The following is a 141907-nucleotide window of genomic DNA, read 5'->3' on the forward strand; positions in this document are numbered from 1 at the left end:
AATGTAGGAGAGGATGTGCTGGGATCTTTTATTTCAGCTCATGAAACATGGGACCAACACTTTACATATTGCATTTATATTTTTGTTCAGTATAAATTGATCGTAAATGTTGTGATCTGACTAACGAATAGTCATCTTCAAGTACTGTCTGTACGGGTCTATTAATTTGGCATTTGTACAAGCTTGTCAGAGTCTATATAACTTGTGACTTTTTTTTTAGGGTCAGTGCTAGTCTAGATACAAGGTAGCCTACTGACCTATTTCCTGGGCTCATATCACCTGTATTTTAACCTAGATAACTATTTGTGACTAGTACCTACCTCATGTACACACTTAGACTTTTGTTTACTCTGTAAAAGTTCAGATGTACTGTTACTGTACCACTCTGTTGTGTATCTTGTACAGTGAGTGAAGAGTTGAGCTGTTGCATATAGAGACCTGCTAGAATAACATTGCATTGCATCATATGTTGTGTTGCCATAAATGTTCATATTGTCTGAAGGTCAGACCTAAATCCACTGTACAAACTGTCTTCATACAAAATATGACACTGACCTAAATAGATAAGACATAGGTGAACTAGAACTAAACTAATCAGATTGAATTCACACAATGAATAAAGCCCTTAATTGGTTCCATGTATGTGCAGCATGGGCTACTATGTATTGTTACTATTTTTTGGAATGACTGATGTTTGTACTTTTCAAAAAAGAGCAGCGGTGGAATATGTTCAGTACATCATGTTCCTGTCTGAACATCCTGCAAAAAAAAAAAAACATACTGACGTTGAAGCCCCATTGGATGCGCGTGTGCGCGCGGAAATGTGAGAATATTCGCCTATTGGCATATCGGATTTTTATTGATATAACAATTTTATTGATGTGTTGTAAGGTGAAGGGATATGACTCATGTTCTTCACACATTTCCAATCCAATGGTAGAACGGTTGCGCTTGGTGTAAATAAATGCTAGGGACACGCCAGCTGTTCAGTATAGTGCGAGCTCGTGCTTCATAGGCTACCGCGGCTGCCGCCGCCTTGCTTTTGCACGTGCCATAACCACGCCCCTCAACAGCTTGTCTCTGCACGTGAAGGAGAGAAAAGAACACACGTGTGTTGTTTGGCCAGGAGTGTGGATACAAATGTATCAATGTTTAATGTATCCTGTCATCATGTGTTGCAGAGGAGAAACTGGATACAATGCATCTTCATATAAAATGAAAGTAAGTATCCAACGTTGGAAACAGAGATAAAGCCTAAGACAGGGATCATCAACTAGATTCAGATTCAGCCACGGGCAAATGTTTTCTTGAGCAGGTGGTCTGAGGGCCGGAACATAATAAACATATATTTTTTTAGACTGCAAATTTACTGCAAGAAGCCTAAACAGATATCATATTTATCTAAAACATAATTTCAAACCTTGATTACATTTGGGAACATTGTCCTGATTAGGGTGCCGTCTTTCGGATGGGACGTTAAAACGGTGTCCTGACTCTGTGGTCATTCAAAATCCCATGGCGCTTATTGTAAGAGTAGGGGCGTTCTCCCTGGTGTCATGGCTAAATTCCCAACCTGGCCACCTAATCATCCCCTATCATTCCTAATTGGCATATATCACTCCTCACCTCTCCAACTGATAGCTGAACCCTGGCCTACGATTTGATGTAGCCTAGTAGTTGACATTAAAGGGGCAACTTAAGTAGCCTATGTCGTGAAGCATCCTTGTCCTCCTCCAGTTCCCAGGGTCAGTGAATGTGCTGTAGCTGGCCATAGCTCTAGAGCTATATGCCTATCTGGTTTTGCTAAATGCAGCCTACAATAGGAGTCAGGAGACACTATGTTCACATTCTGAACGCAATGTACAGTTATTTCTGTACGAAGGATTGAAACGGAGTGTTCCTCCAGCCAATGAGCTCCGGGTGTGTTCTACTGCTTCTGTTTTGACTGGCTCACCAGCGAGTTTTCTATGTCAGCTACTTAATATTAAAAACTACATATGTGAGCAATCCGCGCCGAGTATTTTCTGAAGAGGCGTATAGCTCATGAATAACAAAACAGCGCTCGCAGTAGGCTACGACCGACAGGATCCGTGGTGTTGTTTTGACAACGTTATAATTTGTGAACCAGGTTTCAAAGCAACAGACTGAAACACTGCTTTGCCTTCATTTATATACGGATATTTCAAACAGTGCCTCTGCAGCCTACGTCGGGTCTACATAAATCGTTTCCTATTGTTTTGAAGAAGATTATGGACATTCCCCCACCTAATATTCTCGAAGGCGACGATGGTAAGACTAGCTTATTCGTGTCGTTTTGGATGAATTGAGAGATCCTTTCCAATGTACACATTTTTTATGTGAACTGCAAAGATCAGACGCGGACATGTTGACTGGTGTATAGAGACGTATTAGTGCTTTTAATGAGCGTTTGTGTACCACTCAAACAACTGGACACATTGGTTGTTGTTTTGTTTTTTAATCAGCTGTGTTTGATCATTATATATGACTAGTTAAATAGTGGTTCAAATGTGTCAAGTATAGAGCAGTACTGGGGAAGTCAACCCTTCGTACATTGAGTGCTGTGCCAGTTTCCCCTGAGGCACTGAACTGAGGGGGGGAAAAGAACATAAAGTTCTCACACCTCCCTGCTTGTTCTTGGGCTCTGCAGTCAAACCATTTTTCACATACAATATGAGTACATCATTTTCTTACATTTGAAGGTGCAATTCATATTTTTTTCATGTTAGTTTTTGTGTTTAGGGGCTGTGTTGACAAGTCCAGATATCCCTTCCCGTTGTTTATTGGTTCATGCCCCCCCTCTTTCATTTCCCTCATTCTGTAATTTCACCACTTATTTTTTTCTACTTCTTTCCATCTTGTCTGGGTTCACATGGTCATGCCCCCTTCACTCTTTATGCTCTTCACTGTTATCTCCACAGAAATAGAGAAGAAGAAGTTGTGCTCCGCCGATAACAGCGAGGCCGGTGTTGGAGGGGGCAGTGGTGGGACCGGAGGTACAGGTGTTGGAGGGGTGTCCGCCTCCCTCACCCCTGCCATCTGGGAGAAGACCATCCCCTATGATGGGGAGACCTTCCACTTGGAGTACATGGACCTGGATGAGTTCCTGCAGGAGAATGGCATCCCAGTCACCTTAGAGGAGGAGCTGCAGAAGAGCCTGGCCCAGGAGGAAACCAAGGGGACAAGACCCCCTACCGCCACAGTCACCTCTGACACAGAGACCGTCACACTCACCCTAGAGCCAGCTGAACAAGAGAAGGAAGAAGAAGATGGGGAGGAGGAAGATGCTGTATCTGGGTTTGAAGCAGCAGAGGGTGAAGTGTCTAAAAATAAAAAAGGTTCATTGTTGGGGCCCATTGTTAAAGGCCCAGACAAATTCTACCTTTGAACTCAGCATACACATATACTGACACTGAAATAGACGCTTGCAACATGCTGACACTAGATACTTACATATTGTATTCAAATGTCAAATAGACGTACCCATAAACCACTGACTCTTGGACACATGGTGTTGCGCACTTGACTTTTCCACACACATGGACACACTTACATGTGAAACCTGAGCTACAGCATTGACAAATAGCAGTATTCATATAGGGCTGACCTTAGAGTGTCTTAAGGAAATAATCTAGCAAACAGCAGTGAATTTTCCATTAACTATAGCCTTCAAGATTATAAAAAACATACTTAACAGCCACCAAAATAAAATAAAAAAGTAAGGTTTCTCCATGGAAATATACTGCTCATTGATTTCAATTTGTCTCCCTCTAGAAGGTAAGTCTGCAGACCGACTCACGCCCACTCCCATCGACCCGGAGGACATTGAGGTGGACATCAACTTCCAGCCGGACCCTACAGACCTGGTGCTGTCCAGCGTGCCCGGGGGTGAGCTGTTCAACCCACGCAAACACAAGTTCTCTGACGAGGACCTCAAACCACAGCCCATGATCAAGAAGGCCAAGAAGGTCTTTGTGCCCACTGAGCAGAAGGTAAGATGATCTGTGAATATTCGTTTCAGGGAGGTGATGAACGATGGAACTGGTTGTTCTGTAGTAGGATAATGAGAATGTAGGCACTGCAATTGGGCACCAAATAATCATTGGTTGATGAAGATTGTAGTATCACTATGTTACACCAGCAAAATGAATGAGCGAGTAGTAAGTCATGAAATAAGGGGGCTTGTCTGGGATTAGGGATGTTTCCACAACACTGATTCTATTATTCTCTATTAAAATCCTCTGATGTCTGGTTCTGTTGTTCAACTCTGTCTCTCACAGGACGATAAATACTGGTCGAGGAGGAAGAAGAACAACGTGGCAGCTAAACGTTCACGTGACGCCCGGCGGCTGAAGGAGAATCAGATCACAGTGCGCGCTTCGTTTCTGGAGAGGGAAAATGCGGTGTTGCGGCAACAAGTGGCTGAGTTGCGAAAGGACTGTGGTCGCTGCAAGAACATCATGTCCCGATATGAAGCCAAATACGGACCATTGTAAGGGACAAACTTTTTCTTTCTAGAAAATAACCGAAAAAGAAAACCGCCCCACAAAATGCAGACACAAACACAAAGGGAATCTGAAATGTACTGCTTTCATGGTGAACACCGGTCACTGCGTCAAGTTCTAGATCCTCTCCAACACGACAGTGGAGGCATGGATACACACTGTCAGTGAGCCAGCCAGCAACATGGCGAGAGGTGGACACGAAGGGTTGTGGAGAGCGACTGGCTCCTACACATACAGGGACTCAATTACGGACACAACATGTATATTGTCTACTGCTAGTCAGGTCTTATCACTGGCCAGAGAAGTCAGAGAAAGGTCTTATTACTGGAGAAAATCAGGCTTGTGAAAAGAAGCGCATTAAAAGTTACACACATTTATAGAGTGTATTAACGGGTTGTTTTGTGGACCAAAGCATGAACATCGTCAGTGATAAGTAGTGAATATTGAAAGTTGTCCCCCTGCCCTGCTCTCCCCCTGTTTGCAGTAACTGACTGTCTCTCTCCTCTGTTTCAAGTACTCGTGCAGAGGCTCTAAAGAAAGACGTGAACTCTTGATTTATTCATAATGGGGTAGGGGAGAAACCAATTAAAAACAGAACGGACAGATCGAGGGTTGCACCTCCGTGATCGTACACAGAGGAAATATTTGATATTGGTCAGAGAAAGGGCGAGATAATGGTGTTGTCCGGTCACAGCTCTTCCTTCTATGTCTGTCTTTGCTTGTATCACACACTGAGGTGTGTGTGTGTAGAGAACTCTTTGTACATAGTCTTCTCCCTGCACCACATAGATTGTGTTACCCCTGTTTTGCACTCAACCCTTCCAAAGCAACACCTTGTGTGTGAAGATTAGATATAGGGTTGGGCGGGTACTTTTTTCCTACTATGACATGACCCACTAATTTTAAGCAATTGTTTATACAAAAACCAACTCCGCTTCTAATATCTTTAACCCAAAATACTGTTTTTTGGGAAAGAGGAGTTTTAAAAAGTAGTAGGGAAAGGACTGTCTTTTCTCAGTATGTTTATTGCTCGTAGGTCAGGCATTTATAAGGGCCCTCACTGGTGGAGGGGTATTTACTATGTATGTTGGTTTATTTCACTGCACACTGCAAGTAGAGGGCACTATCTATTTGTGCCTCGTAGTTTGCCTGGGATTGTGAGACGGTTATTCTGTCAATAACTGTATTTTTATCTTAATTTACTGCTATTCCTTATGTTTGTTGAATAGCCATTATGATCAATGCTGTATTCTAACAATGCATCTATTGATTGATGTGCAGCAATATGTCAGATTATATTTCTTTAGAGAAAAAAAATACAATGAACCAATGACTAAGCAGGGATCTCAATGGACAAACTGTGTTTTTTGATTTTTTAAAACAGGTTTTCAACCAGAATTATAGAGGAATATTTGTTTTTTCTAAAGACAATTTCATATTTACCTCATCCAACACTTTCATTATTTAATGCTCCTATCTTATTGGATACCAATAATTATGAATATTGGGGTGCCTACGACAATGTTGACAGGAATTGTGAGCACAAGAAAGGTGGTTTTGGCAAAAGTTTGTCAAAGTGGCTGTGCCTCAATTAATTGTTGCAAATACTACATAGCAGACTGTTAAGTAAAGAGACTCAATCTCTTAAGTGTCTGATATGAATTTGTGTTCCTGTGCCGGTCTTCATTATGGTAACACATTAGAAACATACATGTGGCAATAATATTCATTTTACTCAATGCTTTGTTTCTGGTGTGTTTCTGTAAAATAACTATGATAGACTCCCGAGTGGCGCAGTGGTCTAAGGCACTGCATCCCAGTGCTAGCTGTGCCTCTAGAGATCCTGGTTCGAGTCCAGGCTCTGTCGCAGCCGGCCGCGACCAGGAGACCCATGGGCGGCGCACAATTGGTCCAGCGTCGTCCAAGGTAGGGGAGGGTTTGGCCGGCAGGGATGTGGGTTCGTTTCCCACGGGGGGCCAGTATGAAAAAAACAAAAAACATGTATGCATTCACTAACTGTAAGTCGCTCTGGATAAGAGCGTCTGCTAAATGACTAAAATGTAAAAATGTAATAGACAAAATGTTGCAATGGCCAAAAGTCATGTGTGCTTCCAATTAAGTTTCCCAGTAATCCTGCTGCACGAAAACGTGTTAATGGTGTAATGTTTGCATATGTTTTACACTAAGTGTATGTACTTATGTCTGTAAATTAAAGGATCAAAACAAATATTTACTGATTTTACTTCTATGGAAGGCATTGCATTGCACTGACATTCTTATTTACATTTACATTTTAGTCATTTAGCAGACGCTCTTATCCAGAGCGACTTACAGGAGCATCTTGTCTGCTTAGGCAAATAGTTGTTTAAACAGTGATTTTAAGCTTGGGCAGAATCTTGTCAGATCATAGACCAACATTTAGGTATGATAGTCATTTTTGTATGATATCAAGTTACAAACTGGCTTTGATCCAGCTTTATGTAGAAACAAAACTCCTCAAGTTGTCCGAAACTATGTTCATTTTCTTTGTAGAAATTCTTGATGTGCAACATTCTCTGTTGCATCATATCAAATTATGGTCCATTCACAGACACGGTGTATAACTGAAGAATCCATGTGTACTACTACTAGTCTACATACTCTATACAGTGCATTCAGAAAGTATTCAGACCCCTTGACCTTTTCCACATTTTGTTATGTTACAGCCTTGTTCTAAAATGGATTGAATAGTTTTTTTCCCCTCTTCAATCTACACATAATACCCCTTAATAACAAAGCAAAAACAGGTTTTTAGTCATTTTTGCAAATGTATTAAAAAATATCATTTACATAAGTATTCAGACCCTTTACTTAGTACTTTGTTGAAGCACCTTTGTCAGCGATTACAGCCTTGCGTCTTCTTGGGTATGATGTTACAAGTTTGGCACACCTGTATTCTCCCATTCTTCTTTGCAGATCCTCTCAAGCTCTGTCAGGTTGGATGGGGAGCATCCCTGCACAGCTATTATCAGGTCTCTCCAGAGATGTTCAAGTCCGGGCTCTGGCTGGGCCACTTAAGGACATTCAGAGACTTGTCCCGAAGCCACTCCTGCATTGTCTTGGCTGTGTGCTTAGGGTCAGTGTCCTGTTGGAAAGTAAACCTGAGCGCTCTGGAGCAGGTTTTCATCAAGGATCTCTCTGTACTTTGCTCCATTCATCTTTCCCTCGATCCTGACTAGTCTCTCAGTCCCTGCTGCTGAAAAACATCCCCACAGCATGATGCTGCCACCACCATGCTTCACCGTAGGGATGGTGCCAGGTTTCCTCCAGAAGGGAAGCTTGGCATTCAGGCCAAAGAGTTCAATCTTGTTTTCATCAGACCAGAGAATCTTGTTTCTCATGGTCTGAGAGTCCGTTAGTGCCTTTTGGCAAACTCTAAATGGGCTGTCATGTGCCTTTTACTGAGGAGTGGCTTCCATCTGGCCACTATCATAAAGGCCTGATTGGTGGAGTGCTGCAGAGATGGTTCTCCCATCTACGCAGAGGAACTCTGGAGCTCTGTCAGTGACCATCGGGTCCTTTTTTTTTTTTTTTTTTTTTTTAGGGGGTAGATCAGCTTTAATATTTCAGATTGTAACTTCCATCAATGTAATTGTCTGCATCACTTCCAATCCCCCATATGTTTTTTCCTCGCGGATATATATATATATATATATATATATACACAGTGGGGGGAAAAAAGTATTTAGTCAGCCACCAATTGTGCAAGTTCTCCCACTTAAAAAGATGAGAGAGGCCTGTAATTTTCATCATAGGTACACGTCAACTATGACAGACAAATTGAGGGGAAAAAATCCAGAAAATCACATTGTAGGATTTTTAATGAATTTATTTGCAAATTATGGTGGAAAATAAGTATTTGGTCACCTACAAACAAGCAAGATTTCTGGCTCTCACAGACCTGTAACTTCTTCTTTAAGAGGCTCCTCTGTCCTCCACTCATTACCTGTATTAATGGCACCTGTTTGAACTTGTTATCAGTATAAAAGACACCTGTCCACAACCTCAAACAGTCACACTCCAAACTCCACTATGGCCAAGACCAAAGAGCTGTCAAAGGACACCAGAAACAAAATTGTAGACCTGCACCAGGCTGGGAAGACTGAATCTGCAATAGGTAAGCAGCTTGGTTTGAAGAAATCAACTGTGGGAGCAATTGTTAGGAAATGGAAGACATACAAGACCACTGATAATCTCCCTCGATCTGGGGCTCCATGCAAGATCCCACCCCGTGGGGTCAAAATGATCACAAGAACGGTGAGCAAAAATCCCAGAACCACACGGGGGGACCTAATGAATGACCTGCAGAGAGCTGGGACCAAAGTAACAAAGACTACCATCAGTAACACACTACGCCGCCAGGGACTCAAATCCTGCAGTGCCAGACGTGTCCCCCTGCTTAAGCCAGTACATATCCAGGCCCGTCTGAAGTTTGCTAGAGTGCATTTGGATGATCCAGAAGAGGATTGGGAAAATGTAATATGGTCAGATGAAACCAAAATATAACTTTTTGGTAAAAACTCAACTCGTCGTGTTTGGAGGACAAAGAATGCTGAGTTGCATCCAAATAACACCATACCTACTGTGAAGCATGGGGGTGGAAACAAGGGACCAGGACGACTGATCCGTGTAAAGGAAAGAATGAATGGGGCCATGTATCGTGAGATTTTGAGTGAAAACCTCCTTCCATCAGCAAGGGCATTGAAGATGAAACGTGGCTGGGTCTTTCAGCATGACAATGATCCCAAACACACCGCCCGGGCAACGAAGGAGTGGCTTCGTAAGAAACATTTCAAGGTCCTGGAGTGGCCTAGCCAGTCTCCAGATCTCAACCCCATAGAAAATCTTTGGAGGGAGTTGAAAGTCCATGTTGCCCAGTGACAGCCCCAAAACATCACTGCTCTAGAGGAGATCTGCATGGAGGAATGGGCCAAAATACCAGCAACAGTGTGTGAAAACCTTGTGAAGACTTACAGAAAACGTTTGACCTGTGTCATTGCCAACAAAGGGTATATAACAAAGTATTGAGAAACTTTTGTTATTGACCAAATACTTATTTTCCACCATAATTTGCAAATAAATTCATTAAAAATCATACAATGTGATTTTCTGGATTTTTTTTCTTCTCATTTCAACTGTAAAATTTGGTAGAGGAGGAATAATGGTCTGGGGCTGTTTTTCATGGTTCGGGCTAGGCCCCTCAGTTACAGTGAAGGAAATCTTAACGCTACAGCATACAATGACATTGTAGACGATTCTGTGCTTCCAACTTTGTGGCAACAGTTTGGGGAAGGCCCTTTCCTGTTTCAGCATGACAATGTCCCCGTGCACAAAGCGAGGTCCATACAGAAATAGTTTGTCGAGATCGGTGTGGAAGAACTTGACTGGCCTGCACAGAGCCCTAACCTCAACCCCATCGAACACCTTTGGGATGAATTGGAGCACCGTCTGCGAGCCATGCCTAATCGCCCAACATCAGTGCCCGACCACACTAATGCTCGTGGCTGAATGGAAGCAAGTCCCCGCAGCAATGTTCCAACATCTAGTGGAAAGCCTTCCCAGAAGAGTGGAGGCTGTTATAGCAGCAAAGGGGGGACCAACTCCATATTAATACCCAAGATCTTGGAATGAGATGATTGACGAGCTGGTGTGTCCACATACTTATGGTCATGTAGTGTACTTCCTATTTTTAGCGCCACCTTTACTGTTGTAGCATTTGACCTTGGGAAGTCACAAGGTTACAAATGATTATTTTTATTTTAGTGTGAAACATCTTGTTAAAATACTCTATTTATTTTGAAATTAACTGGACGTTAGCTTTTTGTGATGTCAGATGTTTGTTTTTGGTTCCTTATGTTACACGTGTTTCAGGATAATGAAGTCTTCTCAGTGAGGTGGTGGAGACTGAATTATTCCTTTTTAAATGGTTCATGAATACAATTACAGTTACTTCCTACCAGAAATGCATAGAAAACCGTTATAAAAAGATACCAACTCCAGGCTGAAACGAATAGCCTAAAAGAATAGCCTATTTTTTACAATGGTCTCTTTTAACAGCTATAATATTCCTGATATGATAAACATTACATTGAGAATATTTCAAACTTTGCCTATCAAGTGCATTTTTTTCTTCTCTTTTATATAAAGATGCATTTCCTGTTGTAGTTTTTAAATCTGTATGTACCCATGTATAGGATACGTATCATGCATATTAATGAAGTGGAATTCAATGAAAGGTGAGCCCTTGCCTGAACAATTGACCAACAGCAGTGATTTTGACCAATGCTGACAGGATGCACATTGTGATGCTGGGAGACAAACAGGGAGCACATCACTCTTCTTGCCTCATGCACACAAACACATGCGCTCTCTATCACACATGCACACACAAAAACAATAGAGATTTGAGGTCCTCTGTTTCTGCTCTGCCTATCACCCTACCTCACCTTCATTAGTATTCCAATGGAGTATGAGATGTTGCGTAATGATCACATCCACACACAGGGGAGCAGTGTTGCATAAACACAGCCTCAAAGTCAAGGGGGGGAGGAGGATGGGCAATAGAGGGGAGGGAGGAGTGTGGAGGGATGAGAGGGGAGGGAGGAGTGTGGAGGGATGAGAGGGGAGGGAGGAGTGTGGAGGGATGAGTGTAGAGGGATGAAAGGGGAGGGAGGAGTGTGGAGAGGGGAGGGAGGAGTGTGGAGGGATGAGAGGGGAGGGAGGAGTGTGGAGGGATGAGAGGGGAGGGAGGAGTGTGGAGGGAGGAGAGGGGAGGGAGGAGTGTGGAGGGATGAGAGGGGAGGGAGGAGTGTGGAGGGAGGAGAGGGGAGGGAGGAGTGTGGAGGGATGAGAGGGGGAGGGAGGAGTGTGGAGGGATGAGAGGGAGGGAGGAGGTGGAGGAGGAGAGGGGAGGGAGGAGTGTGGAGGGATGAGAGGGGAGGGAGGAGTGTGGAGGGAGGAGTGTGGAGGGAGGAGTGTGGTGGGAGGAGTGTGGAGGGATGAAAGGGGAGGTAATATTAGGTAATATTTTTCTACGGTCTAAGTAGAAGAGTTTGAAATTAGCTATTTGAGATTTTCATATCTGGGTTGAATTATTAATTACACGTCAATTTATTTACATCAATATTAGAACATATTGCAATTATATGAAATACAGACAAAAATGACAAGAGAATTTGATTATTTTCCATGCTTATTTTTGCCATTCTGTTTTATTACAAACTTAAAAAATAATCTGATACAATAAGAAACTGCAGTAGTAAGTCCCCATTCCCATGGGGGAACACAGAAAACAGGTCATTGCATTTCAGTAGTGAAAGGTTCATATACATCTACAGGCTGTACAGATCAGATACAAAATATGAAAATTATAACAAAATACAGGCAAAAAAGAAAGCACTATATTAATATCTCACTTTTTCAATTATATCCATTTAGTCTTAAAAGTTAAAATCTTAAATAGAAAATAAACGTCTTTATTACAACAAAATATTCCGAAGTGCTAAATAAAATACAAACGTAGATAGATAAGCAAAAAGACAATAAAAACTCTGTTTTCCCTCACTTTTATTAAATCCTGGTGGTAGAGCAGCCTGCTTTTAAAAAATAAATAAATAAAAACATTTATATGGAGAGGATAGTGTAATCTGTTACTCATTTTTAATGCAAGACGTAAACCAACGGCCAACCACTATACCGCAACAAACACTGTCCACCCAGTGACCAAAAAGCCAATGTTGTGAAACAATATTTATAGTCTTCCTATAATCCATCAGAAGTTCCAACTTCCCTCAAACGTCACAGTCCCCTGGCCTTCCCATTGGCAGACGGTCAGTGACCGCAACATGGCCTCCAAGCCACCACTCACAAACCTCCAGACCCACTTTGCAGGCCCAGGGAATTAAAACACAGCACACATCTGATTACCAAGAGTAATCTGACCAATGTTTTAGCAATGGGGGCTTGTAGGGATTTTGGAAACCAAAAATCTCACTGAATCAACAAAGAAATAAGAAATAAACAAAAAATAGCTCTATCCATTTCTAGGCTGTCCACCACCAGAACTGACCAGTCACTGATCATAATCACGGCACATTCAATGACTATCCCTCCTCCTAAACCTGCTTGAAGCACTGTTGACTTATTGAAGAAATGTATTGGAATATTTGTGGTTGTAAAGGGCCAAGACCACCCCCCCTCCCCTCAATTGTGGTCTAGAATATGGCGTTAGTTACACATTGCACTGGACCAGGGTCAGTGTCTGTGTGAGTAAAGACAGTCTAGTTATGGCTATAGTAGCGGGAGCAGGGGAATGTTACCACAATGGATGTGAGGTGAATACTCATCAAGGATTAGACTGCAGGAACGGGTTTTTTGCTTCCCTCAGTCTTTGTGTGAGAATGAAATTGGCAGCCATTTCAGTCACAGTGGGACTGTTCAGGCACACAAATAAGGTTAGTGGTATAGGTTGTGTAAAGTAAAGATGTATAGTCCCGTGTAGCTCAGTTGGTAGAGCATGGCGTTTGCAACGCCATGGTTGTGGGTTCGTTTCCCACGGGGGACCAGTATGAAAAAAAAAAAAGAAGTATGAATTCACTACTGTAAGTCGCTCTGGTAAGAGCGTCTGCTAAATGACTAAAATGTCAAAATGTAATGGCACTGGAAAATATGTAGATGGAATATGAATAAGGGTCACAATTAGTACAATATTAGCACTACTAAGGGGATTTGGTTTAAACGTGGAGATTTTTGGTTTAAGTGTACGGAATATGAAGGAACAGGAATCTTACAAGTTATCAGACTGCCCTTAGAAACACACAGACTGAGAATGATGCTGTCAGACTCTCTCTCTCTATCCACCCATTGTAAACATTAATCGGAGTCTTCAAAAACCCAATTTAACAAATTACATTTACCCGTCTTTTATTGGACAGATTCTGTACAAGGTACAATACACATTCAATACTTTATTTTCTACATCTTTATTTTTAGTCCCAACTTGCATATATATTTATAGTTATTTTTTGGTAAAAATAACTTCAACACATAACTAAACAAAGGAAACCTGAACATAAGAAATATATACATATTCCTATTGTTATAATATATATCTCTATCTCTTACCTTTACAAATGTACTTAATTACTTGTGAAAAACACAGGAAAAATATAGAAAATGTAAAATAAATTACAAATGTAAAAATGCACCCTTCCCTCACAACCATTACATTTATAAAAGAGATCTGACCCTCCCCTCCCAACCCCTGGAAGCAAAAAAAAAAGAAACACCATTTTAATGACTGCATACATGCATATGACCGACTGTCACACAGCAATTACCAGTGTGAGCACAAGTCAAGGGTCCTTAGGTTAGGTTATACACAGATGTTTATGGGCACAATCTAGATAACATTCAGATGATGGCTAGGGACACGTTCCCCTTCCCATTTTATCCAAATACAAATCTCATCGTGACAGAACCAACATTTCCTAGCAGATGCAGCTGTAACATAATGGGCCAATATAAGAAAGACAAAGAAAATGAACGTTTAGCTCCTAACATGACTGGGGGGAATCACATGGCATCTATTGCCCAATAATATAAAGTGCTGGATGTCTCAAAAGGAAAGGTGAGGTTAGGGGGCTGCCTGAACCCTGGTGACATACCAGCCCCCTCTATTACCTATATGGAGCCAGGGTATCACCACCTTCAATATGAGAATGATCTGACATGGCATCATAAAGTGACAAAAACACAGGTTTAGGTAACATTCATAGTCCTGGAAATTGAAATGGAAAACAGCTTTCATTATATGATTCTGGTCTCCCACTGCAGCAGCAACTGGAACAGATAATTAAGGGAATAAAGATCAGGGGAGCTAGCATGAGCCATTGGCTGCAATGCCACTGAAGCTCTACAGAAACATGCTCCGGGTTTTAAAGTGTCAGTCTAAAGCCATTGCACCCAAGATGATAAAAGGTGGTAAAACGTAATCGATGCCCCTGCCTCGCCATCCCTTTTTTCCTCTCCCGTCCTCCTCCTTTCCCTGCAGAGTAAGACCTCTCCTTCATAGTCAAAGTCACGCTAAGCCATTTATCACAATCCCCATTGCTTAACTGCATCCCATCCCCTTCCAACAACGCCCGTTCACCTTCACACACTGCTGACAGATTCTATGGGCCTGTGTGTGTGTGTGTGTCTGTGTGGGAGTGTGCATGAGTGTGTGTGTTTGGGAGATTGGTACATCGGATATAATGAAGACAAAGATCAACTTCCCTCTCACGTTCACCAAGGTTTGCTGACCTCCCTGGCAGTAATTCTTCCTGTCATGACAGATACATTTCCTCATACCCTGCACATTCAACCCTCCCTATTCCCAAGACACTACACACAGGCTCCCTTTCTTAGCATGTTCCATGAACACATTTCAGAGCTGATGAATGGCAAATACTGATTCCTCACGCCAAACAGATTCCGACATGGTGTGTGATATGTTTCAAGGCTCTAGTAACAGGCCAACTATATTCACGATGACCATAAGCCACAGAAGAGCACATTTAACACTTGTTAGCATGAATAAGTCCTCACTAAAACAGCATAAACCCCACTGTGCATTTGTGGCAACTAAGGCCGAGCAGATTGCAAAGCGCTAAGCTTTCCAAAGCAATCTTACAGGACATTGGTCCATTTTCACAGCATGACAGTGAAGTGCAAAATACCTAACATGCTGCTGTCAATAGTCCAAAGCTGAAGGGCATTTTACTCAGTTGAACATTCAGTAAAAAAATAAAAATAAATGTCTGTGCAATAGGAGGCTGGTTACTCCTCTGGTTAGAGAGAAACTGAAATCAAAATCCTCAAAACAAAATCTGAACAGTAACGATGATATATTTAAATATATAGTGGAGGTTGTAGTAGTAATAAAACTAATTCTACGCTGTAGTATCACTAAGAACAATTTTCGAAAAAAAATACTTGAGCATTACTGCTCTACTGCTGCAACAGCAATACTCATCATAAAGGCTTAGTTGGCCAGCACCACAGGCTGGAAGGCCTGGCTGGGATATTGCAGGTTATACCCCCCTATACCCTCCACAAATGAGGGCTTCTCCATGTAAGAGATCCCACCGCTACCACCAATGATGCCAACAGCTGGACCAGGTGGGGGGCTAGAGAATGGGTCAAAGGAGGGGTGGGAGTGGGCGGGGTGAGGGTGCTGGAAGGGGCTCACGTGTGGTAGCATGGGTGGAGCATCATTGTCAAAGTAGAGGGGCCCTGGGGATGCTGGGTAAACAAACTCTTTGGCATTGGGGGAGAGCTGGCTGGGGATCTGACCCCCCAGGGAGTGCAGGGAGACAGAGAGGGGCTTGTGTTTCAGCAGCACTGGGGGAGAGATGTTAGTGGGGGAACGGGAGAGCATCCTCTGTGGCGGGGGCACGCCTATACCTGAGCTGCCAGCCGATCCGGAACCGCCACACTTCTTCATCTTGGTGGAGCCAAATTTAGTGGCAGCGAAACTGGCCGTGGTGAAGGTGATGGGCTGCAGCGGTGGACGGGTGCTGGGCAAGGCGGGCGTTGTCTGCTGAGAGGGGAGGTAAGGGAGTCCCCCACTTGGAGGGGAAGGTGTGGATGTGTTAGAGGAGTGGGCCGTTGGGTTCGTGGGTGTGCTGGAGCTGGGATAGCTGAAAAGCACTGGGCAGGATGAGGCCGAGAGAGGTGTGGGTGAGCTGGAGAGGGAAGGAAGGAGGACTGGAGATATCTGGCCTCCAATTGGAACAAACACCTGGGCCTCAGGGTTGAATCCTAAGATCTTTGCCTCCTCTACCTCCATGTCACCTTTACTCACTCCACTTACTACTTCCACCATTTCTCCTTCCCCACCTAAGCCGGGTGGATCCTCCAAGTACAGCACCTTAACGGCTCCCTTCTCCCCAATTTGGTAGGACACCTCATAGGGGTCGATCCACACACTCAGCTCTGGGGGGACATTGGCGCGCACTTCCTCTGTGTCCAGTCCGCTTCTCCTGGCAGCTAGCTCCACCACCGGGTCCCTGGGGGCCCCCAGGTGCAGGCAGCGGAAGGCAGAGCCCCGCAGAGGAGCTTCAGGGTACCAGTGGCCCTCATAGCGCGACACCAGTATCTGCTCCAACTCCTCCCCGAAGAGGTCAGCACGACGACGGGGCAGTTTGTTGTACAGGTAGGACACAATGAAATTGAGAGCTACCTTTACCTCTAGGTGCATGACTGTACCTGGCCAATGCAGTTTGGATAGCCAAGTTTTCAAATCAAGTCCAAGATGAGCCAATACTGGAACAGTTATCTCTGGCTTGTAGAAATCTGATGTTTTTTCTCCACTACATGTAATGCAGGTAAGTTGAAGTTCGGCAGAATCTTTAAACCCTTTCCTGTGTGGTCAACATGGACAGACTTGGTGGCCAGGAGGCCAAAAACTAGTCCAACCAGTTGTTTTCAGTTGCCAGGTAACAAGACTTGCCAGGTAACGTGATGAAGAGTCCAACTGGGGGAAAAATAAAAACATGGGGTTAGTCCTAGGGAGGTAAAAGGCAGACAAATAAACTCAGCAAAAAAAGAAACGTCCTCTCACTGTCAACTGCGTTTATTTTCCGCAAACGTAACATGTGTAAATATTTGTATGAACATAACAAGATTCAACAACAGACATAAACTGAACAAGTTCCACAGACATGTGACTAACAGAAACTGAATAATGTGTCCCTGAACAAAGGGGCGGGGGGCGGGGGGGTGTGTCAAAATCAAAAGTAAGTGTCAGTATCTGGTATTGCCACCAGCTGCATTAAGTACTGCAGTGCATCTCCTCCTCATGGACTGCACCAGATTTGCCAGTTCTTGCTGTGAGATGTTACCCCACTCTTCCACCAAGGCATCTGCAAGTTCCCTGACATTTCTGGGGGGAATGGCCCTAGCCCTCACCCTCCGATCCAACAAGTCCCAGACGTGCTCAATGGGATGGAGATCCGGGCTCTTCGCTGGCCATGGCAGAACACTGACATTCCTGTCTTGCAGGAAATTACGCACAGAACGAGCAGTATGGCTGGTGGCATTGTCATGCTGGAGGGTCATGTCAGAATGAGCCTGCAGGAAGGGTGCCACATGAGGGAGGAGGATGTCTTCCCTGTAATGCACAGCGTTGAGATTGCCTGCAATGACAACAAGCTCTGTCCGATGATGCTGTGACACACCGCCCCAGACCATGACGGACCCTCCAAATCGATCCCGCTCCAGATACAGGCCTTGTTGTAACGCTCATTCCTTCGACGATAAACGTGAATCCGACCATCATCCCTGGTGAGACAAAACCGCGACTCGTCAGTGAAGAGCACTTTTTGCCAGTCCTGTCTGCTCCAGCGACGGTGGGTTTGTGCCCATAGGCGACATTGTTGCTGGTGATGTCTGGTGAGGACCTGCCTTACAACAGGCCTACAAGCCCTCAGTCCAGCCTCTCTCAGCCTATTGCGGACAGTCTGCGCACTGATGGAGGGATTGTGCGTTCCTGGTGTAACTCGGGCAGTTGTTGTTGCCATCCTGTACCTGCCCCGCAGGTGAGATGTTCGGATGTACCGATCCTGTGCAGGTGTTGTTACACGTGGTCTGCCACTGCGAGGACGATCAGCTGTCCGTCCTGTCTCCCTGTAGCGCTGTCTTAGGCGTCTCACAGTACGGACATTGCAATTTATTGCCCTGGCCACATCTGCAGTCCTCATGCCTCCTTGCAGCATGCGTAAAGCATGTTCACACAGATGAGCAGGGACCCTGGGCATCTATCTTTTGGTGTTTTTCCAGAGCAGAAAGGCCTCTTTAGTGTCCTAGGTTTTCATAACTGTGACCTTAATTGCCTACCATCTGTAAGCTGTTAATGTCTTCACGACCGTTCCACAGGTGCATGTTTATTTATTGTTTATGGTTCATTGAACAAGCACGGGAAACAGTGTTTAAACCCTTTACAATTAAGATCTGTGAAGTTATTTGGATTTTTACGAATTATCTTTGAAAGACAGGGTCCTGAAAAGGGGACATTTATTTTTTTGCTGAGTTTAGGTTCAACAGAAGGGATAGTGAGAGAGTTAATTGGTTAGCTAGCCAACGTGGAGGGGGTGTAACAGATGCCGTGATCGAGGCAGAAATCCATGATAATCTGCAATCCCTCAGCTGTCACTTCTGCCAGATGCTCAACTACTCAGGATTACACAATTAGAGAAAGTTCCAAATCAAACAGTGTAAGTGCGAGAGTAGGCTGTGGGTGTACAGTTCACATGTAGGCATGTATTGCATACTGTGAATGGCAGGGTACTGGCTACAGTGCATGAAGGACACCATTTCCCACCATGCAGCATTATTAACGTCATCACAACATGTGCAATACATAGTCCACCTACGCATCATAAACATTGCACTCAGTCACAACCAGCACAAGGAGGGTTTCAGCAGCCAGGATTACCCAGAAAGCTACATTTTTATCTACGAGAACATGGGTATAATGTATGCATCAAGGACGATGAATGCTATATTGTGAATCAGATTAGGTTGACCAAGAAAATATCATTATTGATATGAGATATAGCTACTCTGTTTGCATGCAGAATATTGCATAGATGGCTACCAGATGGGCAAGAACAAGACACAATCGGACTTGTCTTGTTATTTAAGACAGTGTTTCACTTGTGTTAAATCTATGAAGAAACTAATTTGGAGAAGTGTGAAACTGTTCAATAGGAGATGTTTGGAAGATAGCAAACAAACCTCCAAAGATGTTCACTAACATTAGGTGGCAAAACCAGACTTTTGACTCTTACCTTTGACTAAATTTAAACCAATGATAATCAAGTTTACAGTATATCTTCGAAAAGCATTAACCACCATAGTCATTTCCAATATCCAATGTCATTCAATGTCAACCCTACAAATCTGTTCTTTCATGCCAAATGCAGCTGGGACTTTATGTACAGTACACAGTAAAACCTGTCATGGATCAAAATGGATCCTAGTTGTTAATTTTTACAATTGACCTATAGTGCATATACTGTATTATTTAATGCAACATTATTCAACCATGAACATGTTTGTTTATCATAGTTGTGACCTACTACTAAGTAGACTACACAATCCAACAGTAGGTTACATGGCCTAATCTGATTAAATAGTTATTGACATATTGTTTACAGTGCATCATCATCACCACAATAAAGCACACCTTTGTCCACTCATTGTAACAATGTAGCTTATTCAAGTGAATACTATACTTGCATATAGTAACAGAACACATTTCCTTAATTGATTTATGGGCAGGTAGCCTAATAATAAAGAATTTTAAAAAGAGAAAAAGTAGCAACCATGGATGTTGATGATAAGGGGTGTGAAAACAATATGTAGGCCAACTTCGTTAACTCAAGCAAAACAATAGGCTACAGTAAAGCAATAGAGTGATGTTGTGCAATGTGAAGACAGAGTAGCCTATATGGTTTTGAAGTGCCGTGGTGAAGCCTATCCCAAAGGTCCAATAATTACTTTATCCCAAAGGTCCAATAATAATTAATTAATCTCCATGATGGCAATTCCACCTTTAAGCAATAAGGACACATATGATACTCTTATTCTAACAAACTGGAATCCCTTACAAATTGGCACTGTAAATAAATTATAAGGAGACTAATAAAGTGGTAAATGTTGCAGTCTCATGTCATTATATCGACTGATGAGCAGGACTACAACAGCTCAAGAATAAATTGGTCCTGCCCGAAAACAGGAAGAAATGATTAGCTGTATATGAGAAGAATAAATACAACTTGACTCTCAGATACGAGTTTGATGGGTTTTCCGTCTAAAAAACAAACAACAGAATCTAAAATGGATGACAGAACCAATTACAGATTCAGTTTCTCAAAAGGCAGGGCATCTTTGGAGAGTCGTAAAGCCTCTTAGATTAAATCATGAGGATCCACAATCTAGCCAAATGTACCGTTATGGCTGATATATAAAAATGTATGTCAATGCCATACATGTTTATATGCGGACGCTGTGAATACTTACTAATGCAGCTTGTGTTCAGTTCAGGCGCTTTTAATTCCCGTATTTTACATTGAATTTGAAGGTGATGTGGCTTTTCAAAGTAGTTGTTTAGAAGCAGATATAATGTCGTGTGTTAAATGGGTCTTGAACTGTATGTTCTTCAGAGGGTCTCCATTCCCACAACTGACAGGTTGACTAAAACTGCCCTAGCAAACTTTACTGTTTGACAACCTTGCGCATTTATACAGGACCAATTCGCCAACACCCCCTGTTCTGTGACGTTGGTCTGAATAGGGACTACTTTCTTACATTTTACATTTACATTTTTAGTCATTTAGCAGACTTCTTGATACTATTGTAATGTATATTATCAAATAAACTCATACACACCAAGGAGAGAATAGTCGACCCTCATTAATAAGCCTATAGTTTCAAAAATAAGTAAATAATATGAAATAGGCTACGGTTTATTGAGGATTGCAAATGCTGGTAGATATGATTGAACATATTGGTATGAACAATGGTGGTAAATAATCAAATGCATTTTCCAACTTATGACCGACACAATTACATCCATGGTTCTGCAAAACCAGAACGCGACATCCTAGTTCAGTTGGCGAACGGATATTTGTAACTCCAAGTAAGTACTGTGCCATTGCTAAAAATACAAGCGGTGATAGCAACAGAGTCCCTATTGGCTGAGAAGGGGGAGGACCCGTATTTTACTGGGCTGCAAGGGTGTCCAGTCAGCAAGTAAGTGATATGACGTTTTGCATGAGTTGTGGGTAATGTCGTTCCAACCAGATAGAGTACTGAAAGACAAGTTATTTACAATATTTACGTGAACTTCCTGCTGAGATATATATATATTTTTTTTTTGTTCTTTTCATTTTAGCAGACGCTCTTATCCAGAGCCTTGTTTTGGAAAATTATCCTGCAGGTGAAATTACATTAGGCTGTAAAGTTACCATATAATATTAGATATTTAGCAGACACTTTTATCCAGAGCAACTTACAGTTTGTGAGTGCATACATTTTCATATTGGCCCCCCTTGGGAATCAAACCTACAACCCTGGCGTTGCAAACGCCATGCTCTACCAACTGAGCTACATGGTTTCTACTTTTTTCTACTTTCTCCCCCAGAGTGTACCCTACTTTTCAAACATCAATAATTGTTTTCTGACTGTTTATATAATTGTGTAGTTATTTAAATTTGATTTTGTATACTATATCTTTGAATATGCAACAACAATCTATAGCCACATTTCACATAAGGAGAGTGATTAAAAAGGAAAATATTTGGACACATCATTGGTCCAGAACCAGGACAGGTGCTGGAAGAAATATACTGAGTAATGAGTATTCTTGAAAGTAATTCATGAATTTTTAAAAATGGATTCCAAGTTCTCTGTCAAAATATCTTCTTCAGGACCTTCATCATATTACTGCTGTGCCACATCACAGTCATTGTCTTCAGTGGTTTTGTCAGAATATACATACGCTATTATGTAAATATGTCCAATTAATTTGCATCAGTAAAACTCACAGACCCTTTTAAACAGTAAAGGTGCATAAACTGTATGCTAACTATGTGCAGAGTTTATTATAGGGAGCCCACGAGTTCATTATGGGGTGCTGATTTGACAACAACCTTACAGATAAGTACCAAACAAAAACATAAACTCAGTCATTGTGTATATCTTACACTATTGCAACCACTTTGACAATTGTATTCAAATATTATATTTGGACTTTGTCTTATTAGATTCGGTCAAATGATTCACAGAGGTATACACTTGTACACAGTTTTAATACACCTGTCAGGATAAAAATAATAAAGACATTTAAATTAGGGTTCCTGACGTCACCTGACAGAAACACATCTTAGTCAGTGAACAAAATGGCGTCTTACTGTAGGACTGTCACTCGGCTTCGGGTAAGTAAAACGTTATTTTATATTAGTAAATATATTCAACACTAAACATCAAGTATAGATTTTCAGTAAAAAATGAATTACAAGATATTACTGTCCACAACGAACTTAAAAAAAAATATATATATATATATATATATATAGTAAACAATCCATCTCAGCGGCTGTCGTTTGGTCACTGTGTCCCAGTCGAGACTGTTACTAACTAGTACTCCATGCAACGGCTACAAGTTAGTCTGGGAAGTGCACAATAACGCTTTATCTATAATGCTGGTTTACAGTACAATGTGTTGTCGAAATGCACTAAATTGAATGCTTTATATTGCACCAACTGTCCAGCTGTTTGCAAGGTGATTCAAGGTTACTGAAGTTTTTAAGTGCGCACTTGTCTGGTTTCCACACTTAATAACAGATTTAGTCAAATCACGGTGTCAGACAATGCGGCACCAAATTAAGCAATTAATCGAACATGAGATGGTCTTATAGAAACCTCATGAAATTATCTGAATGGACACTGTCCAATACTGTTTTGCTACGTCTATAAAAGATATGTGACCAAGGGCCTGCTAATATGAGGTAGATTTTATATTTGATTCGGCAAATTAACATTACAGATTTTTGGTACATTCTCAGTTGGTTGTGATATTCCATTTGTTTACATCTTTCCACTCTAAATAATCAGGCCTATAGGTTGATTCAAATTAAGCCTGTCTGTCTAACATGAGTTAACATGTTGAGGACGATTGGCTGTGTTGATGCAATATTGAAAATCATAGCTAGATTAGACTACTTGAGCTGTCACAAAATTAGCTGTTCTAATGTGTAGGGAGTAGGTGTCTCTTTTAGGGCTAAATACAAACACTAACTTACCCAACACTTAGGCTACTCATTCTAAACTTTAGGTGATGTGTGTTTTGGGGAAATGAGAGCCTGACAAGTAGCTGGCTGACATATTGTTTACTTAGTTAGTGTAATGCAATACTATTCTCTTTACTTGATTAATATTGCTGTCAGTCTCCATTGTGTGAGGTGATGGAACATGAAAGTCACATGGAGATCACGCAGATTGTAGATAAGTCATTTTATGGTGGCCTTTTTTAACTGTCTCTTTGATTGGGCTTTGAGATTCTTTAACCACCATGTTAAAAAAAACGCAGTGGAACTGGCTTTGAGGTCCAGAGTTGAGTTTGAGGGGACTAGGTCCTATGTTTGCAATGATTAGGAACTTTAAAGCCCCTGTATCCTCTTCCATGATGATGATGTTTCCAAGTTTGATGTATCATTACTAAAAATGTCCTTTAGCTTGTCCTTGGAGAAGGGGCAAGACGTCTCCATGTCTCGGCAGCCTTCAACGCCAAGGCCAAGGTGGCCATGAGCCGATTTGAGCCTGGCACCAACATCAACTATGAGAAGCTGCATGAGAACATCGACATTGTGCGCAAGAGGTCAGTAACTGCCTTTCCAACCTCACACCCAGCGTTCCTCTGTTTACAACCACTACTACTGACATTGCAACTGCTCACTAAATCCTTTGACATTTAGCGTGTTGACTTCTTATGGTCAGCAACACTGGCCACACCGAGCTAACTTTAGATTAGAAAGCATTCCTCCTAGTGAGTTAACCTTTTACTGTATTTTAAGAGTTAAATCCTAACCACACTGTCCTCCCATCCCCGCCCTCATCTCACCTCAGGCTCAATCGCCCCCTCACTTTGTCAGAGAAGATCGTGTACGGTCACCTGGATGACCCCGTGGGCCAGGACATCGCCAGGGGGCGCACTTACCTGCGGCTGCGTCCGGACCGTGTGGCCATGCAGGACGCCACGGCCCAGATGGCCATGCTACAGTTCATCAGCAGCGGCCTGCCCAAGGTGGCCGTGCCCTCAACCATCCACTGTGACCACCTGATTGAGGCACAGATCGGAGGGGTCGAGGACCTAAAGAGGGCGAAGGTCAGTAGGGAGCAGAGGAAACTCAAGGGGCTGTCCAGTTGTTTTTGGGCTGTCCAGCTGATTTCTGTTGGTTGAGATCTAGGGTGTTCTACAGAGGGATACTCTTTTCCATGGTATCAGGAGTTCCTAGGGGTAACCGAAAGTATTGCGTTGGGGCCAAGATGAGCCATATGAGAGGGAATGTTGGTTAACTGCTACACACACATGACATATTTTTAGACAAAGAGAAGCCCTGAGGAATATTTAGCATGGGTGACACTTACTACATCCAATTGCACAGAGGTCAAATTGAGTAACATGGATTAAAGGGGGAATTAAGGTCTGCAGCCAAATATGTGCTGTGACAGTTACATAAAGGGGACTACCAGCTGAAAATATATTCTCCTCAACTCAACTGACACCCCAACCCCTTCCCACTTGTCCTTTTTAATCCAGGAAGTGAATCAGGAGGTTTACAATTTCCTGGCGACAGCTGGAGCCAGGTATGGAGTTGGCTTCTGGAAACCAGGCTCTGGAATCATTCACCAGGTACCGGTACAATAAATGGTAACTGGTCAGATTGAGCTGCCATGAGACTAATTTGTATTTGGACAATATCCACTTCTGAAATTAGACTAACAACTAGATTAGAGTTCAGGAATACTGCTGTGAAACGAGTAGCAGAATACATTGTTACAGGACTGTTTTGCTAGCACAGACTGGAACATGTTCCGGGATTCTTCAGACAGCATTGAGGAGTACACCACATCAGTCACTGGCTTCATCAATAAGTGCATCGATGATGTCGTCCCCACAGTGACCGTACGTACATACCCCAACCAGAAGCCATGGATTACAGGAAACATCCGCACTGAGCTAAAGAGTAGAGCTGCCGCTTTCAAGGAACGGGACTCTAACCCGGACGCTTATAAGAAATCCCGCTATGCCCTCCGACGAACCATCAAACAGGCAAAGAGTCAATACAGGATTAAGATTGAATCGTACTACACTGGCTCTGACGCTCGTCGGATGTGGCAGGGCTTGAAAACTATTACAGACTACAAAGGGAAGCACAGCCGCGAGCTGCCCAGTGACACAAGCCTACCAGACGAAGCTAAACCACTTCTATGCTCGCTCGAGGCAAGCAACACTGAAGCATGCATGAGAGCACCAGCTGTTCCGGATGACTATTTGATCACGCTCTCCGTAGCCGATGTGAGTAAGACTTTTAAGCAGGTCAACATTCATAAGGCCGCAGGGCCAGACGGATTACCAGGACGTGTACTCCGAGCATGTGCTGACCAACTGGCAAGTGTCTTCACTGACATTTTCAACATGTCCCTGACTGAGTCTGTAATACCAACATGTTTCAAGCAGACCACCATAGTCCCCATGCCCAAGGACTCTAAGATAACCTGCCTAAATGACTACCGACCCGTAGCACTGACGTCTGTAGCCATGAAGTGCTTTGAAAGGCTGGTCATGGCTCACATCAACAGCATTATCCCAGAAACCCTAGACCCACTCCAATTTGCATACCGCCCCAACAGATCCACAGATGATGCAATCTCTATTGCATTCCACACTGCCCTTTCCCACCTGGATAAGAGGAACACCTACGTGAGAATGCTATTCATTGACTACAGCTCAACATTCAACACCATAGTGCCCTCTAAGCTCATCACTAAGCTAAGGATCCTGGGACTAAACACCTCCCTCTGCAACTGGATCCTGGACTTCCTGACGGGCCGCCCCCAGGTGGTAAGGGTAGGTAACAACACATCTGCCACACTGATCCTCAACACGGGGGCCCCTCAGGGGTGCGTGCTCAGTCCCCTCCTGTACTCTCTGTTCACCCATGACTGCATGGCCAGGCACGACTCCAACACCATCATTAAGTTTGCCGACGACACAACAGTGGTAGGCCTGATCACCGACAACGATGAGACAGCCTATAGGGGAGGAGGTCAGAGACCTGGCCGTGTGGTGCCAGGACAACAACCTCTCCCTCAACGTGACCAAGACAAAGGAGATGATTGTGGACTACAGGAAAAAAAAGAGGACTGAGCACGCCCCCCATTCTCATCGACGGGGCTGTAGTGGAACAGGTTGAGAGCTTCAAGTTCCTTGGTGTCCACATCACCAACGAACTATCATGGTCCAAACACACCAAGACAGTCGTGAAGAGGGCACGACAAAGCCTATTTCCCCTCAGGAGACTGAGAAGATTTGGCATGGGTCCTCAGATCCTCAAAAAATTCTACAGCTGCACCATCGAGAGCATCCTGACTGGTTGCATCACCGCCTGGTATGGCAACTGCTTGGCCTCCGACCGCAAGGCACTACAGAGGGTAGTGCGTACGGCCCAGTACATCACTGGGGCCAAGCTTCCTGCCATCCAGGACCTCTATACCAGGCGGTGTCAGAGGAAGGCCCTCAAAATTGTCAAAGACTCCAGCCACCCTAGCCATAGACTGTTTTTCTCTGCTACCGCACGGCAAGCGGTACCGGAGTGCCAAGTCTAGGTCCAAAAGACTTCTCAACAGCTTCTACCCCCAAGCCATAAGACTCCTGAACAGCTAATCATGGCTACCCGGACTATTTTCACTGCCCCCCCACCCCATCCCTTTTACGCTGCTGCTACTCTGTTAATTATTTATGCATAGTCACTTTAACTCTACCCACATGTACATATTACTTCAACTACCTCAACTAGCCGGTGCCCCCGCACATTGACTCTGCACCGGTACCCCCTGTATATATAGCCTCCCTACTGTTATTTTATTTTACTTCTGCTCTTTTTTTCTCAACACTTTTTTTGTTGTTTTATTTTTACTTTTTTTGTTAAAAATAAATGCACTGTTGGTTAAGGGCTGTAAGTAAGCATTTCACTGTAATGTCTGCACCTGTTGTATTCGGCGCATGTGACCAATACAATTTGATTTGATTGTTCACTCATGATATCAAACCTGTTATACATTCAGATCTTGACGTTATTGAGCTCAATATGTCAAATGATTGTTGTGCATTGGCTAACAGAGATGTCACTCACCCTTGACAGATAATTCTAGAGAACTATGCCTACCCAGGAGTCCTGCTGATTGGCACAGACTCCCACACACCTAATGGGGGCGGCCTGGGCTCCATCTGCATTGGAGTGGGTGGCGCTGACGCTGTGGACGTCATGGCTGGTATCCCATGGGAGCTCAAGTGTCCCAATGTGAGCTGCTATGACAGTGAACCAACTCACTACATTCTCTTCACCCACTCATTTATCTCTCTTTCTGTATCTATCTCCTTCATACATGTATAAAAATACGGACCTTTCACAAATGTAGTAATAACTCCCTCTCCATCAGGTGATTGGAGTGAAGCTGACTGGTAGTCTATCGGGCTGGACCTCTCCCAAGGATGTTATCCTGAAGGTGGCTGGGATCCTGACAGTGAAGGGGGGCACAGGAGCCATTGTGGAGTACCATGGCCCAGGCGTCAACTCCATTTCCTGCACCGGTGAGGCCAAAAGATAGTAAGGTTTACCTGAACTAGTGAGTAAACTAATCTACGCTATTTGTTTTAACAATCTGCTTGTTTCAGTTGAGTTCGTCCAGTGGTTTGGTCTTGATTTGGTGCTAGTTTGCTTAGAAACTTGATGTGACTTTTCCCACCTCCTGGCTACAGGTATGGCAACTATCTGCAACATGGGAGCTGAAATTGGTGCCACCACCTCTGTTTTCCCCTTCAACCACCGCATGAAGACTTACCTGAATAAGACTGGACGTGCAGGTTAGAACGCACAATAAGACATTCTGGAATATTCTTAAAGCCCTTTATTTCACAATCCATTCAGTGTCAGTCTCACAGCCACTGTTACACATACAGCATAGCCCCTTAGCATTTTTGTATTCTCTTTCGGACTTTTTCCATCTACTCTCAGACATCGCTGCCCTGGCTGACGAGTATAAGGATGACTTGGTCCCTGACACGGGCTGCAAGTACGACCAGGTCATTGAGATCAACCTGAGTGAGGTGAGTCCACTCTGTTATTAGGCTGACATCCATTACATATTTATAGAATATATTCTCAAGGAATAACACACATTGTCAATGCTAACTGTGTGTCTGTCTTCTGTCCCTGGCAGCTGAAGCCCCATATCAACGGGCCCTTCACTCCTGACCTGGCCCACCCAGTGTCTGAGATCGGTGCTGTGGCTGAGAAGAACGGCTGGCCCCTGGAGGTCAAAGTGGGTCAGTATCACACGTTATCTTTAACACTCCCTTGAAAAGTATACATTTAGCTTTCTGTTAATATTCAAGAAAAGCCCTTTAAGAGAAAAGTACAGTAACATTTAATTATCATATATTTTCAGGCTTATTTACATGACTGTTAAAATCACCTGCGCTTCTCCGTTCTTACTCTGTTATTAACCTGATTCCCGGTGGTCCCACTAGGTCTGATTGGCAGCTGCACCAACTCCAGCTATGAGGACATGGGCCGCGCTGCTTCCCTGGCCAAGCAGGCCCTAGACAAAGGCCTGAAGTGCAAGGCCGCGTTCACCGTCACCCCCGGCTCTGAGCAGATCCGCGCCACCATCGAGAGGGATGGCTTTGTGAGTTCAAACCTTTTGGAAAAAGGTCCATTGCCAAACTAGTTGCCCTTTACTTGATTTGTAGGTACATTCTTATGTTTGTTTTTCTCCTTTAGTCTAAGATCCTGAGGGATGTGGGTGGGGTGGTCCTGGCTAACGCTTGTGGACCCTGCATTGGCCAGTGGGACAGGAAGGATGTGAAGAAGGGGGAGAAGAACACTATCGTCACCTCCTACAACAGGAACTTCACTTCCAGGAATGATGCCAACCCTGCCACTCATGCTTTCGTCACATCCCCTGAAGTACCAATAATCACAACACACACACACACTTCTTATATTATGATGTCCACATTATGTCCCCTTGTAACTAGCTGCCCTAATAACCCTCCCTCTTCCTATACAGATTGTCACAGCCATGGCCATCGCTGGTACCCTGAAGTTCGATCCTGAGACTGACTACCTCACCGCGGCCAATGGTGAGAAATTCAAGCTGGAGCCACCCAATGGCGACGAGCTGCCTGCCCGTGACTTTGACCCCGGCCAGGACACCTACCAACACCCCCCTGCCGAGAGCGGCTCCGTTATGGTGGACGTCAGCCCCACCAGCACCCGCCTGCAGCTGCTGGAGCCCTTTGACAAGTGGAACGGCAAGGACCTTGACGACCTGCAAGTGCTGATCAAGGTGAGGGAGGTGGAGAGGTGGATGACAAGACCGCTATATGATGAGGAAGGCCTCTTCTCACTGTTTGGCTGAGTTCTATCCTCCACCAAGGACCATGGTTGGAATTGAGATGCCTTCGATGGTGGCATTACTTTCTAATTATTAGAGACTTAGAAACCACTGAGTTGGCAGACAGTTGTTCAGGCATGTGGTGCTGCATTTAGATGGTCATTTACCCTACTGTCTCTTTTCTTCCTTCCTCTTCCGCAGGTGAAAGGCAAGTGCACCACAGACCACATCAGCGCCGCCGGCCCCTGGCTCAAGTTTCGCGGTCACCTCGACAACATCTCCAACAACATGCTCATCGGAGCAATCAACATCGAGAACGACGCAGTCAATAAGATCAAGAACCAGCTGACAGGAGAGTACGGGGGCGTGCCTGATGTGGCTCGCCACTACAAGGTGTGTCAGACATAGTAACTGACAGGAGAGGACCGAAAGAGGCTGTGGACTGTTGGGCTGTCCCAGAATCACAATATTTACATTAGAATCTGGGCGGCAGGTAGCTTAGTGGTTAAGAGCATTGTGCTAGTAACCGAAAGGTCGCTGGTTCTAATCCCTGATCCGACTAGGTGAAAAATCTGTCTGTGCCCTTGAGCAAGGCACTTAACCCTAATTGTTCCTGTAAGTCGCTCTGGATAAGAGCGTCTGCTAAATGACTAAAAAAGAATGACTAAGAAATTCGTGGTCCTCTGTAGCTCAGCTGGTAGAGCACGGCGCTTGTAACGCCAAGGTAGTGGGTTCGATCCCCGGGACCACCCATACACAAAAAAAATGTATGCATGCATGACTGTAAGTCGCTTTGGATAAAAGTGTCTGCTAAATGGCATATTATTATTATTATTATTATTATTAAATTCCCTCTCTGCTCCCTCCAGGCTAACGGTCTGTCGTGGGTGGTTGTGGGGGATGACAACTACGGGGAGGGCTCGAGCAGAGAGCACGCAGCCCTGGAGCCCAGACACCTGGGAGGCAGGGTCATCCTCGTCAAGAGCTTCGCCAGGATCCACGGTACGCTTACAGGTTACATGTGGAGGCACCGAGAGAGAGGGGAGGGTATATGGGTGTGGTGGGGCAAGTGGGTGGGTAGTATGAGAGGAAAAGCTTTTGGTGGGAACCTGCTCAATCTGAGACTATTTGTGTTGAGAGGGAGCTCATGTAGCTATCTTGAGACCCATTGCAAAAGAAGGGAAATATGGTTAGAAACAAGATCACCCACACACTTTGAATGTGCACATTGTTCTCTGACCTTGACTTGGCATGTAATGGATCTGCCCCGCTGTGGTAGAGGGCCTCTCTATTTACACAATGGAGCTCGATGCGAGCCAATTCCCCAAGCTCCCTCTTGTTCCCCACTTTCTGTTTTTTCTTTCAGTCTTGCTTTCTTTTCTCCTCATTGCCATTCTGTCCTCTTTTATCAGAGACCAACCTGAAGAAGCAGGGCATGCTGCCCTTGACCTTCGCCGACCCCACCGACTACGACAAAATCCGCCCCGACGACAAGATCTCCATCACAGGCCTCGCAACCTTTGCCCCCGGCAAGGTGAGCTTCATTGATCATTCAGCCTCCAAAATTACCGCCCTCCATATAATGGGGATGGGACTTGGTAGTATGTGTATTTTACACGGATGCCTTATAGGCCAGCTCTCTTTCTCCTCTAGCCCCTGAAGGGAGTGGTGAAGCACGGTGACGGCAGCCAGGACATCATCACCCTGAACCACACCTTCAACGAGAACCAGGTCGAGTGGTTCCACGCCGGCAGCGCCCTCAACAGGATGAAGGAGCTGCAGTAACTGAAGAGGGTGAAGGGGTCCGGAGGAGCACAGAGAGAGGCGGGCCTGGATATATTGAGGGGGAGGGGCTGCACAGAGGTGGGAAATGGGCGATAGCAGCCTGCCTATCGTTAACATACACACACACCCCATGTCGCTGTACAGATAAAATGCACACGCACACATGCATACAGGATTACTGTGAAAGCACTTTCCACACAGGTAGAGCTGTATACGCACACACGCTCTCACATAACACAGTCACAAGAACCCATGTCTTTGTTTCAGCATAGCATTTAAGTGTTCTCGTTCTAGGCAGCACTGCTCTTGTTGGCAGTACTCCCTGTTTGTGTAGAAATCACATTTGTCATGCTTCTTGCCATTGACTGTAGTGCTGCAGTATTCAATTCACTCCTACCTCACAAACACACAGCTAGCTCTCCATATCAGGTCTGTAGCTTGAATCCTGCTCACATTCCTTTACCTGTCATAGTTGATGTGTTAAACTGTTTACCTGGACCTCCACTTGTTCCCTCCAACACAGACAGCTGGTTAACCCAGTTGTACATTTAATTCACTGAATGTATCCCTTTCATTCCCAGGATTTGGAACTCTTCTTAGTTCAATATTACTGCTAGTGAAGATGAAAGTTAATATTTGTTTAGTTAGGTCCATCTATTGTCCACCATGGTTCTAGTGGGCCTCAGGATCTGCCGATTGTGACTGACCTGAATTGATACGTTTTAGTAATTGATTAGAGAGCAAGTCGCCTAACCTGGTTACCCAGGCCTAATAACTGTTCAGATAGTAGATTAAAGGCATCAATGGAACCATTAGATTCCGTGGCCCCAGGACCAGGTTGTAGTGCATAACTTTTTCTTTTTTTTGTAGGGTTTTCCTTTTCCGTCGTTTCTCTTGACCCGTAATCTATTTGAACCCACGGAATTTGGTATACTATTTGTCACTCCTTTGCATTCTACACTAACTCTCTACTGCTGCTTTCTCCACATGCTCCATTTGTTTCTACTTGAGGGCTATTGCATGAAATGATATCAGATCCTAGCAGCCCTTTTCTGTGTGTCTCTGTAGGTGGGAGTAAAATGCTACATACTGCTGTGTTGTACTAGTTTTTCCATTAATTTCCATGTGCGTGTCCATATGTGTTAGCTAGCTAATCAGACCATTGCCTGTCCATATCCCTGTCTGGTTTGGTGCTGCCCCTCTGTTCTTGCTAATTCCAGGGCACCACGCACAGCTTGAGGAGACCTCTTCTTACAAAATGAACGCACAATCTAGTGTCCAGACACCTGTACACTAACACTATATGTAGTAGTATTGTAGACACTCAGCCACACTTTCATTAATACATCGCAAACACTGCACTCCATAGCATCTTAAAGGAAGGGTGTGATTTAATTTGAAAGATGTTCAAGTTCCATAACAAAATAACTGAATACAATGACAAATGTATACCATTATCTGATTCAGGTTATTACATTTGGCTAAAACTCTTGCCATGTATCTACATTTTGCCACTTAAATGGTACATTGTGTGTTTGAGGATGTTGCAGCTAAGTCTTATAAAGTGTGACTGTTTTAAGTTGGCTTTGGGGGGGCCATGACCACCTATTCATTGCATTCGTTGTCTTCTCGTCACTAATTTACTTTAAAGTAATTTAGTGAGTTATAATCAAAGTATTCATGGGATTACTGTGGAGATTTGATTGGCTACTTCCATTAAATCCATTGGTCATGGTGCCAAGATTATTGTAATGTTGCTATCAAAGTTTATTTTCATGTCAGCTTATTTAGCTTGTCAGTGATGAACTGAAGATCTAACTGTCTGTTTTTGTAGTTGCAGTAGGGTGTGATGAAAGTAGAAATGCTATGCCTATTTTGTCCACGAGCATATGGTCTTCATTGACAATATATTCATAGATGAATGGCCATAGCTCCCAAAGTCAAACCCAAATATATTTAAAGGAACTTGGTTTGGGCCTATGTGTAAATTGTGATATAGTGGCACAATGTATAGAGGTGTTCATATGCACTATATTATACAATAGAGAGAGTGTGGGCAGGAGCTGCCTGGTTGAATGCAGAGCCTTTCGTTCTCTGAAACCCACTGTAACAAACAAATAATTTAATCTCCCATCAATTGTCTTTATTAAACTGAAGCCTAAAAGTGTTTTATATCTATTCCCCCTTCCCAATCTAAGGGTTTCACAACTAGTCAAACCACTAAACGAGTGGTTGGAGGTTTTAAATGAAAGGTAAATTATTGATGAAGCACTAAAGTAGGGTTGTCCTGTACGTCTCAATGTTTTGGAGCTCTTAGACCTGTGCTGTACAGTGGTCCGTCTTTGTATGTTGCTCCCAGGTGAAGGTTGGAGTTCTTTACAATGTAAAGGGAGAGACTAGTCAGGTGAGACATGTCTAGGTTTTGTTTTTAAATGATTTGAGAGATGCAGATGAAGGAACCCCTGATTTGAAACAGGATTTGCTCCAGATCGTTGCAACTTTAACCCATAGTTTATGTGATTTAGAGAACATTAACCAATTTATTATACACTGTCATAATTTATACTAATTCGTCATTTCCTCAACCTTAGCTAAGTTAACATGTTGCTGATCAATTCTCTCTGATCTGTCTACTGCAGTTAATCGCCAAAGATGCCTCATGAAAATGCTCCATTACATACTAAAACATAAGTGTTGTTACAGAAAGGTTTGCCATTGGTTTTGTTAGCAGAACTATGTTTCTTCATGTCAATGAACCCCATGTTTGAGTATGAAGAAGAACAGTGTAATGCCAGCAGCGTTCAAGTTTGTCAATTGTATTACTAAAGTAATTCATACATTCTTAACAAATTCACAAAAGTATTTAATGCATTCTCTAAATGGAACCATTCTGTGTACATTAATTCACAAATAACAGCCACCCATGAAGCAGTTTGCTTATACTGTGATGTAATATACAATATGTTGATCCCTGGTTCTGATCTGTGAGTTTCTGAAATGCTACTGTAACATGACAAAGCAAATACTTAATTGTACGCATTTTGTCCTCAGCAAAACCCAAACCTGCGTTTTGTAAACTGCTTTGTTTAATTGGCCTGGCTATTTATTTTCCATTTTGAAACACTGTCAATGTCATACTTCATAAAAATGCTTATTTTGTTCAGACACTGCAAACAATTAAATGCATAAACCCATTGACAGGCATTATTAATTTTCATGTAATCTCAAGTGGTGAATTCCGCTTCACTGATTCCATATATTTGTTTGATTTTAAAGTTGGTTTTGTATTAGGTGATTTGAATGCTTGCAGTTTCATAGCGTGCAAGAGTAAAAGAGATTTTAGGATATTTCCTGTGGTAAATGAATATTTAATAAAGATAAATGTTTGATCTAATTTCTTTTATTTTAAGTTTGTTAATTAAATAATTCAGCAGTTTATAGTTACTATACCAGTAATACAGTTAAAATACTACAATATTCAGAACTGTGAATATAGAATCCCTTAGCTGTAATAGGGGCGGTTTCCCGGACACAGATTGAGCCTAGTCCTGGACTAAGAAGTACTTCTATGGAGATTTTCAGTCGAATGACTAGGCTTAACCTACGTCTGGTTTTTCCATTACAGCACCAGGGTGTTGCCAGTGATTATGTTAATGTAGGCTCTAGTCTTGTGTTAATTGTTTGGAGCAGGGCTGTGGAATTGGAAACACAAAAGTGAGCCTTTTTGGTAAAACACTGAGGTAAGTCCCTAGTGGAAATTTGCCATTTTGGTGCTTGTCGAATGAGACTTACCCCCACACTAGAGGTCTTCACGGGTCCAAAAGGTTGGACCCTGACCCGAGGTCAATCAGACGAACACCTTTTTTTGAAGGGTGACCCGAGAACAATTAGACCTGGACCCGATTACAACCAGACCTAGACCCGAACCCATGAACCCATGAAGCCCTCTGAGTGTAAAGACAAATACTGTGTATCGCAATAGTCTGAAGTGGCTTCCTTTCTGTGTGTCCTTTCTTACACTAACGTAGAATAACTGGGCAGGTGAGAACAAACGTATGAGTTCTCAGATGAGTAGACCAGATAAGGAAAGGAGACCAGAGGAGGAAGCCAAGAACTTTGAGGAACGAGATACTAAAATAAAATTGCTGCTCAAATTAACTGCCAAGTATGAAAAAGCGTTCTGTGCCTTTAACATTGCGATCTGCCGTAAACCGTAATGATAATGTCGTAAATCAACACGTGTAAACATTATTTTTTGATTTTATGAAGCTAGCGACACGAAGATGGGGATTTTGGTGTCAATTTATCTATGATACCAGTATTTATTCAAACTAATAAGATGTTGATCCTTACAGTTGAAGATATATTGTCAGAATGTTAATTTTAGTAGTTTAAAAGATTCAAAGGAAAGGTAGGTAACAGTTTCAGGACAGTTGTTGCTGTGTTAGCTAGCTAGCTAGGGAGATAACATGTTCCTTGATTAAATTGTTATACACTGGCTATATTGTTTCATTACACTGTAACAATGGAATGGAATATTATAAGGTAGCTGGTAAATGTACCTGTGCTATAGCACTTTACCATATGGTTGACAGGCAGACTTACTGGCATACCAGTATGAAAATGTATGGATAAGAGCGTCTGCTAAATGACTAAAATGTAAATACCACCCTGTCTGAAAGGTATTTTTCTGTGATTCATAGCTACTTTAAATATTGTTTCTTGTTTTTCCACGGACCAGAATCATGTTCGTGGCGGTCGAGATGGTTGACACTGTCAGAATCCCCCCATGGAATTTCCAGCGGCAGTTCAATGAGGCCATAGCCGAAGAACTCAACAAGAAATTGGCCAATAAGGTGAGAGGATGCAGTAACAAAAATACTGTAACCAACTCCCCTATTCATCTGTGGTAGTACAGCGGTTCTGTATATTGTCAGCTCAGTTCATCTTTTAATGTTTGCTTGGCTTAGCCTAACACAATTGTGACATTGTAGTCTTGTTAACTTATCTGTGCTTTATTTATTTATGTTAGGCTGTTTTTACTTGCATGTCCACAGGTGGTTTACCAGGTTGGCCTCTGTATCTGTCTGTATGACATCACAAAATTGGAGGATTCCTACATATTCCCAGGTGATGGAGCTTCCCACACCAAAGGTAAGGAAATTAAAATTTGCGACAGATTTTCATGCGAATATTCAAAAATCAGCATAAAAATATTATGCACCTTATGCACAAACTCACTTATTGCAGATAAAAATCTGTGTGATGACATAGTGCACATAAAAAGCGCTTTTGTGCTTACATTTCCATGTACCGAATAAAAAATGGAAGTTCAATGTTTCCATTGCATTTTCAATTCGACCGATGGTTTTGTCACAAACTGTTACAATAAATAGCAAACTTGCCCAATGTAGTTTTGGCGCATGCTCTCTAGACAACAGTTTGCTGATAAAGTTGACAGAGTAGGTTATATGATGAGATATGGATAAGCGCAAGATCAAATAGCAATCAAATAATACCACCCTCGATATTTATTGGACAAGCTTACTGTGCACTTAAAGGCCCAATACAGCCATTTGTATAATAATATAATATGATATGCCATTTAGCAGACGCTTTTATCCAAAGTGACTTACAGTCATGCGTGCATAAATTTTTTGTGTATGGGTGGTCCCGAGGATCGAACCCACTACCTTGGCGTTACAAGCGCCGTGCTCTACCAGCTGAGCTACAGAGGACCATGTATCTTAATATCAAGTCATTTCACCAGGCAGGCCAAAACTCCATCCCACAAAAACAGGCTGAAATTTCAGGCGGTCTTTTCAAACAGCGCTTACACTAAAAGGGCATTATCATTATTTTCACAGAATATTCCAACCTCATAGTGTGGATATATATATATATATATATATATATATATATATATATATATATAATAAAAAAAAAAAAACACACACACACACACACACACAGTGGGGAGAACAATTGATACACTGCCGATTTTGCAGGTTTTCCTACTTACAAAGCATGTAGAGGTCTGTAATTTTTATCATAGGTACACTTCAACTGTGAGAGACGGAATCTAAAACAAAAATCCAGAAAATCACATTATATGATTTTAAAGTAATTAATTTGCATTTTATTGCATGACATAAGTATTTGATCACCTACCAACCAGTAAGAATTCCGGCTCTCACAGACCTGTTAGTCTTTCTTTAAGAAGCCCCCCTGTTCTCCACTCATTGCCTGTATTAACTGCACCTGTTTGAACTCGTTACCTGTATAAAAGACACCTGTCCACACACTCAATCAAACAGACTCCAACCTCTCCACAATGGCCAAGACCAGAGAGCTGTGTAAGGACATCAGGGATAAAATTGTAGACCTGCACAAGGCTGGGATGGGCTACAGGACAATAGGCAAGCAGCTTGGTGAGAAGGCAACAACTGTTGGCGCAATTATTAGAAAATGGAAGAAGTTCAAGATGACGGTCAATCACCCTCGGTCTGGGGCTCCATGCAAGATCTCACCTCGTGGGGCATCAATGATCATGAGGAAGGTGAGGGATCAGCCCAGAACTACATGGCAGGACCTGGTCAATGACCTGAAGAGAGCTGGGACCACAGTCTCAAAGAAAACCATTAGTAACACACTACGCCGTCAAGGATTAAAATCCTGCAGCGCACGCAAGGTCCCCCTGCTCAAGACAGCGAATGTCCAGGCCCGTCTGAAGATTGCCAATGACCATCTGGATGATCCAGAGGAGGAATGGGAGAAGGTCATGTGGTCTGATGAGACAAAAATATAGCATTTTGGTCTAAACTCCACTCGCTGTGTTTGGAGGAAGAAGAAGGATGAGTACAACCCCAAGAACACCATCCCAACCGTGAAGCATGGAGGTGGAAACATCATTCTTTGGGGATGCTTTTCTGCAAAGGGGACAGGACGACTGCACCGTATTGAGGGGAGGATGGATGGGGCCATGTATCGCGAGATCTTGGCCAACAACCTCCTTCCCTCAGTAAGAGCATTGAAGATGGGTCGTGGCTGGGTCTTCCAGCATGACAACGCACCCGAAACACACAGCCAGGGCAACTAAGGAGTGGCTCCGTAAGAAGCATCTCAAGGTCCTGGAGTGGCCTAGCCAGTCTCCAGACCTGAACCCAATAGAAAATCTTTGGAGGGAGCTGAAAGTCCGTATTGCCCAGCGACAGCCCCCGAAACCTGAAGGTCTGTATGGAGGAGTGGGCCAAAATCCCTGCTGCAGTGTGTGCAAACCTGGTCAAGACCTACAGGAAACGTATGATCTCTGTAATTGCAAACAAAGGTTTCTGTACCAAATATTAAGTTCTGCTTTTCTGATGTATCAAATACTTATGTCATGCAATAAAATGCAAATTAATTACTTAAAAATCATACAATGTGATTTTCTGGATTTTTTTTTTTTTAGATTCCGTCTCTCACAGTTGAAGTGTACCTATGATAAAAATTACAGACCTCTACATGCTTTGTAAGTAGGAAAACCTGCAAAATCGGCAGTGTATCAAATACTTGTTCTCCCCACTGTATATATACACACAGTGGGGAGAACAAGTATTTGATACACTGCAGATCCTTCAGGTTTCGGGGCTGTCGCTGGGCAATACGGACTTTCAGCTCCCTCCAAAGATTTTCTATTGGGTTCAGGTCTGGAGACTGGCTAGGCCACTCCAGGACCTTGAGATGCTTCTTACGGAGCCACTCCTTAGTTGCCCTGGCTGTGTGTTTCGGGTCGTTGTCATGCTGGAAGACCCAGCCACGACCCATCTTCAATGCTCTTACTGAGGGAAGGTGGTTGTTGGCCAAGATCTCGCGATACATGGCCCCATCCATCCTCCCCCTCAATACGGTGCAGTCGTCCTGTCCCCTTTGCAGAAAAGCATCCCCAAAGAATGATGTTTCCACCTCCATGCTTCACGGTTGGGATGGTGTTCTTGGGGTTGTACTCATCCTTCTTCTTCCTCCAAACACAGCGAGTGGAGTTTAGACCAAAAGCTCTATTTTTGTCTCATCAGACCACATGACCTTCTCCCATTCCTCCTCTGGATCATCCAGATGGTCATTGGCAAACTTCAGACGAGCCTGGACATGCGCTGGCTTGAGCAGGGGGACCTTGCGTGCACTGCAGGATTTTAATCCATGACGGCGTAGTGTGTTACTAATGGTTTTCTTTGAGACTGTGGTCCCAGCTCTCTTCAGGTCATTGACCAGGTCCTGCCGTGTAGTTCTGGGCTGATCCCTCACCTTCCTCATGATCATTGATGCCCCACGAGGTGAGATCTTGCATGGAGCCCCAGACCGAGGGTCATTGACCATCATCTTGAACTTCTTCCATTTTCTAATAATTGCGCCAACAGTTGTTGCCTTCTCACCAGGCTGCTTGCCTATTGTCCTGTAGTCCATCCCAGCCTTGTGCATGTCTACAATTGTATCCCTGATGTCCTTACACAGCTCTCTGGTCTTGGCCATTGTGGAGAGGTTGGAGTCTGTTTGATTGAGTGTGTGGACAGGTGTCTTTTATACAGGTAACGAGTTCAAACAGGTGCAGTTAATACAGGTAATGAGTGGAGAACAGGAGGGCTTCTTAAAGAAAAACTAACAGGTCTGTGAGAGACGGAATTCTTACTGGTTGGTAGGTGATCAAATACTTATGTCATGCAATAAAATGCAAATTAATTACTTAAAAATTATACAATGTGATTTTCTGGATTTTTGTTTTAGATTCCGTCTCTCACAGTTGAAGTGTACCTATGATAAGAATTACAGACCTCTACATGCTTTGTAAGTAGGAAAACCTGCAAAATCGGCAGTGTATCAAATACTTGTTCTCCCCACTGTATACACACAACACAGGAAAATCAGTTTTCACTGCACTGGGCCTTTAACCACCATCATCATTTATTTAATCTGCCTATAAACTCTTCATGCTTTTCCACGGCATGGTGGTAGTAGGCTACAACGTAACATATCATTGCATGACTCCAAGTTTACTTCGACATGATGATTATTATATCAATAGTTGCAGCGTTTCGACCACGATTTATCTATTTCACATGGGAAAAATTATCCACCGTTGTCTAGTGTATTTTGTGTTGTTGACATTTTGCCCTCAAATGTGTTTCAATCAGGCCTGTTGTGAGTTAATTTTTTTTATGCGTAATTCATCCGCATGAAATGGTTGGATGGAAACCTGTTTAATGTTGCTGATAGGCCTACATGTTTCATATGAATATTGATTTGGAGGTAACAAGTGAATACATTTGTAGGCTCAATCCTAAAACAACCCTTGACCCTTACCTAAGGTAGAAAAAATACAGGTTAAGACAATGTAATAATTCCATGCGGAGCGTTCGCAAATAAACACATTCATTGGACCAGCGCCGTTGCTGATTCTACAAGATTAGCATTGAAAACGTGACCACCGTCGGGAACTCAAGTAATAAAGAGGCTGTAGATAATTTGAAAAACATTTTAAATTGATATAGTGACAGTAAAACGGGTATGTTATGTGTTTGTTGAGTAGTTAGCTGGCATTCCCAACCATTCTGTTTATTTTCCACATTGATGACGAACTTTCTTTACTGCTAACATTCACTTTGTCATTTTCGCTCCGGTGCTGGTTCAATCAATTTGTTTATTTTTGAATGCTTCTGCATGGAATTATGTTGTTTTAACCATTGTTATCTTCAACCTAGCCTAAGGCACTTCGTGTAGATCTGGAAGAATTGAAATATGCAAAGTTATTATAGGACACCGATTGGGTCTTTGCTTGTCAAAGAAGATACACTTCAGATAACTATTTGACGCGTCGAATAAGCTTGTTGACAAAACAGGACTTGAATATAATTTAACACGTTCATAAACAAATGTACTGTACTTAGTGTAATCAATGTGTAATAACTATCACTCGTATTTCATATGTCACAGTGATTTACCGATACGTATGCTATGATTCTGGTGAAGTTTTTGTCTCGCGCACCTGCCGCAGCCACACAAGGCAGACACACACTTCCCCAAGCTCTGAGACATTGCTGGTCAGAAGAAAAGCTAGGTAGCTGATGGATGCAAACAATGTTCTCCCCCAAAAACATAGCAAAACAACAATCTGTTTCCGTAGCTATAGTTAGCAAGCTAACTATCTAGCTAGGTGTCATCATCTAAAATACCCCTAATGTATGTAATGCTGGCTGGCTGGCAGGCAGAAGCAGCAGGATCACCATCCTTTCTCCCCTGCCTCTGGGATGGTTGCATGTCGGGGAGAATGTTGGACTACCTAGCTAACATTTTTGATCCTGCTCGTTTGATCCTGATCTTATTTCAAATGCTCACACTGACGTTTTCCCATTCAGTCGAACAAATAATGGCTTATTACCAAAGCAGTATTGTAAACACATTGTGGCCGGTGTGTGTGCTTGTTTGCAGACTTTGATTGTTTTTTACAGCTTTGACGGTGCTACTGACTGTAGTGGTGGCACTTGGCTTGCGCATACAAATTTAGCGCACACAACATTCTATAATAGAATAGTGTCATTTGGCACGTCAAATGAAAAGCTTATTTGACGTGTCAAATAGTGTTATTTGACGTATCTTTTTTGACACGCAAAGACCCAAATGGCGTTCTATAAAGACCCATATTGCACCTTATTCCTATCCAATCCTATCAGATCTACACAAGTGCCTGGAGGGCAGGGCCTAAGGGTTGTTTCTGAGCAGGGACTTTCTCTTAGGACTGTGTCCATTTTGGTGTGACCCTATCTTTTCCCTACTCTGTTTGTTAGTACACTTCAGGTATGTTGTGTTCCACCCTTTCTTGGATGAGATTCTTGTTGGAAAGATCAAGTACTGCAGTCAAGAAGGAGTACATGGTGAGAGAAAGTCCTAATCTTTTCCCTCGCCTTCCAGTTTTCTCACCACCCATCTGAATGTTAAGTCCTAATCGTCCTAATAGCGTGAAGGTGAAATTACAGAGGAGGAACTTCTGGATGCAATTATAGACTTTAAGTCCGGGAAAACTCCAGGGTTGGATGGCATACCAGTCGAGGTATACCAAACCTTTTTGATATACTCAGAGGACCGTTATTAGCATGTTTTAACCACTCCTATGTAAATGGTAGATTATCAGACACTCAAGAAGGTCTGATTTCATTATTACTGAAACAGGATATAAGTGGAAAATATAAAGATCCAGTCCATAAAAAAAATTGGAGGCCCCTTACACTTCAGTGTTGTGATGCAAAATGTATAGCGCATAGAATTAAAAAGGTATTGTCGGACATTATTCATTCTAATCAGACAGGTCTTTTACATGGACGATACATTGGAGATAATATAAGGCAAGTACTGGAAACAATAGAACACTATGAAACATTTGGGAAACCAGGCCTGCTATTCATAGCAGACTTCGAAAAGGTATTTGATAAAGTACGACTGGGGTTTATACACTGCTCAAAAAAATAAAGGGAACACTAAAATAACTCATCCTAGATCTGAATGAATTAAATAATCTTATTAAATACTTTTTTCTTTACATAGTTGAATGTGCTGACAACAAAATCATCGCCAAACCGGTCATGCTGGAGGATGTTGCAGGCAGCAGAACGTTCTCCACGGCGTCTCCAGACTCTGTCACGTGCTCAGTGTGAACCTGCTTTCATCTGTGAAGAGCACAGGGCACCAGTGGCGAATTTGCCAATCTTGGTGTTCTCTGGCAAATGCCAAACGTCCTGCACGGTGTTGGGCTGTAAGCACAACCCCCACCTGTGGACGTCGGGCCCTCATACCACCCTCATGGAGTCTGTTTCTGACCGTTTGAGCAGACACATGCACATTTGTGGCCTGCTGGAGGTCATTTTGCAGGGCTCTGGCAGTGCTCCTCCTTGCACAAAGGCGGAGGTAGCAGTCCTGCTGCTGGGTTGTTGCCCTCCTACGGCCTCCTCCACGTCTCCTGATGTACTGGTCTGTCTCCTGGTAGCGCCTCCATGCTCTGGACACTACGCTGACAGACACAGCAAACCTTCTTGCCACAGCTCGCATTGATGTGCCATCCTGGATGAGCTGCACTACCTGAGCCACTTGTGTGGGTTGTAGACTCCGTCTCATGCTACCACTAGAGTGAAAGCACCGCCAGCATTCAAAAGTGACCAAAACATCAGCCAGGAAGCATAGGAACTGAGAAGTGGTCTGTGGTCACGACCTGCAAAACCAGTCCTTTATTGGGGGTGTCTTGCTAATTGCCTATAATTTCCACCTGTTGTCTATTCCATTTGCACAACAGCATGTGAAATGTATTGTCAATCAGTGTTGCTTCCTAAGTGGACAGTTTGATTTCACAGAAGTGTGATTGACTTGGAGTTACATTGTGTTGTTTAAGTGTTCCCTTTATTTTTTTGAGCAGTGTATATCAATGCCTGGAGCATTTCAATTTAGGAGAATCTCTTATAAATTGGATTAAAATCATGTATAGTAACCCTAGGTGTAAAATAGTAAATAATGGCTATTTTTCCAAAAGTTTTAAACTGTCGAGGAGTGAAACAAGGTTGTCCACTATCGGCATATCTATTTATTATGGCCATCGAGATGCTAGCTATTAAAATCATATCCAACAATAATATCAAGGGATTAGAAATCCAGAGCTTAAAAATAAAGGTGTCATTGTACACTGATGATTCATGTTTTCTTTTAAATCCACAACTTGAATCCCTCCACAGCCTAATAGAGGATCTAGATATATGTTCTAACCTCTCTGGATTACAACCAAATTATGATAAATATACTATATTACTTATTGGATCACTAAAACATAAAAAATGTACATTACCATGTAGTTTACCAATAAAATGGTCTGATGGTGATGTGGATATACTCGGAATACATACCCCAAATGAAATAAATGATCTCACTCCAATACATTTTGATAGAAAGTTAGCAAAAATAGATAAAATCTTGCTACCATGGAAAGGTACAGTGAGGGAAAAAAGTATTTGATCCCCTGCTGATATTGTACGTTTGCCCACTGACAAAGACATGATCAGTCTATAATTTTAATGGTAGGTTTGTTTGAACAGTGAGAGACAGAATAACAACAACAAAAATCCAGAAAAACGCATGTCAAAAATGTTATAAATTGATTTGCATTTTAATGAGGGAAATAAGTATTTGATCCCTCAGCAAAACATGACTTAGTACTTGGTGGCAAAACCCTTGTTGGCAATCACAGAGGTCAGACGTTTCTTGTAGTTGGCCACCAGGTTTGCACACATCTCAGGAGGGATTTTGTTCCACTCCTCTTTGCAGATCTTCTCCAAGTCATTAAGGTTTCGAGGCTGACGTTTGACAACTCTAACCTTCAGCTCCCTCCACAGATTTTCTATGGGATTAAGGTCTGGAGACTGGCTCGGCCACTCCAGGACCTTAATGTGCTTCTTCTTGAGCCACTCCTTTGTTGCCTTGGCCGTGTGTTTTGGGTCATTGTCATGCTGGAATACCCATCCACGACCCATTTTCAATGCCCTGGCTGAGGGAAGGAGGTTCTCACCCAAGATTTGACGGTACATGGCGCCGTCCATCGTCCCTTTGATGCGGTGAAGTTGTCCTGTCCCCTTTGCAGAAAAACACCCCCAAAGCATAATGTTTCCACCTCCATGTTTGACGGTGGGGATGGTGTTCTTGGGGTCATAGGCAGCATTCCTCCTCCTCCAAACACGACGAGTTGAGTTGATGCCAAAGAGCTCGATTTTGGTCTCATCTGAATCATTCAGATGTTCATTGGCAAACTTCAGACGGCCCTGTATATGTGCTTTCTTGAGCAGGGGGACCTTGCGGGCGCTGCAGGATTTCAGTCCTTCACGGTGTAGTGTGTTACCAATTGTTTTCTTGGTGACTATGGTCCCAGCTGCCTTGAGATCATTGACAAGATCCTCCCGTGTAGTTCTGGACTGATTCCTCACCGTTCTCATGATCATTGCAACTCCACGAGGTGAGATCTTGCATGGAGCCCCAGGCTGAGGGAGATTGACAGTTATTTTGTGTTTCTTCCATTTGCGAATAATCGCACCAACTGTTGTCACCTTCTTACCAAGCTGCTTGGCGATGATCTTGTAGCCCATTCCAGCCTTGTGTAGGTCTACAATCTTGTCCCTGACATCCTTGGAGAGCTCTTTGGTCTTGGCCATGGTGGAGAGTTTGGAATCTGATTGATTGATTGCTTCTGTGGACAGGTGTCTTTTATACAGGTAACAAACTGAGATTAGGAGCACTCCCTTTAAGAGTGTGCTCCTAATCTCAGCTCCTTACCTGTATAAAAGACACCTGGCAGCCAGAAATCTTTCTGATTGAGAGGGGGTCAAATACTTATATCCCACATTAAAATGCAAATCAATTTATAACATTTTTGACATGCGTTTTTCTGGATTCTTTTGTTGTTATTCTGTCTCACTGTTCAAATAAACCTACCATTAATATTATAGACTGATAATTTCTTTGTCAGTGGGCAAACGTACAAAATCAGCAGGGGATGAAATACTTTTTTCCCTCACTGTATATGTGTATGTATGAGAGAGAAAAAAAACATATGGGGGATTGGAAGTGATGCAGACAATTACATTGATGGAAGTTACAATCGATCTGCAATATTAAAGCTGATCTACCCCCTAGGGAAAAAAAGAAAAAAAAAGAGCCTATATGACTCAGTGCAACAGCATTGTCCATAACGCATAGACCTATGTCTATTCTGGACTAATAGGCCTCATCATGTGAAAATAGGAACACTTGAAAATGCTGTGATTTGCTGATACACTAATCTGGGTCAGCTGCTTTTTATACACCGCCGTCACAGCCCCAGAGGAGTCAGTACACACTGCAATGGGATTCCTACCGACCCTGTCTCTCTCTCAATGTATAAAGTGGATCAACAGGGAGAATGTCTCAGTATGAAGTATAACATTGATGTGGCAGTCTGTCCGTATAGATTTGTTCACACTACCATGTTTTGTTTTACAGTCAGCCTAGGATTCTTTGATGACATCGTCATTCCCCCAGAGTCCCTACAGCAGCCTGCAAAATTGTATCCTACTCAGTGATGTGTGTTTGTGTATTTCTTACCAATGTGTACATTTTACAATTTGTTGCTTGAAAGCTGAGTTGCAGTAGATGGCTCAGGAATACGATAGTGTAAATGTTAATTAACCTCATGTTGATAGCTATCCGATAGACATTTTAGTTTACCTGTAAAAGCGACTGAAAATAAATCCATCCAGCATGCGCTCCTTGACTGCTGCCCCAGCGATGAAACGGAGCAGGTGTGGGTGTGGGAGTATGAGACGGACGAAGGGGCCCATGACCTCTACATGGACCAAGGTGAGGAGATCCGCTTCCGGGTCACAGATGAAGTCTTCCTGGACACGTCGCCTACGGGCCCTTCTGCCGCAGTAACTGACACCCCTTCAGCCCCAGGAGCAGAGGACAGTGGCCAGAAGAAAGAGGCCCCTTACACACTGCTAGTAAGAAAGCGCTCACTGATATAAGACTTATTTCACACTACAAAATATTTAATTACTATTGTTGTGAATTGAATAATTTCAAGTATCCATATACAGTATATGTAACTGAGTTAAATGGTACTGGTAAGCTCACTCAAAACGTCCAGTGAGCAGGTATGGAATGTTTGCTCAGGAGTATAATTCATTGGCTGATCCCTCCTGATGACTTGGAAGGAATTATGTGATCTTAGGTAGCTGATGGATGCAAACAATGTTCTCCCCCAGTCCCACCCAGTTGACTACTTCAAAATTGTGAAAGTCCTCAAGGGCGCTGCCCATGCTAAAACAGGCTTTGGGGCGCTGGAGCTGTATATCTAAGTCTATGGCGATGGTGCTGCCGAATTGGTACCTTTTGGGTAGTGCAACTGGTTAGTACTTTGTCAAGCAGGGTGGTCACTTGTGCTTGCGAAGCAAAGGACCACTCGTTCGAGGAGGCAAAACTGTTAACAGCACAGTGACGTCCGTCACATAGGTGTACTTTTGGTTTTACATCATACATCCTTTTTACAAATGACTATTTTAAGGTATTTTTCAATGCTATGTCAGTTTTCTCTAATAATGGCCATAATTCATCCCCCCCCACGCCTTTCTTGTGTTCCAGGGTACCATTAGCGAGCCAGGCTTGGGCCTCCTGTCCTGGTGGAACAGCTAGCGAAAGGGAGAGACCATTACAGTAGAGAAAACAGGGGAGACAGCTGTCAAGTATTCATCCCAGCTGCTTGGACATACACCTTCTTTTTGGACTCTTCTCAGAGTCCCTCCTCCCAGGTTGTGACTTTAACACTGGAGAAACATGCCTCTGAAGTGTCCACGAGGCTCATGGACACAGAACTGCGAGCTCAAGTGGAGGAGCCAGGATTCCCATAATAGGAACTGCCCTATCTGCCTTCATAATGGCAGACCCAAGGACAAGGGATCAGTAGCAAGGATTACTAATAGAGCACACAGACTGGGGACATGGAGAACTGTCTCCCTTGCAAAGGTGTAGATCCACTTCCCTCTGTATATTGTAAATACTACCACCATAACTGTTAACGTACCAGCATTTACACCCGGTGCACATGACAGTAAGAAAGACTGAGTAAAAGGCCCCAATTGGCCTCTTTAGTGTCACCATGTAAGTCTGAGTGAGTGTGCCTAAATATACAATTGTGTGTTGTCTTTGTGACCAGTATAGTGTTTCATCAGTGATCATTTTTGTTTGCATGATTTTGAGTTGGGTTATTTAAGCAATAAGGCCCAAAGGGATGTGGTAAATGGCCAACATACCATGGCTAATGGATGTTCTTAGGCACGAGTGCCTGGATACAGCCCTTAGCCATGGTATATTGGCCATTTATAAACTGGTTACCAATGTAATTAGAGCAGTAAAAATAAATGTTTTGTCATACCAGTGGTATATGGTCTCATATACCACGGCTGTCATCCAATCAACATTCAGGGTTCGACCCACCCAGTTTATAATTGTGAATAGGACATGTATCCCAAAAAGATCATACAAAAATTATAGTTCTTGGGAAGGACTGTCATGAACCCACAAGCACTATACCTCAATGTAATTTGTGTATTTTAGTGGGTGGGAAGTCTGGCTTCTGAAGCACCTAACAACATTTTTTATAAACCATAGAAGCCAGATTCTTCCAGGCCAAATGAATGTATCATATTCTGATCTTGATTTAGGTTATTTTTACTTACACCGTTACATGAAGGAATACATCAGTATAGTTTACAATACGAATACCTCATTGTTTAATGTAATAACTGCTTTGACGTGTATGAGCATAGCAGTCTTGTTATGACAACAAATCTATCGGCATCACAAACATCACGCCCATTCTCTCGACTCTACAGTGGACAATCAGCCAGCGGCAGCTGCGCAGCCTCAGCAACACCCCGCAGATCAGGGTATTCCGCGGCACTACGCGGATTTATTGGAGTTATTTATTTAATTAATGTTATATAATAGTAACTGCCAAGGCGCACACACCCGTCCTCTACCGACAAACGGACTCTAGCAATGCAGTAAGTAGGCCCATGTTTTTGTAATTTTTTATAATTGTAGAAATATTCAAGTATGCGTGTGCCATCTATTGTTTGGATTGTAGAAAATATGTCGCCTATTCATTACGTGTGACAGCCTTTTTGACCAAAGTATAGGCTATAGGAAATGGGTTGATGAGAATGACGACAACTGTTGGCTATAGAATACCTTTGACTAGGCTACTCATCCTCTCATGCCTATACCGTGTCTGTTCGCGCGCGCCGCCTTTTCGACTGTTCTGGAAATTTGAAAAAATCGGATGATATGCTTGTTTTTGACAGAATCATCTGGGAATGCAGACTGGTCATTCACTTAACCGAAATGCACGCCTCCGCAACATGACGAATCATACAATGTTATGAATATCTCACGTAGAGGGATTTTTCTTGTGATATTAAGACACGTTGAGCCGAGTCAACTGACTATTTCAGATATTTAATTCTGATTTAGCCCAGAGAAAGTCTCCAGAGAAATAGCCTTCACTGTTTCTCTCTTTTTACATTGTCATTTTTACTTCATAAAAACGGATTCCTATCCTTCTTTACACAGTCAATTTGCATTCGTGTGAAAGGATCATCTACTTCTCTAATTTGACAATTTTGGTGTTACAATGTAGCAGCCCTACTGTTTTGGTTTGCAGTCATTATCCAACGCTTTCCCGTATTGCATGCTGACGTCACAAACACACCGCTTGCGTTTTGCCAGCAGCTCTGTCGTCGGCGGTCTATACATGCGCGCTGTCAGAGAACTCTGTTTTACTGTAACCTTGACGATGCAGGCAGAGCGAAAGAATGTAACAATCTTAAACCATGCAAAGCCATCTTGGCCTTGGAGAGTGTGCTGTGTCCTATCTTATTGTGTGCACATGCCATCGATATGCACCACCATGTCTTTGCACCAGTGGCGGTCAGTGCCGTTTATAATGAGGGAGGATAATATTGTTTTTCATGAGCATGGCCTTATTTCTATTACAGCATGTTGGATGACAGTCATTCATATTCCATTCACCCAGTTCAATGGAACATCGATAGGTTTAGGCTACTTCATGATACTCGAATTTTCCCTATACCCATCGTGAGGTTGCTACAACCTAGCCTATGAATGAAAGTTTACAACGTAGGTGCACACAGGTCGAGAGAAACATTTGAGTTGACAGACAGTGACACATTCAATACCGCCTTGCGCACTCTTGCCTGCATCTAGCTTATCTAGGGTGTAATCATTAGTCCAACAGTTGTAAACAAGAGTTTCTATCGGACCAATTCAGATATTTTTATCCCCGTTTCGTTTGCTTCCGTTTAAGAAAAGTTTTTCAACAGAATTGGCGGAATGAATACACCCCTGATCACGCATCAACACAGTTCACATTCATAGCAGCCACTTTGTATTCCTTCTCGCCTCTGTACTCTCCTCCTCTCACCTTTTTCCTTCGTTTGTGGACTTCAATTATCAACACATCAGCTGTATGTGACCTGGCGAAAAAAAACGTTCCAAGCCAAACCATGTCATAACCGCTACACACAGCCTACATCGTTGTCCCCATATTAGCTAAAGTAACATCCTAGTCAACATAGCTAATAGAACTAATGTGTTAGTAAACCCGCTACAATCATGCAGTAACGTTACAGTGTATAGTGGGTTCGATCCCCGGGACCACCCATACACAAAAATGTATGCACGCATGACTGTAAGTCGCTTTGGATAAAAGTGTCTGCTAAATGGCATATTATATTATTATTATATTATAGTCAGTAAGCAGTTACACCGGCGGGCCCTGGTGGCAATAAACTAATCAAATCAAAAGCTTACCTTGACTTGGAAGAGTTCTAGTGTTGTGTTGGATAGTCATAGCCAGCTAGCTAACATAGCATCCCTCTATTTGAGCTGGGTGTTTGAGTAACTAAACTAGCCAGCTTCATTTGCTAAGTAAGTGAAACTGAAAAAAAATGACACTCTCTCTCTCTTGCTTCTCCTTCATTTTTGAAGAAATGTATTTGTTGAAAACTGTTCAACTATTGTCTTCTCTCTCTTTGAGTCAACTACTCACCACATTTTATGCACTGCAGTGCTGGCTAGCTGTAGCTTATGCTTTCAGTGCTAGATTCATTCTCTGATCCTTTGATTGGGTGGACAACATGTCAGTTCATGCTGCAAGAGCTCTGATAGGTTGAGAGGACGTCCTGCGGAAGTTGTCATAATTACTGTGTAAGTCTATTGAAGGGGGTGAGAACCAAGAGCCTCCTAGGTTTTCTATTGAATTCGATGTACCAAGAGGAGGACGGAAGCTAGCTGTCCTCCGGTTACACCATGGTGCTACCCTACAGAGTGCTGTTGAGGCTACTGTAGACCTTCATTGCAAAACAGTGTGTTTTAATCAAGTATTTGGTGACGTGAATATATTTAGTATAGTTTTATCTAAAAAGGATAACTTTTTCAATGTTTTACTGTTTTTATTTTTATGAAATTCACTGAGGAGGATTGTCCTCCCCTTCCTCTACATGTTCTCTGCAGTAGCGATGAACTTCATGAAATCTGTCTTTGTCTCAGTTGTTCCTTCTGGTGTTTATTTTCTTCAATCCACTTTTCGTCAATGTCTTAACACAAACGTACATTTTAGTTTAGTTTGTTTTCTTCTCCTTCCTTCTTCACAGCAGGCCCGTTAAGAAACCTGCTGAAACAAACTGACCTGTGTACCTGATAGCAAGAGATATTAAAACAGAGACAGTGAGCAGACAAACACATAACTGGAGTGTCAGCATCAGGCCAAGTGGTGAAGAACCAGAAGAGTGGTAAGAAGAGCGACCTGGCCCGTGCCTCAGCCATGGCAGACCCCAGCATGACGTCCCCCTCAGAGGCCCCTCTGCGCTCCCCCCGGGCTGCGCCCCTTTCCCTCTCCTTCCCCTTCTTGAGGGAGGGCAGCCGTGTGTGGGAAAGGGGAGCGCCACCCCAGCCCCGGTCACTGCCCAGCCCACTGCCCACCAAACGCACCCGCACCTACTCAGCGTAAGCAACCAGATATGCTGCTCATGAATGCATTTCTGTATTAGAATTTGTTTGATAGTGCATGTTCATTATCGTTCACTTATATGACGTTTATATATAGACTACCTTTCAAAAATGTGGGGTCACTTAGAAATGTCCTTGTTTTTGAAAGGAAAAGCAATATTTTTGTCATTAAAATAACATCAAATTGATCAGAAATACAGTGTAGACATTGTTCATGTTGTAAATGGCTATTGTAGCTGGAAACGGCAGATTTTTTATGGAATATCTACATAGGCATACAGAGGCCCATTATCAGCAACCATCAGTTCTGTGTTCCAATGGCACGTTGTGTTTGCTAATCCAAGTTTATCATTTTAAAAGGCTAATTGATCATTAGAAAACCCTTTTGCAATTATGTTAGCACAGCTGAAAATTGTTGTGCTGATTAAAGAAGCAATAAATCTGGCCTTCTTGAGACTAGTTGAGCATCAGCAATTATGGGTTAGATTACAGGCTTAAAATGGCCAGAAACAAATAACTTTCTTCTGAAACACGTCAGTCTATTCTTGTTCTGAGAAATGAAGGCTATTCCATGTGAGAAATTACCAAGAAACGTAAGATCTCTTACAACGCAAACTGGCTATAACCAGAATAGAAAGAGGAGTGGGAGGCCCCGGTGCACATCTGAGCAAGAGGACAAATGCATTAGAGTGTCTAGTTTGAGAAACAGATGCCTCACAGGTCCTCAACTGGCAGCTTCATTAAATAGTACCCGCAAAACACCAGTCTCAACATCAACAGTGAAGAGGCGACTCCGGGATGCTGACCTTCTAGCAGAGTTGCAAAGAAAAAGCCATATCTCAGACTGCCCATCTTAATCTTTTCTTTTTATTGGCCAGTCTGAGATATGGCTTTTTCTTTGCAACTCTGCCTAGAAGTACATTCCTTAACTTCTTAGAGAATAACTTGTTTTCACAAGCAGTAGCAGAAGGGATATGGTGTGTTGATGTAATGTTTTGTTTAGAGGGGACATGATTCTCTCTCCCCTGTCTCTCCCTCTTCAGCACGGTGCGGGCCACCTCAGGGCCAGCATTTAAGGGCGTGTGCAAGAGCTTCTGCAGGTCACAAGGTCATGGCTTCATCCGCCCCACCAATGGCGGAGATGACATCTTTGTTCACATCTCGGAGTGAGTGGCCATCATCACTACAACAACCTTCTTTAGCTTGGCAAATTGCTAAAATTAACAAAATGCCCAGTTTTTAAGATTCTGTTCACAGCTTTCTATCTCAGAGCAACAATGTAACATCAGTGTTCAGTGTCAGTTCAGAGCAGGAACTGACTGCATATTCATATTGTACAGTAAATGAACATCTAAATCATTAATTCAATCTATTTCAGTATCGAGGGCGAGTATGTCCCAGTAGAAGGAGATGAGGTCACATACAAAGTCTCCCGGATCCCACCCAAAAACCTGAAGGTCCAGGCCGTGGAGGTGAAGATCGTTCATCTGAACCCAGGGACGAAGCATGAGACCTGGTCTGGCCAGATCATCAGCCAGCTAGAGGAGAGCTAGGCTTCAGCGCTGACCTGTTTGTCTACACTTGGGTACAGGGAGGGCTAGGGTGGGAAGGGTGAGGGGTCTGGCTAGGGCAGGCAGGGACAGCCAACTGGTGCTGGAGAGTCTGTCTAAATCAGGTGTACTACAGCTGGGCTGGAACAAAACCATAGATACACTGACTGGCTCCTCAGGACACAAGTTGGCCATTCGTGAACTAGGATGTGGTTGGTACAGACTGGATTGATAAGTCATAAAAGCAAGTAAGGGAGGAGAATATGTTAAATCTGAAGGTACTGGAAGTGGGTGAGGGGACAGAGCGGAGTGGTAGAGGAAATAGAATGAGAAATCCGACACCATTTTGAGGAGAAGCATTACTATTGGTGTGAAATCAAAATGAGGTTGGAGAGAAAAGAACTGATGAGGGTTTAGAGTTACAGAATCGGAAACGTCTGATTGAGAGAGCAACCATCTTTGTATGTTTGCCTTTTATTTATATATATATTTATTTGATCATTTTGTTTAGATTTTTTTGTATCCATTAGTTTTGAGGTTACTGGATTTAAGTTTTGGACATTGTAGTTAAAAGATTGCACTTAAAAACTTGAACTTCCATTCCGAAATACTGCCAAACCGACTACAACTCCCATTAGGCTTTATCATGTAGCAATTTGTAGTCCTGTTTGCAAATTCTAACTCACCATGATGGTATGAGCAAATTACTATAAGGTTTTTGAAACTCTTTCTGAATCTCTTTTCTATTGTCTGAGAGACACTGTAACACACTGTCAATGGAATTGAAATACATTTAAATGTATTTGTTAAAATTCTGATATGGTCATTTGATTTTTACTGAACTGTTATTTGAATTTGTTTCATGTCTGCCCATTATGTTTAGCATTTCTCCATATCTATGCTATTTCTATGCATTTTTCTATCCTTCATTCTTACTCTTCTGGGGTATTTTATTTCATATTTTAGTTTCAGTTAAAATGCCAGATTTTCCATTGGTCACAGTTCAGAGCATTTTCTGTTAGACAAGCCACTGTGGCTATAGTTTACCGTCATTTCTATGTGAGCCTTGAAAGCACACTAAAAACATTTTATGATTCACAATTATGGTGGCTGTTATCCTTATTTAGTATTTATCCATTTATCTTTGGAGTTAAGGGTGTACAAAGTCTGTGACATTAGAATGACATGCCTATGTCTTAGTTATACTTTCCATCTGTTGTACAAAAAACAATGAGTCGCAATTGTCGCAATGATTTTAAAAAATGTATTACAATGAACGTACATATACATAGTTCAAATGAATACAGTACTCAACAATCACATGATGATTTCACAATTAGTGTATGTTGATCAAACTGTACAAGTGAGTCCTCTTGACCTTTATCACAGACGGTTGTGGGAGTGTTACATTTACTAAGGAGGTCATCTGATCCCACAAACATCCGCAGACTTGGGCAATAGCATAATAATCAGGTCAAGAAGGCACCAATTCATAACCACAACACATGGTTTATGAAGGTGACATCAAATGCTAAATATTTAATTTCAGTTTATCTGTTAGGTCACTTAAAATGTGTGAATATTTGGGACAAAGACTGTTATAAAGAATAGTCTATGTAAAATCCAGAATTACATTATAACTTTCAAATTAACCCTGATAAGCCAAAAACATGGCCTATGCTTTATATCATACTGTGACCAGGTCACACCTTCATTGGTTCATTAATAAAGTCACAATCAATCACTCATGGGCCTTATCTGAAATAAATAAATTATAGAATAAAACATAATTGCTTAGATTTGTCATTCAGGAAGGTCTAATGGCCTTTGGCAGAAGGGTCAAGACATCCAGATGATTGGATTTGTAGCAGACGTCATTAACCTTTTAAGATACAACTAAAGGATGTGTGCCTGTGAATATACTGGGTAGGAATTGAAGAGGGTGTTTAAACCATCTGTGAGATCCAGTTCTTATAGCGGTGCAGACTGAAGTAGCCAGAATCATTTATATGCAATTGCATAGATGAGGCAAGACATCTCTCTACAGTGCCTATACTCTTATAAAAAAGGTGCTATCTAGAACCTAAAATGGTTATTTGGCTGTCCCCATAGGAGAAACCTTTGAAGAACCCTTTTGAGTTCCATGTAGAACCCTTTCCACAGAGGGTTCTACATGGAACCCAAAATAGTTCTACCTGTAACAAAAAAGGGTTCTACCTGGAACCCAAAAAGGGTTCTCCTATGGGGGCAGCTGATGAACCCTTTTGGAACCATTTTTTCTAAGAGTGTAGAAAGTCTACACCCCCCTTGGATATCTTCACATTTTATTGTGTTTAAAAGTAGGATTAAAATTGCTTTAAATGTCTTATTCTTTTTTTTTTTTTTTACGATCTACACAAAATGCTCTGTCAAAGGGTTAGACAAAATTCTAACATTTATTTTTTATTTTTTATACAGTACCTTGATTAGATAAGTATTTACCCCCGTGATTCAATACATGTTAGAAACACCTTTGGCAGCGATTACAGCTTTGAGCCATCTTGGGTAAATCTCATAAGAGCTTTGCACACCTGTATTGTGCAAGATTTGCCCATTATTCTTTAAAATATTCTTCAAGCTCTGTCAAGGTGTTGGAGATCATGGCTAGACAGCAATTTTCAAGTCTTGCCATAGAGTTTCAAGCAGATTTAAGTCAAAACTGTAACTTGGCCACTCAGGAACATTCACTGTATTCTTGGTAAGCATCTCCAGTGTAGATTTGGCTTTGTGTTCTAGGTTATTGTCCTGCTGAAAGGTGAATTCATCTCACAGTGTCTGGTGTAAAGCAGACTGAAGCAGGATTTAGCCTGTGCTTAGCTCCTTCCCGTTACTTTTCATCCTGAAAAACTCCCCAGTCTTTGCAGATATCAAGCATACCCATACCATGATGCAGCCACCACCATACTTGAAAATAAGGAGGCAATTGCTCAGTGATGTGTTGTGTTGGATTTGCCCCAAACATAAGACTTTGCATTTACGCCAAAAAGTTTATTCATTTGCCGTTTTTTTTTGTTGCAGTATTACTTTAGTGCCTTGTTGCATGTTTTGGAATATTTTTATTCTTCTTTTCACTCTGTCATTTAGGTCATTATTGTGGAGTCACTACAATGTTGTTGATCCATCCTCAGTTTTCTCCCATCACAGCCATTGAACTCTGTAGTTGTTTTAAAATCACCAATTGCCTCATGGTGACATCCCTAAGCAGTTTCCTTCCTTCCTGTCCTGCAGCTCAGTTCAGTTCAGAAGGACGACTGCATCTTTGATGTGTCTGGGTGGTTTAATACATCATCCACAGCATAATTATTAACTTGACCATGCTTAAAGATATATTCAGTGTCTGATTTGTTATGGCGGCAGGTAGCTTAGTGGTTAAGAGCGTTGTGCCAGTAACCAAAAGGTCGCTGGTTCTAATCCCCGAGCCGACTAGGTGAAAAATCTGTCGATGTGCCCTTGAGCAAGGCACATAACCCTAATTGCTCCTGTAAGTCGCTCTGGATAAGAGCGTCTGCTAAATGACTAAAATGTAAATGTTACCCATCTACCAATCACTGCCCTTCTTTATGAGGCTTTCGAAAAAGCCTATTATTTCACACAGAGTGAGTCCATATAACTTATTATGGGATTTGTTAAGCCAAATATTACTTCTGAACTAACTTAGGCTTGCCTAAACAAAGGGGGTGAATACCTAGGCAACAACAATATTTTAGTTATTTAATTTGTATTAATTTGTAAAAATCGTAGAATTTTATTTTCACTTTGACATTATGGAGCATTTTGTGTAGATCAATGACAAAAAATTACAATTAAATCTATTTCAATCCCACTTTGTAACGCAACAAAATTTGAAAAGAGGTGTAGTTCTAGGGGGTGTAGACTTTCTATACGCACTGTATGTGTCATTAATCTCATATCTCAGTGGACAGGCACAGAGCAAAAAAACACTCTCTCTCTTCTCTCTCTTCATTTCATTGTGCAGTGTTCAGAGACAACACTAATCACTCACTACATTCATAAAGAAAACAAATTATTCAAAACCCAGTTTGTCAGATCAATATCAGATCAGATATCAATATTAGTGCAAAACATAAGTGGGTATTTACATTATATACTCAAAATGTATATACATCTTCACATGATATAAGACATTTTGGTTAATTTGATGTTACATACAAATACAGGGACATGCTACAAAAACCATTGGCTTGATAGATTAAAACCTTTTGAGAAACACTTAGTCATGATAAAAACTGAAAACATTAGTACACTTGTAACTGGCGCAGCCTCTGTCCACATCTCATAGTAATTTCCATGGGAGTCCAGCCAATGTGAATTACTAATGATCCCTTTATGTGTCCAGTGCTAGTTAGAATAATATCATACAACAACAATGAATTGATTACTTTAAAAAGTCTGTAGTGGTTTGACTCCCATCTCCACCTCTTCTCCTCCAGGTGCTCTTAGTACCTGCCCTGAACAACAGGGGGAGCCCAAGGGAAGCTGACTGGGAGAGTTCCTTCTGCACGACTCATCACGACTCATTAGCGGGAGCTTTGAAGAAAATTTCTCGACAGTGCCTGGCTGTGTCCTCTGGTGAGTACACTGTGAAACCAATGGTGCGCGGGTCATTGAAGATCTCATAGTCGTTGCCCCCCTGAACAGAGAGGAGTGTAGATACGGCTTTAGAATCTGCTTGTTCGCAAATAGGTTTGCACTGACTGCCCTTTTCACCCTTGTCGACCTCTTTCCTTGTTTCCTCACTCACTCTTTATCTCTCTCTATGTCTCAGTAAAAGAGGTTGAATAAACACACAACCATCACAAAGCTCATGCAACATAGCAACATTCTTTCAGGCAGGGGTCAACTCCACTTATATTGACAACAACAATGATCTCTGAACTTTAACCTTTGACATTCAAGCCACAGCACAATCCTACTCTCATTGCTATCTTTAGCCTCAGAGCATTCCCCACCATCACTGACACGTCCACAAGGTCCTCCCCTTCACTTACAGATGACGTCTCGTTGCCAAAGAAATAGATAGCGTCCAGGCCCTCCCCCTCCAGCACGTCCAGACAGAGCCTCTTGTCCCAGCCTTCAGGGAACACGTCAAAACTGATGAGACCGCCTGAATAGAGGCACATGAAGGGGAATAATTCAGTCAACTTCAATTTATACATTACAATTTAACATCATGTTACTGAACATAATATTAGTCCCTCCAATAAAATAAACCCTCAGTCATGTTTTAGTGATGATTATTAACGCATTACAACCAGCTATCCCATGCCATGTATGGGATATTTGTTTAGGTTGGTCAATGCACTGATGAGTGAGGATGCCCAATGCATGTAAAATAGGTATGATATTTTCCCCATTATAGGAACAGCAGCTTTGAGATATTTTTAAGACTGCACCTTCAACTGGTCAATGTTGCACATTTCTCTGCAACAGACTTGGAGCCCAACACATTCTCACCTCAAAAAGCATGAAAGGATATTAAAAGCCGCAATCACTGTGCTCAGTTCAGCAGAACAGACTTATTTATGCCCTGTGCATCGACTGTGTGGCGATGGCCTTGACATACAGTCTGTGTCCAGGGATGACAGTCTTACCATGAGGTCACTAACAGTATGTGACAGCCATCAGGCTGCCATGAGGTGGTCTCAGTTCCACAAACACAGCCTGTGGCTGGCTCCTTTCTTTTAATCGCTCTTTCCTTTTCATTCTACAACCAGAGCAGTTCATCTTTGATTTAAATGAGCGGTGAATGTGCATGAAAATCCCTCAGCAAAGTAAGTTTAAATTCTGCGTCTCGCCCATCCCCCCTGCCTTCAGATTCTACTTCATTACCCTCATAATGCTGAAGTGTTTAAAGCGGCAATCAGCAGTTGAAGCAATAACAAAGCGCCCCACCACTGTTTCAGTAAAAATTGTGGGGATGGACTGAAGAAATGTAAGCACTCTCAAATTCAAAGACAGAGCTATGGATGCAAGGACTGACCATCCATGATATCAAAATGATAGTTTTAACCATGTTTTGAGGCTATACAGTGTTTGTTTACATTTACTTTGTTTACAAACTTTGGAGTAAAACTAGCTTATATTTTGCTTTCTGATGGGGTATGACAATTGAACTAAGCTCACTAAGTTATATCCTTCAAGAATCAATGGGTACATATAATTAATTTATTAGTCCAAAAATGGATGTAGCAACTGCTGCTTGACCCTTTAAAGGGAAAGCTCAAAAAGGCAACAGCTAGGGAGGTTTCAGACAATCAGAGGGTGTTTTGGCCACAAACACCCACATCCTCAGCCCATCCCCACCCACTCCCTTCCCCACCCCTGGCCATATACCATAAAGGTAAAAGAAAACAGAGACAGGACAAAGGTGCCTGTATTTGAAGGGACGCTGCAATGTCACTTTTTGAGCTGAGTGACACAGGCAAAAACCTATGGCGTAAGAACAGACAGTGCTGCATAGACATAAACAGCATTGCATTTATTATGTGAAATGTGAACAAACCGAGGCAGGGTAGACGTGCAGATACAGACCATAATGAGCAAACACATAAATCTTATGCCCTAGCCTTCTCATTGGCTCGTTTTATCAGGCTCTGCGGCTGCAGTGCAAACAGCCCTCCAACTGGCTCTGCTGCCAGTGCAATGAGCATCAGCTTCCACATCAGCAACCAGAAGGATTCTCAGTTAACATCAGCAATCAGAAGGATTCCCAGGGCAGTCACTCCGTTAGAGTGAAGTAAGGATGAATGTGTGTGTTTGTAACTACTGCTGCTACTGGCCCAGGGCTTTAACAGAGTGCCTTATGAAGACAACAGCCTTATTTCCAGCAGTTTTTTGCAGCTGCCTGAATTGTGTACAGTTTCACAGGCCATTAAGTAAGTCCCACACCTCGTTACACAGTGAGCAAACACCTAGTCTGACTAAACCTCAGAGAGTGGAGCAGGGGAGAGTAATGTTTATTGAAGTTGCCCCAATGTTGGGCACAATGTGTCCAGGAGATTGACTACGCATGGCAGACAGTCTTTGTGAACTGGCATATAGGAAACAACAGCAAGGAAAAGACAGCAAAGGAGTAAGTACGTTCAAGTCATAACAGGGTTCTATCTGAGAGATAAATGGTTGTAAATTAGTCTTGAAATGTAGATATCACACCATGCACAGGTGGCATACAAAAAAATACTGAAATACAAGACTAGAGGTGTTAATAGTTACACTGATATTAATTCCCAGCTCACATCCTGTGCCAGTTGGCTTACCTCTGGTAAATCGTAGACCCTTCCCAGCAAACTCCTCCTGCAGGGCCGCAACAAACTTCTCCCTTATTTTCTCTCTCTGTGAAGAGGTTAAGGAAAGCGGTCAGACTTCAGACAACTAAGGGTTAAGCCTCTCCACATCACCCATCAGACCACTAGACCCTCCATAATGTGTGGCTGTGAAACATCAATGGGCTGTCTGTTCAGCCATCTTGAAGGCTCAGCATTGTTTTGACTTGTTTACTCTCTTCTCCTTTTAATAGGAGCCAACATAACAGAATATAAGAGAAAATCATGCCTGCTTGCACTGTGCAGTGATTTGAGGTTATACGAGGTTGAAACATGACTCAATCAATAACACGGGCTTTGTTTGTTTACTCTTAATTTCACACGTTTATACGTTTAGGCGTTTTCCTTAGAAGATAACGATTGGTGTTTGGATCATTATTTAGGCACTCTTATACTGTGTAATACCTTGTCGATTTCAGAGAATTCGATTCGCTCCTCAAGTGTGCAGCTCCGGCCAATGGGGGAGATGTTCAGCATTCCATTGCGGAATTCGATAAAGGTGCCCCTGAGGGCAGAATAAGGCATTAATCTGTAAGAAGAGACTTTAGTGTGGCTTTGTTACAAACCATCATACTAAAATTCTAGAGATTCTAGCGTTAGATTCAGAATTGCTTTGTTTCTCAAGCAAATATGTATTTCCACCCAGATACATATCAATCCTTCTGTCTTAGTCTCTCTGTGATTTCAGCTTGTCAAACTGGAGAACACCCTTAGGAATACGGACAGAGCCAGCATTCCTTTCTCCAATGCCTGCAGCTTTGATGGACAAGTTGTAGTGGCCCTGGGGCCTCTGAATGACTAGACACATGGAAAAGGAGCTGAAAGTAGGTCAGAGTCTCACCTTTTCTTGGGCAGCTTGATCAGCCCCATGTAGCTGAGACAGAAGTTAATGAGGTCCTGTAGTAGTTCCTCTCCTATCTGGTTCTGGATGGCCTGTAGGAGAAAGGACATAGTTCAAATATTTGAACTGTCTTTTATTATTAACACAGTGCAGTTCTCTTAAAGGCATGATCATAACTTTCCCTTCCAGTCTTCATAGCTGAGTACAGTGTACAAGAAAAAAGGTTATCCCTGCATGTTGTTTACATGGAATCAGGTTTAAATGGCTTGTTGGTGAGCCAAAATATATGTTATTCCTTCCCTCACCTCAGTCACACCCACCTGTTTGGAAAGGAGCTTCCCATCTTTGTACTGCACCGTGCCATTCTCAGCAAACACATAGTCAAACTTCCGTATCACTGTAAGAGAGAAAGGGGGCAAATTAGGTAAAAGTGTGTTACTGAGGAGCACTGTGAGAACATTCATAGTAAATAGACAACACAAGCTACCAGCACGTAGCCTAAAAGAACTCCCCCAACTGGAACACAGGCATGTTGTACCTCGTGCAGCGGGATTATTGGTCATTGCAGATTACCACCTATGTAACACTACCTGGAATAGTGCAGTTTAATCTCTGTCCTGTCCATTCACTGTACACATATCTCACATGGCTAGAGTATCAAAGTACTGAGCATCTCAATCAGTCTTGCATAATGCAGTCTGGGGATGATCAGGATAGAGAACTGCTGCTGCAAAAATGAAAACCTTGAATGCACTAGTAGCACTCCCCCTTAAATGTACTCTATTGTTCGTTGCTTTACTTTTGTTGCTGCTCTGAGTGATAACGGTCAGTTGTCAGTGTGTTGGTGGCCAGTCTCCACTGCTGTGTGTAAACTCCACCACAGGGTCAGTGTGTCAAGGTCTCTGGTGGTGGGTGGGAAGGAAGGGAATGTAACACAGGTACATGAGCAAACATGTAACTCCATCTGGGTCCATTTATGGACTGATGTCAAATGAGAGTGGGCTGCCAACATGAAAGCCCCTAAACTGTCTCTCTGCTGAATGTCCCTGAAATAATTTCATGAACATGAAAGCGACAGCCTTTTGGGGTTTGCAAAGCCCTGTGAGACAAAGGCAGTAAGATGGGTTTGAGGGTGAATATGTGAGACTGAAATGAGACCAAAGTGAGAATGAGGAGCGCTCACCTTCATCTCCCTCCCCCAGCTGCTCTGCGATCTTTGAGTAGTCTGATCCGCCCACTATGCCGATCTTCACTTTCCTGCGCAGTGACTGGAAAAACTCATCCAGCTGTGGGTCGATTTTCTGCAGGGTGTAAGCACACACGCACGACGCGTACACACAACGAGTGCACGCACGCACCCACGCACACACACACAGTCTGTACCTGTTTGTGTTGTCTATCATTGAAAACACCGTTTTAGGGACTCATAATATAAACTGTGACAAGATAGGCATTCACAGTCCTGAAAATTGCTTTTCTTGTCTGACCACAAAGCAGGAGAATGCTTTTGTTTGTGAGGTTAGGTAGCATAGACAGAGTGAGATTACCATCTGTCTCTGAAGGAGGAGCAGCTTTGATAGTGTTATATTGACCCTCTGCAGAAATAATCATATTAAACAAGCTTTCCCTCTTGCCAGAGAGACTTTGGCAGACGGATCAGGCAGGGACTGCCTCATACTCACATGAGGAAACTGCATTACATAATACAAGGGCAGTGGGTTTATTCTGCACACTTATGTCTCTGTGACCGACCAACAGCTGTTGAACTGGACACAGCCTACACATGACGGTCATTGACCATTTCTTTACATCACCAGTCCAGACACTGAGACAAGAACGCAGATAGACAAAAAAATATCATATTGTAGGCTGTTACAACAAAGACATAATCTTGTGATGATGGGCAGAGATAAGAGAGATCATCTCAATTTTTATCCTCCTGTTTAATTGAATTATTTGAAGACATGGAGAACTGCCTGTTTTCACACATGACAATATCAAAGACATTCATTGATGCAGCGTTGTGTAACAGAGAGTTAACTATTTATCATCAAATTCATTAGTAATTTTTTGTTAAACTACTGAAATCATTATGAAAAGCACTAGGGAGCTGTTTCACTGATTATTCATTGCTTATCTGGCATTTCAAATCTGAGGGTCAAAAGAGGCTGAGGACATGACTAATAGGCTAACCCCATTATGAATGTCAACATCCTTGATCAACGTAGTCATAGAGGAAAGAGTATTTAGGGAAGGAACTCCATGTGACTCTTCTTCCTATATACCTAATTTAAGTTGTTTACTATCAGTTATCTGTCCATTAAAGGTCCAATGCAGCTGTTCTTATCTCAATATCAAATCATTTCTGAGTAACAATTAAGTACCTTAATTGTCAAAAAGAAACAAAAATAGCTTCAGAGCTAAGAGCAATTTCTCAAGCAAGAATTTTGCTAGGACTGTCTGAGAGTGGTCTGACTGGGGAGGGGGAAACAAAAAATTAGCTGTTATTGGCTGAGAGGTTTGGAACTCTCTTTCCCATTGGTCTATTAACAGGCATGCCAAAACGCCATCCCTCCAAAACAGGCTGAAATTTAAACAGCTGTCTTTTCAAACAGCAAACAGCTCTTACACTAAAAGGGCATTATTATAATTTTCACCATTTCACAGTATTATTCCAACCTCATAGTGTGACAATATATATAAAACACAGGATAATCACGTTTTTGACTGCACTGAGCCTTTAAGGATTGGCGCGAACAGCTGCAAGGTAATTGATACTTCACATGGACGGACTTGAAACTTTCAGGAAACAGCAGGGTATTTTGAATAGGCGTAAGCAGTGTCCCAGTGTAACCGTGGTCTAGGGTTGACCACCACCGGTATGCTATATGAAACTTGACATCATGAGTGTTGTGCAAGTAGGCAACAGTAGCCTACAGTCGTCTTCTCGTACGGACGGACGGAGGACATAACGTTCTTCCAAATTAATTATATCTCTGCTTCATGGGGCGCGCGCGACTTTCAGTGAAATACAAGTTTCAGGTGCAAACGAAGACATTTCATTTTCATTCGGAAGAGTTGGCATTTGAGAACAGTAGGCTACAACCACGGGATTAAATAATATACGAAAACAAGAACTTGGAAGGACAGAAAATAATGGTGTTTGCCTACATTATCAGGAAGTATATCGACAGAAAATAGTAAATCATTACATAACATGCAGGAACATTGCAGACTTTGCAGCAGATAAGACATTGACATTATGCCAACCGTTTTGTGCTATCAAGATGGCAAGGCAATTGGCTAAGCGCCCTATAATTCCTTAAAAAATTGAAAGGCTTAACAAGTTGGAAAGCAACATTAGAAGAAAGAAAATGACAAACAAAACACAATTAATACAATGGGATAATAAAAAACGTTATTTAGCATACCTCTCTCGGTGGGGTAAGAGTTCCGTCCACGTCAAATAAACACAGAATAGTTCTTTTTGAAGAACCCTTTGATTCATCCATTTCTTCTTTTGCAATGATAGTGTTACTAATGTGTAAGTAATCTTCTGGGTAAGAGTGACACTTTTCTGATCTTGCCTCTAATGCAAAACAAAGACTACAGTATATGCTACTGTAAAATGTTTAGCCTACCACTGGTTGGATAAATAATTTATAATTTATGCCATGCGGTATAGTAGATAACGACAAACCATATCCAATAGTTGTTGAACTGTAGCTTATCCTCAGACTGAATAGTTCTGCCACCGTTTTCGATCGAATTCAAACAATCATCACAGCAGCGCGACACGTCTCAGGTTTATTTTGCAACAGTGTCTCGACTCTCGTAGGCTACATACAAACAGCCAATCGCAGCTTCTATGTTTGATGACGCGGAGTGGGCGATGGCAAGATGTTTATACATAGCCCCCTCCCATGTAAAATCAAGACTGATTTAAGACCCATCTCAACAGTGCTCAGACTGTGCCTAAATCTGTACAATGTAGCCTGTCATATAATAAATTCACAGCCCAAGCAATGGAATGATTCCTTACTGCATGTCAGGCCAGCCAGGGCATTAATCAGGCCAGGCAGTGAGAATAGTATGATGAATAACGTTTAGCTGATACATCCATCAAGTGTTGCTTTAATTACCTGTGTAAATGGTGACAGATCCAACTTCCAAGATACACACTCACACTTGGCTCTGTCTGGAGACAGACTGTCTGGATACAGTTGTTGTGCAGGATTACCAGGACATTTGTGTGATCACTTTTATTATCAGTAAGTTAGTTGTCCACAAGAGGGCAGGCTTAAACAATATACATGCCGGTGCCCTATGCAAGCCAAATGGCATAGTGCAGAACAGGTATATCCCGAAGGAGGCTCTGAGGGCTGTTCGATGGATTTGTCTGTTAAGGGTATCTGCAAATAGTCTGTTAAGGGTGGCAATGCAAATAGTCTGGGTAGCCATTTGATTTGATGTTCAGGAGTCTTATGGCTTGGGGGTAGGAGCTGTTTAGAACCATCTTGTCCATTTGTTTTGCATCACTCCTTAGTAAATAGTCCATATTTGAATATTCAAACATCATGAATGGACATGAAAACCACGCATTTCAAATATATAAAAAAATATATTTCTTATTGTTGTTGCATTGTTAAGAAGGAACCTGCAAGTAAGCATTTCGTTGGACCATGTCTATCCTGTACATATGACTAATACAACTTCAAATTCAATTGATTAAAGCTCCTACTGTGTGTCTTTTATCCTGCTACCAGTTATCTTGGTATACCCTTGCTCTATATTTAGCTGATACACACAATGCACCTTAATCTAGGAATCAATATCAGAGGAGCAAATTTGATAGTATTCGATGGTTGTCTATAACCTCATTCACCACTCTCAGGAGAATGGCTACATAGTCATGAGTACAATAAGACTAACAGCATCTGTTGGGATTGTGTTTTTTAAAAATTAAATAGGCCTATCACTAGACTATGCTAAGGAGATACTAGGTATAAGGGCCATCTGGTCAATTCACAAAGGGTTGTCCATTGAGCAACATTTAAGACTAGGTTAGGTAGACTTTGAACTTCTGTTGGCTTTTTTAGTCAAAAAGATTGTTGTAATGTGATTAATGGACAATAAACTGTGGGCAGAAATGCAGACCATACCTCTCACATTTCACAACAGCAATACATGACATCACTGACTTGGCCTGGAATCTATTAGTGTCCTTAATATGTAACAAGATAGTCTTTCTGTGCGTATATATACGTATAGGGAATATAAGACATGTTTTAATATAAAGACACGCTTCAGTTGGCCTTAGTAACATATAATTGATGACATGATGAATATTGAGGCCAGTCACTTAGTCTGTATTTTAAAAGGCCCCATTAATACCAAAGCCATGAATAGATAAGGGTCAGCCCTATGAGGAAGGAGATAACAGAGCAGATACTATGAAGCAGAGACAGGATTACTCACAGTCACAAGTCACAACACACAACTTACAACATGCCTCAATTACTTTACCATTACTCAACTCTCACTTTCCCCTTTATTAAAAATGTGTCAGGGTCCTAGTCGGGGTGCCAGCCTGCTTCTGCAGTATCCAGAGCTTTGTATTATCTGTGTTTTTGCTAAACATTTTATTTACAGGACGGACAGAGATAAATAGGGCTGGCTAAAGGAGACAGACGGTCACTCAGGCCATAGGGATCCCATTATGAGCCTCAGTCACTGAGAAAAAACACTGAGACCCTACAGCGAACAGGAAATACTCTGCTCGGACGTGTGGTCGTTTATTGCCCATAAACACTGTGTGATACACAACAGATCACTCTATGCAGTACGCAATATTTCACTTATTACACAATGTCTTTATGATTTGTATGTGAAAATGTTTGCATGTTTTAAGTAGTAGTACTTCTATTCAAAATTACATTTCTTATCTATAGTATGCCTACAAGTTTTGTCTGTGTTTGTGTGTGAGTGTGTGTGTATGTGAGGAAGCATTTACATAGACATAGCCTTCCTATCTTTTTATAGATGCACTGAAGTGTTCAGTAAAGTCCATATTTCTGAAGGAAACAAAAACATCACCCATAACAGGCACGCGTCATGCCACTCTGTCCAGTGGCAATCAGAGAGCTTTACAGTCACTATAAAAACAATCTTGTTCCTTTAACACATTATTACTCCATTTGCTAATCAACTGGGGTGTTTGTAGACGGAAGCATTCTCAGCTCTCTCTCTCTGTGTGTGTTAATGTGGCAAAATGACTGGGTTTCCCAAACCAACCCAGTCATTACACTCAGATACGTTCAATGTACTGTTTCTATACGTTTTTACAGCCCCGGTGCCCAGTTCTCCTTCCTGAACACATCGTAAGAGTGTGTGCAGAGTATTTGACTTGAGTAAACAGAACTAACAGCCCATTGCCTCAGAACAAGATAGAGATACTGTCAGTGTTCAAGGTATTGGGGCGAAGATGTTTTTATGCCAGAAAGAGATGCACACTCAGAGTAAATACCCAAAGGAGTTGATTTGCATAATGGAAACCCAAACAATAAACACACACTGCAAGAGCTTCAGTCATCATTTTCTGTTCAATGAGGAGCAAAACAACAGCAATGTGAGAACATGAGCACTAACAAGCGTGATAATGAATGATACACGTAGAGACTGGGCACAATCTTGGGAGGAGGGCAGTGAGGAGGATAGGAATACAACAACTTAAACACAAATGCCAGCCTGTAAAATGTATTATAGTCTACACACAGGTTCTGCCACAGAGAAGGCATATGTGTTTCTGCAACCCGTTCTCATGATTTTACGTGAACTATACATCTTTTGGATAACTGAAAATAAAACTGGGTAATAGCCTATGAATATCTGAAATGTTTTAGTTGATACAGTTGAAGTCACCTTAGCCAAATACATTTAAACTCAGTTTTTCACAATTCCTGACATTTAATCCTAGTAAAAATTCCCTGTCTTAGGTCAGTTAGGATCACCACTTTATTTTAAGAATGTGAAATGTCAGAATAATAGTAGAGAGAATTATTTATTTCAGCTTTTATTTCTTTCATCACATTCCCAGTGGGTCAGAAGTTTACATACACTCAATTATTATTTGGTAGCATTGCCTTTAAATTGTTTAACTTGTGTCAAACGTTTCGGGTAGCCTTCCACAAGCTTCCCACAATAAGTTGGGTGAATTTTGGCCCATTCCTCCTGACAGAGCTGGTGTAACTGAGTCAGGTTTGTAGGCCTCCTTGCTCGCACACGCTTTTTCAGTTCTGCCTTTCTTTCAATTTCCTATAGGGTTGAGGTCAGGGCTTTGTGATGGCCACTCCAATACCTTGACTTTGTTGTCCTTAAGGCATTTTGCCACAAATTTGGAAGTATGCTTGGGGTCATTGTCCATTTGGAAGACCCATTTGCGACCAAGCTTTAACTTCCTGACTGATGTCTTGAGATGTTGCTTCAATATATCCACATAATTTCCCTTCCTCATGATGCCATCTATTTTGTGAAGTGCACCAGTCCCTCCTGCAGCAAATTACCCCCACAGCATGATGCTGCCACCCCCGTGCTTCATGGTTGGGATGGTGTTCTTCGGTTTGCAAGCCCCCCCCCCTTTTTCCTCCAAACATAACGATGGTCATTATGGCCAAACAGTTCTATTTTTGTTTCATCAGACCAGAGGACATTTCTCCAAAAAGTAAGATCTTTGTCCCCATGTGCAGTTGCAAACTGTAGTCTGGCTTTTTTATGGTGGTTTTGGAGCAGTGGTTTCTTCCTTGCTGAGCGGCCTTTCAGGTTATGTCGATATAAGACTTGTTTTACTGTGGATATAGATACCTTCATACCTGTTTCCTCCAGCATCTTCACAAGATCCTTTGCTGTTGTTCTGGGATTGATTTGGACTTTTCGCACCAAAGTACGTTCATCTCTAGGAGACAGAACGCGTCTCCTTCCTGAGCGGTATGACGGCTGCATGGTCCCATGGTGTTTATACTTGCATACTATTGTTTGTACAGATGAATGTGGTACATTCAGGCATTTGGAAATTGCTCCCAAGGATGAACCAGACTTGTGGTGGTCTACAATTGTTTTTCGGAGGTCTTGGCTGATTATTTTTGATTTTTCCATGATGTCAAGCAAAGGCACTGAGTTTGAAGGTAGGCCTTGAAATACATCCACAGGTACACCTCCAATTGACTCAAATGATGTAAATTAGCCTATCAGAAGCTTCTAAAGCCATGACATAATTTTCTGGAATTGTCCAAGCTGTTTAAAGGCACAGTCAACTTAGTGTATGTAAACTTCTGACCCACTGGAATTGTGATACAGTGAATTATAAGTGAAATAATGTCTGTAAACAATTGTTGGAAAAATTACTTGTATCATGCATAAAGTAGATGTCCTAACCAACTTGCCAAAACTATAGTTTGTTAACAAGAAATTTGTGGAGTGGTTGAAAAACGAGTTTTAATGACTCCAACCTAAGTGTATGTAAACATCCGACTTCAACTGTATGTCTCTCCTAAATGTGTATATTTCACAAAATGTTGTAGTGTGTATGCTTTAAAGGGGCAATCCGCAGTTACTACATCCATTTTTGGACTTATAAATGAGTGATATGTACCCATTGATTCTTGAAGAATATAACCCATAAATATCTCATGAGCTTAGTTCAACTGTCGTACCCCATCAGAACCATAAAATATATGCTTGTTTTACTCCAATATTCTAAACAGTGTAAATGTAAACAAAAATTGCATGGCCTCAAAACATGGTTAACGCTATCGTTTTGATATAATAGATGGTCAGACCTTGCATCCATAGCTCTATCTATGAATTTGAGAGTGGTTACATTTCTGCAGCCCCATTAATCAGCTTTTTACCGAAACAGTGGTGGGGAATACACGTTGTTATTGTTTCAACTGCGGATTGCCCCTTTAAATGGCTAGAAAACAGTTTTATAGGCTTGCAATCTACCTGCTTTTATAACCGACAAATTTATCAGCAACACACAAGGCATCCATTTTATGGCCTTTGTGACCTTCGCCCCTCTCCCGGCAAAAGCTCTCCCTTCTACTGAACATGGAGTTTCTGGGACATTCTAGACTGTGTTACTGTGTAATAATTATATGATTTCCATTGATTTCACATCACTGTTTGTCCTCAATACGATTTCACATCTACCTGTTTGATTTTCACATGCCTCCTTGTGAGCTGGTCAACATTCCTTTGTCTTTGTTTTCATCTCTTGTATTTTCGTTTCTCTTAATTTTCATTAGGAGAAACACATTGTTTCCTCCAATTCCTTCTACTAGTCAGTTGAAAGTTGGATATAGGCCTACTCACCTGTGTCCTATACAAGGAAACAATAGAGACTCAATGAAGGCCATGCTTAAAGAGATCAACTCTCAGAGGCAAGAGATTATTGCAGGGCCTACAAGAAGCTAATAAGGGCAATTACAATGTTTCTATAGGGTGTTCTGCATACTACAGGATTCTTCCCATAAGTTGACAGGGTGAACAAATAGCATGTTTATAAACATGATTAAATCATTCAGTTTCATATAGAGATATATAAATAAAGGAACTGTAGGTGTCAGGCATAGCTGCCCACCCTCTTCTGTGTGCACAATCTGTCACCTGGTGGTTGTTCATTAACGCGTGGGACAGAGTGGCTGACGTGCTATCTCACTGACATTGAAGCGCTCAATGGTGGATCTATTGCCTTCGCTACTGCTTCAAACCTTTCTACCTTTCTAGTAATATCAGAGGGTTGTCTATTTTTTTTTAAATGTACCCTTACTTTAATCCACAGAGTTGGTTGAGCTGACATAACGTTATTTTTATCCCGTTTTTTCTTGTTTTACCTCAGCTCTGGTAGGAGTGTCTCCTGTGATTGCAACTAACTTAGAGTGTTCATTAGTTTTTAGTTTTTGAAGGTCTAACCATTGTTTTTCATTTTATATTTAGCCTATCTAAGAATTGAAGTAGGTTACTCATAAAAATAAAATAATAATTACATTCTGATTTTTTAAACAATATTTTTTCTTTTTACTAGTTCTAACTTTCTACCTTTTTGGTTTGGAGTGGCCTGCAGCCCTTAAGATGTTAAGAATTTCTACATCTGGATTTAGATAGTGGAGTCTTTTTTACAGTCTTTTTTACAGTCCTGTTCTATACAGCATCAAAATGCTGCATTCACATTGTTTTCTGTGCGTTGGAGTCTTATTTGTGGCACTTGTTGAGAGCCGAATGTTGGACAAATGCATGAAATCAAAACCCAAATACACCATGAACGTTGTACTTTTGGAGGATGACACCTCATACTGGAGCCTAGGGTTTGTAAGGGGTGCAGTGTTGAAAGCAATTAAAGCGGACAGGCAACTGAACATTGCAGCAGGTACAGAAACATGTATTTATTTTTTAATTTGAACTTACTTTAATTTCAACATTAAACGAATGTGTCAGTGATAAACAAAATTCAGCTGTAACCTATCACACAAATCTATTGGACATTTCATTATGCTTGATAACAGTTATTATCTCATCCTCCTACAACACTCTCTCCCTTGTCAAGGTTTGAACATCACATTAACGGCTAATTTCAATGGGTTCAACACCACGCTGTACAAACGCAGGGGCTGTGGGAGCAGCACCTGTGAGGGAGTGGAGATACTCAAGTCCCTGCATGTGAGCCAGTCTTTTTTAGACTGTAATGTCCATTCCCATCTTGATACCATCTCTTCCAGGAGACCATTGCTACTTGAATATATTATATGTTGACTGACAGACTGATTTAGATACAGCTTCATGAGCACTTGGCATTCTCTCAACCAGCTTCATGAGGAATGCTTTTCCAACAGTCTTGAAGGAGTTTCCACATATGCTGAGCACTTGTTGGCTTCTTTTCCTTCACTTTGTGGTCCAACTCATCCCAAACCATCTCAATTGGGTTGAGGTCAGGTGATTGTGGAGGTCAGGTCATCTGATGCAACACTCCATCACTCTCCTTGGTCAAATAGCCCTTACACAGCCTGGAGGTGTGTTTTGGGTCATTGTCCTGTTGAAAAACAAATTATAGTCCCACTAAGCGCAAACCAGATGGGATAGCGTATCACTGCAGAATGCTGTGGTAGCCATGCTGGTTAAGTGTGCCTTGAATTCTAAATAAATCACAGACAGTGTCACCAGCAAAGCACCCCCACACCATTACACCTCCTCCTCCATGCTTCACGGTGGGAACCACACATGCAGAGATCATCCGTTCACCTACTCTGCGTCTCACAAAGACACAGTGATTGGAACCAAAAATCTCAAATTTGGACTCATCAGACCAAAGGACAGATTTCCACCGGTCTAATGTCCATTGCTCGTGTTTCTTGGCCCAAGCAAGTCTCTTCTTCTTATTGGTGTCCTTTAGTAGTGGTTTCTTTGTAGCAATTCAACCATGAAGGCCTGATTCATGCAGTCTCTGTCAGAAGAACCGATGTGGATGTGGTGGAGGAGTCAGGCGCAGGACACAGAGGCTTCGTCCAAACAGACTTTACTAGTCCAAAGTGCAACAATACAATACACAACCTCGAAAACAAACAGAGGCGAAGGAATTACGCAAACATGCGTAACACATTAAACAAAACAAACAGAGCGCAAAACACGCAGCTCAGAACGACAGGCAGCCAACAACACACAATCTAACCAATACAAAACAGGGAACTTATAGGACACGTAATCAGCACACAAACAGACACAGGTGTACACGACAGACCAAAGCAATCACACCAAGAAACATTCAACGGTGGCAGCTAGTACTCCGGGGACGGCGAACGCCGAAGCCTGCCCGAACCAGGAGGAGGAGCAGTCTCGGCCGAAACCGTGACAGTACCCCCCCCTTGACGCGCGGCTCCAGCCGTGCGCCGACCCCGGCCTCGGGGACGGCCAGGAGGACGCGGACCCGGGCGCGTGGGATGCCCACGGTGGAACTCAGTCAGGAGGGATGGATCGAGGATGTCCCTCCTAGGCACCCAGCACCGTTCTTCCGGACCGTACCCCTCCCACTCCACGAGATACTGGAGACCACTCATCCGGCGCCTCGAGTCCAAGATGGTCCAGACCCTGTACGCCGGGGCCCCCTCGATGTCCAAAGGGGGCGGAGGGGTCTCTCCTATCTCATCTTCTTGGAGTGGGCCAGCTACCACCGGCCTGAGAAGAGACACATGGAACGAGGGGTTAATATTTTTGTACTCAATAGGCAGTTGTAACCTGTAACACACCTCGTTCAATCTTCTCAGGACTTTGAAGGGCCCCACAAACCGCCGACCCAGCTTCCCGGCAGGGCAGGCGGAGGGGCAGGTTTCGAGTCGAGAGCCAGACTCGATCTCCCGGTGCGTACACCGGTCCCTCACTGCGGTGGCGATCGGCGCTCGCCTTTTGTTGACGGATGGCCCGCTGCAGATGGACATGGGCAGCGTCCCCACGTCTCCTCCGAGCGCCGAATCCACTCGTCCACCGCATGGGCCTCGATCTGGTCTCGTGCCACGGTGCCAGGACCGGCTGATACCCTAAAACACACTGGAAAGGTGTTAAATTGGTGGAGGAGTGGCGGAGAGAGTTCTGGGCCATCTCTGCCCAGGGGATATACCTAGACCACTCCTCCGGCCGGTCCCGGCAATAGGACCTCAGAAACCTACCCACATCCTGGTTGACTCGTTCAACCTGCCCATTGCTCTCTGGGTGGTACCCCGAGGTAAGGCTCACCGAGACCCCCAAGCGTTCCATGAACGCCCCCCAGACTCTGGAGGTGAACTGGGGACCTCGGTCAGACACAATATCCTCGGGGACCCCATAGTGCCGGAACACGTGGGTAAATAGGGCCTCGGCAGTCTGTAGGGCAGTAGGGAGACCCGGCATTGGGAGCAGACGACAGGCCTTGGAAAACCGATCCACAACGACCAAAATGGTGGTATTCCCCTGGGAAGGGGATAGGTCGGTCACAAAATCCACCGAGAGGTGGGACCATGGTCGTTGTGGAACGGGCAGGGGATGTAACTTACCCCTGGGCAAATGTCTAGGCGCCTTACACTGGGCGCACACCGAGCAGGAGGAGACATAAACCCTCACATCCTTAGCTAACGTTGGCCACCAGTATTTCACGCTAAGGCAGTGCACTGTCCGGCCAATACCTGGATGTCCAGAGGAGGGTGATGTATGAGCCCAATAAATAAGACGATCACGAACCTCGAGCGGAACGTACGTCCGCCCCACAGGACACTCGGGGGGAGTAGGGTCGGTACGCAGTGCCCGCTCGATTTCCGTATCGACCTCCCATACCACCGGAGCCACCAGACAAGACTCCGGCAGTATGGAAGTAGGCTCAATGGACCTCTCCTCTGTGTCATACCGCCGGGACAGGGCGTCTGCCTTACCGTTCTGGGACCCTGGGATGTATGTGATCTTAAAAACAAACCGGGTCAGGAACATGTTCCACCTAGCCTGATGAGGGTTCAATCTCCTAGCTGCCCGGATGTACTCCAGGTTACGGTGATCAGTCAGAATGAGGAAAGGGTGTTGAGCCCCCTCAAGCCAATGCCTCCACACCTTTAGGGCCTGGACTACAGCTAACAGCTCCCTGTCCCCAACGTCATAATTGCGCTCCGCCCGAGCTGAGCTTCTTGGAGTAGAACGCACAGGGGCGGAGCTTAGGTGGCGTGCCGGACCGTTGTGACAGGACTGCCCCAATACCGGTCTCGGACGCGTCTACCTCAACTTGGAATGGTAAAGAGGGATCCGGATGCGCCAGCACCGGGGCCGAGGTGAACAGGTTCTTCAGTTTGACAAATGCCCTGTCCGCCTCAGCTGACCACTGCAAACGAACCGGACCCCCCTTTAGTAGGGACGTAATGGGAGCTGCAACCTGTCCAAAGCCCCGGATAAACCTCCGGTAGTAATTAGCAAAACCCAAGAACTGCTGCACCTCTTTTACAGTGGTTGGAGTTTGCCAATTACGCACGGCCGACACACGGTCTACCTCTATCTCCACACCAGACGCGGACAACCGATAACCCAAAAAGGAGACGGACTCCTGGAAGAACAGGCATTTCTCTGCCTTGACATACAAGTCATGCTCCAACAGTCTTCTCAACACTCGGCGCACCAGGGCTACATGCTCGGCTCATGTAGAAGAGTACACTAGGATGTCGTCGATGTACACTACCACACCCTGCCCATGCATGTCCCGGAAAATCTCGTCAACAAAGGATTGGAAGACTGAAGGAGCATTCATTAGCCCGTATGGCATGACGAGATACTCGTAATGACCCGAGGTGGTGCTAAATGCTGTTTTCCATTCATCCCCCTCCCTAATGCGCACCAGATTGTACACGCTCCTGAGATCCAACTTTGTGAAGAACTGCGCTCCGCGTAATGATTCCGTCATAGTCGCAATCAGTGGAAGAGGGTAACTGTACTTAACCGTGATCTGATTGAGACTACGGTAATCAATACACGGGCGCAAACCCCCGTCCTTCTTCTTCACAAAGAAGAAACTCGAGGAAACCGGGGAAGTGGAGGACCGTATGTATCCCTGTTCCAAGGACTCGGCTATGTAAGTCTCCATAGCCGCTGTCTCCTCTTGAGACAAGGGATACACACGGCTCCGCGGAAGAGCCGCTCCTGTTTGGAGATTTATCGCACAGTCCCCCTGTCTATGAGGTGGTAGCCGTGTTGCCCTCGTTTTGCTGAACACAAGTGCTAAGTCCTCATACTCGGGGGGAATGCGCATTGCGGGCACTTGGTTCGGACTCTCTACCGAGGTCGCCCCTAAGGAAACACCTAGACATCTCCCTACACACTGGGCAGACCACTCCATAAGAGCCCTCTGTTGCCACGCAATAGTAGGATCATGGGCGCTTAACCAGGGAAGCCCCAGCACCACGGGGTACGCAGGAGAGTCAATCAGATAAAACTGAATGATCTCCTCATGACCCCCCTGCGTCGTCACCTTAAGTGGTGCTGTGACTTCTCTGATCAGCCCCGACCCCAACGGCCGGCTGTCTAAGGCGTGGACAGGAAAGGGGGCTTCTGCCGGCCGAAGGGGAATTCCTAACCTATAACAAAATGCCCGATCAATAAAATTCCCAGCTGCGCCTGAATCTACTAGCGCCTTATGCTGGGAATGAGGTGCCACCTGTGGAAATCTCACAGGAATACTCATGTGACCAACAGAGAGCTCTGGGTAAGTGGGGCGCCTACTCACCTGAAATGACTCCCCAGTGCGTGACCTGTTGTCCCCTCTCCCAGGAGACCCTCCTCAGCACCTGGCTGCGGTGTGTCCTCCACGGCCACAGTTGGTGCAGGGGGTGGCCCCCCTCGGGTTCTCTCTCCTCCTCTCTCTAGCGCCAGCACCCCCGAGCTCCATGGGAATCGGCTCGGAGGTGCTGGAGGGTGGAATGGACGACCCCCACTCGGGACGTCCGTGGGTAGCCAGCAGGGTGTCGAGACGGATGGAGATGTCCACCAACTGGTCGAAGGATAGGTTGGTGTCCCTGCAGGCCAGCTCACGACGAACAACCTCTCGTAGGCTACACCGGTAATGGTCGATGAGGGCCCTCTCATTCCACCCCGCATCCGCCGCTAGCGTCCGGAACTCCAGTGCGAACTCCTGTGCGCTCCTCTTCCCCTGTCGGAGGTGGAACAGACGCTCCCCCGCTGCCTTCCCTTCAGGTGGGTGATCGAAGACAGCCCTGAAGCGGCGGGAGAACTCCGCGTAGGTGATGGTAGCGGCGTCTATTCCCCTCCATTCGGCGTTGGCCCACTCCAATGCCTTGCCGGATAGACAGGAGATGAGGGCGGAGACGCTCTCGTATCCCGAGGGCGCTGGGTGTATGGTAGCCAGGTAGAGTTCCACCTGCAGGAGGAACCCCTGACACCCGGCTGCAGAACCGTCATATGCCCTCGGGAGCGAGAGCCGAATGCCACTGGGTTCCGGTGCTGAGAGAGGAGGACTGGCCGTTGGTGATGGGATGGTGTAAGAAGGCGTGGGCACCTCTCCAGTAACCAACCGGCGCAGAGTGTTGGACACCTCGTCCATGGCGGCCCCAAGTTGCCGGATCATGGTGTCCTGATAGCTGATCCGTTCTTCCAGCGACTTGGGTGCCGCCACTGCTCCTGCTGACTCCATAGTTGGTGTGTTGTTCTGTCAGAAGAACCGATGTGGATGTGGTGGAGGAGTCAGGCGCAGGACACAGAGGCTTCGTCCAAACAGACTTTACTAGTCCAAAGTGCAACAATACAATACACGACCTCGAAAACAAACAGAGGCGAAGGAATTACGCAAACACGCGTAACACATTAAACAAAACAAACAGAGCGCAAAACACGCAGCTCAGAACGACAGGCAGCCAACAACACACAATCTAACCAATACAAAACAGGGAACTTATAGGACACGTAATCAGCACACAAACAGACACAGGTGTACACGACAGACCAAAGCAATCACACCAAGAAACATTCAACGGTGGCAGCTAGTACTCCGGGGACGGCGAACGCCGAAGCCTGCCCGAACCAGGAGGAGGAGCAGTCTCGGCCGAAACCGTGACAGTCTCCTCCGAACAGTTGATGTTGAGATGTGTCTGTTACTTGAACTCTGTGAAGCATTTATTTGGGCTGCAATCTGAGGTGCAGTTAACTCTAATGAACTTATCCTCTGCAGCAGAGGTAACTCTGGGTCTTCCTTTCCTGTGGCGGTCCTCATGAGAGCCAGTTTCATCATAGCGCTTGATGGTTTTTGCGACTGCACTTGAAGAAACTTTCAAAGTTCTTGACGTTTTCCGTATTGACTGACCTTCATGTCTTAAAGTAATGATGGATTGTCATTTCTCTTTGCTTATTTGAGCTGTTCTTGCCATATTATGGACTTGGTCTTTTACCAAATATGGCTATCTTCTGTATACCAACCGTACTTTGTCACATTACAACTGATTGGCTCAAACGCATTAAGAAGGAAATACATTCCACAAATTAACTTTTAACAAGGCACACCTGTTAATTGAAATGCATTCCAGGTGACTACCTCATGAAGCTGGTTGAGAGAATGCTAAGAGTGTGCAAAGCTGTCATCAAGGCAAAGGGTGGCTAATTTGAAGAATCTCAAATATAAAATGTATTTTGATTTGTTTAACACTTTTTGGGTGACTACATGATTCCATATGTGTTATTTCATAGTTTTGATGTTTTCACTATTATTCTACAATGTAGAAAATAGTACAAATAAAGAAAAAGCCTTGAATGAGTAGGTGTGTCCAAACTTTTGACTGGTACTGTATACCGTCAATGACTATACTGAAACTAAACTGTAATTTCGGTCCATTGGGCAGATCAGGAGGACCTATAAGATTAATAAAGATGACATTATTTTAGAAAGAGAAATGAGACAGGGACGAGCCCTTCCCCATTACTCAACAACATGAGTGCCTATGTTTATATACGGATTTGTTTGTGCTCCAGGCTAAAGGTGAGGTGGGATGTGCCATGCTGGGACCCTCCTGTACATTTGCCACTTTCTTTATGGTGGAGTAAGTTCTCTCTCTGTCTTGTACGCACGCACACACGCATGTTAATGATCCCTGTCTCTGTCATCCCCATTGAAAAAGTATTTGTTTTGCCTGATTATTAGTAGTTGATGATGTGTACGTGTGGTAAATGACCCACTTGGTGATTATGATAATAGCGTTTATTGTTATGCTGGTTTATAATATCCTGTCCTGTAAGATAAGGACAGATTGACCTGCAGGTCATGATCCCTCTATTTGGAGAACTGTGTGACCCCTGGTCTGTGTGTGTCTCAGTGTGGAGATAGGCCTGACCCTGACTATCCCCATCATCTCTGCTGGGAGCTTCGGTCTGTCCTGTGACTACAAGGCCAACCTGACCCGCCTGCTGCCCCCGGCACGCAAGATCTCCAACTTCTTTGTCCACTTCTGGAACTTCACCAGACATGGTCTGAAGATGCACTGGGAGAGGGCTTATGTCTACAAGAAGGCAGACCAAACTGAAGATTGTTTTTGGTGAGAGGGAACACCTGTGCATTTGAAAGGGAATTTCCGCCATGTACACACATACAGACAGTACAGAGATGCTCATTGCATGTGTATGGTAGACTGTAACACTGTAACATACATATCTAGAGTAAGTTTGATGCCAGGGAGAGAAGCGTTTATTGTTGGGTGCTCCATGGTGCACCGTTACATCACTTCCCTTTTGCCATCTTCATAGGTACATCAATGCTCTGGAGGCACCCTCGGTCCAGTTTGCTATGTCAATCTCAAGAAAGATGCTACGCAGCAAGACAGAGCTAAAGAAAGCTCTTCAGTCTGAAAACAGACACAGCAACGGTGTGTGCCTCCCTCTGTCTTCTTCAATACCTTCTCAAGTCTTATCCATGCTTTACACACCAGCCACTGGTTCCACCCCGAATAGGAAGTAAATCAATGGTTACTTAAAACAAAACTTTTGTAACCTATCTACATGCTTTTAGGTGTTATTTCATCATACAGCTTTATCACCCCTGCACAATGTTTTTCAGTATTCATTCTCTGTGGAACCCCAGATGACATCACCACTATAAAGAATGAAACAACGATTCCCCCAGAAATTGTCTTCATCCTCATCGATATCTATAAGTGAGACTGGTTTTGGTAGTTTGTTACATTGCATTGCATTGTTTTTTAGGGGACCATGATTGAAAGTTGAAACCATGTAATTTTTCTATCTCCTAGCCACAGGTATCACACTAACATGACTGCCAGCCCAAGCATGGACAATGTTCTGGTGCTCACCTTGCCTGAGAGACAATACAACAACACAATAGTTTACAACAGCACGGTTAGTCCCTGCTCCACTCATCTGTCTTCATTCCTCAGTTCTTCTGACTTCCTAATGTCTGAACAGAGATACCATCTCTCTCTGTCTCTCTCTCTGTCTCTCTCTCTGTTCTCTCTCTCTCTCTCTCTCTCTCTCTCTCTCTCTCTCTCTCTCTCTCTCTCTCTCAATTCAATTTCAATTTAAGGGCTTTATTGGTATGGGAAATGTATGTTAACATTGCCAAAGCAAGTGAAGTAGATAGTAAACAAAAGTGAAATAAACAATAAATATTAACAGTAAACATTAAACTCAGAAGTTCCAAAATAATAAAGACATTTCAAATGTCCTATTATGTATAGATATACAGTGTTGTAACAATGTGCAAATAGTTAAAGTACAAATGGGAAAATAAATAAACATAAATATGGGTTGTATTTACAATGGTGTTTGTTCTTCACTGGTTGCCCTTTTCTTGTGGCAACGGGTCACAAATCTTGCTGCTGTGATGGCACACTGTGGTTTGTCACCCAGTAGATAAGGGAGTTTATCAAAATTGGGTTTGTTTTCTAATTCTTTGTGGATCTCTGTAATCTGAGGAAAATATGTGTCTCTAATATGGTCATGCATTTGGCAGGAGGTTAGGAAGTGCAGCTCAGTTTCCACCTCATTTTGTGGGCAGTGTGGACATAGTGTCACGCCCTGGCTCTGGGGACTCTAATATGTTGAGCCAGGGTGTGTAAAGTCTATGTGTTTTGTTCTAGGTTTCACATTCTAGTATTGTTGTTCTATGTTGGCCAGTGTGGTTCTCAATCAGAGGCAACGTGATTCAGCTGTTGCTTGTTGTCTCTGATTGAGACCCATACTTTAGCAGCCTGTTTCCCCACAGAGTTTGTGGGATCTTGTTTCTAGTCTGTTGTGTTAGACCGTGAACTGTCACGTTATCGTTTTGTTGTTTTTGATCGTGTCTCTAATAAAGATTATGTTTGCCTGCAACGCTGCGCCTTGGTCCTCATCTCTGTTAGACGATCGTGACAGAAGATCCCACCAGAACTGGACCAAGCAGCCTAGTGAGGAGCAGAGAGGGTGGACTTGGGAACAGTGGAGGAAGAGCTTCGACTGGGTCAAGCCGAATGAGGAGCTGAATGGCGGGAATTGGAAGCAGAAGAGCGAGAGTTGGGCGAGAACTATAGAGGCCTGGCCCACGGGGAAGAGAGACTCCCAGAAATTTTTTAGGGGGGGACTCACGACGTCGGGGCAGCAGGAGGCCGCGATAGAGCGGCCCAGCGGGTTGGCAGAGGAGGCCGCCAGGTTACGGGGGCCACTGGTCGAAGAGGGGATGGAAGGTGTAGAGGCACGGCGAGAGGTACTGGGGTGTGTTGCCAGTCCGGTCCGGCCTGTTCCTGATCCCCACGTAGGGCCAGTGGTGTGTGTTCCCAGTACGGTCCGGCCTGTTCCTGCCACTCGCACCAAGTCTACGGTGCGCGTCGCCAGCTCGGCCCGGCCTGTTCCTGCTCCCCGCACCAAGCCTGTGGTGCGCGTCGCCAGCCCAGTTCGGCCCATTCCTGCTCCCCGCACCAAGTCAGTGGTGCGTTTCGTCAGCCCAGCTCGGCCCGTTCCTGCTCCCCGCACCAAGTCAGTGGTGCGCTTCGTCAGCCCGGCTCGGCCCGTTCCTGCTCCCCGAACCAAGTCAGTGGTGCGCTTCGTCAGCCCGGCTCGGCCCGTTCCTGCTCCCCGCACCAAGTCAGTGGTGCGCTCGTCAGCCCGGCACGGTCCGTTCCTGCTCCCCGCACCAAGTCAGTGGTGCGCTCGTCAGCCCGGTCCGGCCCGCTCCTGCTCCCGCACCAAGTCAGTGGTGCGTTTGCGTCAGCCCGGCTCGGCCCGCTCCTGCTCCCCACACCAAGCCAGTGGTGTGCGTCGTCAGTCCGGCACGGCCCGTGCCTGTTCCACCGGTGGCTGGTCCGGCACCGGTCAGATGCTTCACGCCGGAGCTAGAGCAATCCGCTCCACCAGTGTGCAGTCCAGCTCCGGCCAGCGGGGCCAGACCGGACCAGGGGTACTTTGGGGGGTTGGAGAGGGAGCGGGGATCAGGCCCGGAGCCGGATCCGCCGCCTAAGCGGAGTGCCCACCCGGTCCCTCCCCTGTGGTATTTGGTGGGCGCGGTCGGAGTCCGCGCCTTTAGGGTGGGGTACTGTCATGCCCTGGCTCTGGGGACTCTAATATGTTGAGCCAGGGTGTGTAAAGTCTATGTGTTTTGTTCTAGGTTTCACATTCTAGTATTGTTGTTCTATGTTGGCCAGTGTGGTTCTCAATCAGAGGCAACGTGATTCAGCTGTTGCTTGTTGTCTCTGATTGAGAACCATACTTTAGCAGCCTGTTTCCCCACAGAGTTTGTGGGATCTTGTTTCTAGTCTTTTGTGTTAGACCGTGAACTGTCACGTTATCGTTTTGTTGTTTTTGATCGTGTCTCTAATAAAGAGTATGTTTGCCTGCAACGCTGCGCCTTGGTCCTCATCTCTGTTAGACGATCGAGACACATAGCCTGTCTTCTCTTGAGAGCCAGGTCTGCTGACGGCAGCCTTTCTCAATAGCAAGGCTATGCTCACTGAGTCTATACATAGTCAAAGCTTTCCTTAAGTTTGGGTCAGTCACGGTGGTCAGGTATTCTGCCACTGTGTACTCTGTTTAGATCCAAATAGCATTCTAGTTTGCTCTGTTTTTTTGTTAATTCTTTCCAATTTGTCAAGTAATTCTCTTTTTGTTTTCTCATGATTTGGTTGGGTCTAATTCTCTCTCTCTCTCTCTCTCTCTCTCTCTCTCTCTCTCTCTCTCTCTCTCTCTCTCACTGCTCCCCCTCTCCTGTTGCAGGAGTTAAATGACTATGTGGCGGGGTACCATGACAGTGTGTTGCTCTTTGGCCATGTGCTGAGGCAGAGGTTGACCAGTGAGCTGAGAGGCAGAGCGACACAGCCCCCTGCCACGGATCTCCCCGATGTAAACCCCTTCAGGAATGTCTCCTTTCAAGGTATAGGAGGGCCTAATGACCAGAGCCATGGTCCATCCTGTCCTCAGTCCTCCATTTAAACACCATAACAATTTAAGTCAGGCAATGGTGAGAACCTATACTTGTTAGACTTGGCAAAGCTGCTCGGCGGCAACCTTTAGCATCTGATCTTTGACTCTCGTCCAACGGGAACTTGCACAAACCAGAACAGTAAATGTTTCATTTTTGTCACACCACCGTCATTCTCCACACAGGAACGAAAGGCCACACATTACGCAGGAACCCATTCACTTTGATTTATTTTACAGTTCAGTACATGGCTAATTAGTGTGTTCTCTCTTGGCTGACCTTTATGGGCAATGTTTCAAATTTTGTCCATTTACAGCTGAGGACCATAGTAATTCAGGTGGTTATATGTCTTCCGCAACCTCTTGTATTAGATAACATTTCCCAACCTGAACCTTGAATATAGCACTAGGTCGTAGCCTCAATTTCTTTGGAATTATTACTCACAGTGGTGTGATTATTGATGCTATAATGAGGGAGCAAATGGTTGTTAAGGGCAGATGTTCCGGTCAAGAGTTTTCTGCTCAGGAGGATAAATGGTGATACTCTTAAAGGGTTAGAGATAATAGTGTGTGTCTGTGTGCAGGTATGGGGGGACACTACGTGCTGGATGAGAATGGGGACAGGGACGTGAACTTCTCTGTGATTTATACCTCCACCATCGATAAACAGGTACTCTTCATCCAATGTAACTGTTGGAATGGTCACCATCTCAGTCCCCTATTAAACAGTAGCAGGACATCGTTTAATGATCACTTAATAATGCTGTCATTGCACCTCTCCTCCAGTACAAAACCCTGTTTGTGTTTGATACGTCCATAAATGAGACCAAAGTGGAGGACAGCACCCCCTCACTGCCCTGGCCTGGGTCCCAACTGCCAGATGACAAGCCAATCAATCGTAACGGTAATGACATCTACGCTCTAGTAACAGGCCAGTAGCAGCTTCTACCCCCAAGCCATAAGACTGCTGAACAGTTAATCAAATGGCTACCCGGAGTATTTGCATTGACCCCCTTATTCTATTCTTATTTGTTCTTATTTTTGCACTGACTCTCTTGCACAGGCTCGATGTACACTCACTGGACTTTAACCACACACTCACACATACTACACTGACACTCCAACACACACACACATGCCTATTGATGCCAGACACACACACACACACACACACACACACACATTCCTTCACACTCCTCACATACGCTGCTGCTACTCTCTGTTTATTATCTATGCATAGTCACTTTACCCCTACCTACATGTACATATTACCTCAATTACCTCGACTAACCCGTACCCCTGTACATTGATTCGGGTACCGTTTACCCTTGTATATAGCCTCTTTATTGTAATTTTATTGTGTTACTATTTTTCCTTTAGTTTATTTTTTAAAAAATCGTACTTTTTTAAAACTCTGCATTGTTGGTTAAGGGCTCTTAAGTAAGCATTTCACGGTAAGGTCTACATTTGTTGTATTTGGCGCAAGTGACAAATACCATTTTATTTTATTTATAAACACTAGCGCTACTAGTAACAGTACAAAGTTTATTCTAGTACACAAGCTCTTTTGAAGTTTGTGTTACGTCTTGATACGAAGACACAGTATTGGTGGGGGGAATACTTATTTTATGTTTGTGATTCCAGATCTGAATATCATTGTGATCGTCCTGAGTGTCAGTGTTGTGGTGGTGACTGCCATCGCTCTGATCTTCTACAGGTAAAATATGCACCACACCAACCTCTGTCTTCTCACTTCTGTCCAATCACATTGTTACTTGACAACATGTCTCACTCACCTCTGTCTTTGTCTATTTATTATTATTATTATTATTATTGTTATTATATTTACCCTTCTGTTCAGTCACTTTAAACCTGATTACACAACTGTCACCAGTATCCCTGACATTGATTGGTACTGATATTGACCTTGTAAATAATGTATATTTTCGTGTGAATTTCTCTTATTCACAAGTGTATATGACTTAGTATTACTGCATTGTTGAGGAAGAGCTTGCAAGCAAGCGTTTCACTGCACTGTTTACACTTGCTGTATCCTGTGCACGTGACAAATAAACTGATTTGATTTGATTTATGGCCAATAGGCAGAACATGAAGGAACGTCAGAACCAAAAGAAGTGGTCCCACATCAGCCCAGACCTGATTGATCCGCTGGATGGGAAAGAGTTAAGCCTGGTCTCACTGAAGGTGAGCTCCTTCACCTCCTTCTTGTCATGATGTTTCTGCCTGTCTGTTTCTATTTATAGTATGTCATCTTTCAAACTTCCATAATGCATGGTCAATACAAGCTGGTGTTACGCTGATGTTGGTTTCAATTATTTCATTTACACTCTGATACTCCCTGTTTTCATTAATACCCAGGGATCTAATTGGATGCCTATAGTCTTGTGATATTTTATTATTGTTGACAGTTTATTCCACATTATTTATCCCTTTTTCTTTCTATATATCAGATTGATGAAGACAACAGGAAGGACAGCTGTTACCAGATTTGCAGGGGTCGCTATGACAAAAAGGTGCCATTACACTCTTTGGTCCATAAACTGACTTAAACACATGGGTTGAGTTGTCATATCAGGGTCGTTCCACGAAAAGATTGCCTTTTGCGTCCCTTTGATATTTTAAGTAGAAATTGTGCACCAATATTGCATTTTAAAAACGTGATATATTAAATGAAGTGCCCTTTAATATAAACCACATGGAGAATTCAATACATTAATAAATACTTTCTAAAGTGCAAGAATTCAGCATTTTGACATGTCCTTTCGTGCACCCTCTGTGACCTCTAGGAAGGTTTTAACCCACTTAACCCCAAATTTCTCCATGTTTTCACTATTATTGTAAAGCCCTAGTTATTTTGCTGCTTTGACAAAGTCATTTCTGAAGATTATTATTTATTTCATGTGATTAGAGATTCATTGAACATCTGTCCCTCATTTTAAGGTCAACCCTGTTACTTGAACTGAACTCTCGTTAATATGGTATAACTATTATTTTTTCAATATTTATTTCAAAAGAAACATCATTGATTCAGAGCGGTTGGGTTAAATGCGGAAGACACATTTCAGTTGAATGCATTCAGTTGTGCAACTGACTAGCTATCCCTTTTCCCTTTCCCTTAATAGTCAAATCATAGTGTTAAAGCAGGTGTGCTGGTTCTACTCTTTTTGGCAATTTTCTGGTGTTTTGTGGTGGAAAACTGAGCGGGTCGAGCATAACACGTTAACCCTGTTACCCATAGATAGACCGGCTAGAAATGTTTGAACAATTACAAAAATATTGTGAAGCTTGCGTTCAATTGCAACCCCCTGTTGCACACAACAAGCTTCCATTTCGCCTGTCACAAGGGGATTATGGCTGATTTAAGATTAAATCGTCAACCCTGTTACTTTATTTGGCACTTACTATAGTAATATTTTTATTTAATCTCTTGAGATGGGGGAAAGTGTTTTTCATGAAGTTGAATATGTGCTCTTTGTGACAGAATGTTAAAATGAGGTGAAATCATTGTATTTTTTACCAAGTTAAACTTCTTGAAAGGCACCGAATTGGTGGAACGACTAACCAGTAACTACTCTCAAAGGCTGATATGGGCATAACTTCTACTCTATTATTATCTATCTATTATTTTCAGCCCGTGATCCTGAAGGAGCTGCAACACACAGACGGCAATTTCAGTGAGATCCAGAGGATCGAGCTCAACACTGTAAGGTTCTTGCTAGTGATGTCACTTCCTCTCCCCCTCGTAGTTCCTCCTAACCTGCCGATTCAAACATTAGTCCAGTCAGCTGTCCACTGATCTAGTGTCCATTTTGAGTGTCTATATGGCCCGAACTCAGGGTCAACCCTATATTTGCTTATCTTGATGTGGTGTGAACAACAGAGGTTTGCGGATTCGTGTATGTGTGTTTTATGGCTTTGTGGCCCTATGGAGGAATATTTTATCTACTTGTCAATCAGAGGATATAGCCTATGTGAGCAACTAGGTGATAAAAGTAGAGTGTGTAAATGAGTGTGAGGAAGTCGAGATCACCCATGAGATGATGTCTTTCACAGTGACACCTTCTCTCTCTCTCTCTCTCTCTCTCTCTCTCCTGCTTCCTCTCTCTCTTTCTGCCTCTCTCAGCTCCTGCGTATTGACTACTATAACCTGACCAAGTTCTATGGCACGGTGAAGTTTGAGTATGGCCTGTTTGGAGTGTTTGAATTCTGTGATAGGGGATCCCTGAGGGTAAGAGAGCATTACTTTATGTTGGGAATCAGTGGCCTGCTTTCCACCCACATATCTTTATTGTGCAATAAACCATTGACATTTACACACATATTGTTTACAGGACTCCTTTACAGACAGGGCTTGGGTCACAATCACAGTTACATTCACTCAGTTTTCAAATACCCTACCAGGCAGAAACAAAAACACTCAAGCATAAACGGAACTGCAGTAAACTCTGTCATTCACTGTCTTTACAGTATGTCCTTAATGACACAATCTCCTATCCTGAAAACACCTTCATGGACTTGGAATTCAAGATATCAGTCATGTATGACATAGCTAAGGTATGTTTATGTAGTTTGGTTGTACTATGTGTTTACTGTGGGTAAATGCACTCAAATTGTAATATGGTGTAGTCCAGTGGTTCCCAACCTTTATCGCTTACTGTACCACCAACTGAATTTTGCTCTGCCCAGAGTACCCCTGAAGTACCCCATCATGTGCATTTTACCAGTCTATGGTCTCATGAGTCTTCTCAAGTACCCCCTGTGGATAGGCCAAGTACTCCCAGGGGTCCTAGTACCCCTGGTTGGGAACCACTGGTGTAGCATGCTGTAGCTGTGTGTGGCTCACCCTGGTGGCGGTTTCAGGGCATGTCCTACCTCCACTCCAGCAACATTGAGGTCCATGGCCGACTGAAGTCCTCTAACTGTGTGGTGGACAACCGCATGGTGGTCAAAATCACAGACTTTGGCTGCAACACCATCCTCAGCCCCTGCAAAGGTGAAGCCCACTGCCCATTTTTCCCTTAAAGCAAATGATTCAACCTGAAAGTATTATGCCATGAAGTTAGTAAAAAACCCAACCAGGGGAGTAATTTGATATCCCACTCTGGTCCCTCTCCTTTCTGTCAGACTTGTGGACGGCTCCAGAACACCTCCGGAAGCAGGGGATCTCCCAGAAGGGGGATGTCTACAGCTTTGCCATCATCGCTCAGGAGATCATACTGAGGAAGAACCCCTTCTTCACCCAGGCCTGCTCCGACATTGCAGGTAACAACGGTCTGGTGGCTAGAGTCAGAGTCATGCAGAACACTTTTTAGCCATGGTAAAAGTTATCAAGTTTTTTATGTCTATGCATCTCACACTGGTAATTTAACAGCGTCTCCTGCTGGCCATTACATGTAAATACAACGTCTGCTCACTAGGGATCACTGTCATCAATTACCATTCTAGGGATTTTGCAAAAGGAGAGTGAAATTCTTATTTTTTTTACTGTAAATGAGAAAATGGCTGTGTTGAGATTTGTCAATTGAATTCCCCTTTCCTTCCTCCCCCAGAGAAGCTGTACATGTTGCAGTACCCAAATGGGACTGGCTTCTTCAGGCCAGATCTAAACTTTGAGACAGCAGCAGTAAACGAGGCAGAGGTACAAGGCCCCTCATAGCATTTCTCACATATGCATGCATATCTGTGTTAGTTTGTATGTATGGTTGTCATTGTACGTGTCTCCTGCAGCTTTACATGCTGATAAAGAACTGCTGGGAAGAGGACCCGGAGAGGAGGCCAGACTTCAAGAAGATAGAGGGATCTCTGGGTAAGATATTCAGGTAAGCCCCCCCCCAAGAACAGCCTCAAAACCACCCATCCTTAGGACATGGAATCTACAAGGTGTCGAAAGCGTTCCACAGGGATGCTGGCCAATGTTTACTCCAATGCTTCCCACAGTTGTGTCAAGTTGGCTGGATGTCCTTTGAGTGGTGGACCATTCTTGATACACACGGGAAACTGTTGAGCATAAAATACCAAGCAGCGTTGCAGTTCTTGACACTAACCAGTGCGCCTGGCACCTACTACCATACCCCATTCAATGGCACTTAAATATTTTGTCTTACCCATTCACCCTCTGAATGGCACACATATACAATCCATCTCAATTGTCTCAAGGCTTAAAAATCCTTCTTTAACATGTCTTCTCCCCTTCATCTAAACTGATTGAAGTGGATTTAACAGGTGACATCAATAAGGGATCATAGCTTTCACCTGGATTCACTTGTTCAGTCTATGTCATGGAAAGAGCAGGTGTTATTAATGTTTTGTACACTCAGTGTACATTCAGTCAATCAAAACCCTTTTTACATACCAAAAGCCATGGCATGTTGACAGCTGCTTTGTGTTCAACATACAAACGTTTTAGAATTTTTGAGTTCTATCAAATCTTTATTCATACAAAAGTGGAGTGATAAGCAATCTCCAATTTGGATTTTTCCCTGGTTAAAGAAATGTTCTGAGCTATTGGGCCCTTTTAACATCCAAAAGTGGTATGTACTATGCAAAGTTTTATACAACTTAGCATCATAGAGATATGGTTATTTGTTTCCATGTTCCACAATCGTTCAGCAACCTGCACAACCAGGCTAATGAGAGCTACATGGACAACCTGATCCGCCGGCTGCAGATGTACTCCAGGAACCTGGAGCACCTGGTGGAGGAGAGGACCTCTCTGTACAAGGCTGAGAGGGACAGGGCTGACAGACTCAACTTCCTGCTCCTGCCAGCGTATGTCATGCATCCCAGCTCAACCTTAACCCTAACTCTAACACTAGCTTCATGTCCACATCCTGGTTCAACCCTCACAACCCTAACAACCCTAATCCTAGCCTTAACGCTGAACCCTAACACACCTGCCAGCCTATTTAGCCTTTGGAAGCCAACAGAACGATAAGGAGTCGCTCAGCTTAACCTCCCGTCCCCCTGCTTCTCTCCTCAGCCCAGTGGTGCGTTCCCTGAAGGAGACGGGCAGTGTGGAGCCAGAGCTGTTTGATGAGGTGACGGTCTACTTCAGCGACATTGTGGGCTTCACCACCCTGTGCCAGTACAGCACGCCCATGGAGGTGGTGGACATGCTCAACGACATCTACAAGAACTTTGACAGGATCCTCGACCACCACGATGTATACAAGGTAGTTGGGACTGAGGCTTGACATGTTCACATACTAAAACAGAATCAATAGTACTGTTGTTAATGTAGTATTATGCAACTGAATGCATTCAGGGTCATCGTCTCTTTCTCTCTCTCTGCCAGGTGGAGACGATCGGTGATGCGTACATGGTGGCGTCGGGGTTGCCGCGGCGGAATGGCAACCGGCACGCAGTGGACATCGCCCACATGGCCCTGGACATCCTGGCTTTCGTAGGGACCTTCCAGCTCCAACACCTACCGGGCATACCCCTGTGGATCCGCATCGGGGTGCACTCAGGTACCCCATCTCAGCACAGTACAACTGGCCCAAACACAGTAGTTTGTATAGAGCTGAACCTTTCCCACAATTTCGTTTTATTATAAGTACATAATATTGGGCCAATACAGTCCTGTTAGCAACACTTTCATTGCCTGCAGTGTGTTTAGCTGTGTCACTGTGTCTGGTGTGTTTACAGGGCCGTGTGCGGCGGGCGTGGTGGGGAACAAGATGCCACGTTACTGTCTGTTTGGAGACACAGTCAACACTGCCTCACGCATGGAGTCCACAGGCCTGCGTAAGAGACAGCACACACAGACACCGACACATCAAACATAACCACTGGGATGAACACTTACATACATTCTCCTCAGCTATCACAGGCACAGCTCCATTCTAGCAGTGTATATTCAGCATAGTTCGCCATAGGATGACACCTCTCATGCTTCCTCTCCAGCACTAAGAATCCATGTCAGCCAGCCCACCATAAACATCCTCCAACGGACAGACTGCAAGTTTGAGTATGAGCAGAGAGGAGAGACCTTCCTGAAGGTAAGCTGGGTTCATAAAGCTATGAGAAGGTTTTGTGAGAATAGAGTTCAGATCATGACAACAATGTGTGTGTGTGTTTGTGTATGTGTTACAGGGTAAAGGCAATGAGATGACATACTGGTTAACAGGGGTGACAGGGACAGAATACAACCTGCCAACGCCCCCGACAGTGTGAGTAGAAACCACCCATCCTAAACTTACACTGTATCTATCACCCATATCTATAGCATTATGTATGTCAAATAATCCAAACATATTGTCCCTGGTTGTCTCCTCAGGGAGAACTTCCAAAGGCTACAGCAGGACCTGTCTGAAATGATCGTGTCCAGCCTGGAGAACAGAGGGCCGGGGACCAACAGCATGGAGAAGAGGAAGACCCTCTCCACCAGAGTCAGGAGGAGGGAGACCAACGGGAGCTGGGAGGACGGCCTGCCAGAGTACCTGCACCTGGCCATCACAGACATTCCCAGCACCTACCTGTAGTCACCCAGGACCAGACTGCTTCCTGTGGAGATACAGGGCCCCTACACTCTGTCAAATGGTGACAGTGGAGTCAAGTAGCCTTATATTCACTTGATACAATAGCTAAAGTATAGCCTTATACTTAGGAAACCTGACTATTTCCGAATGACTTCCTGGGTAAAAGACGTGGCTTTCTGATTTGAGCTAAAGGTTATTTTGGGTCACATGAGCAAAATGTGTGGTGACGTTCCATAAATAGTTTGTAATGGAGATGCTTTAGGCAAAACCAAAACCAGTAAACCAAGGAACTGGATGGTACTCCTCTATTTTAAGAAGCCCCTGAAGAAAATACAAATATGAGTGTTGCTGCATTTTCTCAGCAATCAACAATGAACAATTGTTCAAAACAATATCACTGATTATCACTGAAGCGTAATAATAATAATACTAAAGCTTAATATTGGCATCAATAACATGATGAATACATCTTATAAATGATGTATACACAGTGTTAGGTTATAGTTTCTCATTGTAATCTCTGTGTATTTTATTGGGTCATAGTTTCTCATTGTAATCTCAGTGCATTTTATTGGGTCATAGTTTCTCATTGTAATCTCAGTGCATTTTATTGGGTCATAGTTTCTCATTGTAATCTCAGTTCATTTTATTGGTTCATAGTTTCTCATTGTAATTTCAGTGCATTTTATTGGGTTATAGTTTCTCATTGTAATCTCAGTGCATTTTATTGGGTCATAGTAATCTCAGTGCATTTTATTGGGTTATAGTTTCTCATTGTAATCTCAGTGCATTTTATTGGGTTATAGTTTCTCATTGTAATCTCAGTGCATTTTATTGGGTCATAGTTTCTCATTGTAATCTCAGTGCATTTTATTGGGTTATAGTTTCTCATTGTAATCTCAGTGCATTTTATTGGGTTATAGTTTCTCATTGTAATCTCAGTGCATTTTATTGGTTCATAGTTTCTCATTGTAATCTCAGCGCATTTTATTGGGTTATAGTTTCTCATTGTAATCTCAGTGCATTTTATTGGGTTATAGTTTCTCATTGTAATCTCAGTGCATTTTATTGGTTCATAGTTTCTCATTGTAATCTCAGTGCATTTTATTGGGTTATAGTTTCTCATTGTAATCTCAGTGCATTTTATTGGATTATAGTACACAATGTGTTTTAATCCTCAAATTTGATAGTCTGAAATGCTAATACATCTTAATTTTAAAGCCCCACTATCTTTATAGGGTTTCCAACCTTCATTAGTAAAGTGTGTGCCCTGAATTGAAACCAAATAACTTTCTGTAAATAGTTGAGTATACTTTTGTTTAACCAAAAACCTCAGAGAATGTCTTTCTTATCAAAATGTACTATATTGTACAGTGGGGAAAAAAAGTATTTAGTCAGCCACCAATTGTGCAAGTTCTCCCACTTAAAAATATGAGAGAGGCCTGTAATTTTCATCATATGTACACGTCAACTATGACAGACAAAATGAGAAAAAAATTCCAGAAAATCACATTGTAGGATTTTTTAATTTATTTGCAAATTATGGTGGAAAATAAGTATTTGGTCAATAACAAAAGTTTCTCAATACTTTGTTATATACCCTTTGTTGGCAATGACACAGGTCAAACGTTTTCTGTAAGTCTTCACAAGGTTTTCACACACTGTTGCTGGTATTTTGGCCCATTCCTCCATGCAGATCTCCTCTAGAGCAGTGATGTTTTGGGGCTGTCGCTGGGCAACACGGACTTTCAACTCCCTCCAAAGATTTTCTATGGGGTTGAGATCTGGAGACTGGCTAGGCCACTCCAGGACCTTGAAATGCTTCTTACGAAGCCACTCCTTCGTTGCCCGGGCGGTGTGTTTGGGATCATTGTCATGCTGAAAGACCCAGCCACGTTTCATCTTCAATGCCCTTGCTGATGGAAGGAGGTTTTCACTCAAAATCTCACGATACATGGCCCCATTCATTTTTTCCTTTACACGGATCAGTCGTCCTGGTCCCTTTGCAGAAAAACAGCCCCAAAGCATGATGTTTCCACCCCCATGCTTCACAGTAGGTATGGTGTTCTTTGGATGCAACTCAGCATTCTTTGTCCTCCAAACACGACGAGTTGAGTTTTTACCAAAAAGTTGTCAACTGACCATATGACATTCTCCCAATCCTCTTCTGGATCATCCAAATGCACTCTAGCAAACTTCAGACGGGCCTGGACATGTACTGGCTTAAGCAGGGGGACACGTCTTGCACTGCAGGATTTGAGTCCCTGGCGGCGTAGTGTGTTACTGATGGTAGGCTTTGTTACTTTGGTCCCAGCTCTCTGCAGGTCATTCACTAGGTCTCCCCGTGTGGTTCTGGGATTTTTGCTCACCGTTCTTGTGATCATTTTGACCCCACGGGGTGAGATCTTGCGTGGAGCCCCAGATCGAGGGAGATTATCAGTATCTTGTATTACATTTTACATTTACATTTTAGTCATTTAGCAGACACTCTTATCCAGAGCGACTTACAGGAGCAATTAGGGTTAAGTGCCTTGCTCAAGGGCACATTAACGTCATTTAGCAGATGCTCTTAGCCAGAGCGACTCACAAATTGGTGCGTTCACCCTATAGCCAGTGGGATAACCACTTTACAATTTGGGGGGGGGTTAGAAGGAATACTTTATCCTATCCCAGGTATTCCTTAAAGAGGTGGGGTTTCAAATGTCTCCGGAAGGTGGTGAGTGACTCCGCTGTCCTGGCGTCGTGAGGGAGCTTGTTCCACCATTGGGGTGCCAGAGCAGCGAACAGTTTTGACTGGGCTGAGCGGGAGCTATGCTTCCGCAGAGGAAGGGGAGCCAGCAGGCCAGAGGTGGATGAACGCAATGCCCTCGTTTGGGTGTAGGGACTGATCAGAGCCTGAAGGTACAGAGGTGCCGTTCCCCTCACTGCTCCATAGGCAAGCACCATGGTCTTGTAGCGGATGCGAGCTTCAACTGGAAGCCAGTGGAGTGTGCGGAGGAGGGGGGTGACGTGAGAGAACTTGGGAAGGTTGAACACCAGACGGGCTGCGGCATTCTGGATGAGTTGTAGGGGGTTTAATGGCACAGGCAGGGAGGCCAGCCAACAGCGAGTTGCAGTAGTCCAGACGGGAGATGACAAGTGCCTGGACCAGGACCTGCGCCGCTTCCTGTGTAAGGCAGGGTCGCACTCTCCGAATGTTGTAGAGCATGAACCTGCAGGAGCGGGTCACCGCCTTGATGTTGGCGGAGAACGACAGGGTGTTGTCCAGGGTCACGCCTAGGCTCTTCGCACTCTGGGAGGAGGACACAGCGGAGTTGTCAACCGTGATGGCGAGATCATGGAACGGGCAGTCCTTCCCGGGAGGAAGAGCAGCTCCGTCTTGCCAGGGTTCAGCTTGAGGTGGTGATCCGTCATCCATACTGATATGTCTGCCAGACATGCAGAGATGCGATTCGCCACCTGGTTATCAGAAGGGGGAAAGGAGAAGATTAGTTGTGTATCGTCAGCGTAGCAATGATAGGAAAGGCCATGTGAGGATATGACAGAGCCAAGTGACTTGGTGTATAGGGAGAAAAGGAGAGGGCCTAGAACCGAGCCCTGGGGGACACCAGTGGTGAGAGCACGTGGTGCGGAGACAGCTTCCCGCCACGCCACTTGGTAGGAGCGACCGGTCAGGTAGGACGCAATCCAGGAGTGAGCCGCGCCGGAGATGCCCAGCTCGGAGAGGGTGGAGAGGAGGATCTGATGGTTCACAGTATCAAAGGCAGCAGACAGGTCTAGAAGGACAAGAGCAGAGGAGAGAGAGTTAGCTTTAGCAGTGCGGAGAGTCTCCGTGACACAGAGAAGAGCAGTCTCAGTTGAATGACCAGTCCTGAAACCTGATTGGTTTGGATCAAGAAGGTCATTCTGAGAGAGATAGCAAGAGAGTTGGCTAAAGACGGCACGCTCAATAGTTTTGGAAAGAAAAGAAAGAAGGGATACTGGTCTGTAGTTGTTGACATCAGTGGGGTCGAGTGTTGGTTTTTTTGAGAAGGGGAGCAACTCTCGCTCTCTTGAAGACGGAAGGGACATGGCCAGCGGTCAAGGATGAGTTGATCAGCGAGGTGAGGTAGGGGAGAAGGTCACCGGAGATGGTCTGGAGAAGGGAGGAGGGGATGGGGTCAAGCGGGCAGGTTGTTGGGCGGCCTGCAGTCACAAGTCGCAGGATTTTATCTGGGGAGAGAGGGGAGAAAGAAGTCAAAGCATAGGGTAGGGCAGTGTGAGCAGGACCAGCAGTGTCATTAGACTTAACAAACGAGGATCGGATGTCGTCAACCTTCTTTTCAAAGTGGTTGACGAAGTCATCCACAGAGAGAGAGGGGGGGGGATTCAGGAGGGAGGAAAATGTGGCAAAGAGCTTCCTAGGGTTAGAGGCAGATGCTTGGAATTTAGAGTGGTAGAAGGTGGCCTTAGCAGCAGAAACAGATGAAGAAAATGTAGAGAGGCGGGAGTGAAAAGATGCCAGGTCGGCAGGGAGTTTAGTTTTCTTCCATTTCCGCTCCGCTGCCCGGAGCTCTGTTCTGTGAGCTCGCAATGAGTCATCAAGCCACGGAGCTGGAGGGGAGGACCGAGCCGGCCGGGAGGATAGGGGACACAGAGAGTCAAAGGATGCAGAAAGGGAGGAGAGGAGGGTTGAGGAGGCAGAATCAGGAGATTGGAGGGAGAAGGATTGAGCAGAGGGAAGAGATGATAGGATGGAAGAGGAGAGAGTAGTGGGAGAGAGAGAGCGAAGGTTGCGGCGGCGCATTACCATCTGTGTAGGGGCAGAGTGAGTAGTGTGGGAGGAGAGTGAGAGAGAAAAGGAAACAAAGTAGTGGTCGGAGACATGGAGGGGAGTTGCAGTGAGATTAGTAGAGGAGCAGCATCTAGTGAAGATGAGGTCAAGCGTATTGCCTGCCTTGTGAGTAGGGGGGACGGTGAGAGGGTGAGGTCAAAAGAGGAGAGGAGTGGAAAGAAGGAGGCAGAGAGAAATGAGTCAAATGTGGACATAGGGAGGTTGAAATCCCCCAAAACTGTGAGGGGTGAGCCATCCTCAGGGGAAGGAACTTATCAAGGCGTCAAGCTCATTGATGAACTCTCCAAGGGAACCTGGAGGGCGATAGATGACAAGGATATTAAGCTTAAATGGGCTAGTGACTGTGACAGCATGGAATTCAAATGAGGAGATAGACAGATGGGTTAGGGGAAAAATTGAGAATGTCCACTTGGGAGAGATGAGGATTCCTGTACCACCACCCCTCTGACCAGATGCTCTCGGGGTATGCGAGAACACATGGTCAGACGAGGAGAGAGCAGTAGGAGTAGCAGTGTTTTCAGTGGTGATCCATGTTTCCGTCAGCGCCAGGAAATCGAGGGACTGGAGGTTGGCATAGGCTGGGATGAAGTCAGCTTTGTTGGCAGCAGAACGGCAGTTCCAGAGGCTGCCTGCGACCTGAACTCCACGTGGGTGGTGCGTGCAGGGACCACCAGGTTAGAGAGGCAGCAGCCACGCGGTGTGGTGCGTTTGTGTAGCCTGTGCAGAGAGGAGAGAACAGGGATAGGCAGAGGCATAGTTGACAGGCTGTAGCAAATGGCTACAAAAATGCAGAGGAGATCGGAATGAAATGGGCTAAGCATCTGGGAGCGGAGAGAGCAGGGCCTCCTCACCAAAAACTTCTACCTCAGAAACTAAAATTGTTTCACTGAACCACCCGAACAAAAACTCTCCCAACTTCCGCCTTTAGAAATCAGAATTGTTGTGAACCACAGCGGTTCAATGTTTAAAGGAATAGACTCAACCCACTTTATTCAGCTAGCCAACTATGACACCATAGCCAACTAGCAAGCTAGCATCCAATAACAATAACACACCGTTTAGCACCAACACTTGGTCACAACAAACCACCAATAATGTGATAACACACTAAACAGATCATTCGTGTCTGTGTCAAGTTCCTTTCATGACGCAGCAATGATTAGACGTTGGCTAGCTAGGACAAGTATATTGTAGTTAGCTACTACAGTACAGCTAGCTGGTCGTGTTGGGGAGCTAGCAATGGCCACTGTGTTGACTTTGTTTGAAGAACGGCTAGCTAGCTAGCTTCGTGCTACAGCCGGCACGGCCGAGGACACTGCCAAGACACAGTAACTACCCACAACAACCCACGAAGCCTAGCTATGACGCCGTAGCTAACTTGCAAGCTAGCATCCATTAACACACAATTTAGCATCAATACTTGGTTACAACAAACTGCCAAGAGTGTGTTAGCACACTAAACAGATAATTCAAGTCCGTGTCTAGTTCCTTTCATAACGCATAACGCAGCAAAAAATTAAACGTTGGCTAGGACTACATTAACATTGGAAACAGCTCTCCAGCGTTGCTAATCGTTACCAGTAGCTACCCGCTAGCTAGCTAGCCTCGTGCTTCGATACTAACCTACAATTACCTACGGAAACCTACAATAACAACAATACTAACCTATAATAAATACAATACCTAACTACAGCTAACTACCTACCTACGATCTAATACATGGTTAAGCAAAAAATTAAACGTTGGCTAGGACTACATTAACATTGGAACCAGCTCTCCAGCGTTGCTAATCGTTACCAGTAGCTACCCGCTAGCTAGCTAGCCTCGTGCTTCGATACTAACCTACAATTACCTACGAAACCTACAATAACAACAATACTAACCTATAATAAATACAATACCTAACTACAGCTAACTACCTACCTACGATCTAATACATGGTTAAGCAAAAAATTAAACGTTGGCTAGGACTACATTAACATTGGAAACAGCTCTCCAGCGTTGCTAATCGTTACCAGTAGCTACCCGCTAGCTAGCTAGCCTCGTGCTTCGATACTAACCTACAATTACCTACGGAAACCTACAATAACAACAATACTAACCTATAATAAATACAATACCTAACTACAGCTAACTACCTACCTACGATCTAATACATGGTTAAGCTTTACTCAACACCATATGAGAAGCTTACCTCCTGCTTACCTCCAGCTAGAGAAAAACACGACCTCTTGTATGTCTTCCATTTCCTACTAATTGCTCCCACAGTTGATTTCTTCAAACCAAGCTGCTTACCTATTGTAGATGCAGTCTTCCCAGCCTGGTGCAGGTCTACAATTTTGTTTCTGGTGTCCTTTGACAGCTCTTTGGTCTTGGCCATAGTGGAGTTTGGAGTGTGACTGTTTGAGGTTGTGGACAGGTGTCTTTTATACTGATAACAAGTTCAAACAGGTGCCATTAATACAGGTAACGAGTGGAGGACAGAGGAGCCTCTTAAAGAAGAAGTTACAGGTCTGTGAGAGCCAGAAATCTTGCTTGTTTGTAGGTGACCAAATACTTATTTTCCACCATAATTTGCAAATAAATTCATTAAAAATCCTACAATGTGATTTTCTGGAGAAAAAAAATCTCAATTTGTCTGTCATAGTTGACGTGTACCGGGGCGGCAGGTGGCTTAGTGGTTAAGAGCGTTGTGCCAGTAACCGAAAGGTCGCTGGTTCTAATCCCCGAGCCGACTAGGTGAAAAATCTGTCGATGTGCCCTTGAGCAAGGCACTTAACCCTAATTGCTCCTGTAAGTCGCTCTGGATAAGAGTGTCTGCTAAATGACCAAAATATAAAATATAAATATATGATGAAAATTACAGGCATCTCTCATCTTTTTAAGTGGGAGAACTTGCACAATTGGTGGCTGACTAAATACTTTTTTCCCCCACTGTATATGAGTGGGGGTAACATTTCCACATAATAAGTTTGTGTTTTGTTAACTGTGATGTGTCAAATATATCCCCAATTTAATAGCAGTTGTCACCTTTACTTCTACAGTATCTAGAAGTGAGTTATAAAGTTAATGTAAATGTTATTCCTTGTTTTTGCTCATTTTAAAGTAATATTTACAACTGGTTTTACATTGACATATCGCCAAATTGCATAATTTTGCTGCATTTTATGAATTCCATGTCAATGTTTTTCCACATCATACACAAATGTACAGCACAATAAATAGCCATAAAATTGGCCAGATAATACCTTCGTTCTAAAACTACCAGCAAAATCTACACAAGAGTTAAAATATAAATATCCTATAACAGCCATGTTATTATTGGAGTTAACCCAATCTACTCAGATTTGTCTTATTGTCTTAGACAATATTTAAGTATAGAAACACAAGTACATAGTCGCCTCCCACAGTATAGGCTTACAGGTTTGTCATTACACCTTTTACAAATGTAAAAAAGTACATCTAAATGACTATATTGTACCAACAATACTGCAAAGAACAAGTCCTTTTGCTTGACAATGGCCATGTGGTTTTATATGTCAAAACGATGTCCTCTCAGTCGGAGCATTGCACAGTCTTGGTGGTCACCAAAGCAGCATCCCCCAGCTCAGTGGCAGGAAGTGGGATCCTATGCTCCCTCAGACCGTTGCACATGAACACGCCGGTGACCTCCCCAAGAGCGCCACACCCCGAGGCCCCGCTGTAGGTGGACGCCTCCTGCCTGAAGCATGTTTGGGGCCCACCGTTCAGCTGAGGACAGGTTGTAGGTACCTCCTCTTCTCTCTCTACCACGGCTGCTGTACAGTCTCTCTCCACAGGCGGCAGGGCTTTAGCTGGAGGGTTAAGTCCTGCCTCTGGTTCACCTGGAGCAGAAACAAGCATTACCCAGCATTATTCCTCCTAAAGAGAAATCTACATCAACATGATAAAGAAGACCTATACCTCTAATCTGAATCATTGAATAATTGGCAGCAATTGGATAGAGTTAAGAAGAACGTTCTCTCGGAAAAGCAAAATTAAGAAATGTGTATACAACAATGCCGGCCCTCTACCCATGACCCAATTCCAAACATTGTTAAGTTAAATGGTTGTTCTATGTCTTCTAGCTAGCTCAACACAGTGAACTGTGAGCAGGAGGGGTGTAAATGAGGGCTGGTATTCAGGGCATGTATCCCCATATGTTATGGAGCTAACCTAGTAATCTCATTACCGTTCAGTGGTGTACTCACATGTAGTAGCAACTGTTGCCATTTGGGTGTTTTATTTGTGTGTGTGTGTAAGTATGAGTGTGTGAGGTCATTGGGTGTGAAGAATACATTTTTTGTCCTCAAAAACCAACGGATGTGTGTTAAGAGTAAAATAAACAGTAGGGTAGTCCCCAGAGAGCCTATCAGAGAGGGGAAATGAAACTAGAGGAGCTTCATGCTTCATTTGTCTTCAACCCCACTTCACTCAAATGAAAGCACTGAACAAGACACTTGCTGTGAAACACAGATAAAAATACACATTCTCCATTAGCCTCAATGGCATTCCTTACCTGCAGTGTGATTGCGCCTTGCCTGCATTTTGTATATGATGAACCATAGAAACAGTGCCAGGATGGAGCCGTTCACTGCAACTACCACTGATGTCCACACAGCTGGACTCACTGCCGGGTCGTACTGGGGAGGAGCATCGCTACTCCATTTTACAGGTGGGGATTCTGGTGGAAAGAGATGACAACAATGTCCCCATAATACTGTATCAATGTCACTTATCAATGACTATGCTGCATCCATCGCATAGCCAATGGGGAGGATATACAGTTTAGCTCCATATCAATGCCATACCATAGAGAAGCCAGTGAAATTAATATTTTTCCAAAATAAGCACTTGCAGACAATAAGTGAGGATAACAAAGATTAGCACTCTATTCAATCTGTATCGCTTTAGAAATGTAAAGGTAATTTCCTATTGCGCCGACATCTGCAGCGTTTACCGTGAATGCAGTCTCTGCTAACGTGGGAACATTGCCTTTCAATTCCAATCATGTTGTAATGTTGAATTTCCGTGATACGGATTGAATAGAACCCTTAGGCAAACCAGAGCACTGAAACTCACCTGTGGCTGGCTTTGGCTGAGGCCTTGGCCAGGGGACACAGGTGATGAGCAGTTTGTCCCACGTTGTGCCCGGATTACAGGTCTTCTTTGCCATGGCGATGCCTGGTCATGTAATTAATGCCCACACTAGAGAAACCTGCTGCCTCACTCTGTCCTCATGGAGCGGTGTGTGTGTGTGAGCCAGAGAATAACATTCAGTGAAACCATTTGGACCAGACAGAAAGAGACAGGGTAAAAGAAAGGGCAACGGAGGGGAGGAGTCCCTCAACAGACGTTTCAGTTCTTCCTTTTGTAGGAAAGGATGAATCACCAAATGTGTCCCCAGAGAGCGAGAGAGATAGAGAGAGAAAGAGAGAAAGAGAGAGAGACAGAGAAAGAGATCAAACTTAAACCAGAAAAATTTATATTTGACTGGATAAGATGTGTTCATCTGAGGGTGCACATAAAAGTGAATAAAGATATGAAAGTTAGGGGCACTGTTCTAATTTATTTAATTATATACCTTTCTGAAGTGCAGCTTTGCAAGACATCATTCATGAAAATAAGTTCAAAGATATTCTTCCATGTATAAAAATAGAAACACCCACCGTAGCAGCAGGCCATGCAACAAACATGAAACCCTGGGAATTGCATTGATATTATCATTTAGTGAATTCAACATATGACAACATGATTGTAATTAGTTTCACAGTCAGGATTTGATTATAATACAAAAGGTACTGAATTTTAATCTAGGTTTAGGTCATTGACCTGAATTTTAAAAGATGGCACCGAACAAACTAGGCTTCAGTCATTTTCTACATTGATTCAGAGTGTTTCAAAATATGTCTAAATGACAGCAGTACAGCAGCAACTCGTAGTCAATGTCCAAGACATAGGTAAACTGAGTGCATGAAGAAAAAAGCAGGTAGGCTATTTACAAAACACACATAAAATAAGAATTCCTTGAAGCTTGATCATTATTGCAGTAATTCCCCCCTGAGGCTGAGTTACTATATCGGACTATAAATAAAGATGATGGTGTTAAAGTCTATCTGCATTAACCTCCCTCCTCCATTACCCTAACCCCATAGGCAACTCTTCCAACCTTTTCCCTCCTACCCTATGGCACCTCTCTTAGGGCATGAAGAGTGCAGGCTGCACGCTGATGAAGGGGAAGTCGTAGTGGTCTGGCAGACCCTGGTGAACCGTACTGTTAAAGTCCTCCCAGGAGAAGGGAGGGAGGTCGCCCTGCGTCGTGGGCCCGTTCACCGCCTCCGCTCTGAACTCCTGCGCCATGTGGAAATCAGTCACCTACAGGGAGGAGAGAGAGAGAGAGAGAGAGAGAGAGAGAGAGGGACAGAGAGAGAGAGAGAGAAGAGATGTTTATATATTACATGATCTTAAAATATTTAGAGATTGAACTGAATGAACGCTAGTAAAGGTTCTGCCTTGGTGTCATAGCATCCTCCGGGTCTGGAGTCTTTCTCCCTCAGGTCATTACGGCAACAGATGGACTTGCATGGGTCACCCTTGGAGTAGGGGTCATTTTTGTAGTCTGAAAGAGAAAGGAACAATTAACAGCTACTCAAATTGAGAGCTGAGAGAACATGGGGAGGAAATTAACTAAAGGAACTAACTAAAAGCTAACAAAAGTAAAAACAAATGGCCACAGGTAAGGACAACAGCAAGGAACGTATGGTGCACCGTTGTATCTCATGATGTGTTTGAGGGAGTCTAGGTCCTTAACCTCAGCCTGGTCCCGGCGAAAGATCTTTGCTCGGGGGCAGAGGTCATAGGAGAAGTCCTCCCCGTACTCCTCCCACATCTTCCCATAGCCACTCAGGGTGTATATCTTTGGGTGGAAAGGCACATTATAGGAGGCCAGTAACCTGGGGGGGAGGAAGATCTTGCTCAATTACTATCTCCTCAAGGGATTTTATCTCTGCTAAGTTTATGGTTAAGATGTGCATCTATTGGCAGTACTATATCCATATCCGTGTAACTCACCCCTGCGCAGGGCCTGAGTTTGGTCAGAGAACTCCACCAGGCCAGGAATCTGCTCCACCACTATCAGAGCCCCGTCCTCTATACTGTGGCCCAGGGTCACTTTTCTCATGTCCACTATCATGTACTGGTTGTTATAGGTGCCTAGAGAGGGAGGGAGAGTGAAGAAATTTGTGAAAAAAATGCATTGGAAAGATGTACAACAACTGTAGACCATTATCAGTCTCCCGAGTCGCGCAGCGGTCTGAGGCTGTGCCATCCTGGTTCGAATCCAGGCTCTGTCGTAGCCGGCCGCGACCAGGAGACCCATGGGGCGGCGCACAATTGGTCCAGGGTAGGGGAGGGAATGGCCGGCAGGGATGTAGCTCAGTTGGTAGAGCATGGCGTTTGCAACGGCAGGGTTGTGGGTTCGATTCCCACGGGGGGCCAGTATGAAAAAAAGTATGTATGCACTAACTGTAAGTCGCTCTGGATAAATGTCTGCTAAATGACTAAAATGGATAAATCAGGATAAGATTGAATGTGTCATCCTCCTTCCCTCACCAGAGTTGTATCTGGAGAAGGTCTTGGCCCACTGCTCCCCAGTGTGTGACAGGGCGTGGGCCAGAGGCACCCTCTGCCAGGCCAGCAGGCTGTGGGGCGTGACCTGGGAGAAGAGGGACGTGTTGAAGACGTTGTTGGTGGTCTGGGTCATCATCAGGCCACTGCCCAGGAGGTAGAAGTCATCCAGAGACACCAGGAAGCCTGGGGGGAGGGGGCGGGGCTCACAGTGTGTGTTTCTGTACTGATTAATTCTGAAGCTTGTTAATAACATTGACAGTTTTCATACAGGCTCGAAAGATACACATTTATATGAAAATGTAGAGTGGCTACACCTAGCGCTTCCAAAATATTGAAGTATCTCTTCAGCCACAGGTAGCGCTTATACTGTCACAGTGGCCATTATACGGTGCTGTACCTACCTGGGTAGCTGCTGAAGGACAGCTTGCCCGTGGCAGTGTGGGGTTCACTGAGGTAGAAGTCCCAGTGCTTGTAGATGCGCATGGTGGCAGCGTATGTGTACCAGCTAGAGTGGGCAAACAGCAGGTTCTCAAACCCAGGGAGCATCTAGATGGGGGAGAGAGAGTCTGGTGTTGAGTACTATAGAAACATTGATTGTAATGGATAGAGGGAAAACCATATTGAGTTCTACACAAGACTGATGTAAGTCAAGAACTAACAGATCCACACTATTTGATATAACTAATGATCTGTCCAGAAGAAATCTCTCAACAGCAAGAAAATAATGACCTCTAACCTTAATGAGGGCAGAGCAGTGGCCCATTCCTGGTAATTTAAAATGTCAGAGAGGAGGCTCAGTGCCAGGAACCAGGGCTGGAATCAGGTCCAGCAGATCTCCCACCGCATTCAGGAACTGGACAGCAAACAGGGACAGAGGCTAAGGTGGGGGAGACACCATGCAGAAAGAGGTTAGAGATCACATTGTGCCACTGAATGATGATCCATGAATCTATTTATCCATGCCTAGACATATCAGCACACCTCTTTCCCTTGTTTTTTGGCCCAGTGTGCGACCCCTGCCTGAAGTCCATCCATCTGGGCCACTATGAAGCCGGTGTGGTGCCACAGAGGATCAGTGCTCCTGTTCAGTTTCACCTGCTCCCTGGTCCAGGAGTCCTGCTTCCTGGTCCAGGAGTCCTGCTTCCTGATAGAGCCACAGAGCAGAGCACATTTAACAACTCTCAAAGGACAGGATGTGGATCTGACCTGGCTTTTCACTATGGTTATTGGCTATCATGCCTGAGGAGAAAAAACACTCACGCCATGAAGTGCTCCACCGGACCTAACACTTTGGGGTCCTTGATCAGCTGGGGATACATGTTGGCATAGTGACTAATCATTTGCCTGATGGAGAACAAAATAAGATTAAACATGACAATGTCGATCAGAAATTGAATTGACATGCAACAATGTCCGAGGCACTTACGGTGCAGTGAGGAAGCCCTTTAGGTATCCTGCAAGGAAGTAGGTGACCTCGTCATGCTCAAGGGTCTCCCCATACCCTGCACGGATCTCCAGTACACTCCAGCCCATTTGAGAGAGGCTGTCATTGAGGTATCCATATGCATCCCCCTCTTTTTCCATTACTCCTTCTTTCAGTAGGAGTAATGTGCCAGTAACCGAAAGGTCGCTGGTTCTAATCCCCGAGCCGACTAGGTGAAAAATCTGTCGATGTGCCCTTGAGCAAGGCACTTAACCCTAATTGCTCCTGTAAGTCGCTCTGGATAAGAGCGTCTGCTAAATGACAAAAACATTTTTTATAATGTGTAGCATCCCAGTACACAGTGGCTGCTTTCATCTCTGTAAAGCAGTTGACAGAGATGTCAACTTTCAACATAAACATTACAGTGCTTATTGTTTCTATTGACATTAACAAATCAAAATGTATTGGTCGTGTACACAGACTTGCAGATGGTATGGCAGGTGCAGCGAAATGCTTATGTTTCTGGCTCCATTAGTGCAGTATAGCCAAATGTTTTAAAAAACATTAAATTAATAAATATCAGAACAAAAACAAACTCATTGGGGGGAAAAACACAACTAAGCTTTGGAATTCCCTGGTTTATCATTGGTTTAAATTGATTCATTTCTGCATTTAATGGAACAAATTGTCTCGACCACAGTACAACCCTGTAAGTTTCACTGAGTTTCACTATCTGAGATGTCAGTCAGCCTACTGTGTGTGTTTGTGTGTGTAAGGGAAATTCTCATAGACTTAGCTAAGAATAAAAACGGGCAGTCAAAGAGTCTCTTGCAGTACATGTTGTAAAAGGTAATCTAATAGAAATATCTGCATAGACGCCTACAGAAAACCTCAGAATAACCTAATGGCAAAAGGATACTACACTGAACAAAAATATAAATGCAACATGTAAAGTGTTGGTCCCATGTTTTATGAGCTGAAATAAAAGATCCCAGAAATGTTCCATACACACAAAAAGTTTCTCTCTCTCAAATGTTGTGCACAAATTTGTTTACATCCCTGCTAGTGAGCGTTACTCCTTTGCCATGATAATCCATCCACCTGACAGGTGTGGCATATCAAGAAGCTGATTAAACAGCATGATCATTACACAGGTGCATCTTGTGCTGGGGACAATAAAAAGCCACTCTAAAATGTGCAGTTTTGTCACAATGCCACAGATGTCTCAAGTTTTGAGGGAGCATGCAATTGGCATGCTGACTACAGGAATGTCCACCAGAGCTGTTGCCAGAGAATAAATGTTCATTTCTCTACCATAAGCTGCCTCCAATGTCGTTGTAGAGAATGTGGCAGTATGTCTAACCGGCCTCACAACTGCAGACCACGTGTAACCACGCCAGCCCAGGACCTCCATATCTGGCTTCTTCACCTGCGAGACCAGCCACCCGGACAGCTGATGAAACTGAGGAGTATTTCTGTCTGTAATAAAGGCCTTTTGTGGGGAAAAACTAATTCTGATTGGCTGGGCCTGGCTCCAAAGTGGGTGGGCCTATGCGCCCCTGGCCAGTCATGTGAAATCCATAGATTAGGGCCTAATTTATTTATTTCAATTGACTGATTTCCTTATATGAACTGTAACTCAGTACAATCGTTGAAATAGTTGCATGTTGCGTTCATACTTTTGTTCAGTATATTTTGCAGGCACGTGAATCCATGGTCGTCTCTGTATACAAATGCAGTTCACGAAATAACTTCGGCTACAATGTTTCACTTGCTGTCAGTACTGGCGAAGGTCGCAACAACATTGAAAAAAACTAAAAGATACAGCCTCTTCATTTCTGTTCGATGTACATAAAGCTCTTGATGCGTGATTTACAGATAGGAAAATTAAGTGAATGCTACCTGAATAAGTCACACTATTCACAAAATAGAAACAGGGAAGAGCTGAGAGTCTGGATCAAGTTTACGGTTTCCTTATTGGTGGAGCTGGTGCGGAATTTATCACCAGTGTGTTGTGAACAACAGCATGAGCAGCAATAGTGGAATCGGCGTTTCGCCTTCAAAATAAAACTCCCAAATTGAAACTGATGCAAACGGATACAAATAGTGGAATCATACCACAATTGCACTAAATAATGCTAAACAAGGTTGGAATGTTGTTATATAAATTCAACAAAAGACAATTATTTGTTAAGTGGACAAAAAAAAGTCAGTTGAAATTGCACTGTGGATCGGTGGCGGTCGGTGTCGTTTAAGAGGAAGTATTTTATTTTTTCATGAGCACGGCCTTATTTCTATTACAGCATATTGGATAACTCATTCATATTCCATTCACCCAGTTCAATGTAACATCAATAGGTTTAGGCTACTACATGATACTCAAATTTTCCCTATACCCATCATGAGGTTGCTACAACTTAGCCTATGAATTAAAGTTTACAACATAGGTGCCCACAGGTCGAAAGAAAAATTTGAGGTGACAGACAGTGACACATTCAATACCGCCTTGCACACTCTTGCCTGCATCTAGCTGATTTAGGGTGTAATCATTAGTCCACTTGCAAACAAGAGTTTCTATTGGACAAATCCAGGTATGTTTATCCCCGTTTCGTTCCGTTTGCTTCTGTTTAAGAAACGTTTTACAACAGAATCGGCGGAATGAAAACACCTCTGATCACACGTAAACACAGTTCACTTTCATAGCAGCCACGTTGTATTCCTTCTCGCATCTATGCGCTCTCCTCCTCTCACCTTTTCCCTTCGCTTGTGGACTTCAATGCACAACACATCAGCTGTATGTGACCAGACGAAAAAAAACCTTTCCAAGCCAAACCATATCATAACCACTACACACAGCCTACAAACTCCTCCCATTTCATGGGTGCACAATTCATAGGTTAGGCTGTACAGTGCATATAAGTATTCCCCCAATGAAATTCTGAATTAAAATACATCCACAGTGCGATTTCAACAGATTTTTTCTTTTTTCTTATTCAAATTAACTAATAATTGTATTTTGTTTAATTTATATAACAACATTCCAACGTTGTTTAGCATTATCTAGTCCAAATCGTGCATGTTTTCACAATTTTTATCCGTTTGGATCCGTTTCAATGGGTGACTTTTATTTCGAAGGCGAACCTGCCGATTCCACTATTGCTGCTCTTGCGAATGTTGTTCATGACACACACGTGAATTTATCTCAATTAGTTAACCTCTGTCTGGATTTCGCACCAGAAGAAAGATCCCCTTGTATCAGCCTACAAAGTGAAACAACAATACCCTACTAAAGTCATTACACAATATTTGCATACATTACCAAATACATAATCCAGAATGCGATTAATGATCCAATCATAACGCCAATGAATTAAAAGGAAATTTGAAGCTAAAATTAGTCCACCCCAGATGGGACTCGAACCCACAATCCCTGGCTTAGGAGGCCAGTGCCTTATCCATTAGGCCACTGGGGCGCATGCGAGCAGAATTTGCTCATTCCCTTAAAATGGACAACATAGCATAAATCACACGTAAACATGACTGAGATAAAAACAGATTGAGGTTGGATATTCGACGGATATTCGCCTGTAGTTTTCCTTACATCCACCAACAGCAGTTAGGGACCGTCAACATAGTGACAAATCTAATTTTTCAAACGTCAATAGCTCTTTAACCATTACTCCTAAAACGTTCAAAACTGTTTCTAGCTAACCCGATGGCAGAGACACATATTGCACACACTTTCTTGTGGATTTACATCTCGCACTATTTTAAATTATTTATTTTAATTTTGAAATTCAATAGCGCCTTGGTCATGTGATCCACACACCTCAAACAATGTTCATAATGTAAACACAGTGTGCCTACACATTGCACACCCTTTTGTTTGTCCATTTGCATCTCATGAGATTTTACAAGAATTTTAAAACGTTTCAAATTTCAATAGCTTCTTAGTCATATGACCTAAAACCCTCAAACTACATTCAGAATATCCACTCAGTAGCCTTATATGTAACACAACCTTTTGTTTGTCCATTTTCATCTCACACGATTTTACATATATTTTTTTCAAATGTTCAAATGTCGATAGCTCCTTGGTCATGTGACTTACAACCCTCAAACTACTTTCAGAACATCCACTCACTAGTCTTATATATTGTACACCCTTTCATTCGTCCATTTTAATCTCAGGTGATTTTATATTAATTGTTCTATGTTTTTCATTGTTTCGAATTTCAATAGCTCTCTGGTCATGTGACCTACTGACCACAAACAAGGTTCAGAATGTCCACTGACTACCCTTCTATTTTGCACACCCTTTAGTTTGTCCATTGTCATCTCACACGTTTTTACATTTTTCAAACTTTAGAATTTCAATAGCTCCTTGATCATGTGACCTATTGGACTCAAACAAGGTTCAGAATGTCCACTGACTACCCTTCTATATTGCACACTCTTGTTTGTACTGTAATCTCACGTGGTGTTATGTAAATTGTTCATAGTTTTGAATTTCAATAGTTCCTTGGTCATGTCAATTACACAGTGTGTGAAGTGGATATATACCCATATTGCATAACCTCTAGTTATGTATCTTCTATATTGTTGTACATAATATTAGTTTGACAATTAGGGGGTTCAGTCCAGTGTTGTGTTTACCCTTTTCTTTACTGTTTATCTATAATAATTGGTAGTTCTGACAACTTATTTTCTTTTTTTCTTTTTTCTTTATTTTGCCACAGTATTTAACAGCGGTACACAATAGGAGAGAGAAAGAGAATATCTCCTTTCATCGTTAATATCAACCATAAAGGAAAAGGGCAAAGTACAAGAGTCATGTTATTAATTGTCCAAAGCAGGTATGGAGAGTGAACTGCACGGTCAGTAAGGTAGGCTGCAGTGGGTTTGCTGGTCAATACATATACTGAACATGTAACTACAATAATGGTGGCCAGATAATCAATGAATTACAATTTTATATTGACAAATTACACAGAAATTGTAGACCTTTAATCTTTTCCAACATGCCAACAGACACTTTACTTAAAATAAGTACAAAACATTTCACAGTGTTAACTTTCTCTTTATCCCTGGTTGATGTACATTTCAGAGCCTCTTCAGTGTGGAAGGGGTATAGCATAAATTTTCAACAACAAAGACAGCACTTCCAGTTTGTGTTCTTCACTCTGTTGAACACCTTTGTATTCATCCCTAGGCACAGCACATGGAACCACCATTAGCATGCAAAACATTCAATCTAAAACAGAACGAAGCATAACACGTTATAAATAATATGAAATATCAATGCAGTATGACAAATTAGCCATCCATTGTGTTATATCATAAATTGTCTTACATGCCGTCACTGTTGTCAAAATATTATAAACATGTTAAATGAAGTTACTAATCCAGTCAGTCTTTGGGCCAGGTTCTTTATCAGTAGCACACATGAAGCAGTTGTTGGCTTTGTTGAACTCTGAAATTATAGGCATGAACTGAACATATGGTTGTCCCACACAACTACATAAAAATAAAGAATGTACATTTACTTTGAATAAAATGTCATTACATACCAGACATTTTTAGTATATTGTCGTAGTAAATATAAAATGTTATAGATTGATCTGAGTAAAATGTTGTGCAAAAGGTTGTGCAAGACAAATTGTGTCAGGAGCTTGTTTTCAATAAATGCTGTTCCTATGCAAGAACAATGGACAGAGGACCATATCTTGTCACCAGGTGGCCAAGGACAACACCCACGCCACAGGCCACAATCACTTGCTGCTCCCCACGAGTTTCCCTTGACACACATACACACACACACACACACACACATCTCACTGTGGACGCACACACATTCTCAACTCCCCTTCTACTGGTCGGGTGCCAAGGGCAGAGGACTCTGCCGTGCACCAGTGGGGCATCTGCTCTGGACAGAGCAGACCCGCCTCCTACGCCTCGGGAACCAATCAAGGGACTAGAAGAAGGACCCCTTCCTTTATGTTACATTGTATAAAGTCATGCTGTAAACTCTTTTTAATCATCCTTCTCAACTGTCTCCATAAGAGGCAATTGATTGGGTCCATGCATAGGGCCCATGCATGTAGCTTGAGCAGTACCAGCTATCTCTGTTTTAATAAACTGCCTTTTGCTTAAGCAAATTCCTCTCTGTCTAGCGTCGTTGGTTTTGTACTTCCTCTCCAATTATGTGTTCACCAACAATATCCTCAGCCATTTATTTTCGTAGTTGCTCCATATGTTTTTGTGAAGGTTCTATATGCATTTGGAAGGGGATATTGGGGAAGTTCGTACAACTTCCTTGGCGATCTACACCAAAAAAGAAAATAGAGTTTTTGACCTAATTGTCACATAACAGCTAACCATTCATTATTGAAAATATAACTATCAAACCTGCATTACAAAGACCCCGCAGCTGAAGGTGTCCTGCTGCATGGTGTGAGTTATTTCCCCTCCTTTCCACTTTATGTCAACCCAGTCGTCTTTTCCATGGCGGGATCTTCTCATTTTGAAGTATTCTCTTTTTTTATGTGAACATAATGGAATTCTGATTAGTTATAGGCAAATTAATACACAAGCCAAAACTGTATGCTGTTTTCCTTATCAGTATAATCTAGTAGAGGTAATTTCCTTTATGCCTCATTCTACACACAGCCTAAATTATAGGCACTAAACCATTTACAGGAGAATAATAAAAGTAGCATATAGGATCCAACCCTATCACAGAGTGAATAAATGTAGAGCGTTTGTAGACTTTAAGAAAAAAATATTAAGTGACAGTTTCATCAGAACGTGCTTAAAGAAAGTCATATCACAAAGATCACAGATGACAGTGCCCACCAAGTCTATGATAATAGATAATTAATTGTAAGCACATATTTAAAGTGTGTTTTGTCAAAATGCGATCTGAAAATGTCAGTTGTTGAACATAATACTTATATTTGCCATAGCAATTTATAAAATATGCAGTTGATGAATATTCCATTTACCAACACGAAATGTCGAATGGACATTCCCACATACAGTATACACATACATAGATGCACTTTTCAGCTACGTTTTTACCACTCAGAATCCAGAATGGATATGACAATGGGGCCAGCACAGGACCTAATAAACCCTTACAACAATCTACTTTTTGATCTTCTTGACTTCTTATCTGGTAAACTGCTACTGTGTGTCAAGAAAGGAGCCCCAATTAGCGGTTAGTGTACTCCAGTAAAAAAAGTATGGTTTAGATTAGAAACTATTGCCCCGGGTCCCCGTTCATAGGGACTAGTCAGTGGTAGAATTGAGTTGGCACTTTATTGGCACAAACACACACAGACCCACAAGGTTGAGGTCACTCATGGACAGTAATTAGTGAACAATGTTTTTTTTTTTCCCGCATTGACGCATTGTGTCTTCTAACTGTCCAAGAATAGGATCCAAAGTGTTAGGAAATATTTGTTCCCATAAATACAAAGGAGGATGTCTCGCATACCTCTGGCACTTTAGTCAGACTGCCAGACTGTGTAAAAACGTTATGATGGGGCCGGCAACGGAGTTCCCATTGGCCAAGCACCACGGAAACCAATCAGGAGAGAAAGTAAAACCACAAATGCTTTGAATGTGAAGAACATTATACAAATAATTAAGCATAAACTAAAATATATAGACATTTCAGAGAATATTGGGTAGTTAGAAGGATTGTTTATCGATATTTAAAACAAACGTAAAATAATTTGCCTTTGTTTTTATCTTTCTAATATATTCTGGCTACATGCAACTTAATGGGTCATTGTCACAAAAATGCCTTGTTAGGGAGATTAAGTATCATACATAAGGTGTTATTTAGTCAAAAAAGTGTATTATTGCTGACAATACTGTGTTTACGTGATGACACATCTTCACCATTTATTTTAAAGTGACAGAATATTTAAGTGTATGTCATCAGAAACATTCAACTCCAATTCCAGTTAACTACATAATGATATTACATGTCCTTAGACTTGGTTAGGTGCACATCTAATGTACTTCTATGTTCATCCTTCATACTGTATGAATTTTTTTTCTTCCACGATATGTTTAGAATTTTGATTGAAAAAATGCTTATTGTCATGTTATGACTAGTCTTTATTACCTTACCCACAAGCCATTTGTGGGGTTGCAGAGTTTTAAACTCTGAATGATGGAGAAGGAAAGAGGACGTTTTGTCTGTAGACCTCACAACAGCAACCACCACCTCGCAATTCTTTCTCCGCCACAGAGCTGTGACCTGCAATACGCAAATGAAACACATTTAGAAGAGGTATTGTCCACTTAAACATGAACTGAAAACAATCTATCACAATCCTTTAACATTTGAAAAAAATAACATACCTGGCCTGCAGCCTCGTTGTCTTGGAATGATGTTGCCTCATCCATGCTTTCATCTTTCTTGTGGTGTGCCTTCCCTGCTGGTTTCTTTTTACCCTTCTTCTTTGGCTCAGGTAATTGTCTGGGAGGCTGGAAATATTTTAACCTGGACTTGTCAGGTGAGTCTTTTCTTGTCTCTTGGCCCACTGCTCCTCTTCCTGGTCCAATGACTTCTTGTTGTAGGGGTATTTAGTGAACAGTGATTCTGGCAGATCATATTTTATTATGCACTCCCTATACCATCCTTGGAGGGAGGCATGCATGTTCAAAATGAATTCAGCTGGACGGAGGAATTTCTTATTTTTCTTCTTTTGCAAAATTGAACGCTTCAGGATCCAGAACCACTGTTCCACGTAGCAGTTGGTGTTCCGTGATTTCACTGATTGCAATGTTGTGTTGGTCACATTACAATATCTTGTAAGGTCACCCAGCAGTATCCCACTCCATAGCGGGACAATGGCCATGTAAGTGTCCATTAAACAATTGATTATCCCAGGGCAGAAAAACATTTTCAGGCCCTGTCTGTGTCTCCTCCAGAAAACTCTGTGAATGTTTAAGAACTGACATGAATTCACGTGTGAAGGGAGATTGTCCACATATTGTTTAGTTTTTTGCTGACATTGCACTTTCTTCATAACTGTTATCTCTCATCACGTCCTCCACTTTCACCTTCTCTGACTTCATAATACTCTCATCTAAATGCTTTTCTGATTCATCCACAAGATGACTTGTTGTTGTTGTGATTTGAAAAGCACACACGTGTCTAAAGACATCTTTGAGCCCATTGTCATTTGTTTTCTTCCAAAATCCCTGGGCGACAGCCTTAAGGATGTGGTCAGAGCACAGATGGAGCACTGTGAAGTCTTCGCAATCTTCTGTTTCCTCCAAGGAAACTATGCTGTGGACTCTGTTTAGATAAGAAGTGATGCTCTCTTTGTTAAATGAGAGCAATACACTTCCAATCAGCACCCAGCTGAAATCAGCCTCCACCTGTCTCACCTTGCAGCTTGTCATTTGTGAGACCTTGCGTACTGTCTCCATTAACCAAAAGGTTATTGTTGGGATGGAGTGCTGAACACTAATCATCTCGGATTCAGGGAGGGGTGGTTTATCCTTGCCCATTCCAAGCAGAACCAGAGCATAGTACAGAACTTTTACTTTGATTGCTAATCTTAGACACAACCCCACCAGTGGCATCAAGATGAAGAGTCACTGGACTGCGCTTTCTCAGATGTTCATCTAGGATATTCAAACCCTCTTCTGTGTACAAGTGAACACCAAAGCCAAGGAGCTATTGAAATTAGAAAGTTTGAGAAATTAATGTAAAAACGTGTGAGATGGAAATGGACAAACTAAAGGGTGTGCAATATAGAAGGGTAGTCAGTGTACATTCTGAACCATGTTTGAGGTCAGTAGGTCACATGACCAAGGAGCTATTGAAATTTGAATGTAAAATAAGTTTGTACTTTGTTTACGCTCCCTAACTAGCTCACCTAGGAATACAGAATGCTGCTCAACATCATGACACTTATTTGGAGTCTGTGGCTCAAGTGGTTTGAAAGCTATTTAGGTTTGAAAGCGCAAATATCTGACGAATATCCAACCCGAAACTGTCTTTACCTCGGTGTAAACGTGATCCAAACAATCCAATTATATTTTGTATCTTGATAACACACAGAATGGCTACCAACCTTTTTTTTCAGAAACAACTTTATTAATTACATCTGAATAATTAATGTATCCTTCTGTTACGGATACAGGTATCCTGTGTTTTTGTGTGTTTCTCTCCTTCTGCCCTAATCACAGGTGTCCTGTATGTTCCTGATTGGTGGTCGTTGAGGTGTCTGCTGATTGGACCAATCAGTGAACATTCCTGTGAATAGCACCACCTGTTACTCGTTTGTTGAATCACACAGCCCATTGTATAAAAACCAGTCTTGTGTTTGTTGAGAAAGAGAGAGACTTTTTCCATATGTGAGTATGGACACGGTGGTGTCCTGTGTGTTGTGTACTCACTAAGTTGTTGGTTACCCTATTGGTAACTTTATTAGAATATATTTCTTTACCTGAGTGTGGATACTGTTGTATCCTGTGTGGTGTGTACGTATATAATTGCTGATTACCCTGTTTGGTAGCTTTGTGTGTTTCTGGGAAAAGGGGAGTTTAAGCTAGTTGCCCTTGGGCGTACATTACCCGTAGGAAGAACTCTGTCTATAAACACTAGTGAGACCTGAGCGGACCACCCACTGTATTTTTGTATGGTAGCAGTAGCCTAGCGGTTCTTGAGGCAGGCAAGATCAGTTTAGGGGGTTTTACACTATTGTTTCATTTCTTGGGTCCTGCTCAGCCCTTTTTCCCAAACCCTTACCGTGTGTTCAGCAATAAACACTTTGTGTTTGACGGTAGTTCATGGTTGTTGTGTCAGTTATGTTCTCACTGTTCCCAGCCACACTTATAATTTACATGAATTTATGTTACGGGTCTCATGTCCATCCACCCTAGATGTTTAGAGCCACGGGGCTCGTAACATAAAGTGGGGGTTCGTCCGGGATCCTATCTATCCCATGCTACTCATGTAAATTAGTCAGTGTCTGGTTCAGTGTTGAGCTTGGCAGCTGTAACTACCTGTTTTTTTTTGTGTGTTCAGTAGTTGACGGCTCGTGTTGCTAGTATGATGGCTACTTTTGAGTTAGGGGCATTTTTGGAAAACCCTACGTGGGAGACTTTTGAGAATTGTCGTAGAGTGGATCTACAGGCTTTGGCTGACCACTTTTCTTTACCCATACCGAGGGGTTTAGTGAAAGCAGAAGTTAGGGAAGTAGTGTTAGAAATATTATTGAGCGAGCGAGTGCTTGTGTTACCGCCGCCTGAGTCTGCTTCTCATGTAGGGGATGTGGTTGCTGTTCCTGTAAGCCCATCAGTGTCTGAGGACGAGGCTAAGGCTCCAGCCACATTGCCCCGTTATGACCCACTCTCCCCACTGACTGACAGTGATGCCAGGATCGATGTCCGCTCGACACGGCTCCAAATGGAGGCGGAAGAGCGGGCACAAATCAGGCAAGACAAGCTGGAGATGCGTAGAATGGAACTAGAGGCAGAAACAGCGAGGTTAGTCTCTGCTAATACTATGCCTGCTAGTGAGCCATCCTCACCAGTTGTGTCATCTGCTACGTTTGATATTAGTAGACAGATCACCTTGGTACCTGTGTTTAGGGAGTCAGAGGTTGATTCCTATTTCAGTGTGTTTGAACGTATAGCGGTAGCATTGAAATGGCCCGAAGAGGTATGGTGCCTATTACTTCAGTGTAAACTGACAGGTAAAGCCCAAGAGGTTCTGGCAGCGCTACCTCTTGAAGACAGTTTGAATTATGAAGTGGTCAAAGCTACTGTTCTTCGTGCCTATGAGCTTGTTCCTGAGGCATATCGACAGAGATTTAGGTCTCATAAAAGTCTCCTACTCAGACTTATGTGGAGTTTGCTAGAGACAAAGGAAATCTGTTTGACAAATGGCACAGTGCAAGTAAGGTAACTGATTTTTAACTCTCTACGGGAGTTAATCTTGTTAGAAGAGTTTAAAAATTGCTTACCGGAACGCATTGTAGTTTATCTGAACGAACAGAAAGTATCCTCACTGTCGGAAGCGTCTGTATTGGCAGACGAGTTTGTGTTGACACATAAGAGCGTGTTTTCGCTCGTACGGAGAGCAGGGCTGCGGAGTTGCTAACTTCTAGTCCTAGTCGACCAGCAGTACATCAAGCACGCCCAAAGATGTGCGTCACTGTTTCTATTGTCATAAGGTGGGACATTTGGTTAGTGATTGCTTTTTGCTTGAAACGCAAGCCGGGATGACTCAGCACGCCAGGCCGCGCAACGGGTGTTGGCTGATTAAATGACGGTTGTAAGGCCGAATCAAGACAGAAGCCTCATAGTGAATGTGGTTTGAAAGTCCCTGTCCTAGATCACAGTTATGAACCGTTTATTTTTGAGGGGTTTGTTTCTATATCGGATGACGAAAGCGTCTCAGCGTCAGTTAGAATCCTCAGAGATACTGGTGCGGCGCAGTCGTTCATACTAGCTGATGTGTTGCCCTTGTCTAATAATACATATTGTGGTTCCAGTGTGTTAGTACAAGGTATTGAAATGGGATTTGTCCCAGTGCCATTGCACTTTGTGAACGTACACTCTGAGTTAGTCAGTGGATTGTTCAGAGTGGCGTGACGTCCTATGTTGCCAGTAAAAGGTGTGACATTTATAATGGGCAACGATATTGCCGGAGGAAAGGTAATACCCATATTGGAGGTATTGGATGAAAAGTGACCAGTCTCTCTCCGAGGAGCTGGCACAGGGTTATCCAGATGTGTTCCCCGCTTTGCTGTCACACGTGCTCAACACGACAAGTGGTGAAGTGATAGATTTGTTGAACACGATTCTATTCAGAGAGTGTGACCCAGAGGATAGTTCGGGTGCTACCTCTGGTAAGCTGGTGCAGTCTGACCAACAGCCCAGAGAAAGGAAGAAGGATGTGGAACTTGTTGCTGAGGCAATACAGTTACCAGTTACTCGTGAGCAGCTGATCGCTAACCAACAGGTTGACATTAGCCTGGCTAAATGTTTTTCTAGTGTTGTCTCAGAGGAGGAGCTAAAGAAGAAAAACATGGCATACTTCATTGATGGTAATCTCCTCATGCGTAAATGGACATCCCATGTTGACGCTGGCGAAGATTGGAATGCTGTTTACCAAATAGTGATTCCTACAGCCTTTCGACAAAATGTTTTATCCCTCGCTCATGATCACCAGTGGTCCGGACATCTGGGAGTCACCAAGACTTATGATCGTGTTTTGCGACATTTCTTTTGGCCTGGCTTAAAACAAGATGTGGCTCAGATCTGTCGGACTTGCCACACCTGTCAAGTAGTTGGGAAACCGAACCAGGTTATTTCCCCCGCGCCTCTTTGTCCCATACCGGCCATAGGTGAACCATTCGAACATGTGATGGTTGATTGTGTTGGACCATTACCGAAAACAAAATCTGGTAACCAGTTTATGTTGACAATTATGTGTGTGGCCACCAGGTACCCAGAGGCCATTCCTCTGCGAAAAGGGGTTAGATAATGTGATGGCAGATGCTTTGTCTCGTGTTTGATGATCTAGGTTTTTTTTTGTTATCCTGACAGGATGATTATTGAATTTTGGGTGTTGTGATAGTACGTGTGTCGTAAACCATTTTTGGTTTGCTCTTTTAAGAGGTGGGAGTGTTACGGATACAGGTATCCTGTGTTTTTTGTGTGTTTCTCTCCTTCTGCCCTAATCACAGGTGTCCTGTATGTTCCTGATTGGTGGTCGTTGAGGTGTCTGCTGATTGGACCAATCAGTGAACATTCCTGTGAATAGCACCACCTGTTACTCGTTTGTTGAATCACACAGCCCATTGTATAAAAACCAGTCTTGTGTTTGTTGAGAAAGAGAGACTTTTTCCATATGTAGTATGGACACGGTGGTGTCCTGTGTGTTGTGTACTCACTAAGTTGTTGGTTACCCTATTGGTAACTTTATTAGAATATATTTCTTTTACCTGAGTGTGGATACTGTTGTATCCTGTGTGGTGTGTACGTATATAATTGCTGATTACCCTGTTTGGTAGCTTTGTGTGTTTCTGGGAAAAGGGAGTTTAAGCTAGTTGCCCTTGGGCGTACATTACCCGTAGGAAGAACTCTGTCTATAAACACTAGTGAGACCTGAGCGGACCACCCACTGTATTTTTGTATGGTAGCAGTAGCCTAGCGGTTCTTGAGGCAGGCAAGATCAGTTTAGGGGGTTTTACACTATTGTTTCATTTCTTGGGTCCTGCTCAGCCCTTTTTCCCAAACCCTTACCGTGTGTTCAGCAATAAACACTTTGTGTTTGACGGTAGTTCATGGTTGTTGTGTCAGTTATGTTCTCACTGTTCCCAGCCACACTTATAATTTACATGAATTTATGTTACGGGTCTCATGTCCATCCACCCTAGATGTTTAGAGCCACGGGGCTCGTAACACCTTTTTATCTACACGACATGTAACATAAACAAAGACAAACACAGAAGAGCCCAACACAAGATTAAAACCCCCATAAGAAATAAAAAGATTCAGTATCTTCATAAAATAAGTCATTCTGGAAGCTCCAGCAATGTAAATTCCGGTATATTCTTTATATTGTAAATCCCTTATGAGCCCATGGTTTTCACAATGGATCCATACTGTATATGAATAATACATTAAGCATAGCGCAAAATAAAAACAATTTACACAAAAATATCAAATTGGTATGTTCTTCAAGGTTCACTTGGTTTGTGGAACTGAGCAAGAGTAGCAATGTAACCAGATTACAGCTTCACCACAAAATCAATACAGTTCAGTTTTTGACAAATCAAAACATAATAAATAAGAGAACAAAGGTCCCTTTGATTAAACACATCCCTCTACTGCACTTGTTTTATGCTTATTGTACTGTAGTGGGGCTGAGAATCTAGTCTTGGGTGCAGCAGCGAGACAGAGAAATGCTTAACAATGATGGAAAAAGACAAGTGTAACAAACACACTGTGCAATTATAACATTTCATTTGACAGAGGTTCCTTCAAAATGGTCATACAGTTTAAAATGCTGGTTGGGCCGAACCTAGCCATGATACACTCATCCTTTACAAGTGATTTGTACATCACTACTATGTTCAGCTCCCCCATTAAAATGTAATGTGGCTAAGTGCAATTCACAGTAGTATTTTCCAGTGTGATGAATTTGCTGACCATTTAAACATATTTAACTAATCATTGCTAAATAAATGCAGAGTGAGTGGCAGTTGGTAGATGTAGAAGGTGGACTGATGCTCCAGAAAACAATCACATAAACTCTCAATAATCATCAATCAGTTTTTCAGCACCGTTCTCAGCCTGCTTGCCAGCACCCCCATCCTGTTCTTCACTTCCTCCTCCTCCCTCCTCCTCCTCTTCTGTGAAGGAGTGTGACTGGCTGCCGTAGTTCATCATTGTGCGGGAGAGGTCCACCTCGATGGGGAAGACGTCAGCCTCCTTCAGCACGGCGTAGCACTCGTCGTAGTAGCGCGACATGCCCGACACAAAACGCTGCAGCTGGAACACGATGTCCTGGACTGAAGGGAAGCAGGGATGGAGACGGATGTTAACACACACCCTACCTTTATACCACACTTTAGATTGATCACTGCAGAAAAACAGATCTGGTATTTCCTAGCAGTGCAGAGGTAAAATACTGTCTACAATTAGTAGAGAAACGCTCAGTCTGATACATTAGTAGAACGTGAAGCAGAGAGTGAGGGACTGATCGTACATTGGATAAAAGTAACCCACTGGACACAGATGTCAGTTCAACGTCTAGTTTTGATTTACATTTGGTTGAGTTGTCAACTAACTTGAATTCAACGTAAAATAAAAAAGAATTATAATACAAATTTGGGTGAACTAAAAAAGACAAAATTCCCTTACGTTGATGACTTTGCAAATCCAATAATTTTTCCACATTGATTCAATGTCCTCACATTGCATTTTTTTGTTGAAATGACGTGGAAACAACGTTGATTCAACCAACTTTTGCCCAGTGGGAAGGCTTTTTCTTTAGATCCATTAGTAATGGGCAAACAGAAGAGACTGTTTGGAGAGATACTCTGTCCACTTATTAAAGGTAGCCGGACAGAGCGTTAATGGAGAGGATGATTCTCATAGGTAGACAGACACAGAGAGAGAACAAACCATGTTTCTGGTCCAGTAGCTCAATCTTCTCTAGCACATCCTTCCTCATCTTGGCGAACCGAGCACGGGCCTCCTGTCGACACCGCAGCACAAGCCGGTACTCATAGTTACCGGTGCCGACGCGATACATGGGCTCTCCCATCGCCTAAGGAAACACACAGGTATTTAAGAAAAACTAAATCACAAACACGCTACAGAGATCCACTTTGTTACTCAATGATCTCAGTGTTTATGTATGGACTACAGGCATAAGTAGTTAGGTAAGGTACTCACAATGCAGCTGTACTCTTCATCGTCCATCTCCTTCACTTTCAGACAGTAAGACTGGAACACAAAATGGATTCACTTTTACTCCAATGACTAACACATTAGAAAGAAATGCTTCGCTACAGTTTAGACCCTGCTTTTAGTTGATCAATGTTGACATTTTGAATAAGGGGTCTGCTCTCACCAAGTACTCAAATTTGACATCCAGGTATTTGCGGATGGTGAGCTTGGTGTCTGGTATAGCCTTATGAAGGTAGGTGTTCAGGTCATGGAGCATCTACAAAACAGGAGACAGAGAGAGGAACATGATTAGTCCACATGTAGGAGTTGATTCACTATATATACACATGTAAGGATGTGTGGGGATGTACGTTATCTAATCAAGGTATATGCAGGAGTGAATGCAAGCTTGTTGGAGTGTTCACATATGAATCCTGTTAATGGTTTGTGTATTGATTTGACTGTTTGTTAATGTCTTCTACTACTCACTGGCTTGATGGTCTTTAGCAGCTGGATGCCATACTTCTCCATGTTGCGATGGGCCTCAGCAAACTTCACAAAGGCCTCACATGCTGCAGCCTGAGGCTCCCGTACCCCGATCACAGAGAACACATCCCCAAACGCTGAGGGTCATCAAGGCAGAGGGAGAGAGTGGAACAATCAAACATCTAGTCTCATCGCATGCAACTCATTACAATAAATACAAACCTGTTCACTTTCAGTGTGAGGGAGCTTGAGTATGATCATTATACACTGTGTCTATATCTGTAGTTTAATATAATGTTTGTGTAGTTTCAAGGCATGGTAACTCACCTCTGTGAGTCTGAGAGAGTTCAAAGAAGGCTCTGAGCAGTCTTTTTGTGTGCTCCATCAGGCCTGTAAGGAGACAAACAAGGACAGTGGTGCATGAAGAGGGGAGAGAGCATGGAGAATGTCACACATAATAACATTACAATCGAGGTCAAATGTTTGTGTGAACTTGTATGACACCTTTTAAAATATACCTTTGTACAGCTCTGCGGTTTTCTCCAACTCCTCCAGTCTCTTCACCAGCCCATCTGAAAAAGAAAAGGACCTAGTATAAGGACACTTACAGTAGTGGCATAGTGCCCCTCCCCAGTCCAGAAGATATCAGTAATCATGAGATGGAACAGAGCTTATACAGCGGCCGTGGCCGAATTCCCATACTAGCGTACTAGATAGTATCCGAAAAAATGACATTTTATAGTATGTGCATTTAAAAAAAAATAGTACTCCGAATGAGTCATCTAATGCGTGATTGCATTGACTCATGCCATTCGTTCATTTTGTTACAGCGCGTTAATTTATCTGATTATCAGCTGTTGTCAAACACGTGAGTTGGAAAAGACAAGTGAATTCTACTAGATCAAATGGCGAAATGAGTATGCAGTTTAAGTATGTAGTACGCTAGTATGGGTATTCGGACACGGTCAGTGTCTTAGGGGTGATGTCAACAGAATTGGCTTCTATTGACTGTTTTCAATGTATGGAACGAGGAAAGAAAAGTTTGAAAAAAATAAGAGAAATCTATAACATGGACAGCGTGTTTTGTCCCAGTCTCACCATTGCAGAGTATGGCTCTGCTGAGCCCCAGAGCGTCGGCTGTACCAGAGCTCATGTTCTCCACCAGGCGGTGCTTCACCTTCTTCAGCACTAAAACACACCAGATAACACACAACACAATGTAAAAACATACTATGATGGGTAGCATCTGTCTGTCTGGTGAGTAAGGACAGTACTCTATCCATATACAGGTAACTGCCAACATAAAGGAAACACTTCAGTAAATGAGGAATACTGTATAATGAAAGCAGGTGCTTCCACACAGGTGTGGAATTAACATCCTGTCATGCTTAGCGTCATGTATACAAATGCTGGGCAGGCCCAGTTGCCCATTATTTTGGCTACCATGGCTAGAAGAAGAGATCTTAGTGACTTTGAAAGAGGGGTGATTGTTGGGGCACGTTTGGCAAGCGCTTCAGTGACGAAGACTGCTCAATTGGCTGATGTTTGACGATATGCCATGGCCGTGTCAGTCACCCGATCTCAACCCAATTGAACACTTATGGGAGATTCTGGAGCGGCGCCTGAGACAGCGTTTTCCACCACCATCAACAAAACACCAAATGATGGAATTTCTTGTGGAAGAATGGTGTCGCATCCCTCCAACAGAGTTTCAGACACTTGTAGAATCTATGCCAAGGCGCATTGAAGCTGTTCTGGCTCGTGGTGGCCCAACACCCTATTAAGACACTATGTTGGTGTTTCCCTTATTTTGTCAATTACCTGTATATTTTAGAGATATTTATTCTGCGACTGTTACCTATGTCCAGTGACTTCCCCTGTTTGGGGTCAGCCTGCAGCTTGTTGTAGTGGATCGTTGCTTCTCCCTGCAAAGACAAGAGGAATGCATGGAAGAGATAAGGAAGTCAGTAACTCAAACACCACCTCAATATAATAAAAAACCATGATGCAAATCCACATAGATACTTCCCCCAGGGGTCATATTACTCAAACTAAAATATATAGCCTACGGGTTCCCCCAGACAATAAAGTATTGATAGATCTACCTAACCTGACATTGGCTCCCTCCCCTGGTTAGTCTGGGGACTCGAGTGACAGAAAGGTCATGGGTCAACCAGATATTGCCAAACCATCCATGTGTACTAAGTGTGTCTGCAACTAATTTAAACTGAAAATCATGAAGGACAAGACTGCACAATATAGCAGTTATTTATGCCAAACAAAGGTGCTTCTGCAAGTGTAGAAACATAAGAATTACAGATCCTCTGATAAAACTGCACAAAGTTTGCAAGTAATATCAATAAATACCACTGTGGTGATTAATTCAGTGGGCATAGCAGGCAAAAAAATGAAAGAGTCAGCAAAGCCTAAGGGCAACAATGGCACATTCTAATCCTTTAATACAGACAGTGGAGCATCTCTCCCCATCTCTCTAATCCTGAGCACAGACCATGGTGGGGTAGTCATTGAACTCACATAGCTTCCTGTGTCGTCACAATGGATTCAAAAACAACATTGCCACTCCACACTGGTGACGTGAGGGCCTAAACTCCTGGCTATTGTCCTGTTCTCACTAAATGCGCTGAGCGATCTGAGGTGTCCCTCTTATTCAACGTCTAATAGTGACCGCAGCCCTTTTCAGACTGACTGGTCATTTACTGGTAAAAAACACAGAATCCAGGATAAAATACAGTGGCTTTGGACTTTTAATTTGTATCTACTGGTAAGTGCTAGTCTTGTCAGTGTTGGTATATGGTTTGCCTTATGGTTTGGGTTGTGTGGCTATCAAAAAAATAACTATAACTGGTTTGTAGCATTTTGTAGTATCAAACCAAAATTGATTGAAAAGTTGATTCCAAGCCCTCTTATTGTACCTGGACAGCCTGAATCATCTTTGCCACCTCCACCTTTGTCTTGCCCTTCACAGGTTTGCCGTTCACTCCTGTGATCTCGTCGCCAGCCGCCAGAGTCCCCTCCAGAGCAGCAGGGGTGTTGTCAAAGACCTGACAGAGATCCCAGTTACAGGTAAAGAATATATCCAATAATGACAAAAACCAAGCCATAAGAGCTTAGAGCCTTAAAACAAAATGCTTTAAGAAAGTTCAAGATAATGGGTTATACAATGCATCCATAATCTAATGTTTCTGACTTAGTTAACACTCTGGATACATACACTTAACTCATTTTTCAACCACTTCACACATTTCTTGTTAACAAACTATAGTTTTGGCAAGTCGGTTAAGACATCTACTTTGTGCAAGTAATATTTCCAACAATTGTTTACAGACAGATTATTTCACTTATAATTCACTGTATCACAATTCCAGTGGGTCATAAGTTTACATAGACTAAGTTGACTTTGCCTTTAAACAGCTTGGAAAATTCCAGAAAATGATGTCATGGCTTTAGAAGCTTCTAATAGGCTAATTGACATCATTTGAGAGTTGGAGGTGTACCTGTGGATGTATTTCAAGGCCTACAGTGGGGAGAACAAGTATTTGATACACTGCCGATTTTGCAGGTTTTCCTACTTACAAAGCATGTAGAGGTCTGTAATTTTTTATCATAGGTACACTTCAACTGTGAGAGACGGAATCCAGAAAATCACATTGTATGATTTGTAAGTAATTAATTTGCATTTTATTGCATGACATACGTATTTGATCACCTACCAACCAGTAACAATTCTGGCTCTCACAGACCTGTTAGTTTTTCTTTAAGAAGCCCTCCTGTTCTCCACTCATTACCTGTATTAACTGCACCTGTTTGAACTCATTACCTGTATAAAAGACACCTGTCCACACACTCAATCAAACAGACTCCAACCTCTCCATTGTCCTGTAGCCCATCCCAGCCTTGTGCAGGTCTACAATTTTAGCCCTGATGTCCTTACACAGCTCTCTGGTCTTGGCCATTGTGGAGAGGTTGGAGTCTGTTTGATTGAGTGTGTGGACAGGTGTCTTTTATACAGGTAATGAGTAAGTTAAAGCTTGGTTGCAAATGGGTCTTCCAAATGGACAAGGACCCCAAGCATACTTCCAAAGTTGTGGCAAAATGGCTAAAGGACAACAAAGTCAAGGTATTGGAGTGGCCATCATAAAGCCCTAACCTCAATCCTATAGAAAATGTGTGGGTAGAACTGAAAAAGCGTGTGCGAGCAAGGAGGCCTACAAACCTGACTCAGTTACACCAGCTCTGTCAGGAGGAATGGGCCAAAATTCACCCAACTTATTGTGGGAAGCTTGTGGAAGGCTACCCGAAACATTTGACCCAAGTTAAACAATTTAAAAGGCAATGCTACCAAATACTAATTGAGTGTATGTAAACTTCTGACCCACTGGGAATGTGATGAAATAAATAAAAGCTGAAATAAATCATTCTCTCTACTAGTATTCTGACATTTCACATTCTTAAAATAAAGTGGTGATCCTAACTGACCTAAGACATGGAATTTTTACTAGGATTAAATGTCAGTAATTGTGAAAAACTGAGTTTAAATGTATTTGGCTAAGGTGTATGTAAACTTCTGACTTCAACTGTAGCTACTGAATCAAGAACCAAACACAACCGCTCTAATGGTCTGAGGTACAGTATAGAGGTACATAATACCTGGACAATGTAGAGACAGGGACAGTACTGTGCCCCACCCCCGATACTGATCCCTATCAGGTTCTGAGCATCCTTCTTCAGGGATACAGTCCCAGGGACTGTAGGGATCCCCCTGTTGAAGAAGAATCGGAGATCCTTTTAATACATTGTCTGTCTAGTGTCTACAATATGATTTGGGAAAGCAAGCGCTGTCAAAGCCAATTAGATGAGATGTACACTGCATTTGGAAAGTATTCAGACCCCTTCACTTTTTCCACATTGTTACGTTACAGCCTTCTTCTAAAATTGATTAAATCGTTTTTTCCCCTCAGTAATCTACACACAATACTCCATAATGACAAAGCAAAAATAGGTTTTTAGAAATTTTAGCACATTTATAATAAACCCCCCCCCCGGAAATATCACATTTACATAAGTATTCAGACCCTTTGCTCAGTACTTTGTTGCACCTTTGGCAGCGATTACAGCCTCGAGTCTTCTTGGGTTTGACGCTACAAGCTTGGCACACCTGTATTTGGGGAGTTTCTCCCATTCTTCTCTGCAGATCCTCTCAAGCTTTGTCAGGTTGGATGGGGAGCATCGCTGCACAGCTATTTTCAGGTCTCTCCAGAGATGTTAGATCGGGTTCAAGTCCGGGCTCTGGCTGGGCCACTCAATGACATTCAGAGACCTGTCCCGAAGCCACTCCTGTGTTGTCTTGGCTGTGTGCTTAGGGTCATTGTCCTGTTGAAAGGTGAACCTTCGCCCCAGTCTGATGTCCTGAGCGCTCTAGAGCAGGCTTTCATCAAGGATCTCTCTGTACTTTGCTCCGTTCATCTTTCCCTCGATCCTGACTAGTCTCCCAGTCCCTGCTACTGAAAAACATCCCCACAGCATGATGCTTCCACCACCATTCTTCACCGTAGGGATGGTATTGGCCAGGTGAGCAGTGCCTGGTTTCCTCCAGATGTGACGCTTGGCATTCAGGCCAAAGATTTAAATCTTGGTTTCATCAGACCAGAGAATCTTGTTTCTCATGGTCTGAGAGTCCTTTAAGTGCCTTTTGGCAAACTCCAAACGGGCTGTCATGTGCCTTTTACTGGAGGAGGGGCTTCAGTCAGGCCACTCTACTATAAAAGCCTGATTGGTGGAGAGCTGCAGAGATGGTTGTCCTTCTGGAAGGTTCTCCCATCTCCACAGAGGAACTTTAGAGCTCTGTCTGAGTGACCATCGGGTTCTTGGTCACCTCCCTGACCAAGGCCCTTCTCCCCGGATTGGCCAGGTGGCCGGCTCTAGGAAGAGTCTTGGTGGTTCCAAACTTCTTCCATTTAAGAATGATGGAGGCCACTGTGTTCTTGGGGGCCTTCAATACTGCAAAAACATTTTTGTAACCTTCCCCAGATCTGTGCCTTGACACAATCCTGTCTCGGCGCTCTACGGACAATTCCTTCGACCTCATGGCTTGGTTTTTACTCTGACATGCACTGTCAATTGTGGGACCTTATATAGACAGGTGTGTGCCTTTCCATATAATGTCCAATCAATTGAATTTACCACAGGTGGACTCCAATCAAGTTGTAGAAACATCTCAAGGATGATCAATGGAAACAGGATGCACCAGAGCTCAATTTCGAGTCTCATAGCAAAGGGTCTGAATACTTATTTGTATTTTGTATACATTTGCAAACATTTATAAAACCTGTTTTTGCTTTGTCATTATTGGGTATTGTGTGTAGATTGAGGAAAACATTTTATTTAATCAATTTTAGAATAAGGCTGTTACGTAACAAAATGTGGAAAAAGGGAAGGGGTCTGAATACTTTCTGATAGCACTGTACTTGTAGAACAAGAAAAGGATGCAAATCATATTTACTTACAGTTTGTCCTCCTCCAAGTCATAGTCCATGTCTGTGAACATTCCAGGACTGTTTATCCTGTATAATCTGGATACGAGGAAAACAAGAATGGCATTGATTAATCTATAAATATATATATTTTTAAAGTTAACTAGTTAACTCACACAAAATGCCATCTCAGGTTAAGTTTGATGCCACAGTAACTGTAACAGAATGTGTGGGCAACAAATATAAGTAGAAAACGTTCCTTTATTTGCTGGCAAGAAAAGTGACTTAGCTAGCTGCTGTCAGTTAATGATGAAGCCAACACAACTGGTAGATAGCGGAGCCTAGCTTGAACCAGTACCTGGGCTTGAGTAGATGACGAATATGACGAGATCGTTGTCTCCTCAAGCCCAGCTAGTAGTTACTGGTTCAAGCCTAGCTAGACTATGTTGTCGCAAAAGTCAACATGTACTTTTGTAATGAAAGCAACAACAACAAAACTGGCAACGTTAGTAGCAAGCTACCCCCCTAAATAATGCTTAGCTTACTTGCTAGCTAGGCTACCTAACGTTGGCAGCTATGGCAGCAGCAGGTACATTGCAAATGAGCATGATACAAATGAAAGGTGGCCATTGGCCAGCTATTTACCTCCGACAGTTGATAACACGCGCGTTGTTATCTTCACACAAACGTTTATCTCATGCCTCTGGGGAATGTTTCTTTAAATGTACATTTTATTTGAGATTATTTTGTATTTGTTCGAACCACTTCACTGGTTAATCATCTGTCAAAAATATGATTCTGTTTACTTGTCCTCGTCACATCCGAGAATTTGGCGGAAACTGTCTTCTTCTTCTTCTTCGTGTTCTTCTTCGGGGTTTATTGGCGGTTGGCATCCAACGTTATCGTGCATTACCGCCTCCTACCGTACTGGAGTGTGGGCCAGAGACAGGGAGAAACTAAATCCTACCTGCCAACCCCGTTTCTCTTAAAAAATATAACAAAATATTTTAGACTATATCTAATGACGTTCTACTCAATATACTCTTTAAACGAATTTCCTGTATCCCCTTCTCCCTCATACTAGATCTCATCCTCTCTCTTTCCCTCTGATACTGCCCACACCGTAGCAATACATGCTCCACAGTCTCTATTTCCTGACAATAATCACACCTCCCGATGGATGCTTTCCTATCACATGTAATGTCTTATTCAACTGGCTGTGTCCCAACCCTTAATCTTGTAAAAATAGCCTCCTCTCTTCTGTCCCTTCCTGCCGTCCTCCCCTTCCCTTCCCTTATTATCTCTATTCCACTGCTCCTGCCATCTCTGCACCATCACTGTATATATCATTATTTTTGCCTCTGCCTTGCTCATTGACACTTCAACATCAACATCCCCACTACTAAGTGCTTGTTTAGCCTGTTCATCTACTGCCTCGTTCCCCTCCACCCTCACATGGGCTGGGACCCAAGTAAATCTTATCTGAATACCCATCTGTTTAATCCTGCCATGGGTTTGTAGCACCTCATAAAGCAGGTCTTGTCTGCTACGTGAGCTAAAGGACTGGAGACTCATTAACACTGCACATGAATCAGAGCAAATAACTACTCTGTCTGGCTTAACTTCCTCCACCCACTGCAAGGCCAACAGTATGGCCAAGCGGAAACTGTCAATGATTATTTTTCCTTTTCCCCCATAGAGATGGTCAGTGCTATCTGGGATCCTTGGGACGTCCCCACCCTAACCTTAACCCGTACCCTAACCATAATCCTTACCTTAACCATTTAACATTTCTACTTCAATGGGGTAGGGACGTCCCAAGGATTCCGGATTGCAAGGACCATACTGCTTTTGACTGGATTTCAATATAATATAATCAAATTCGTGAAAACACTGTCATTTAAGATATGTTTAAAATTGTATTTGTGGATTCATCTTGTAGTTGGCCACCAGGTTTGCACACATCTCAGGAGGGATTTTGTTTCACTCCTCTTTGCAGATCTTCTCCAAGTCATTAAGGTTTCGAGCCTGACGTTTGGCAACTCGAACCTTCAGCTCCCTCCACAGATTTTCTATGGGATTAAGGTCTGGAGACTGGCTAGGCCACTCCAGGACCTTGATGTGCTTCTTCTTGAGCCACTCCTTTGTTGCCTTGGCCGTGTGTTTTGGGTCATTGTCATGCTGGAATACCCATCCACGACCCATTTTCAATGCCCTGGCTGAGGGAAGGAGGTTCTCACCCAAGATTTGACGGTACATGGCCCTGTCCATTGTCCCTTTGATGCAGTGAAGTTGTCCTGTCCCCTTGGCAGAAAAACACCCCCAAAGCATAATGTTTCCACCTCCATGTTTGACGGTGGGGATGGTGTTCTTGGGTTCATAGGCAGCATTCCTCCTCCTCCAAACACGGAGAGTTGAGTTGATGCCAAAGAGCTCGATTTTGGTCTCATCTGACCACAACACTTTCACTCAGTTATCCTCTAAATCATTCAGATGTTAATTGCCAAACTTCAGAAGGGCCTGTATATGTGCTTTCTTGAGCAGGGGGACCTTGCGGGCGCTGCAGGATTTCAGTCCTTCACGGCGTAGTGTGTTACCAATTGTTTTATTGGTGACTATGGTCCCAGCTGCCTTGAGATCATTGACAAGATCCTCCCGTGTAGTTCTGGGCGGATTCCTCACCGTTCTCATGATCATTGCAACTCCACGAGGTGAGATCTTGCATTGAGCCCCAGGCCGAGGGAGATTGACAGTACTTTTGTGTTTCTTCCATTTGCAAATAATCGCACCAACTGTTGTCACCTTCTCACCAAGCTGCTTGGCGATGGTCTTGTAGCCCATTCCAGCCTTGTGTAGGTCTACAATCTTGTCCCTGACATCCTTGGAGAGCTCTTTGGTCTTGGCCATGGTGGAGAGTTTGGAATCTGATTGATTGATTGCTTCTGTGGACAGATGTCTTTTATACAGGTAACAAACTGAGATTAGGAGCACTCCCTTTAAGAGTGTGCTCCTAATCTCAGCTCGTTACCTGTATAAAAGACACCTGGTAGCTAGAAATCTTTCTCATTGAGAGGGGGTCAAATACTTATTTCTCTCATTAAAATGCAAATCAATGTATAAAATTTTTGACATGCGTTTTTCTGGATTTGTTGTTGTTATTCTGTCTCTCACTGTTCAAATAAACCTACCATTAAAATTATAGGCTGATAATTTCTTTGTCAGTGGGCAAACGTACAAAATCAGCAGGGGATCAAATACTTTTATCCCTCACTGTATCTGAATATACTGTTGATTCATAAAATCTATTAATTGTTGTATTTGTCAAGGGCAGATCGTGCACTTTAAAGTAACTGTCCAGTGTTTCCAGATTTCTATGAAATATGATCTATAATTCATTAAATATTAGTGAAATAGTTTATTCCTTCAATTTTTTATGTTATGTTAAAAAGCTGCTTTTCTGTGTTTGAATGGTGTGGGCGTACCCAACAACAGAATGGTGTGGGCGTACCCAACAACAGAATGGTGTGGGCGTACCCAACAACAGAATGCTGTGGGCGTACCCAACAACAGAATGGTGTGGGCGTACCCAACAACAGAATGGTGTGGGCGTACCCAACAACAGAATGCTGTGGGCGTACCCAACAACAGAATGGTGTGGGCGTACCCCAACAACAGAATGCTGTGGGCGTATACCGGTCATTAAAAATATTAATGACAAGTAAACAACTTAATGGCCAGCTCAGCCAATGAGCCAATGAGAAGTCTCGGCCAAAATTGTGTCATCACATTATACGAGGAAATAGCAAGCATTTTTGAAACGGTCTGTTTGAGATACAAGTTTAAGGTGGGGTTTGAAGTGTGTTTTCTTTCTCTCAAATTTATGCTTTGGCCACAAAATATAAGTAAAGGATGAGTTGATAACATTATTTGGGTATGAGTTAACACAACATGAGCTTTTAAAAGTGAGATTTTTCACTGGACAGTCAGTTACTTTAAACACTGTCATTACAGCACCACTAGCACTACACCTTGTCTTCTAGGTAGATACAGTAACCTATTGTAGTTTAGTGTGTGACGAAGAGATTATCTCACTCATTATAATATACAGTGCAGCACTACACAGTTGATTACTGATCGGAGTGACTTTGATCAAAGATCAGGCTTTTCAGTGTGAGTAAAAGCATCAGTTTAGTAGGCAACTATCTTCACTGCCAGTCTGCCACCAAGCTTCTTGTCATAACCTAGTATCAGGGTGTGAGTGAGATAATGTTCATTTTTTATTTTTTATCATCATTAAGCACGCCTCATATTAACATGTTAATCAGTGAGTGACCTGTGTGAGGAGGGTTGCGCACATAAAAGGATAGTTCAAACTTGCAACTAACCTTTTACTCTCTGTATCTCAGGAAATAAGGTTATCTTGTCCGATCCCAGTCCGTCTTGCAACTCAAACAACATTCAGGGCCGCTTTCACCACTAGTGAAAACATAGCAATGCCAATGGTAAGTCTCATTAACTTTCATGCTTGTGCTGATACTTTTATTCCACACAGTTACTTACTGAAGAGGCTTAGGCTGTGTTTATACAGACAGCCCAAATCTTATCAGCCCAAAGCCTACATGCTTACTGCACTCAGATATGTGTTGCTTAGTGAATTAATTTAAACGGTCAGGCCCTTGAGTCTTGATTATGTTTCGACAACATGGTAATTGTTGAAAAAGTAATCTATGCATGCACTGTACATTGTGATTCCAGTGATTATTAAAAGCCAGTCATTAAATATTTTATAACCCAACATGACATATTAAAATACCAAATCCCTTTTACCTTATGTTCAAAAACACTCAATTTAATTATATGGTTTTTAATAGGAACTTGAGCTGAAGCATGTGGAGCTGAGAGCTGGAGACCAGTTCAAAGTGCAGGGAAGGATTATGGATGAGGCTGAGAGGTACATTTAACTGTTTTTTGTGTTTATATCACACAGAGGGACCCATAAGATTAATTTGTGCATAAAAAATTGAAATAACTACCAGTTTCACAAATTATTGCTCAAAAGATTAGAGGACAGACCAGAGAATGGTTTAGTTTTGGTATACTGTATGTGTGAAATCAATTAATGTTAGACAGACATGTATTAGGGATTCTGGAATGATGTGATTTCCTATTTCCCATTTCCAGGTTCCAGATCGACCTGGGCTGTGATGAAGACGACCTGGCACTGCACTTTAATCCACGCTTCAACGATGACACTGATGGGACTGTGCTCGTATGCAACTCAAAGATTGCTGGCTGCTGGGGTGATGAGAAGAGAGAGATCCACAATCCACTCCAAAGGGGTTCTACATTCAAGGTGTGAAAATGGAGGTTGGAAAGATGGAGGGAGGGAGGGGGGTTTGGTCCTGACTAGACAAATGGAGAATCTTGGGCATAGTGTTTCAGGTGTTCAATATAACAGAAACAATTAGGGCCTATATGCATGTATTCTCCCGCTAGTATTGTTTTAAGGAAACCAGCGCTAATACACTGCACAGTGCAAGTCCAGCTTGTACGTTGCAATTGGCCATGTGGGTGTAAGGGGGAATGTGCTACAACACTAATGATGTAAACAAATGTTGTTTCTGTCCGTTCCCTCTCAAGATTGTGCTGAAGCTGACGGGCGACATGTTTGAAGTGGAGATGCCTGATGGACAGGAGATCCAGTTCCCCAATCGTGAAGGCCTAGACGTCATTACCTACATTCGTATCAAAGGAGACCTCAAACTTACTTCTTTCAAAATCTACTAGACCCCAATATATGAGGGGTGAATTAGTTAGATCAATGGGTTAGGACAGGATCAATGACATTTATCAAATCATTGTTCTAATATATGAATTAGCGAACTGTTGGACATATTAAATATGTATCTGGGTTGACCACAGTCTGTCATTGTTTATCTTTTTCCCCAATGGTATGGTATATTTGTTGCAATAATATTCACAATCGACGTACACTAAACACAAGGGTAAAATGAGGATAAGGTTATAGTACCATTGGTCAATCACTTTGATTCCTTTACTACTACTACTACAAAAAGTGTTGCACCCACATCTTGGCCAGGTGAAATATTGGAGTCAATATGGAATTATATTGGTGAGAAAGAGCAAACAATATGTTTAATTCATAATTTCAGAGCATTTATTGAGTATTTGCTTACGGTAATACAATACAAATAGTACAAAGGCTTTATCACTTGACAGGAAATGTGATAAATTGTTCACACTCAAAACATTGCATATACATTTTTGATCCCAAAATGAGGCCAATAACTAGGCTTTTTCCTGTTAGTCTATCAGATTGAGTTAAATGATTGTATCAAAATAAGATGTGTAATAGGCCTAGCTGATTAGAATAATACAAGAGGTGCATTATTGTACATTGCTCAAGGGCACACTGCCAAGAGGTTTTTCAGTTTCTGACTATGTTCATGTTTACAATGTCAACATGTTTACAATATCATGCTTGTGCCATCATGTCTGTATGTTTTTACTATTTGAGCTCCCTTAGATTTTCTTTAAGCTTTCAATAGCTTGCTGTTTTGTGAACTTCCTCCATTCAATTGGAATTTCACCTTCACTCTGAAATTCTTTTTCATAAACCCTTTCCAGGTCTTTTTGAAATCGACAAACAAACCACTTCCAGTATGGAAGTTCAGAGAGGTCTGGGGTGATGCTCCAATCAGCAAATCTTGGGACAGCTTTTCTGTATTCTTTCAAAATATATTTATCCTCTGATTCATGGGATGGGTAAAACCAGCCATTACTTGTTACTGAAGTTGTACAAACATCAATACAAAATTCTACTTAGTCTTTGAAGTGCCATCCATTGATTGCTTTAGGGCGATGAAAAGGGACATTGTGATCCTTCGGTGGGTGTCCCTCCATGTTGTTTGTGCAGATGGCTTTACAGAAGGGACACTGTGCCCAGCAATCACAAAAGTGTTTGATTAGAATCTCATCTGGCCTCTCCCTGAACTGCTTCATGTGCAGGAGTGACACATTGCTGAGGCTTCTGTTGATCTCCATGATTCTTTTGGTAAGACCTTGCCTTACCTCTTCTTCGAGGAAGTCAAAGTCGGTTATGTCACAGAAATCACTGAAATGCTTTTCAGCAAATTTCAGCTAATCTTTTAGAGCACTGGAAAGCTCTCTAAGCCACATGTTGGTGTCTCCATTCCTGTTTTTGACCGTGTTTGTTGCTGTATGCACTGCATGTCTCACACGCTGCTCTTTACCTTTTATGTTCCCTTCAATTTTTTCTTTCAGGATATATTTCTCTACCTCCTCTCTAATAAATCTCTCAAAGTGTTTCCTTGGGTTGTGAATGTAGGTCATGAATTTGTCAAAGTTCTCCTCCTCCGCCAGTGATGTCAGGATGTGTTTTTCTATGTTAGACCTATTTCCACTGAATGGTGGGTGACTTACTTGCATTTCTACAGCCAAGTCAATGGCCGTCTGGTCATAGGCCGCCTGTACAATCGATTCTTTCAGTGTGTTGCAAATTAACTCCCCAAGCACAGCTGCAGATGAGGAACCTTTGCAGTAGTTCTTGAAAATCTTGTTGTACTGTGGTCTCTTCTTCTCCAGGTAAGTAAGGGCATCATTGTTGCTTCTGAATTTGCTATGGGAATCTGCTAACTTACTTCCTGCAAGCTCACACACATGAAGTGAAAGATCCACCGTAAACTCCATTTTGAATGCATATTCAAATTCATTCACGCTTTCTTTGACATTAGTTGCTATTTCTTGCATGTAACTGTCATTGTATCCCATCTTTTCTATGGGCTTTGTCTCGATTATCTTCTGGCTTTGTTTGACAACATCATTGGTGAAAGCTCTTATCAATTCCTGATCTGTGTATGTTAGAATGTTGCTTGGACCAATGTGGTCAATTGTCATGTTCTCTGGAGACTTAAACCAAAGAAAACTCTTAAAAGCATCCCACACATTCTTTAGCTTCATTTGAGCATCTTTTGAGTGTTGATCATTGTTATGAAGATCTTGGTGCTTAGATACAATTACATACAGTGAGGGAAAAAAGTATTTGATCCCCTGCTGATTTTGTACATTTGCCCACTGACAAAGAAATGATCAGTCTATAATTTTAATGGTAGGTTTATTTGAACAGTGAGAGACAGAATAAAAACAAAAAAATCCAGAAACACACATGTCAAAAATGTTATAAATTGATTTGCATTTTAATGAGGGAAATAAGTATTTGACCCCTCTGCAAAACATGACTTAGTACTTGGTGGCAAAACCCTTGTTGGCAATCACAGAGGTCAGACGTTTCTTGTAGTTGGCCACCAGGTTTGCACACATCTCAGGAGGGATTTTGTCCCACTCCTCTTTGCAGATCTTCTCCAAGTCATTAAGGTTTCGAGGCTGACGTTTGGCAACTCGAACCTTCTGCTCCCTCCACAGATTTTCTATGGGATTAAGGTCTGGAGACTGGCTAGGCCACTCCAGGACCTTAATGTGCTTCTTCTTGAGCCACTCCTTTGTTGCCTTGGCAGTGTGTTTTGGGTCATTGTCATGCTGGAATACCCATCCACGACCCATTTTCAATGCCCTGGCTGAGGGAAGGAGGTTCTCACCCAAGATTTGACGGTACATGGCCCTGTCCATCGTCCCTTTGATGCAGTGAAGTTGTCCTGTCCCCTTAGCAGAAAAACACCCCCAAAGCATAATGTTTCCACCTCCATGTTTGATGGTGGGGATGGTGTTCTTGGGGTCATAGGCACCATTCCTCCTCCTCCAAACACGGCGAGTTGAGTTGATGCCAAAGAGCTCCATTTTGGTCTCATCTGACCACAACACTTTCACCCAGTTCTCCTCTGAATCATTCAGATGTTCATTGGCAAACTTCAGACGGGCATGTATATGTGCTTTCTTGAGCAGGGGGACCTTGCGGGCGCTGCAGGATTTCAGTCCTTCACGGCGTAGTGTGTTACCAATTGTTTTCTTGGTGACTATGGTCCCAGCTGCCTTGAGATCATTGACAAGATCCTCCCGTGTAGTTCTGGGCTGATTCCTCACCATTCTCATGATCATTGCAGCTCCACGAGGTGAGATTTTGCATGGAGCCCCAGGCCGAGGGAGATTGACAGTTAATTTGTGTTTCTTCCATTTGCGAATAATCGCACCAACTGTTGTCACCTTCTCACCAAGCTGCTTGGCGATGGTCTTGTAGCCCATTCCAGCCTTGTGTAGGTCTACAATCTTGTCCCTGACATCCTTGGAGAGCTCTTTGGTCTTGGCCATGGTGGAGAGTTTGGAATCTGATTGATTGATTGCTTCTGTGGACAGGTGTCTTTTATACAGGTAACAAGATGAGATTAGGAGCACTCCCTTTAAGAGTGTGCTCCTAATCTCAGCTCGTTACCTGTATAAAAGACACCTGGAAGCCAGAAATCTTTCTGATTGAGAGGGGGTCAAATACTTATTTCCCTCATTAAATGCAAATCAATTTATAACATTTTTGACATGCATTTTTCTGGATTTCTTTGTTGTTATTCTGTCTCTCACTGTTCAAATAAATCTACCATTAAAATGATAGACTGATCATTTCTTTGTCAGTGGGCAAACGTACAAAATCAGCAGGGGATCAAATACTTTTTTCCCTCACTGTAGTTCGAATAACTCCCCAAGGTACAAATCTGTCGGTATATTCCGCAACTTTTCCGATCATGAACAAGAGACAATTCATTACCGATCTCTCCAAGGATACAAGTCACATCATCCGATATGTTTATGTCCTTAATGGAAGGTGTATCTTCTGTCAACTCACCAACCCACACTCCCCAAAGAGTATTGAATTCATGCTCAAGTTCTTTTTCATCCTTTGCCTTGTCCTTCAGTTTTGAGGCAAGTTCTTTGCTCTTTTGGAAGAGCTTGTTTTCATACTGTGTCTTCTTGTCATCCAGCTTTTTGCATGCATCCCTCTGCTGAATAACCTCCTCTAACTTTCTTTTTGCTCCCTTCACAAGTTCATCGTGAAGCTCACAAATTTTAGTTTGAAATCTCCCTCGCCACTGAATCAACATTTTTTTATCTCTGTCTTCATCAAACTACTTCTCCATTGATTTGTCCACTTCTTCACAAGTCTTTTTCATTTCTTCAACAAGGTAATGTCTCTCAACCTTGTGAAGTTTTCCATTTTCGATTCGGTTTTGTAGTTGATTTTCAATGGTTAGCATGGCACTCCTGAGAGCCCAGATCCATTTTCCATACTGAATCTCAAGCTTTCTGTAAACTGCAATTTCAAGTGTGTTTTTGAAGCTGAACACAAAGTTTTCATTCAGCAGTGCATTCCAAAGGTATTGGATACTGCTTTTGAACTGTGATAGTGTCATGCCAGAAGACTTTGATGTTTTAGAGAGGATCGTTTTCTTTAGCTCCTGGACATTCTCACTGTAGCATGGGTTTGGAGGGGCCATGGGTGGGCTGCCCTCCCACAGCTGGGAAAAGTATTTCACATCTCTTTGTATGTCAAATGCAATGACATCGCTGAAACACTCTGCATTACTGTCCTCTTCTTTGGCAGCTAACTGGGTCATCTCGTCTAGTTTGTCCTGTAAGCGCCTCTTTCCCTCCATGTTTTTCTCTCCAGCCGTGATGTCGCCAACATTCTGGTAACTTTCTTCATCCTCATGAAGGCCTGAACAGCTATCTGAATGATGTCCTGCATCTCAGCAGGATTCTCTCCAAATATGTTGATCAAAGTCATGTTTCCAAGGCCAATGACAAAAGTTGCAAGTTCATTGTCATGGTGCACTGTTGCCTTTCCTGCCAACTCTAAAGCTCGAAGTCCCTCAGTGTCAACAACGAGAACGTAGTCAAACCTAAAATAATCTTTCATGTCCTCGGTCACTTTCACCAGCTGCATGAAAGCCCCTCTGGTACACCTTCCAGCACTTACTGCGAATTGCAGTCCAAACATTGCAATCAGCATTGTAGATTTCCCAGTGCTCTGGATTCCCAAAATGGACAAAACAAAGACTCTCTGATCTCCTAGTTTCTTGATAACTTCATCTAAAACCCCATTAATCCACGTCAGTGGCACATGAGCTGCATCACCATCCATTAGTTCCATTGGGTGTCCCGATATCATAAGTTCTGCCGCGAGCTCTGGAAGGTTAAACATGGTCACCTCACTTTCTCCTTTGCTTTCCCTGGCTAGAGATGCACGGGCTTCATAGATCTGTCCCATTTCCCTAAGGATGTGCTCAAATCCAAAGGTTGCTGCTTGCAGCTTTTCTGATATTTCTTCCAGCTCCATTTGTCTCATTTTCAGTTGCTCTGATTTATCATGCTTCTTTTTCAAAGCCAGGACCTCTGACCACTTTTCATCATATTTGTGATGAAGGTCTGAGAGCTCATCCGACGACAGGTCATCCAGTAGTATCCCTACCCACTTGAGGAAATATTATTTTTCTTTTTCTCCCAGAGATTGTAGATTTGTGATGAACATCTGCATGAGTTCTGTAAAGGCAACTTGTTGTTGATGGTGTCGAATTTGCATCATTTCACGTTGTATTTTACTTCTTTCCATCTCTAGGTTCCTTTGATGACGATAAAGGTCTTTATTTTTTTGACACCAGTCATGCCACAGCCTTCCTTGACATGGAAGAAATGTTTATTTGATCTTGGACAGTTCCATTTCCTGAAGCAGATCCTTTATCTGCAGAGCATTAGTCTTCCCTACTTGACAATCTTCATCATCCTCATCTACCCTAACCCCTGAGTCCTCTGCCATGTCCTCAAGTTTGAAGGAGCGACATGGTCTTGACAAATTATTTATAATGATCCCTTTTAGTTCCTCGGACACATCTGACTGATTTCTGTCTCTCAAACCCATTTTGTACTTTCCCGTTTTTTTTTCAGTTGCAACAGAATCCTCTTCAGTGAGCAGACATATCAGAGGTTTAGAAGACTTGAACAGCTCCTGCACGATTGCCATACTTTTGTCGCCTTTTCCAAGACTTGGTATAAGGATAACATTGACTGAGGCTTTTTCAATCAGTATGTCACGCTGAATTTCATTCGCTATGGCGTCACCATGGAGATTACAGAATGCAACACAGTCAGTGAAAATATCATTGGGCTTCCCAACAGGACAATACC

General features: G+C 43.1%; 11 protein-coding genes, 1 non-coding gene and 1 pseudogene across 16 annotated transcripts in view; 6 read left to right on the forward strand and 7 right to left on the reverse strand.

Moving 5' to 3' along the window:
* Positions 1-2032: 2032 nt before the first annotated feature.
* Positions 2033-6171, forward strand: LOC121569030 (thyrotroph embryonic factor). 2 transcript variants are annotated; one of them, XM_041879615.2, is made up of 4 exons: positions 2033-2289; positions 2940-3356; positions 3793-4010; positions 4299-6171. In XM_041879615.2, exons 1-4 carry the CDS (start codon positions 2250-2252, stop codon positions 4512-4514), a joined length of 891 nt encoding a protein of 296 aa, XP_041735549.1. In that variant the 5' UTR covers positions 2033-2249; the 3' UTR covers positions 4515-6171. The 2 variants fall into 2 exon arrangements, with proteins under 2 accessions (XP_041735549.1, XP_041735550.1); XM_041879616.2 differs by having other exon boundaries at positions 2940-3332.
* A 7296-nt stretch (positions 6172-13467) lies between these two features.
* LOC121569029 (protein Tob2-like) lies at positions 13468-20825 on the reverse strand. The gene is made up of 2 exons (XM_041879614.2): positions 20628-20825; positions 13468-17079 (listed from the first exon to the last, which is right to left on the reverse strand). The coding sequence occupies exon 2, from the start codon at positions 16801-16803 to the stop codon at positions 15586-15588; it is 1218 nt and encodes a 405-aa protein (XP_041735548.1). The 5' UTR covers positions 16804-17079; positions 20628-20825; the 3' UTR covers positions 13468-15585.
* Positions 20826-22467: 1642 nt separating this feature from the next.
* On the forward strand, positions 22468-34968 carry LOC121569028 (aconitate hydratase, mitochondrial-like). Its single transcript, XM_041879613.2, has 16 exons — positions 22468-22543; positions 23843-23985; positions 24234-24492; positions 24928-25020; positions 27533-27691; positions 27831-27981; positions 28150-28254; positions 28406-28497; positions 28611-28716; positions 28921-29078; positions 29174-29359; positions 29463-29741; positions 29991-30182; positions 30659-30791; positions 31202-31323; positions 31443-34968. The coding sequence occupies exons 1-16, from the start codon at positions 22508-22510 to the stop codon at positions 31572-31574; spliced, it is 2346 nt and encodes a 781-aa protein (XP_041735547.1). The 5' UTR covers positions 22468-22507; the 3' UTR covers positions 31575-34968.
* Positions 34969-35806: 838 nt separating this feature from the next.
* On the forward strand, positions 35807-48513 carry LOC121569027 (DNA-directed RNA polymerase III subunit RPC8). 2 transcript variants are annotated; one of them, XM_041879611.2, is made up of 7 exons: positions 35807-35985; positions 36316-36430; positions 36632-36728; positions 42392-42478; positions 46611-46674; positions 46894-47110; positions 47751-48513. In XM_041879611.2, exons 2-7 carry the CDS (start codon positions 36320-36322, stop codon positions 47799-47801), a joined length of 627 nt encoding a protein of 208 aa, XP_041735545.1. In that variant the 5' UTR covers positions 35807-35985; positions 36316-36319; the 3' UTR covers positions 47802-48513. The 2 variants fall into 2 exon arrangements, with proteins under 2 accessions (XP_041735545.1, XP_041735546.1); XM_041879612.2 differs by lacking the exon at positions 42392-42478.
* Positions 48514-48578: 65 nt separating this feature from the next.
* Positions 48579-55883, forward strand: LOC121569026 (cold shock domain-containing protein C2). Of its 2 annotated transcripts, XM_041879608.2 has the most exons (4): positions 48579-49171; positions 51842-52193; positions 53240-53362; positions 53575-55883. In XM_041879608.2, the coding sequence occupies exons 2-4, from the start codon at positions 52012-52014 to the stop codon at positions 53747-53749; spliced, it is 480 nt and encodes a 159-aa protein (XP_041735542.1). In that variant the 5' UTR covers positions 48579-49171; positions 51842-52011; the 3' UTR covers positions 53750-55883. The 2 variants fall into 2 exon arrangements, with proteins under 2 accessions (XP_041735542.1, XP_041735543.1); XM_041879609.2 differs by lacking the exon at positions 48579-49171 and having other exon boundaries at positions 51823-52193.
* Positions 55884-57726: 1843 nt separating this feature from the next.
* LOC121569025 (phosphomannomutase 1) lies at positions 57727-65775 on the reverse strand. 2 transcript variants are annotated; one of them, XM_041879607.2, is made up of 8 exons: positions 65401-65775; positions 63153-63270; positions 62290-62366; positions 61970-62061; positions 61534-61633; positions 61063-61138; positions 58795-58910; positions 57727-58436 (listed from the first exon to the last, which is right to left on the reverse strand). In XM_041879607.2, exons 1-8 carry the CDS (start codon positions 65479-65481, stop codon positions 58314-58316), a joined length of 783 nt encoding a protein of 260 aa, XP_041735541.1. In that variant the 5' UTR covers positions 65482-65775; the 3' UTR covers positions 57727-58313. The 2 variants fall into 2 exon arrangements, with proteins under 2 accessions (XP_041735541.1, XP_041735540.1); XM_041879606.2 differs by lacking the exon at positions 65401-65775 and having other exon boundaries at positions 63153-64363.
* A 6277-nt stretch (positions 65776-72052) lies between these two features.
* Positions 72053-93851, forward strand: LOC121569023 (heat-stable enterotoxin receptor-like). The gene is made up of 27 exons (XM_041879605.2): positions 72053-72392; positions 72570-72682; positions 79496-79563; positions 79837-80055; positions 80264-80382; positions 80574-80670; positions 80767-80872; positions 83717-83873; positions 84505-84590; positions 84707-84824; positions 85565-85637; positions 86023-86125; positions 86392-86454; positions 87573-87644; positions 88065-88169; positions 88409-88495; positions 88802-88934; positions 89066-89203; positions 89491-89579; positions 89669-89760; positions 90551-90709; positions 90921-91113; positions 91236-91410; positions 91589-91687; positions 91847-91941; positions 92036-92112; positions 92220-93851. Exons 1-27 carry the CDS (start codon positions 72182-72184, stop codon positions 92422-92424), a joined length of 3252 nt encoding a protein of 1083 aa, XP_041735539.1. The 5' UTR covers positions 72053-72181; the 3' UTR covers positions 92425-93851.
* Positions 93852-102945: 9094 nt separating this feature from the next.
* LOC121569022 (phospholipase B-like 1) lies at positions 102946-106564 on the reverse strand (the record flags this gene model as incomplete). Its single annotated transcript, XM_041879604.2, is given in 11 exon segments — positions 102946-103648; positions 103786-103892; positions 104042-104215; positions 104218-104226; positions 104345-104485; positions 104885-105085; positions 105304-105448; positions 105639-105779; positions 105884-106025; positions 106163-106246; positions 106329-106564. Coding segments are annotated over 11 exon segments (1557 nt in total), but the record flags the coding sequence as incomplete, so codon positions are not given.
* Positions 106565-109725: 3161 nt separating this feature from the next.
* trnar-ccu lies at positions 109726-109798 on the reverse strand. Its single transcript has one exon. It is a non-coding gene; the product is annotated as a tRNA-Arg (tRNA).
* An 11103-nt stretch (positions 109799-120901) lies between these two features.
* On the reverse strand, positions 120902-130553 carry LOC121569020 (PRKCA-binding protein). Its single transcript, XM_041879602.2, has 13 exons — positions 130388-130553; positions 129776-129841; positions 127920-128031; positions 126185-126313; positions 125110-125176; positions 124350-124439; positions 123770-123823; positions 123579-123641; positions 123255-123388; positions 122950-123042; positions 122772-122822; positions 122499-122643; positions 120902-121882 (listed from the first exon to the last, which is right to left on the reverse strand). The coding sequence occupies exons 2-13, from the start codon at positions 129814-129816 to the stop codon at positions 121626-121628; spliced, it is 1236 nt and encodes a 411-aa protein (XP_041735536.1). The 5' UTR covers positions 129817-129841; positions 130388-130553; the 3' UTR covers positions 120902-121625.
* LOC121569021 (galectin-2-like) lies at positions 125860-137807 on the forward strand. The gene is made up of 6 exons (XM_041879603.2): positions 125860-126033; positions 126238-126335; positions 134149-134244; positions 134614-134693; positions 134924-135095; positions 135383-137807. The coding sequence occupies exons 3-6, from the start codon at positions 134236-134238 to the stop codon at positions 135527-135529; spliced, it is 408 nt and encodes a 135-aa protein (XP_041735537.1). The 5' UTR covers positions 125860-126033; positions 126238-126335; positions 134149-134235; the 3' UTR covers positions 135530-137807.
* A 1579-nt stretch (positions 137808-139386) lies between these two features.
* On the reverse strand, positions 139387-141071 carry LOC121570416 (annotated as a pseudogene).
* Positions 141072-141419: 348 nt separating this feature from the next.
* LOC123491205 (interferon-induced very large GTPase 1-like) overlaps positions 141420-141907 on the reverse strand; it is an 8248-nt gene continuing 7760 nt past the window's right edge. The window contains exon 3 of the mRNA XM_045221233.1: positions 141420-141907. This exon is cut by the window's right edge and continues 790 nt beyond it. Within this exon, the coding sequence (XP_045077168.1) occupies positions 141420-141907 (488 nt within the window).

Source organism: Coregonus clupeaformis, chromosome 7, assembly GCF_020615455.1.
Source record: "Coregonus clupeaformis isolate EN_2021a chromosome 7, ASM2061545v1, whole genome shotgun sequence".
NCBI lineage: Eukaryota > Metazoa > Chordata > Actinopteri > Salmoniformes > Salmonidae > Coregonus > Coregonus clupeaformis.

Excerpts from the sequence above, each read along its gene's own strand:
- LOC121569029 (XM_041879614.2), bottom strand. The coding sequence starts at position 16,803 with ATGCACCTAGAGGTAAAGGTAGCTCTCAATTTCATTGTGTCCTACCTG.
- LOC121569021 (XM_041879603.2), top strand. Across the intron at positions 134,694-134,923 it reads ATTATGGATGAGGCTGAGAG|GTTCCAGATCGACCTGGGCT; the intron begins GTACATTTAACT and ends TCCCATTTCCAG. Across the intron at positions 135,096-135,382 it reads AAAGGGGTTCTACATTCAAG|ATTGTGCTGAAGCTGACGGG; the intron begins GTGTGAAAATGG and ends TTCCCTCTCAAG.
- LOC121569028 (XM_041879613.2), top strand. The coding sequence starts at position 22,508 with ATGGCGTCTTACTGTAGGACTGTCACTCGGCTTCGG. Across the intron at positions 24,493-24,927 it reads AGGACCTAAAGAGGGCGAAG|GAAGTGAATCAGGAGGTTTA; the intron begins GTCAGTAGGGAG and ends TTTTTAATCCAG. Across the intron at positions 28,255-28,405 it reads GAATAAGACTGGACGTGCAG|ACATCGCTGCCCTGGCTGAC; the intron begins GTTAGAACGCAC and ends ATCTACTCTCAG.
- LOC121569023 (XM_041879605.2), top strand. The coding sequence starts at position 72,182 with ATGCTGCATTCACATTGTTTTCTGTGCGTTGGAGTCTTATTTGTGGCA. Across the intron at positions 86,126-86,391 it reads TAAGCCTGGTCTCACTGAAG|ATTGATGAAGACAACAGGAA; the intron begins GTGAGCTCCTTC and ends TCTATATATCAG. Across the intron at positions 92,113-92,219 it reads CTGCCAACGCCCCCGACAGT|GGAGAACTTCCAAAGGCTAC; the intron begins GTGAGTAGAAAC and ends TTGTCTCCTCAG.
- LOC121569030 (XM_041879615.2), top strand. The coding sequence starts at position 2,250 with ATGGACATTCCCCCACCTAATATTCTCGAAGGCGACGATG. Across the intron at positions 3,357-3,792 it reads AGTGTCTAAAAATAAAAAAG|AAGGTAAGTCTGCAGACCGA; the intron begins GTTCATTGTTGG and ends GTCTCCCTCTAG. Across the intron at positions 4,011-4,298 it reads TTGTGCCCACTGAGCAGAAG|GACGATAAATACTGGTCGAG; the intron begins GTAAGATGATCT and ends TGTCTCTCACAG.
- LOC121569026 (XM_041879608.2), top strand. The coding sequence starts at position 52,012 with ATGGCAGACCCCAGCATGACGTCCCCCTCAGAGGCCCCTCTGCGCTCC. Across the intron at positions 52,194-53,239 it reads CGCACCCGCACCTACTCAGC|CACGGTGCGGGCCACCTCAG; the intron begins GTAAGCAACCAG and ends CTCCCTCTTCAG. Across the intron at positions 53,363-53,574 it reads ATCTTTGTTCACATCTCGGA|TATCGAGGGCGAGTATGTCC; the intron begins GTGAGTGGCCAT and ends AATCTATTTCAG.
- LOC121569020 (XM_041879602.2), bottom strand. The coding sequence starts at position 129,816 with ATGTTCACAGACATGGACTATGACTTGGAGGAGGACAAACT. Across the intron at positions 128,032-129,775 it reads GACTTGGAGGAGGACAAACT|GGGGATCCCTACAGTCCCTG; the intron begins GTAAGTAAATAT and ends CTTCTTCAACAG. Across the intron at positions 124,440-125,109 it reads GGGGAAGTCACTGGACATAG|TGCTGAAGAAGGTGAAGCAC; the intron begins GTAACAGTCGCA and ends GGTGTGTTTTAG.
- LOC121569027 (XM_041879611.2), top strand. The coding sequence starts at position 36,320 with ATGTTCGTGGCGGTCGAGATGGTTGACACTGTCAGAATCCCCCCATGG. Across the intron at positions 36,729-42,391 it reads TGGAGCTTCCCACACCAAAG|TACACTTCAGGTATGTTGTG; the intron begins GTAAGGAAATTA and ends TCTGTTTGTTAG. Across the intron at positions 46,675-46,893 it reads CTACAGCAGCCTGCAAAATT|CGATGAAACGGAGCAGGTGT; the intron begins GTATCCTACTCA and ends CTGCTGCCCCAG.
- LOC121569025 (XM_041879606.2), bottom strand. The coding sequence starts at position 63,372 with ATGATAGACAACACAAACAGGTACAGACTGTGTGTGTGTGCGTGGGTG. Across the intron at positions 62,367-63,152 it reads GCTGGGGGAGGGAGATGAAG|TGATACGGAAGTTTGACTAT; the intron begins GTGAGCGCTCCT and ends TCTCTCTTACAG. Across the intron at positions 58,911-61,062 it reads GGGTCTACGATTTACCAGAG|GCGGTCTCATCAGTTTTGAC; the intron begins GTAAGCCAACTG and ends GCCTCTATTCAG.